We start from the raw sequence: 144179 nt of genomic DNA, 5'->3' as shown, positions 1-144179 counted from the left end.
AATTTTTGGGAAAATTATCCAGAAAGTCTTAAACCTATTGCACTTTTGGCAATTCAGTTATCAACATTTTAATTTTATCAATTTAGTCCTAAATATTTTCATTTCTTACTAATTGAGTTCATTCGGCTAATTTGATTGGAAATTATTGACGTGGACGGTTGGCGCTAGCATGGCTTTTTTATTATTAATATTTTCATAATATTTTGAATTTTTTATGGTTTTTTCTTCTTAATTTTTTTTTTTTTAACTTAGTTTTGGGTTTTGGCTAGGGCCAACAACCCTTGCCGCCACCCTCGCTAGCCACAAGCTAGGGTCAGCGACCCTTGCCAGCCACAAGTGAGGGCCGGTCCACCCTTGCTGGCTCTGGGTGAGGGCCACGACACCCTCATCGACAAAAGTGAGGGCGTGTGAGCCCTCGCTTGGCCAGATCTAGCAAGGGCGTCACTTTCGCCGACAAGGGTAAGTCGGCCCTCACTTATGGCCAGCAAGGGTTGCTGCAAGGGTTGGCTAGCAACCCTTGCCAATTCCAAATCCAAAAACCCAAAGAAAAAAAAAGTCAAAAAAAAAAACATAAGAAAACATATAAAAAATTCAAAATATTATTGAAAAATTGTCACATCAGCGTTGGTCATCTGCATCAATAATTTCCAACCAAAATTGGTTGAATTACCTAAATTGGCAAGAAGTGAAAAGATTTATAATTGAATTGGAAAAAGTATAATATATTTACGACTATTTAGACAATTTTCTTGTAATTTCCTTAAGATTAAGTTATTTCTTGCTCATTGTAGCATTTGTGATTGCTCAATACCATCCTAAGAATATTCAATTTTTCACCGAGGAGAGTGCAAATTAGAGTACAGACGATCTTCACATGCTTGTAATGAATGTCATTATAAGTAGGACTGATCGTTCGAGGTCCAGTTCAATTTCGAGGTGGAACCAAAAACTAGACTAAGAGGATTAGTTCTCAGATTCTAGGATTGGGAACTAGACCAATTGGTCTGGGAATCGGGAATTGGACCGACCGACCGGTCTGGTCCGGTCCAGTCCGATGGACTAGTAATTTAATAGTTTGGGCCAAAAATAAATTGAAAACTCAACTTCAAGTCAATTTATTGCAGATGAGAGGCATGGTTTTGAGAGGTAATTGGGCTGAGAGTGAAATCAGGAGACGCCCTGGAAATGATCACGCTTTAAACTTCCACACCTGTCACGTTGGCTTCTAACTACCCAGGGTCGTGCTTCTGCATGAATTTCATCATTTTATTTCAGCGTAAAGCTTCGGTTTTTTTATTTATTTTTTCTCAGCATAAAGTAAAGAACGTTTTCATCGGAAGGGAAAGGGAGGGCTGAAGGAGGGATTACCTTTATAAATATATAATATATACATATATATAATCAATCAATCTGCTCCGATCAGTCCGATTATCACATTAGAACTAGGAACCAGACCGATCAGCCACCAGTTTGAAAGATGGGAATCGGACCGTCCCTGAATAGTCTAGAATTGATGGCAAATGATACTAGAAGAGCCACAAAGGGTGGGGCCTCTGTAACCTAACCGTAACTTTGTCGCTGACATCCTGGCATCCATGTGGAGAGCGTTGAGATACGCTAGTTCAATCAACGGGGATGAGCAGGAAGACGTGGGGCATTTTTTGCCACAGGAATGTTAGGTAGTTTACCAAATTCTGTTCGCATTTACCGATAGCTGGATTGTACTGAGACGTCGCCAAAGAAACACCGTACGGGATAGAGAACTTATAATCATGGTTTGATAAGATTCACGTCCGCTATTTATATTTTCTCGAAACAACTGATGAAGCAAAGAGGTTGGTTACTGTAGCAATCGCTCTGCGGTGTCTCCCATTCGTTCTCCCCACTTCCAAATTCTTCATAAAACAAACAACCGTATCCAACCATCATGCCGTCGGAGAAACACGTCGCAGTTTGCGCTTTCCCTTTCGGCAGCCACCCCTGGGTTCTCGCCAACCTGGTTGGCAAGCTCGCCGCAGCCGCCTTGGACGTCCGCTTCTCTTTCCTAAGCACGGCCAAGTCCAACCACGTCGTCTTTCCGCCTCAGTCGAGAGCCACCTTAATACCGTCGAACCTCAGAGTCTACGACATTGGTGATGGCTCGCCAGCTGGCTATCCCGAGGCAGCCGGGGACCCACGAGATCAAGCCGATCTGTTCCTGCAAGCAGCGTCGGCGAATTTCCAAGCTGGTGTCGACACTGCAGAGCAAGACGCGGGAAGGAAAGTGAGTCTCTTGCTGGCCGACGGTTTGTTACCAGTGGTCGCATGCGAAAAAGCCGAGAAAATGCACGTCCCGTGGGTCGCGTTCTGGATTTCGGCTCCGCACTCTCTATCCATGCACGTCTACGCCGACCTCATCCACCAGCTTAGCCGAGACGCCACCGACGAAGAAAAGACCCTGGACATGATCCCGGGACTGTCCCTCATGCGCATGGGCGATTTGCCAGAGGAACTAGTGATGGACCCGAACATGTCCGTGAGTTGCCGCATGTTGCGCGATTTGGGGAATGTGATCCCGCGCGCGGCCGCCGTCCTCATGAACTCCTTCGTGGAGATGGATCCCGAACCCCTCACCGCCGACCTTAAGTCCAAGTTCAATATTTTGCTCCACTTGGGCATGTTGACGTTGGTGCCGTCCTCACCGCCGAGCCTCCCTGCCTCAGACGAGACCGGCTGCTTGACCTGGCTAGAATCACGAGACCCGCAAACCGTGGTGTACATATCTTTCGGGTCCGGGCCCTTGTCTAGCCCGCCACTGGACGAGATAAGGTCCCTCGCCGAAGCTCTAGAGTCCACCCGGACGCCATTCCTGTGGTCTCTAACTGACCGGCAGAAGGCCCAGTGCCTGCCCGGAGGGTTCGAGGAGCGGACGAGTGCCTATGGGAGGATCGTGCCGTGGGCCCCGCAGAGGGGGGTGCTCGGCCACCCGGCCTGCGTGGCCTTCGTGACGCACTGCGGCTACAACTCGGTGTATGAGAGTATGGCGGCGGGCGTGCCGATGATAGGCCGGCCCGTGGCAGTGGACCAGAGGATATGCGGGAAGATGGTGGAGGAAGTGTGGGGGATCGGAGTGCGCGTGGAGAGAGGGGTCCTGACGGAGAGCGGGATGGTCAAGGCGTTGGATGCGGTGATGAGGAGCGAGGAAGGGAAGGTGATGAGGAAGAAGGCTGGCGAGCTCCGGCGAAGACTGGCGGAGCTTGCTGGACCTGGAGGGACAGCTGAAGCTGATTTCAAGACCGTCGTAGAGTTCATCTCTACCTCGTGATGTCAAGAAGCATTTATACTCCTAATGTATGATTGTCTTCTGCTCCGTATTAAATGCATAAATAAATACAATCCCCTCGTAATTTTCCAGTAAGAATTAGTAAATGACTGAGGTATTTTCTTGAAATCTAGCCATTTAAATGGTCCTATCGTAATGTATGAGCTTGTTTTACTTCTAAATGTCATTTTGGTTAATGAAAAGGGCGATGTCCCTACGTTGTACTATGGGTTCCCCTTATCACATGAGAGGCCTGTGGAGTGAGTTCTTTAAATTGGCTTGACCCTCTTCTATGATCAGACGAAAAGTTGGCGATATCCCAGAAGCGCAAGACAAAAATTCAAACTTCTCCCCATAACCTGACATTTCTAAATCCATGTGTTCTGAATCGAATCTCATTTGTTCTCCGAATTGTCATGTATGAACCAAAATTTCAAAGATGCCGAATCTTAATAAACGATCGCAAATAATTTTATTGGAATCACTTGATTGAACGGAAACCAAGCTGATGCGGTTGCGGGATGGGTAAGAGTTGGTTTGAGTAATTAACAATGATGTGTGAGTGTATGGGAAAGGATGCCGATGGATATGGGGAAAGATGTCGATGAATGAGTACAAATGCAAGATAGATTACCATCACACCCAAGGCATACAGGATGCGCCCCCAGTCAAGGATCAAAATCCGGATTGACGAAGTTCTCCATTAATACAAAAATCACCAACTAAGGATACAGGATTTAAGAATAGAAGAAGCTCACCATTAAGGCCTACAGAAAATTACTAGTCAAGAATATAGGGCTTCTTGGCTCAAGAATCCACCTTCTAATGATACATAAACTAAAGATAGAGATTTGCTTACACAAAGGCAAATCTCATATGCTCTCATTCATGAAAATCATCTTGCTTACATTTGAGAATTCACCTCATTATATAAAGGGATTATTACACATGGAATAAACTAAGCATCAAAGGCAAGAGAACTACCTAATTAATAAAGACATAGGAACTAGAAAACACAATAAACTAGGAACTAGATAATTGATAAAAACACCTAGAAACTTGAACTTTGACTCTTCAAACTTACAATACAATTAGGTCCTAGGAACTAGATAATGTATTAAAACACCTAGAGATTGAACTCTTGACTCTTGAAACTTACAACACATTTAGGTCCTAGGAACTAGATACTGAACTCTTGACTCTTGAAACTTACAACACAATTAAGGCTCATGAAACTAAGATTAATGACATTTGACCAAATGCAAAGTAATTGAACTTAAACTCCAAATTCGTTGTCTAGCTTGGGCAACTCAACAGACACCTTGAAATATTGTTAAACAGCAAAGGAAATTAACTAGAATAGTCTCTGGTTGCCAGGTAGTCAAATAGTACTCTCGAAACTGATAACAAATTTATAAATCAATATCTTGGCAATCGATCAACAACCATAAAATCAACAACTTTTCGACCCAATTAATAACTTTTCCACATAATCAGTAATTATTCTTGTTGAAGAAATCTTCTTGAAGTGTTTTGAAGTTGACAAAACGTTTCCATCAGTCTAGTCTGAAGGCTTGCAGACTCTGCTACTTAAAGTCTGAAGACCTCCGGACAGCCAGACTCAAGACTCAAAGTCTATCCTCATTGTGAGTCTCTAATCCGTTGAAGAAAGGTTATCCGAACTGGATGTTTCGTTAAGGATTTAACCTTATCAACCGGAGAAGATCTCGTGGCTGGAAAAGACATAACGGAGTCCTTTGATTGATCGAAGATTGACTCGATAATTGAAGATCCGGTGATTGCCTAAATATTATTGGAAGGTTCTACTTATGGAAACCGAGATCCTGATTGTATGGGCGAACAAGATTGATGGGCTATCAACACATTCCTTTAATAGCTCGAACAATCTTCCTAATTGATTCCGTCCAACGAGTAGATTGGAGGAATTCCTTTGGTAAGTGCCAACGGGTATGATGGCATAAATGAGTATATAAGGAAGACGGTCTTAGTTGTTCAAGGTGTGCGCGATAGAAGAATTCCAAAGTCTGAAACTCCTTTTTGTTTAGACAATTACTCTGAGCGAATACTTGTATACAAAAGAGAGTCTATATTTGTGAGAAATCTTGAGGAGGTGTGGTAGAACATCTACACTGTGGAATCAAGGCAAAGCTGTGCTGTAACTTCTCTTTTGTTCATAGTGGAATCCAACCAATAGGCTGTCAGTGAAGAAGAGTGGACGTAGGCTTGATATAAGCCGAACCACTATAAACCGTGTGTTCAATTTTCTCTTCTCTCAGTCTTACTTTGATTATTATTTGTCTCAAATCCATCAACTGTCTAATATTGTGCAATTATTGAAGAAAAATCTTTTATATACCTATTCACCCCCCTCTAGGTACTCATACTAGCAATATCAATTCTTACATGTCGATAACTAACATGTAGAATTGGCATGAGTTATTCAACAAATCCCGATACTCCTGCATCAATCTCCCCAAGTTGTAGAAGATTTCTCATCAAATCTTGTTACTTCATTTCTAGGGCCTCTCCAATGAACTAGATAATACATCAACTTCATACAAATAAATACCTTCAAGGCTCATTGAAAAGCTAAAAGTATATCAATCATATTTTGACAATTAATAAACACTTTTAAGAGAGAGTGCTTCCGGGTATATGGGATGAAAGTGGTGGGTAATGTCTCTAGCCACTATAATAATTTGTTATGCATTTATGACATTAGGATTTGCCTTAATAAATTTATGTAGATATTGATCATCCGTAATACCATGGTTGTTTAATGACATCTATATGGCTAGTATCTCTCCTTCCTTTGAATCAAACTCTACATGATATGGATCTTGTTGAGTCTCTTGAAGTTCCAAATCAATCTTCTCAATTTCTTTAATGGTGATAACTTTCTGGTTAGGACAATCCACCTGTAGGTGCCCATAATCTTAGCATTTGAAGCACTTGCTATCTTCACCATTTGATTCTTTTTGAAGCTCTATAATGAACTTTGGGGGCTTTTCCTTTTTCTTTGTCCTGTTTTGAAAAATTCTTTGCTTGATCAAATGTGCTCTTAAAGAAGGACATACCTTTAGTTAAGAGCTTAGTTGAACATCTCTTGCCACCTTTTAGTCGTTTTTTTCTAGAAGGATGAGGATTCTCTCCATTTGTCGAAGTTTGAAGCGTAACAAATGCTTCTGCAATTTCTGTACTTGTCTCCTTAAATCATCTATCTCCACATCTCATAGGCTTTTTTCATGTGCTGTGGGAGACTCAACGTTTGACCCACGTTGATGACGACCAACCATTTCTTTTTTTTCTTTTATTCCTTTTTTTTTTTTTTTTGAAGTATGAGATGGAATGCAAGATATGTCATAGAAAGAATCACTTAGAACTAGTTCAACCTTGAGCTCTAATATTGATTTAATAGGGTTGTAGGATGGACGAGAGTTGGTTTGAGTGATAAATGATGATGTGTGAGCGTATGGGGTAGGATGTCGATGAATGAAAACAAATGTTAGATAGATTACAATCAGAACAAGATGAATAGGACGCGCTACCAGCCAAGGATAAAAATCAGGATTGATAAAGTTCACCACCAAGGCCTATAGAAAATCACCAGCCAAGGATACAGAATACCGAAATAGAAGAAAATCACCACCAAGACCTACAAAAAATTATCAGTGAATGATACAGGGTTTCTTGGCTCACCACTAAGGAAGGATCCACATTCCAAGGATACAAGTAACCTGCGATAGATATTTGCTCACATAGAGGCAAATCTCATATATTCTCATTTGTCAAAATCGTCGTGCTTACATTTGAAAATCGCCTCACTATACAGAGGGACTAATACATAGGAAATAAACTAAGCATTAAAAACAAGAGACTTGAATTTTGACTCTTGAAACTTACAACACAATTAAGACTCATAAGGGTAAGATTAATGACATTTGACCAAATGCAAAGTAACTATAGTTAGACCCTAAATCCGTTCTCCAGCCGGGCAGCTCAAGTGACATCATGAAAGATCGTCAAACAATGAAAGGAAATTGTCCAAAATAACCTTCAGTTGCTAATAGTCAAATAGTAGTCTTGAAATCGATAACAAACTTGTAAATCAATATCTTGGTAGTTGATTGACAACTATGAAATCGACAACTTGTCCACTGAATTGATAACTTTTCCACATAATTGGCAGCCATTCTTATGTATTGATAACTAGCAGTAATATCGACATGAGTTCATGAGTTCATTGACAGGTTCCAATGATACCATATCACAAGCGGATCAAACACATAAAAAGTATGGAGATAAGGAAATCAGACACTGGAAGTTTTTGTGTTTTGATAGTGTGCTCTCAAGAAGCCGAAAATCTTCCTATAGAAAAAACCAGTCCATTGGAAATTGGAACCATACAGATTGATTACTTGAATGCGGCATACAAAGTGAGCCAAGCTATTCTTCGAAGTAGGGGCCGTGAGCTTCCAAGACCACGTGGAGACCTCGGCCAGAAATGGGGGAAAGAAAGTGAGTTGGATGCTGACGGACGCTTCGTTGTCGATGTTTTGCTCTTCCTTTACCTTCATCTGTTGAAGAAAATTTTCAGTTATTTGCATCCTAGAACTTATCAGTTGCTCATATGGTCATACAAGCAATATCATCACCCAACTATTAAGGAAAAATTACCAAAAAAGTTATAAACCTATTACAATTGTGTCAATTCAATCATAAACTTTTTTTGTTAATTGAGTCCTAAACCTTTTGCAATCGTACTAGTTCAGTTCTTCCGGCCAAAATTAGCTGGCCGGCACTAACATGGCTGGCTGCTAGTGCCGGCAGCAATTTTTAATAATATTTTATTTTTTGAATTTTTTTATTAATTTGTTTTATCTTTTTCTCTTCTTTTTTTCCTCCTCCCTCCTCTACCCTCCTTCTTCCCTTGGCTTCAGCGACCGGCAAGAGGGCTGCCTGGTTCTAGCCGGTCGCCAGTTTGAGGTAGCTAGGCAAGCTCACTTCGCCGTCACTGGGTGAGTGCGAGCTCACCTGACCAATGGCAAGGCGAGTAGCTCACCCAGCGATGGCAAGGGCTTGGGGGCTCGCCCCACTAGTGGCTAGGCGTGCTCGCCCTTGCCCAACAACAACGTGGTGAGCTCACTTGGTCGCCTCAGTTTGGCGACCGGCCAGCTCTTTGGCTGGTCGCCAAAGCCAAAGGGAGGAGGAGGGAGAAGGGGGGGAAAAAGAAGATAAATAAAAGATAAATAAAAATAAATAAAATTCAATAAAACAAAATATTATTAAAAAATTATCGCCGATGCAAACCGATGACCACGTCAGTGCCGACCAGTCAATTTTGGCCGGAAAGACTAAACTGGCATGATTACAAAAGATTTATGACTCAATTGATCAAAAAATAAGTTTATGACTGAATTAGCACGATTGTAATAGGTTTAAGATTTTTTTTGGTAATTTTCCTCAACTATTAGAATACTAGACTAGAGTATGGTTTAAATTTAGTCTATGTAAAAGTTGGATAATAGGACCTACACGATCATTGGTTTCGAGCATGTCGGTTTACCTAGACCGAATCTATGTAAAACTGGATTGATCCACGGTAGAAGAGCCTAGTGTAGTTATACTAACATGAACTCTATATCATCGTACCAATTGCCCAAAAGAAGTATTTACTAGAGGCGCAAAACTCATCTCTCCAAGTTACCAAGCCGTTAAAAAATAACTCTAAAAAAAATCAGCTCGGTCATCTATCAAAATCTAAGATCAATGCAAATCTTCCACAAAGCAGGATATGCTTCCTTTATCTCCTTCAATGTCTTTGGCAAATATCTCATCTCCATATAGAGCATACAAAGCAAACTAGAAACGAAACGTATCACGAAGTCGAAATCAACTCCACAAGGGCCTTGAAATCAGCTTCGACGCTCCCGCCAGGCCAGGCAGCCTCCATTAATCTGTCTCTAAGCTCACCAACCCTCTTCCTCATCTCCTTCCCTTACTCACTCCTCAACACTACCTCCAATGCCTTCTCCATCCCAGCCTTCGTGATGATCCCTCCCTCCACTCTCACTCCAATTCCCTAGCATTCCTTCACCATCCTCCCGTTCATCATGTTGTCCCCCAGAGCGGCCTGCGTATCATTGGCACGCCCTCCGCCATGCTCTCGAACATCGAGTTGCACCCGCAGTGCGTCATGTACGCCCCATAAGCCGGGTGGCTCAGCACCGGGCTCTGTGGGGCCCACAGCACGATCTTCTCGTGTGTCATCATCTGCTTCACGAACCATTCGGGCAAGTGGACCATCATATGCTCCTTTAGTGACCACAGGAACGGGGTCCAAGTGGATTCCAGGGCCCCAGCGAGAGCTGACACCTCATTGGGTGATGGCATTACCATCGTACCAAAGCATATGCACGCTACAGCCGGAGGGTCTCTGGCATCTAGCCATGCCACGCAACCAGTATGATCGGAGGCGGAGGTCAGTGGTAGCGGCAGTGGAGGGAATTGCACAGCGAGGCAACCCAGGTGGAGGAGAATCTTGAGCTTAGACTTCAAGTTCGCTACAACGGGTACAGGGTTCGCTTCCTCAAACGAGTTCATGACGACGGCAGCAGCTCATGGCAGCACGCGGCTCATTTGGCGGGGCAGGTTTGGCACCATCCAAATCAAAATACTCTGGGCTTGTAGTATGAGGTCCGGGAAACCTGACATGCGAAACAACGATAACCCTGGAACCATTTCTAGGGCCTTGTCATCGGCCTCTCCATGCACCACGCCGCCAGAGGAGGTTCCATGGCAGAGCTTTCTCAGGACCTCGACATGGATGCAAGCGGACAGAAAGCACGGAGAGTCGACCCAGAACGTCACCCAGGGGACGCGCATTCGCTTTGCGAATTCGCTTCCAAAAAGTAAGAAAGCATCACCCAATAGACAACCCACCTTTTTTCTTGCCTCTCGCTCCGCGGCACTGATGGCAGCTCGAAAACTCTCCAGAGCTTGCCTGAGGAACATATCCACTTGCTCTCCCCAGTGCAGCTTTGCCGCTCCATCATGAACGGCCGGCAAGCCATCCTCGACGTCATAGATCCCAACGTTGGGCAGCAACTCAGTTCTCGATGAATGTGGGAAGAGATCGCGGTTGCAATTGGCTGTGTTTAAGAAAGAGAAGTGGACGTTCGTCGCAGTTTTCACCAACTTACGGAGGAGGATGACGAGAGGCGGAGAAAGAAAAGTATCAAAAAAGTCTTAAACCTGTAGTATTGATATCAATTCAGTCTTAAACATTTCAATTAGACCATTTCAATTCTAAACATTTTTACATATGTATCAATTCAGTCCATTAAGCCAATTTTGGCCAGCTGACACTAACATAGATGCCAGCGACCAACGCTAACGTGGTAATTTTTAATAGTTTTTCTATTTGTTTGAATTTTTTATTAATTTTTTTGTTTTTTTTTCTCTTCTTTCTCCTTGGATTCCTTGCAGTGGCCGAGCCTCGCCGAATGCCGACAAGGGTTGCGGCCCATACCCAGCCGTGCCCAACCTAACCCTGGCCTTGGCAAATGCCACCATGGCCTCATTAGCCTCGGGCAAAGCTGCCTTTTCCCACGGCGAGGCCAAGGTGAGGCTGTCCTTGCCCAGATTTGGGCGAACCGCCTCGCCTACAGCCCTAGGCAAGGCCATGCGAGGGCCATAAAGCCCTTGTTAGCAATGGGTGAGGACCACGACCCTCATCGGCAGCTGGCAAGGGTTTCACAGTCCCCGTCTAGTGGCCAGCGAGCCGCCTAAGGCTTGTCAACCACTACCGAAGAAGAATGGCAAAGAAAAAGAAAAGGAAAAAGAAAAATAATAATAATAATTTTGAAAAAATTAAAAAAATTAAAAATTACCACGTCGGTGTTCGTCAACTAGATGGTGTCCTCGTCAACTAGCTGGCGTCCATGTCAGTGCAAGTTAGCCAATTTGGTCGGATGGACAAAATTTGTATAAATATGAAAAGGTTTAAGAATTTTTTGATATTTTTCCAGGCAGAGGGTGGCCAGAGTATGGGAACACAATGATGGTGACGTGCTTTTCTGAGGACATTTTGATCCCCACCCACTGACAACCTTAGAGATCACAACACGTATATGGAAAAAAAAAAAAAAAAGTCCTCAAAAATAGGTTGTGCCCAATGCGGGCGAGATATACAATGCATGTAGCGAGTAGCAACCAACATATAAATACAAGAACAAGTTCAGTTACTGAAGGATAAAAACATGAATTAATCATGATGTTACATTATTATGGAAATTAATGTACGAGGGTTCAAGTGCCATTAAACTGCTACATTCGCCGCCCTCGTGTGGCCTAACTTACCGAAACATTTTAAATATTTGTATCTTGATAGCTTTTTTAAATGTACCTTGGTAACTCTGGAACATTTATCAGAATTTGACTATCCTTCTTTTCGGTGGGCGATCAAAATTATATAGGCAATTAGCATATGCCAATTCACACCTATCGAGTCTTCCGCTTCTTTCTTGGTTGCTGCTAATTTTGCATATATTTTTGTTCTTACTATATGTCAATGTTAGTTTCCTACTTTTAACTGCGAGTGACTCTTGGAAAAGAAAAAGTTTTCAGGTATTCGGTCAATTTACACTTTTTCGCAAACAACGCGCGTCCATCACCATTGATTTAGAAAGAGAAAAAGTTACACGTTCCTTTGAAGATGATTAGACTGGGGAAATATGCCATCATCGAAAAAATCTCATACCTAGCCATCTAACATTCGATTAGACCCTCGAGTCGTTCTCTAAATTTGCACTTCCTTCCATGAAACATTAAACTCTTACTTGCCATCTAATTGTAAGTCTATTAAGTACTATTAATGCGATAGATTATGAGTGAACATTTAAAAAACTAGCCCGACCTTGATATACATCACTTAATAATGCTAGATATATCACTGTGGGCTCCGACGGATTAATTCCTTGCGTCCAACGTGGACTGGATTGGCGGCTCCAATGTTGACATTGACTTGACGAAGAGAGAGAAAGCTTATGGGCATCATGGAGCAGCACGCAGAAGTCCATCAACCAGCTAGAACAAGTTGTTTTAAAAATAATCGACAAAATTCATTGATGTGAGGATTCAATTGAGTTGCCAGCTGCAAGTGGCTTTTGATCTACAAATGGAGGCTGCCGCATGTTGGCGGATAAGAAAAATTGCGGGAGAGAGATAAAATGAAATTTCTGTATATTTCAATAAACATTGATAAGATTGCAAAAGTCTATTTATTAGTTTTATTAGATGAGTATCTCAATAACATATCCATTAAGAATATGCATAATGAAATGAAGATAGAAAGAATTTCCTAGATATATATTGCATCACGAGAGAGACGAAAAATCAAGGAAAATATTTTAATAGTGCTGACCTCCCTCAAACTCAAAGTGTTGTGAAACAAGTCAACTTGTGTTTGGATAGAAGATTTGAAAAAGGCTTGGGTGGATTGTCAAATCGGTTCGCTGTGCTGAAGAAAGAACCGGCTAATGTTGAAGTGGCTGTCATGTCATGTCATGGCTGCTCTGCAGGCAACGTGGTAGGAGGTTGTCGTCATGAAGGAGGCTATCATCACAGTAGGAGGTTGCCGGCATGGCAAGTGGCTATCATCACGTAGGAGACTATCGTGGCTATTGTGCAAGCTGACATGTTATCGGACAAGATGGACAATGTTAACGATCAACGTTAAGAGAGGGATATCAGTAGTTATTGAAATAAATAAATAAATGAGATAAGAGTTGCGCTCTACTTGTGCACCTCAGCATTGTCTCGCTTTAATACTAAGATAAGGAAAAATGCGAAAGAGAGAAAATATGAAATTTCTATATATTTTGTTGTATGTTGATAAATAGTAGATGTGTCTATTCATAACTTTTATTAGATAACCATCTAGGTAAAATGTCAATTAAGGATATATATGTGTGTGTGTATATATAATCAAAGGCAAATTTAGAGAATTTGCTATATATTTGCATATGGAAAATCAAAAAAAATATCCTAAATATCCTTAAAGGGATAATTACCCAAAAAAATTATAAACCTATCATACGGATGTTATTTTAATTTTAAACATTTTATCTGTATCGATTTAGTTCTAAACATTTTGATAATTTATCAATATAATCATTTCGGTCGATTTTGCCAAGACATTGTTTATGTAGGCATCAAACATCCTATCAAGTACAGTCAGCGCAAACGGTTTTTGCAATTCTTTTTAATTTTTCTGAATCATCTTATAGAACATTACTCTCTGATAGAGTTACTATTTGGTAAGTCCGAGTGGACCGGTAGATAGGGAGAGAGAGGGCTAATGGGTTGCGTAGGATTGGCGCTAGAAGTTAGATGAGATGGAATCGGAGGATGACGATGATGTAGGGTCGAAGGGGCAGGAGTTACTCGGTGCAACAGGAGATGTACAAGTGGGGTTGAGACATGGATTGATGACCGACCAAATTGGAAATATCAAATGCTTGATGAGCACTATCAGGGCGCGCACGAAAAAATTTCTGAAACAGAAATCAATTTCTAGCCAAAAATTGATAAACGTATTTGATAACAATTCAAAATTTCAATTTCTAGAATAAAAATTTGTTTAGTAAAAGAATAAAATTTCTATTTCTAGGAGCGGCGACGACTAGCGTCCGATGGCCAAAGTCCGACATCCAGCAACCAATGGCGAGTGGTCGAAGTTTGGAGTCCGACGTCCGGCATCCAACGTCTGGAGTCCGGCATCTGGCAGTTGGCAACCAGCATCCGACATCCGGAGTCCAGCATCCGGCGATTGGCGATCAGCATCTAACGTTCGAAGTTCAACGTCAGGCATCCGACATCCAACTAGTCGACAACCAGCATCCAACATCCGAGTCTGGCATTCAATGTCTGGAGTCTGACAACCGGTGGCCGGTGGCCTATGGCTAACAGCCGAAGTCCGTCGGGCAGCCGGTGGCCAATGGCCAACGGCCGAAGTCCGTCGAGCGGCCGGTGGCGAGCAACTGGCGATTGACGACGAACATATGGTGGTCAACAATGGGCCTCCGACATCCAGCGATTGGCGATGAGCGGCCAACGACCGACGGGCATCCAATGGCCAACAATCGATGACGAGCGATCGGAGTTCGATGGCCGGTGGTCGGCAATCGGCGACCGGCGGTCGGCGAAGGGCGGCCAACAATAGGCAAACAGCAAGCGACAGCAAGTGGCAGGCGTCCAGCATCCCATGGGCGACTGGTGGGCAATGGGCGGTAACAAGAGTGAATGATGAGAAAAAATTTGATTTCTTATTTTTGTTCCAAAAATAAAAAAGCTAAAAATTTTAACTTCTGATTTCTACTCCAAATTTATTTCTGGAATATAAATATGTTTCAAAAATAGAAAAATTAAATTGCATTACCAAACAAATTTATGTTTCAAACCTATTACAAGGAACAGAAAAATAGAGAAATCGAAAAATATAAATGTTGTCATGCGTGCCCTCAGTGGTCGAAACTGTGACTCACCAAAAATAGTAGGTCGGGAAGGGAGGTGCAGCCCACCGACTCTGCAGGACATTCGTGACACATAGGAAAAAAAAAAGTAGTTCTAGAAAAACCCTATCTTAATCAATGTGACAAAATCTTTATGAATTAATATCACGAAAAATTCTAAACCGATACACATATGACAAATTTATCCAAATTAATTTTTTTGACAGCGAAAAACCTCAAACTAATACATTTATGACAAATTTACCCCAAATTAATTTTTTGACCACCAAAAATTCCGAACTTATATTTTTATGATATATTTATCCTCTATTAACTTCAATACAATTTTATCGTTAAATTTGCTAACGCGAATGAGACGTGGTGACTTGACAAGTCTACATGAAAATTCATGAGGTAAATATCACGTAAAATCCTAAACCAATATACCTGTAACAAAATTAACAATACACTTTTGACAAATTTTGGGTTTTTCATGCTATTAACCCTACATAAATTTGCCACGTCACCATGTGTCAACTACATTAGCAAATTTCATGGCCAAATTTAACAGAAGTTAATGAAGGGTAAATTTGTTAAATATATACTAGTTTGAGATTTTTTGCGGTATTAATCCAATCTTTACTAGTTGCCACAACAAGTGAGAACTTTGAATCGAACTATTAAGGTTTTTTTTTTTTTTTACATTCTATAAATTATTTGAGACACTGCCGCATAAAAAAGTTCTCGTGCATTAGCACGAAGAAAGTCTGTAACGATTTTTTTCAGTACACGTTGCATAGATCCTAATATTAGTCTAATATCTTGTAGAATGAGTAGATGGCAACCATTGAACTATGCAATTGGATTCTAGTGGTCATATTTAAACATCTATCGTAGATCTGTTGCGTCAGCTTTACGAGTGGGACTTTATATCTCCTATTATTCATCTCCAAATTGAGTGATATTGTCACATGTGACGACCCTAATAGCAACAGCAAAAACCATGTGGTCTATGACTCAGTAATGAATAAAGAGATTTTATAATGCGGACTATCTTTATTTTAACATTTAAATTATGTGATATAGCAAGGGAAGACCCCTATAATTTGATGGATGAGGTACGCTGCATGCACATGCACTTGGTACATCCAATAACTCTTAGCTAGCGGTCAACCTACAGTTAAGAATGTGTGAGTCCACGCTTTTTCTAGCATTAGTGGGCTTTTTGGCCCTTGACTGAAAGTTGGTGCTTTTTACGAAGGGATTATTTGGGTCGTGAAGGTATAAATTCATTTCTTTCTGGAGATTTGGTCATCTATAATCCAATTAATACTTAGGTAAAATAAAGAAATCGGGCAATGTTTGTTCTAAGTTTCGAACTAGCAAAGACAAAGGTGAAAAGGCCCCCTGAAGACCCAGTTACATAGAGGCGAGAGGAGGGAAATAGTCCATTTGCTAACGAATAGAGCTAGGCCGTGAGCCTGGTTTTGTAAGAATTAATGTTCGCTTACCGTTTCCTTAAAAAATGACTTTAATCGTATTAAGATTTCAATCATTTATTCAACTCAAGTACCATGAGCCGGCCCCATAAATGTACATGTCTTCGAACACAAATCTCATTTTCTTTTCTATTATCTTAATAAATCGCTGCAAATTCTTTTTGTGATGATCCAGAGCATGGGCGTTGAGGCCTGGAGCGTGGAAATGATCGGAGATTTCAAAGATATGGAAACCTAACAAATAGCACAAAATCATAATCCAGGAATCACATAGGTTGAAACTCATTGATGATAAAAAGATAAGGAAATTAGACTTTGGAATCACCCGCTTCACTCATATGCTCACTTATTGGGAAAAGTACTAGAAAAGTACCAAAAAAATACCTAAACCTTTTTTTTTTTATATCGATAACAATTCAATTCATCCTATCAATTTAGATTGGAAATTGCTAACATAGACGTCAACCATCCTACGTGGCATGATTGGTGTTAACTTGACATATTTCTAATAATTTTTTTTTAATTTTTTTTGTTTTCTTTTTATAAGAAGTACACTCCAATTACCAAAACTTGGCACGGATAAACATATAAGTGCCAAAAGTTCTAAATTGTACACTTAAATGTCAAAATCGAAGAAGAAATTATTGGGGCTAACAATACAATCTAAAGGGGGTGAATAAGTTGTTTAAGAACTATTAAAAAAAAAACATTAGCGGAAGATAATAAGTTCAATTTCAAACATTGGCAAAAATAGATAGAAGAGATCAAAGATTGTGCTTGTGCTCCTATTTAACAAATACATAATGTTTCGGCTTTATCCTCAACCCTACGTCTACTTCCAAATTAATAGCCACAAGTTGGGTTGAATTGCACTAATAATCTATTCAATAACTCACAATGGTAAGCATTGCTCCTATTACATGATAGATTATACTATCAAGACTCAGCTGCTGCGTTTATTCTTGTACACTTGATTTTTCACACGATTACTATGCAGCAAGACTTTCACAATGAAGATCTTATGAAAGAACGAAACACTATCAATAAAGAAAGTAGCTCAAAGCAAATATTCGAATTCTACATTATGCTCCCTAACATTTTGGCCTAGAAGCTCTTCTCTTAAATAGACATATTTAATCTTCCCGTTGGAGATGCTTCATAAGATCAACTAGCCGTTAGAAATCCATCGGTGGTGCTGTTCGAGGTGGTACTGCCCATACAGTACTTTTTCCTAAACATTTGCAGACAATCCGAAAGTAGGTCTTGCAGCTATCATTCTGACATTGACTGCTTTGACATTTCTAACATAGGGTGCATTTGGATGGGCATTTAGAAAGCCCTTTCAAGTCCCAAAGCCCTTTCACCCCAAATTGAGGTGTTTGGCAATCATTCTTCAAGGGGCTTTCAAGTGAAAGTCGACCCTTGGGAATACTGAAAGCTCAAGGCTGGTGGAGACTAGCCTTGAGCATATGCCTGTTGCCATTCCTCGAAAGACTTCTTAATCTTTCGCTATGCACTTCCACCCTAGTAACGGCTATAATCTTTTCTCCAACAAACATCCTCACACGATCGTTATTCATACATCGCCAATGACATGATATTTCCAACATCAACACAAACATTGTCATTAGCTAATCATTAGGTTCGTTGGTGTTGTTTGCCAAAAACCGTATGAACGACTTGTGATCAATCATCCAATGATCCTCTTGAGTATCTCAACTTTCAAAGATATCACCTTGATAATAGATTGACTATGGTAGCTCCAAGTCATCACGAACACCTTGTCATCTTTGACTTGTTCTCCTCCTTGTCAAGATCTTCATCCTTGTACCTAGTCTTCGCTAAACTCACATAGGTCATTGATATCATCATAGTCTTCCACCTCATTTATATAAGGCAACTACTCTTTGCCAATAATCTGCCACTCCGATGACAATCCGCTACACCCAATCTTTATGGTCTTTCCAAATATATTGGCAATTTCGACTCTACCAAGTTGTTCATCTTCACGGTCCTTTTAAACTTTATCGAATATCTCCATTATAGGCTTGTTCACCTCACTAGGTCCATCCAACTATTCACCTGCTCTTTGTACCTCCAAGCCATCACAAACATCCCCGTTCTTCTTGGCCTGTTCACCCTCGATCAAGGTTCTTCTAGATGTTCACCTTATGTGAAGATCCTTCCAGCTTGTAGACATCTTCATTGCCTAATACCTTGTTCACCTCATGTGTCGGGAAAGCACTCATGACAGGGTCAGAGCACTCCTCATATCAAATCTCTGGTGTTATTTATAACAACATCTGCATTTCGGTCTGTGCATATATTACCTGGTACTACTCAACCAATGCATACATTAGTAGCATTTGATTGTCTTCGTTATCTTCAAAACAACATAGGGATTTTCCCAATAGGAATGAACACTAAACTCTTCCTTGTTGGCCAATTGTAAGTCTATTGATGTGATAGATTATTAGTGATCATTTGAAAATCTAAGCCTGTACGTTGCACCTCAATAAAAATCTTGATGTGCATCACTTAATAATGCTAGATATATCACTATGGGCTCCAGCGGATTAATCTCTCGTGTCCAACCATGGACGGGATTGGCGGCTCCAACGTTGACATTGACTTAACCAAGAGAAAGAGAAGGCCTATGGGCATCATGGATCCGCACGCAGAAGTCCATCAACCAGCTAGAACAAGTTATTTTAAAATTAATTGACGAAATTTATTAATGTGGGAATTCAATTGAGTTGCCAGCTGGAAGTGGCTTTTAATTCAATAAAGGGTGGAGGCTGCCGCATGTAGGCGGAAAACAAATTTGCCGGAGAGAGGTAAAATGAAATTTCTGTATGTATTGATATACATTGATAAGATTGCATGGGCCTATTTATAAGTTTTGTTAGATGACTGTCTTAATAACATAGTCATTAAAAATATGTACAATCGAATTGAGATGTGGAAAATTTTCTAGATATACACTGTATCTCAAGAAACATGGAAAATTAAAAGAAATATTCTAAATACTTCTGACATCCCTCAAACTCAAAATGATGTGAAATAAGTCAAACTTGTGTTTAGATATAATATTCGAAAAAGGCTTGGGTGGATCCTCAAATCAGTTCGCTGTGCTGAAGAGAACCGGATAATGTTGAAGTGGGTGTTATGTGATAGCGTGGCTGCTCTACAGGCAACATGGCAAGAGGTTCCCTTTGAGCAGGAGGCCATCATCGCACTAGGCTGCCGTCGCGACAGGTGGCTATCGTCACACTGGAGGCTAACGTGGCTATTATGCAAGCTGACGTGGTTATCTTATAAGGTGGACATTGTTAAGGATCAACTTGAGAGAGGGATATTAATAGTTATTGAAAAAGAAAAAATATATGAGATAAGAGCTGTGCTCTACGTTTGTACCTCGGGATTGTCTCGCTATAATACCAAGATAATGAAAAATGTGGAAGAGATCAAGTATGAAATTTATATATATTTTGTTGTATATCAATAAATAGTAGATGAGACTTATTCATAAGTTTTATTAGATAACTATCTATATAATTTGCCAATAAAGGATATGCATAATCAAAGATAGTTTTAGAATTTTTCTAGATATATGCACCATCACAAGAGATGTGACAAATAAAGGGAAATATCCTGTAGATCTCTGCAGAGATAATTACACCCAAAAAAAAAAAATCTTAAATCTATTGCAGGGAAGCTATTTTAGTTTTAAACATTTCAATTACGTTAATTTAGGCTTCGTTTGTTTCAAAAATAATGAATAATTTAAAAAAAAAATTATAAAGATGATTGTTTGTATTGCTTACAAAAATAAATAAACGAAAAATATTCTCATGGTACACAAAAATATGTAGACATAAACCGTTGTCGGTAATGAAAATAATTTTCATTGACTTATTATTTCCAACAATACAAGTTGTCATTCTTAGGAAAATGATTCTTAAGTCATTCATTTTTTGTAAAATAAATGGAGCCTAAATTGACACTTTTGGTCGGAAAAGCACTAACGTGAACGTCGGTTGTCTTACAAGACACAACTAGCATTGACGTTGATAGTTTTCGTAGTTTTTGAAAAAGAAAAAATTCTGAATCATTTTATAGAATATTGCTCTGTGATAGAGTTACCATTTGGTGAGTCCGAGTGGATTGGTATGTAAGGAGAGAGTGGGCCGATGGGCTGCGTATGATTGGCGTTAGAAGTAGATATGATGGAATCGGAGGGGTAGGAGTTGTTCGGTGCAACGGGAGATGTACAAGAGGGGCTGAGACAGGAATTGGTGAGTGACCGAGTTGGAAATGTCTAATGCTTGATGAGCAGGGTGCGTTTGGCAGTGGCATTTGGAAGCCACTTTGAATCCCCAAAGCTCCTTGGGCTAATTGTCGGGTGTTTGGTAAAAATTCTCAAGCCCCATTTGGGGAATGCCAAGCCTTCCCAAGGCTGAAAGCCCAAGGCGGGTGGGGGGCTGCCTTGGGCTTTCAGCCTTCTCGGCATGCTGAGAGTTGAGCTTAAAATAAAAAAATTTATTCCCAAATTGTCCTCGTTGATTTTTCGTTTTTCCCTTTTTACCTTGACTGTTCATCTTCTTCTTCTTTCTTCTTCATGAGCGGTTGCCGACGAATGGCACGCAGTCGCCGGCGACCGTCACGCCTGCCACGCCGACCCGCCGTGCCACAACCTCCGCCGCCGCCACCACGCGACCCTTCGGTGAGGGTCGCGTGACCCCGCTCGAGAGGTCGCCGCGGAGGTCGCGACCGCGACCCATTTGGTCACCGACCACGACCTTCGCGTTGCGACCAGATGGGTTGCCAGCCGCGATAAGCGACCTCCATAGAGGTCGCAACCTTCGCACTGCGACCAGATGAGTTGCCGACCGTGACCTTCGCAGAGGTCGCAACGCAGATCCGGTAGCGACCAAATCTGCGTTGCCGGCCATGCTTCGGGCGACCTTCACGGAGGTTGCAACCTTCGCGCGACCCATCTGGTCGCAGATTTGGTCACGACTAGATGTGGTCGCCGGCCTTCAACCTTCGCACGCGACCAGATGGATCGTCGGCAACCTCCACAGCACGGTGGGTCACGTGACGGCGTGGCAAGGGTCGTCGCAACCCTCACCAGATCACCTACCCTTGGCCGACAGTGACCGGTGAAGCCGTTGGCCAGCGGTAACCGGCGAAGCCTTAGCCTGCCAACGTTCCTTTTTTTTTGTTTAATAATAAAAAGCCTTTTGCATTTTTAATTTATCCAAACACTATTTTGCACAAAGATATTTCACAATGCACTTTCACAAATAAATTTACCAAATACACTTTGCATTTTAAAAAACACCCTTAACTCAAAGGCCTTTATATTTTCTCAAGGACTTTTCCCAAAAGCCTTCCCAAACGCACCCAACATCAGTGGCCAAAACCAGGAAGCAAAGGGAAACTGCGACTCACCCAAAACAACGTGCCGGGAAGGGAGGCGTTCTGCGGGGCCTTCGTGACACACCAGAAAAAAGTAGTACTAGAAAAATCCTATTGAAAATTACCCATTAATTGATATGATAAAATTTTTATGAATTAATATCACGAAAAACCCTAAGTTGATACACATACGACAAATTTACCTAAAATTAATTTCGTGACAAAGAAAAAATTCAAATTAGTACACCTATAACAAATTTATCCAAAACTATTTTTTTGACCACCAAAAACTCCAAATTAATATACTTATAATAAATTTATCGTCTATTAACTTCCGTTAAATTTTACCATTAAATTTGTTGATGTGAATGATTCATGGTGATGCCTGACAAACCTATGTTAAAATTTTTTGGTATAAATATCACAAAAATCTCAAATTAATACATCTATAACGAAATTCATGATACACTTGTGACAATTTTGGGGTTTTTCGTGATATTAACTCTATAGATTTCCACATGAAGTTGCCTTGTCACCATATCACCTCACCTATGTCATCCACATCAGCAAATTTAATAGTAAAAATTGTGGAAGTTAACATAAGGTAAATTTGTCACATATGTACCAATTTGGGATTTTTTTCGTGATATTAACCTAATCTTTATTGGGTGCCACAACAAGTGAGACCTTTGAATTGAACTATTAAGTTTTTTTTTACATTCTGTAAATTATTTGAGATGTTACCGCATAAAAAAGTTCTCATAAATAGCACGAAGAAAGTTTGTAACCATTTTTTCAATAGACATTGCATAGATCCTATAATTAATCTAATATCTTCTAGAATGAGTAGATGGGGACCATCGAAGTGTGCAATTGGGTCCTAGTGGTCATATTTAAACATCTATTGCCGATCTGTTGCGTCTGCTTTACAATTCGAATTTTATATCTCCCATTATTCATCTCCAAATTGGGCGATATAGTCACATGTAACCTATCGGTGACTGCGCAAGACATGTGGTCTATGACTTGGTAATGAATAAAGAGATTTGATAATGCAGACTAGCTTTATTACAACATCTAAATATTGTGACATAACAAAGGGAGACCCCTATAATTTGATGGTAGAGATGCACTCCGTGCACATGCATTTGGCTCACCCAGTAACTCTTAGCGAGCGGTCAACTTACAATTAAGGGTGTGTGAGTCCATGCTTTTTCTTAGGATTAGTGGGCTTTTTTGCCCTCTTAGTGAAAGTTGGTGCTTTGTTTCAAAGGGATTATTTTGGTCGTGAAGGTATAAATTCATTTCTTTTTCGAGATTTGACCATTTATAATCCAATAAATACCAAGGTAAATGAAGAAATTGGGCAACGTTTGTTCCAAGTTTCGTACAAGCAAAGACAAAGGTCTAGAAAGGCCACCTGAAGGCCCAGTTACTTAGAGGGCCAGAGGAGGAAAATAGTCCATTTGCTAACGAATAGAACTAGGCCGTGAGCCTGGTTTTCTGTGAATTAACGTTCACTTACCGTTTCCTTAAAAAATGACTTTAATCGTATTAAGATTTCGATCATTCATTCATCTCGAATACCATGACCAGGCCCCATAAATCTACATGTCTTCTACCTCAAATCTCATTTTCTTTTCTGTTATCGTAATAAATCGCTGCACATTCTTTTTCTGATGATCCAAGAGCATGGTTACATAGGTTGAAACTCATTGAAGATAAAAAGGTAAGAAAATTAGACTTCAGAATTACATGTTTCACTCGTATGCTCACTTGAAGGGAAAAGTACTAAAAAAAAAAGGCTTGTACTTATTATATTGGTACCAATTGTATCAATTCAATCATAAACCTTTCAATTGAACTAATTTAATCCTTAATATTTTTTACATTGGTATCAATTCAATTCTTCTGGCCAATTTAGGTTAGAAATTGCCAACGTCAATACTAATTGTCTGATGTGGCACAGTTTGCACTAACATGACATTTTTCCAATATTTCTTTCTTTCTTTTCTTTTTTATTCTCTTTTCTTTTTGTCAATGGTCAGATATGGCGAGGGGTTCCTCACCGGTGATTACCCGATGAAGGATAACCTTGCTTGGGCGAGGGTAAGTGCCGATGAGACCCCCCTCACCAAATCCAACCACCAACAAAAAGAAAAGGAAAAACAAAAAGAAAGAAAAGAAAAAATATATAGAAAGTCCACGTCGTTGTTGACTATACTAAGTAGAACAACTGGCCTTCATTCAATGATTACCAGTTAAAATTGGCCAAATGGATCAAAATGATACTAATGTGAAAATGTTTGGGACTAAAGTATTACAATTAAAAAGTTTTGGACTAAATTGATACTAATGCAATATGTTAAATACTTTTTAATACTTTTCCCCTTAGTTACTAAGTGAAGCAGAAAACTTCATTATGGGTAAATTAAAATGGTTCAATGGATATTAGAACCCCATTTATCGATCAAAAGCTCTTGATATTTCTAAAGTTCCGATTGTTAATCCCTAATTGATTTTGATGATTCTAAGATCACCTTGAATTATGTTGCAATGATATTATTGCCAGTTTTCGGGATCGGAGGTACTTGTGTGGATGTTCGAAAGGTGCAAAGGTTAAAAATTTAGCTGTTTAAGGAGTAATAAGCTTAGAATTTTCTCATTTCGTTTTCATTTTCACACGGTTTTCTTCTTTTAACCTCCATGAAGAGGAGGGTTTGAGTTAGATCTCTCTATCCCCTCCCTTTTTCTTTGGTTGTTTTGGTTCTTTCTTTTCTTTTTCTTACTTTCCTCCCATTTGGAAAGCTTTTCTCTTCTAATCTAGTTTAGATCTAAAAGCTTTCTCTCCCGTTCGGGGAGGTTTCTATTCATATTTTATATAATTGTAGGGTTTTTTGCTTGTATGACTTTGGGGCTTCGTTTCCCTTGGGTTTTGTCGGTGTACAAGTCCAATTTTAAAGGGGATTGGACGAGTCTTATGAAAGTTTCGCTCTCACAAGCATTAGATCCATACATGTTTAACCTTTTTTACTTTGAATGACAATGGTGTTGGGGACACCATACCAAGGCACGCACCATCAAATCCCCAACACCGAAAGGCAAAGCCATTGTAATAGATAGAGATTTCAATGTGTACTCATTACCAAAGACGAATTCGGTGATCGACCATTGATGTTGGTTTGAAAAAGTCACAGATTGGCCTTTTGAGTACATGACCCATAACTTTGTTCTAATGATTCATCTTATTATCTTATACTTATTTTGTTTTGAATTTTTTTGGGATTTATGTTATAGTTGGACTAAATTTTATCTCTCTAGTATTTTTGTGAAAATGAATGAAATGTTACCTTGACCACCAATAGTAATTAAGATTGATTAGTATAGATAGAAACTCTATCGCTAGGGGAATAAAGACCCACGAATATATTTAAAAATATCCTCACTCTACCTCCTTTGTAAACATCTTGTGATGAAATACTTGAGTGAAAATCATCCTATTAGAATGAAAATAAATTTGTGAGAGAGTTTTATCTTAATATCGAGAGCTTTCCAAGTGTTAGACACCAAAATTCTACGACCAGCGAATCCGGCGCCACTTCAGAAGGATTTAGGGAGTGTAGCTGGCATTGATTTGGAGCTAAACCACTATAAATCGGTGCGGGACCTCTCTATCTCTTAATTCTATTATTTAGACCATATAGTCAGTACATTGCTCATTTATCTTTTTTCTTCTTTCTTTTTGGGTCTAAATATTCCTCATTTGTTAATTTCCCCTTAATTGGCGAACATATAGTTTAATTACTTGACTATCTTGGCAAACATAGATCACATCAAACGAAACTCATGGATGAGCCCTTTAGGGGGAGAAATTCTAGATGGATTCGGCGATCGGCCAAATGCTTGGTTCCACCTCTGGAAGCCATGGTCGCTTGGTTGGGCACCTGATCGTTTGTTTGCCTACGGCTCTATTAACTCCGTCTTACGACCATGACTCTATTGAGTGTGCCCGGCCCTTATTAAAACTCTTTTCAGATGAATGGACATATTGAATGAGTAGCTTATGTAAACGATTTCTGGTAAGACCTCTCTATGCACTTGACATGGCTCTTAGTTTATTAGCACGGATTCACCTAATTTCACGAATCAACGGGGAATCCTCTGGTTCAGTTAATTATAACTTTGAAGTCTCCTGTCAAAAAATATCCAACCTCCTTCACCACCTAGGCGAACTTCAACCGCCAACACCCCGATTCCTTCAACCACCGTTCTTAATGGCAATGGCCGTGGCTCATTCTCTCTCCCTCTCTCTCCCTCTCTCCCACCCTTGGTGCTCTGTCGATAAAGGACAATCGCATCCACCTCGGCCTTGTCACCATCGGGGTCCAGAAAAGTATAGGGACAAGAACTGAAATAAAATGGATCACCTCAGCAAACGACTCCAAACTATCAAAATAATTACTGGGATACAATTGCCAGAAGATGCTCATCCTCTGACGATTGAGAGAATTTAGTAAGCACAAAGCGTGAAAACGACAGGAGCAGACCTGCTTACCATCGCTCGTTTATACAAATATAACGTTTCCCAGAAAGAAAAGCACATAATGGACGAAGGAAGGCGACCAAGTACAACAAGCAATCAGGAAAATAAAATATAGCGACTAGATCAAACCCCCTGGCGTTATTTTTAGGGTTTCTTAAATGCATTTCCTGCGGTCTTTGCACAAGCCCTGAATATATAAATCCAAACAAATCGGATTAGATTAGATTAGAGATAAACAGCTCTTTCCAATGCATTATTTTTAGGTTGACAACTGGTGAGGAACTTGGGGCAAAACGTACGCGATAATGCTTCGAGGTGTTGGGGATTCCTCAGGCAAAGACAAAAAGGAAAGAAGCGCTCAGCTCTTACGTCAATTCACGTTGCTTTCAGTTCTTCAAAAACTCTCACGCCATCGATTGACGTATAAATAGAACTCCCTCCTTTTTCTGGTTTTAATAAGAGCCGTACCATAAGTAGTGACTAATCTCGGGTGTCATATTAGATTCAATCGGGGAAAAAAAAAAAAAACCCGATTAGGTAGCTCATATACAAAATAATTTGTACTGACTGGTATGCTGAATCCAATCCATGACGAAGCACACATTTAAGAAAAGATTACTGGGTATCTTTCTATGTGCGAAATCCAATCCATGACAAGGATTTATATGACTTATTGTTAAACTTTCACCGTAAATGCCCTGATCAAATTTATTATGCAAATTTGGTCACTCTTTGCACCTATCCAACTTAGTCTAGTCAGCATAGTGAATTTTCTATATATGATAATTAGATATGCTTCTTTAGTTTTGCTTTGACCAAAACAAAATTGCTGTTCAAGTAACTTTCCGAATGGATCGATGGGCGGACCTAAAAGATAATCGTCTTAACTCAGAAGTTTAAGTACATCGAGAAAAACCAGAAGGATTGAGTCAAGAAGCGAAGATGTGCTTATAAGATTGTTTCTTCATTGGAAGAAGTTGAACTACCTAAAAATTGATTCCGAAGTGTTAGTGACCTGCAACCGTCCTTTGTCTAGAGAGCAATTTCATAATTACCCCTTGCTTTCATGCTGCATATAATTAAGGTAACAACTTCAGAGGTGATTAATGATTAAGACAAGGAGATGCTGATGGTCCCCAGACTGAGAAGATGCTCGTGAAATTGAGAGGGAGCATGCTTCGCAAAACCAGGGTGGATTATAGTTTCTTGTCCCCTAAGCTGCTTTGAAATTTTCATTGCGTGCTCTCTTGGAGAGCGTCGTACCCGAAAGTCTCGAGAAATTCGAATTCTACGAAAAGAAAAAGGGCGGAAAATGGATTTCAGGTTTTACGTTTGTGTTTCTCTCGTTGCGTACTGTTCGAGTTTGGAGAAAACGGCGAAAACGGCTTCCCGGTATTGGGGGCCTTTTTCCCTTTGCGATGCTCAGAGGTTTCAGTCTTCAGACAGTGGCACGTTCTTGCATCTGTCCTCAGCAGAAACATAGTTCAGGGGACATTATTGATGGCCAACATCAAACGGCGGCATTAAGCTGGTTGTTTTCTTAAATCTGCAGACAACTGATTCAATTAATTACAAAGAGCAATTTCAAATGTCGATTCAGTCGAGATTTTCTCTCTGTATTCAAATCGTAAAAGAGGCCAAGATCATGAAGCAGAAAAAAGAGACCCAAAAAGAGCTTCCAAAAAGGAAAGAATATATGAAAATGAAAAAGAGTATTTGAAGATTGGGTCAGCAAGCGTTACACATCTGGGACTGTAGTTTGTGTTTGGCTGTGGGTGTTTTGAGACCTCCTTTCTCTATTGGCAAACCACTGAACTGTCCTTCTAGCAATTGGCAACCATATCTGCCGCATCCTCTCATCCTTAAAATCACCACCCTCAATTAAAGACATCTCTCTATGTCTATTCCTTGCACTCGAATCTCCAAACCTCGACACGCCAGTTATCTCTGACATTGATCTCTTATCTGCTGGCAACATAATCTTCGATTGCTGAACTGAGCCTGATTCTACAGGGGCCGTGGAAGGATGCCCGGGGACCGAGACCAAACTGTTCTTGTCAATTGAGCTCAACTTGCTCTCAAACAATCTCTTCCTATCCATCTCCTCCTTGATCTTCATTATCTCACCACTTTCAAATGTCCGCGCCGCGGTCGTGGCGGCTTGTCCTGTGCCTTCCAGTTCTAGGGAAGAGAATCTATTGCTTGAGAGGTCGTTTAGCATCTCCGAATTGAGGAACATTAGATCGGAAGAGCTCACGTTGCTCCACCGGTTCTTGAGGACAACATCGGATGCTATGATCCTGTGGTTGAACTTGTGCAGGATCTTCTGCTTCTCGGCCTCTTCTTGGATCTCCTCTTCCTTGTTGCTCTTGAAAATCTTCCGAAAACTGCTCCCGATGCTGAATCGCGATGATGATCCTTGAATCCCTGCCTCTCTCTGAACGAACAGCTCCAAGTTGGAATCTTGTCTCATATCAGATTGGCTCATCAGCCTCATGCTATTCGTATAGGTGAAATTTGCTGGGTCCTCGGCACTGACTTTGTGCCGGCAGAGCGGGCAGCTTGAGTGCTTCTCAAGCCAATAATCGATGCAATCGATGTGGAATGCATGCCTGCACTTGGGGAGTAACCGGAGAATCTCAATGTCTTCGAACTTGGACAAGCACACCGCGCACTCTAGCCCTTGTTTCGATCCCTTGAGCGAGGAGAACCTGAAGAAAGGGAGGGACTCAATCACAGTCTTGTCGATGCCTGAGAACCTCGACCTCGATCTCGTGAGCGCCGCAGGGTTCTCTTGATCACCGCTGCCGGCAGTAGTAGACCCAGCCCGGTGGCAGAACTTCGCATACACTAGCAGGACAAAGGTGACGGAGAACATTACAGAGAGTATGCCGATGACGACGGCGAGGCTTGGCTGGAAATTGGAGACCATGTCTTGTGATGAGGATGAGAAATTGTCCTGGCCATATGAGCTTTGTGCTTGAACTTGTAAGAACAAGCGAGCAAGAAGTGAGACCCAAACGAGGACATTCACTTGATTCATCTGGAGTGCCAGGAAAGTTTCTTACTTTCGCCCAGGATTCTAAGTTTTATGCCCTGGCATTCTGATAAGAAAGCCTAGAGACATAAGCCGTTCGAGCATTTTTAAATGGGGTGGTTTGAGGTCTCTGATTTTCTGGGTTTGTTCCTAGGCCGTTTCCGTGTCTGCCCAAATATAATAAACCATTTCGTGGCTTAACAAGTGGCGTTAGAAAAAAGTTAGTGATCTAGAGGTGGGTGAGGTTGATGATGGCACACAAGTTTGGCATTTGACTTGAAGAGGGTCGGCGAAATGGAGGCATTTTTCCAGAAAATTGCATAAAGGACTAATTTAAATGCATGTTTATCTCATCCTACCAAACCAATTTTTTATAGTAACACCATGAATGGGCTATCTGCTGCCACAAATATTAACGAAGCATTTTATCGACACACACTCTCGAGACACTTATTATGCAATCTAATATTGAAAGTTTATAGATTTTCAATGCATTATTTTCGGTGTGTTATTAGAAACGTCAATTTGAAAATCAAAGTATCTTCCTATAGGAAATGTCGAAGGAGTGCTTTAAGAACCCTCGTTACCCCCCCCATAGTAATTTCCAGAACCATGATTAAAGCATTACCATTGCATTGATATGTTGCGGCTTCCTCGTCTTTTTATAACCACGAATCAACATGGAGATGTGCCTGCTTTCACATCAAATATCTTAATCACTTGACGGAAGTATGCATTCTAAACGCCTAGTCCAACCATAATCAGAAAATGTGAACTGCTAATCTGGTGAAACTCTTTTCACAAAGTCACAGCTTCATCCATCTAGCATTACCATTTCACTAGTAGATTATGCTAGTACACGTCTATTTAGGTGTTATATGTAGCATGTCAAAGACACAAGTGGTGACATACGCGGCATACTTACATATTTATATATAGTTTGCATATATTATCGATGAGTTTATCTATACATGCGCATGCGAACATACAATTAAATAGCATAAACAGAGAGCTGCAAACCAAACCAGTTGATCCTGAACCCTACTCGACCACGCGATTATGAAGTCAAGCAACCTGATTGAGCTTATACAGTATCCTTCAAATGCTTGGTTTGTGACCTGCAAATTTCATTTTCAGAGCCACCTGATTTACTTTATGAATGTGCTCAGCTCACCTGATTAAAGTGAGTCTAAAAATGGCCAAAAAAAAAATAATACGCAAATGTTCTAATAAGGAAAATCAAAAGGAGGACCTTTATCCATTACTAATGGGATATACAAGGACAATCCGAGTTCATTCTCTAGTGGCTTAAACTTCAGAATATTCATAAATACAACTTTTGATTTCACTTGGTATCAAAGGTTTAGGTCTTCAAGTTCAATTTCATATTTCCCAACTATCCATGGATTTTCATTTTCTCTATACGCAGAATTGTATAGACCTTCTCGGCCAATGGGCTCCACCCTTCAAGTTCTCATCGTCCCAATAACTCTACCTAACTGGGGTAGTTAAATTTTTAAAAGTAGACGGTTACATGCTCAATTTTAGCAACCGTAGTGACCACAGAGATTTAATTTGCACACGTGTCCAAGAAAACAGTAAGCGGGCATTTGAGATTTAGAAAAACCGTATGAATTCGAATATTGAAATGACAAAAACAGATCTAAAATGCTCGAGCTAACTTAATGCACTAGTACAACATCATAGGAACCAAAATACGTTGTCAGCTTCTTGGCCAAGGAAGCGACTATCAATATGTCACGGTCAGCGACAAATGTCCAGACATCCAACCGCCATTAGAAGCACCGATCTCATCTCAACCCTATAAAAAAAAGGGAAAATACAGACCACATCTGTTAGCAACATACGCAAGGGTAGATATAAATCAGCATAGCTTTTAGAGGCTGCACATGCAGGATGATCACAGCCTGTGACAAAAGTCAAAATAGAGGAGATGAGGGTGACACCAGCATGAGAGATCAAGACAGTACGTGCGTGGCCCTTACGATAATAGGTTTGTCCATGCTAGGCATCTTGAATCGTGTTCAATTATGTCTCCTTTTTTTATAGTAATTATGTCAATAATGTAGAAAGAGTTGTCCATCAAAGAAGCGCCACGGAAGCCGAAAGCGGCAATTCAACTTTAATCGTGACTAGGCATTTGCGTGGCTCTCTAGAGATTCTTATTAGATCTTACTGAGGGAAGGAAATATTTGTTAGGTAACAGTCAGTTCCTGGCACATGCCATTAGAAAATTCTCTCGAAATCGTCTTGGAATTGGGTGGAACTCAAAATATAGGATAAGTCTAATGTTTCATAGAGAAAAAACTGACGATCTTCCTTGCATCGTAGTATCATGAATTTTCTTGAAAATTTCAAAATCTTGTCGGTCGGCTTTCGAGATTGGCAGCTTACCGGCCCGCTTTGCAGTTAGTAATTTACCAACAATATGAAAAATTATATTGTCAAGTTTGATAGTGAATTATAATATCCTCCTACAAATTTACCATGTCAAATCAAATACTACTAGTGGAATTAGTAACTTGTAAAGGGATTTAACGATATATATTCAACTAGGAACATGCATTATTATTTATTTGTCAATTTTATCAACGTAGGGACCACATTTACAGAAGTAGTTTATGAGAGAAAACTGTCCAAAAACTCCTAAATCTATTGGATGACGGTCAATTAGATCTTAAATCTTTCAATTATATTAATCAAATACTAAACCTTTTGACAACTTGCCAATTTAATGTGCTTATATAGTCTTAAACATTTTGATAATATGTCAATTTAGTCATAAACCTTTATTGATTTGTCAATTTAGTCATTCTAGTCAATTTTGACCTAAAATCACTTACGTCGCAGTCTAATTAGTATGGACTGTCCTACGTGGTACGGTTGGTGTTAACGTGCATAATTTTGCATTATTTTTTCATTTTATGAATTATGTTTCTTTTTTTTTTTTATCCTTTTCTTTTCTCTTTCCCTTTTTCCCATCGCTAGCCATTGCTAGGCTTTGTTAATGGCCAGTGGAGGTCTTTGGTCTTAGGCCCTTGCCTAAGGTCAACGAAGGGAAAAAAAGAAAAAAGTAAAGTAAAGTAAAAGAAAGAAAGAAAATATTCAACAAATTGCAAAAATTATCTACAACATTGCCTATCGAGCCACATAGGACAGCTGATATTGACTAGACTGCCACATCAATGGTTTTTTACTAAAATTGACCAAAATGATTAGATTAACAAATCGTTAAAAGATTTAGGTATAAATTGGCAAATCATTAAAAGTTTTAAGACTAAATTAATGCAATTAATAGAATTATGTTTAAATTGATAAGTTGTCAAAAATTTTATAACTTAATTAGCACAATCAAAGTGTTTAAGCTAAATTGGTCACCATACAAAAGATTTAAGACTTTTTGGATGATTTTCCCTAATTTATGATCCTGTTGCAAAATTTGCCTAGCAACTTGCAAGAAAATATGATAAATGAATTCAGTAAGTAACCAATGAAGTTTGTAATTATCGTACTTTTGAAAAAATGATAAATTTTCAAAAGTTCTTGCACTTTCTATTACATCAATTTTATTTTTTTTGTCAAAAGAAATTTTCATTTATTACCAAAATAGTACATGAAAAAAGGATGCATAGGAAATCTCAAAAGTCATCATAACAAGCTAGGCTTGTAGAGCTCCAAAATAAACAAAAAATCATAAATCAATATTTATTATCAGAGCATGGTTTGAGCTTGGTTGGTAAAGATCATCGCACGCTCGTCCTTCAAGAACAAATCTATATGACTGCATCAAGCAAAAGGATCAACAGCCAAACACCAAATCACATATCATTATCGGTGATAAGCACACGTCAGAATCTTCATCTGTAGTTACGATTATTGCGTTTCAGTGATGTACACCTACTTTCACAAAAATAATATAAACATGTTCAACAAACTCAGATATGATAGTTGTGAGAGCAAGCCATTTAGCAAGAGCACATATTTGATATTTAATTTGCTGTGAAAATTATTGAAGCTGGAAATGGAGTACTTATTTATTAAAACTCCTAAATCTAGAGTTAGATCAAAGAGGAAAAACTCCCGCATCTAAGAGAGCAAGCCATTTAGCAAGAGCACATATTTGATATTTAATTTGCTGCGAATATTATTGAAGCTGGAAATGGAGTACTTATTTATTAAAACTCCTAAATCTAGAGTTAGATCAAAGAGAAAAACTCCTGCATCTAAGATTGAAAGAGCAATAAAAGAAACAAGAGAAAATAAAAGGGAAATCAATTAAAGAGGGGAGGAAGAGAACTAAGTCAAATCCCTCCCCTCCAAAAGTTGAAGAGACGACAAAAGCTGAAACTTAGAAAGGGAGAGAAATAGAGAGGCAAAGCTTAAAAGATAATAATACTTGGATCTATTTTTAGCTACACAAGCTCCATGAACGTTTTTTGGATCACCAATCATTAAGATGAATAGTTATAGTCAGAAGATGATTTATACTTGGTAACAAGCCTGTCTTGGATCACTAGTGTCTGTTATAGGGTAACCGCATCAAAACAAGGGTTGTAGCCAATCAAAAAGGGCCAATCACACTTTTCCTCTAATGATGTGAGCTATCAATCGGTGTTCCTTATTTTAAAGTACCAATGCCTACACAATCTATTCCCCCCAATCTCGTTTTGTACCTTTGTATTCCTAAAAGGAGGGAATACCCTTTTGGTGCTTTATATCTTGAAAGACCTTAGGTCCGGATTTGAACCAAGATGAAGTCTTTTAAAGACATGCTCAAGTCTTAGATGAATAGTTATACTCAGAAGAACTAACCAATTCAACACCAAATTTAAATGATGTTGCCGTAACTATTAAAATTAGCTTATACATGTAGAACGAAAACCAGGATACTTTGAGAATTTGCCACCTCTTTGATTCATGATATTTTTCATCAGAAAATATGTCATATGCACCGAATCAATGGCTGGCCAAAGTTAACCAATTTACACTCAAAACGCTATCGCCTAGCTAATCCACGATAATAAGCTACAGAAAATAAACGCACTATGTACAGCAAAAATCTCATCAACCCAAGTCAAAGAAAGGACCTCTAACCCTGGCTTCAACTTGACGTACCCTGGTCCATCAGTTCACGTCTCCTCCTTTTCAATCGGCTGCTGCACCTCCGGCTTTCTACTAGAAATCAAGAGGCATAACTCTCGGGTCCAGACGTCGCGAAAAGCCCATACCCTAACGATATCCGAAACCTCCAATCGGTTATCCTTAACGAATAAATTCCACCCGCTAGTGATTACATGCGACCTGCCGCACCAAATTTTGAACGTCATAGGATACGCCTTCCCCGCTGGATTAAACGTCTTCACCGGAATTCCCACCTCAATGTCGTCACCCTTCTCGAGCAAGGGCAAGATAGATGTTGCAAAGTCCGTTTTGTTCACGAGCAGCCGGCTCTGAATGCCAATGATGTCGCTTGTCGTCAATTGCTTCTCGAATGGCTCGCTGCAATCTCCGATCGAGTCAATAAGCGTGTTCACGATCCGAACCAAGTGGAGTCCGGTCGCTGAGTGTTGTGGATCATACTGTGGCCGACTTGGACATGAACTAGCTTGAATGGTTTTCGATTGCCTATGTTGTTGCATTGGTCGGACTCCTTGCTCTTTGTTCAACTCCATGTCCTTCAATATGGAAAGAAGCAGTGATGCTTGGAGTCTTTCTTTGGGCTCTTCAGAGAAAGCAACGCTTGTGGAGGAGAAATTGCTTTGACGGGGACTTCTCTCCATGTCGACTTTTTCACAGCTTATGAAATTATAAGCATGTAAATATATATATTTATATAGGTCTATAGAGTTGCCTTTTGCCGTAGCAAAATAAAAGTCTTACGATAGAAAACTCAAATTTTCTCAGGTTGGAAAGTTACTTGAAAGTCATCGTGGTGATATATTACTAGACCCAAAACAACCATGGAGATATTCAATAATATATGTAAGTTGTGTCAATCTTGGAGTAATCAGTAGTGTTAGGGTTTATTTAGGATACTTGAAAAGATGTACTCCGTGCTTTGTCGTTACAATCCTAATTTTCCTAATTAGGATAAAGGCCAATAGGAGAGTCTCGAGATTATCAGATAGTGCCAAGAGAATCACTTACCTTTTCCAATTTTATGGCTTTTATACTTGTTTTTATCGCTTGTCTACTCATACAACATGGTGATCTTTTTTTTTCTTTTTTTTTTTTTTTTTTTTTTTTTTGGGGGGGGGATTATCTAATATTTTTATAATATAAGTTATAAAGCCAAAAGTAATACATACACTGTTTGAAGATAGTAATCACATATCATTCTATGATTTTACTAATTGTAGGAAATATTGCATCAACACGGGATTATCTTACAAAAATTAAAGAAGGAAAGGAATATCGATTTACTCCAGGTCCATTTGTTTTTTTCTTTTTCTTTTTCTTTTTCTTTTTTTTTTTGTAACGTGTGACTCATCTAATTAGATGACTTGTAAAGTTCTACTATTTCATATAAAAAAATGTAAATTTTTTGCGTCCTAGTTAATTTAAATAAAGTATTGATAAGGGTTTAAATATTTGGTAAAAAAATTATCCGTAACTTTTTCTTCAAGTAGTCTATTGGCAACTTACTAACACTTTTATGAGATTACCAACTCTTTTTAATAGTTTGGAAATCAGCAATTTTGTACTTATTTATCTATTTTTATTTGCATAAGTTTCCAAAGGTTTGAATTTACTAACTCTTGCACAAAATTATCCATTTGAACAGGAGTAATATACCAACTTCGTCATATTAAACTAAGTTTTGCGCATTATCAATTTTCATGTGAGTTCGTTACCATCCTTTGTTTTTGTTTCCATTATTTATCAATTTTTCTATTAAGTTATCAATTTTGATTTGTTTTGACTAGCAACGTCTTACATTTATCAACTCTTTTCGATGATTACCTAAACTAGCATAACTTATTAACATTTCTCCCATTAACTACCACACAGTATTGCATAACCAACTCTAAGATGAATTACTTCCTGACAATATTTGGTTTTATTTCAATTTGCCAACCTTTTTTTTTTTTTTTTATGTTTACAAACTTTTATTTGCATTTCTTAACAACTCATACATTTAAGTTTTTTTCTAAAAAAGATTACCAATCTTAATTAGAGTGATTTACCAATTTCTCTTGAGATGAAGATCGTCGGTTTACTAAAGCTTCATCTGTTCATTCTTTTTTTTCGTTTTTGTAACCCATGGCTTATCTAATTAGATGGCATGCAAAGTTTTATTGTCCTATGCCAAAAAATATGGAATTTTCTTTGTTGATAAATTTTAATAAATGTTGGCAATTACCAAAAATCTGTTGGTAAAAAATTGACCGGTGACTTCTTCTTCTTTTTTTCCAGTAATGTACAGGCGACTGAATAACACTTCTTATGAAATTGTCAATTTTTCTCTAATTGTTTACATTTGATTTTGGACTATATATCTCAGCAAAACTAAGGGTGTGTTTGGTTGGATTTTTAGGAAAATGTAAGACTTTAAGTTAAAGAAGTTTTTCAAAATGCAAATTGTGTTTATTAAATTGTAATATGAAAGTCCATTGTAAAGTACTTTTGAGCAAAATAATGTTTGGGAATATTATATTTACAAAAGACTTTTATGGTTAAAAAAATTTGTCAAAAGAAAAATAAAAAAGTTAGCCGGCAAGAGTAGGTGGCCGCCTGCAAATCGAAATCTATTACCGATGACTGACATATGAGGTTGCAAGACCTCAAGCGGCCCTCGAAGACAACCGGCAAGGGCCACTTGGGGTCAGGCAACCCTTGAAGATCACCAATGAGGGCCGCCTAGGGTCAGGTGACCCCTAATGATGGCACCAACAAGTAGGCTCAATCTTCGCGTGACCTCGCCACGACCCAGATCTAGGTTGCACCCGCCGAGGTTGCACGATCTCTGGCGATCCAAATCTGGGTCACCAGAGGTGGGTCTCACAACCGGTGACCGAGATCTAGGACACACGCCATCTAGATCTAGGTCGCAATGAGGTCACATTGGGTCGTCAGAAGTGGGTCACACGATCAGTGACCCAACAACCCAAATTTAGGACATGCTCGGCGAGGTCTCATGACCTTTGGCAACCCAAATCTAGGTCGCGACGAGGTTGCATGACCTCCAGCGACCCAGATCTGGATCATAGCGAGTTCGCGCTAGGTCGCCGGGGGTCGCTCGACCACCTACCCTTCGCCGGCGACCACTTGCAGCTTAAGTAGCACCGACACCGACATGAAACACGCGACACGACATGACACGCTGACACATCGTTTCTTTAAAAACAAATCATTCCAATATTTTGGGACACGTTGCACGTTGTATGTTAAATGTATATTTTTACATACACATAATAATTTATCATTTTATGATTATTTTGATATAAATTCACAAATAATAAAAATAATAATAAAAGGCTAGAATGAATTTATACTAAAAACATTAATCAACTATTTATTAGTATCATTCATTGTTTCAATTTGATAAATTAAACTCTATTCCAATAATTCATAAAACTTGGAGAGAGAAAAACAAGCAATTTACATTTTAGACTTATGTGTCGACGTGTCGAGATAAGAAGAGAAAAAAATTGAGTGGTGAATTGTGTATCATAAGAAGTAAAAAAAAAGAAGAAGAAGAGAATATTAGTTATTTATAATAAATATTGTGTTTTTATTTTTTTCGCATATATACATTTTGACCCATCATTTATTGAAATTTTTTAAAATTGACCCCACGTGTTGGAAACTCGCATATCAGAATTCCAACTCGAGTATTGGAGAGTGTCGGGAAAATTAACTAGGTATCATATTTCCCAACACATGTTATTTGAGTATCGGAGAGTATCGAACACGTGTCGGAATGTCTAACACAACACAAAGACTCCTGAAAAGTGTCAGTGCTTCATGACTTGTAGCCATATCGGTCCTATTCAATAGAGAATAAAGTATAAGATGAACAATAGCTCAAAGAAGAAGATGAACAATAACTCGAAGAAGAAGATGAATAGTAGCTCAGCATGCCCACAAAGCAAAAGCCCAAGGCATCTACGCCCTCACCTGCTTTGGGTTTTTAGCCTTTAGAAAGCTTGTATTTGGGAAATGGGATTCAAAAAAATTTTCCAAACACACTCTATTTGTCCTAAGGATGCCCAAGGGGCTTTGGGAAAACCTTTCCAAACACACCCTAACTGATAACTTTAGTGGACCTCAGCAATGTCTTTTGGCCTCGCCAATAAACCTATGGCCCCTTCTCCCTATCCTTCCCTTTTGTTTTTCGTAATTTTTCATTTATGTTAAGTCTCACTTGTTTGTTGTTGGTTTTTTATTATTATTTTTTATGTGCTCGTCATGTAAGATTACAAACGATAAAAAAAAAAAAAAAAAAAAAATTCACTTGGCATTTATTTCATTAAAATCAGCGGAGACAATGAAAAGATCTAAAGTGCATTGAAATCGCAAGTCTTAGGAGTAAATGAATAGAGTAAAATATTTAGGGTTAATACTCTAAAAACCTAAATTAGGACACTTATGACAAATTTACTCAAAACTATTTTTTTGATCACTAAGGTTGTGCATGACAAAATTTCTGAAACAGAAATTGATTTTTGGCCAGAAATCAATTTCTCAATTTCTACTCCTCGGACAAGTTTTTGAGCAAAGAAACCCGTTTGATAACAACTCAAAATTTCTATTTCTGAAACAGAAATCCGTTTGATAATATAATAAAATTTCTATTTCTAGGAATAGAAATTGATTAGATAACAACATAGGAAATCTTGAAATACAAAATAATAGTCGAAATAATACTAAAACAACATTGGAAATCCTCAAATACAAAATAATAGTTGAAATAATACTAATACATTACAAAATTTGAAAATACAATTTCATGAAATTTCTGACATATTATTATCCCTTGTCATTTTATTGACAATGGTTTTCTTAAGCGTATTTATTTGGTTTCCCTCCTCAATCAATGTATTGTTTGCAAGCTCATCTTGCATAGGTTCAGATAAGTACTGCGAAAGCATGAATATGGATGCCATCAATGGTGCCTATACAGCCCTATCATTTTATCAAAGACTAGTATTATACAAGATTATCAACAAAACAAAATTGATGGTGTCAAGGAATATATGAGAATTCTACCTTGAAGTAGCGTTTATGGTTAGGAACCAATCGGGGGAAGGTCGGTTTATTTTGATTCTTGAATTGAATCAATCCAATTGCTCATCCCTAATTTCTTTATTATTGCTCAATGAACCTTTAATAGCCATTGCATAGCAAAGAGAGAGATTCTCTTGAATCTCTTGCTTTCGAATTAAAATTCAACATTGTGTAACAATCTAATTATTTTGATTTTGCAAGAATTTTGAATCCATAAAGAAACAAGGTTAAATTTCTAGGTACGTTTTTTATTCATCTATTACGTAAGAACTTTTTCTTCAATTGGCCATGCACATGCTCTTTCTAGGAGGAAAGATGCCCATTGTTTTTAAGTAAGCATTTAAGAACTTTGGTCGTTTTTTAAAATTGGAAACCCATTCGATTGCCTTTCGGAAGTTATCAAAAAAAATTTGAAAAAAAAAAACACGAGCAAAATAAGAAAAAGAAAATTAGCAATAATTTATGAAGTTGTGGTTATGAGTGAATTAAGTTAGCAAGAAAACACAAGCTTCTTTTATATGGTTTGATTTTAGCTTCGATTTCTATTTCGAAACTAAGAAGTTAAAAATTCCAGTTTCGATTTCTTCGATTTCTCTATTTCGGAATAAAAATCTGTTTAAAAGAGAAATCAAATGTGTTACTAAACGGATTTATGTTCTAAACTTGTTCTAATGCAGTAGAAAAAGATAAATCGAGAAATATAAATTTTGTCATGCGCGCCCTAAAAATCCCAAACTGGTATATCTTTGATAAATTTACCCCAAACTACTATACTTATGACAAATTTACCCTCTATCAGTTTTTGTTAAATTTTAATTAAGTTAAATGACACGTGATAATTTACTGGTATACTACTTTGAGATTTTACACTTCGTTTGTCACAGTTTATAATTTTTGTGATTTTTTTGTGGTATTTATCTAATTTTAGAGTTTTTTATGATCGAATAAATTAATTTGGGGTAAATTTGACATAAATGTACAAATTTATGATTTTTTTATGGTCAGTCGGGATAAATTTGTCACATGTATACCGGTTTAGAATTTTTTATGATAAAAAAATAGTTTGAGTTAAATTTGTTATAGGTGTACATTAACCGATATTTAAGACTATCCCATAACAGCAATAAGCAAACTAGTTTTACTACTTCGTTCGAACCCGCTGTATATTCCCTAACACGGTCAATCGTTGTTAAGAGTGTCAGTCTGCCTTCTCTCGTCTCGACGACTGCTTTCGCTTCCGAAGCCCATGGTCGCAGCACGGTGACCGACAACACTCAAAACGAGCTCAAAGTGCAGTACAGCGAACTTCGCAGGTACCCATTCTTGTCTAACAACGAAAAGCTGAACCAATGACTCGAAACCTCCCTCTCCTGATCTCTGCAGCTTTCCCCATTTTCCTTCTTTGTGGCTAGAGTTCTTCCTTCTCAGCTGCAGCGGTTTAATTCGCTCGTGCTGGCAAGATTTGCTGATGTTATCTTTAAAAAGTTAAAACCTTCCGAGGAGTGTCAATGGAAGTGAATGTATCTTCAAGTTCGCGTCAGTTAAGATACTGTATCGTGTTCTTGCTCAAATTGACTGAATACGGTTCCACCCAAAGCTTGCCCCTTTAGGATTGAGCTTGAGAGGATCGAGATGAGTAATGGCTGCCTCGTCGTTTAAAAGGGACTGGCTCTCATAACAAGTTCTGGGGTTTTGAATTGTGCTCTTGGATACTTGCCAAGATCATGGCTTTGGGTGTGATGATGTTTCGGTTTCGAGTTTAAGCGAGCAGGGAGCACCAGGGATAACCAATTGGTTAATGGGTGTGTACGTGAAAGGGGGTTGATTTATAAAATGGTCTCCTTCTTCGGAGTCGTCGTTTGGTTTTATGGTCTAGGTTGAATTTTATTTGCAGACATCAGATCCGTGCCTCGTGAGGCTGTCTTTCCTTTGTTGATAGCTACTTATTCCTTTAATTTTTCAGGTCGTGGGATTTCGGACACCTCTGTTGTAGGAGTATAAGCAGAAGAACTCATCAGCTCTGTTACTTTGGAAACTAATTGAATAAATAAAGAACTTGGAGATTGCTGCTTTTGATCTTAAGGTTTTGTTTTTGTAAAAATGAGGAGGCTGCTGTTCATCACTGGCATATTCATCACAGCTTTAGTTGTGTTTCAATACTCCACACTCCCTCATTGGAGAACAGGATTTGAATTTGCCATCGGGGGAGGTGTTGGTTCGACAGTTGTGGTAATGAGCAATGCCACCATCATGGACAACTCGAAATCACCTGACTCTTACATATTGCATGAGGAGTCTGATGAGGTTGCTGGCTCTGATTTGGAGGAAAAGAGCGGCTCTCAGAATATTGGAGTGAAAAATTCGGACAAGGCTCATAGGAACTCACGTGACATTTTCTCACATCATAAAAGTAGCAACTTGAATGAAAACTCCATATCTATGATGAGTATCCGCTATGAGAAGGATTTGCAGACTGGAAACAATGACAATGTAAATGCTGCGTCTACTGTGGAGGAGAGTACCAACCTGATTGCCATTTCAAGAGAGGTAGAAGATGCAGGAAAAGACATTGTGTCATCTGCAGATTTTGCTTCTCTACCACTTTTACCAGCTAAATTTCCTGCACAGGGTGTACCAGATGAGGATGCAGATTTAAGATCTATCTCAGACTTTCAGACAGATTCCTCCAATATAAGCAATTTCAGAAGTCCAACCAAGGGAGAAGTGAAGAGAAATGCCAACAAGCTACGAGTTGTATCTGCGACCCTTGATGACAAGTCTACAATGGCTAGAGCATTGAAGAGGTTAAACGTGAAGCCTATGTTATTATCAGACATGATATCTATGTTGAGAGACAGTGCTGGTTCTTCGAATTCCTTGGTATGACTTTGAATTTGAAGATGAAAGTTGCCAAGGGGGCAAATGTGATTATGTCATAGTATGACTAGTGTTTTTTGTTGGCAGTAGCGACCAAGACAGTCTTCTGTCCGCGATCGCGAACTTCTATATGCAAAGTTAGAGATCCAGAAGGCTCCTATTATGGCCGATACTGCGGGGCTCAGAGGTTATGTTTTCAGAAATATTTCCCAGTTTAAAAGGTAGTTAAACCCTCTCTGGTGTTTTGTAATGCATGTCAGTCGGGGCTTATGTATATGGTCTCAATTGTTGAGATGCCCTCTTTATTCATAGTTGGAAAACATGAATCCCTTCAAAATTCTTGGATTAGACTGGTAAATTTGTACAGGTGTATTTAGTTATGTACAGTTAATTCAATTGTTAAACAGTATCTAAGATGCCTTTGATTTTTTATAGTCAACCAAGAATAAAACTTCTAACAAAAGCTCTTTGTGAGGGACCTTGATAAGACTTATCTTTTTTGTGGAGATTCTACTTTGTCTGTTTGCCAATGGAGGGTTTCATGAACTGTTTCCTTTTATTGTTGCTCATGTCACGGACTGCAGATGCTCTTCATGAATGGAGCAAATGTCCTTTTTGAGTTTATTTTACGCAGCTACTTTGTTTTGTTTGCAGGAGCTATGAATTGATGGAGAAAATGCTTAAAGTTTATGTCTACCGGGAAGGAGAGAAACCCATATTTCATCAGCCAAAGATGAGGGGAATATACTCCTCTGAAGGGTGGTTTATGAAACTAATTGAGGGAAACAAGAAATTTGTTGTGAGGGATCCAAGAAAAGCACACCTGTTTTACCTGCCCTTTAGCTCACGAATGCTAAGGAACACACTAGAAAATAACAACTCACAGAGTCACAGAGATCTAGAGGGTTATCTCAAGAACTATGTCAATCTGATCTCTGGTAAATATCGCTTCTGGAATAGAAGCAGAGGAGCGAATCACTTTCTTGTCGCTTGTCATGACTGGGTACGCATGTGTAACCATTCTAAGATTTACTTTCTGAAGCAGCTTTCTTGATTTTGCTTATTACTATGGTTATTAAGCCAGAACAATATAACCCTCTTAAGTAATATTTAATTTTTGAAGTAGCTTTCTTGATCTTGCTTATAAGAATACCATGGCCTACTAGATTATCACGTCTTGGAACCTATTACAGGTCATTACCAATTACAAGCTATTTATCTATTCGTCAGATGGCTTTAGACTTCAGGAATATGATTCCAAAAAAATGAAAAGTATCATTTCAAATGCTTCATTGTCTTGATTGGATAGAAATGAAAATGAGGATAGAAAAGAAAGTTAGCGTACGGGGTAATAATGTTAGAACTGATTTGAACTAAGCAAAAGCCAAGTTTTCTGGGTAATTCTTAAGCTAACATGATATATGGCTTTTCAGGCACCCAAAATAACCGGACAACCTATGGGGAATTGCATTCGAGCTCTCTGCAATGCGAATGTCGCCAGAGGATTCAAAATTGGCAAGGACACTACTCTGCCAGTGACATATGTGCGCTCAGTGGAGGATCCTGTAAGAGATATCGGTGGTAAACCCCCCTTAGAACGATCTTTCCTGGCCTTTTTTGCAGGAGGCATGCACGGTTATCTCCGGCCAATTCTGCGCCATTACTGGGAGAACAAGGAAGCAGACATGAAAATCTTGGGGCCAATGCCTCGTGATATCGATGGCAAAAGAGCTTATCGGGAATACATGAAAAGCAGCAAGTACTGCATTTGTGCCAGAGGTTATGAAGTTCACACACCCCGCATAGTTGAGGCCATTTTCTACGAGTGCATCCCTGTTATAATATCAGACAATTATGTGCCTCCTTTCTTCGAGGTTTTGAACTGGGAGGCATTCTCCTTGTTTGTGAAAGAGAGTGACCTTCCAAATTTGAGAGACATCCTGCTATCCATTCCTGAAGAAGAGTACCTGCGGATGCAGATGGGAGTTAGAATGGTGCAGAAGCATTTCATTTGGCACAAAAAGCCCACCAAATACGACTTGTTTCACATGGTTCTCCACTCAGTATGGCACAACAGAATCTTTCAGCTAAAAGCCAGATGACGCACTAACATTTTGGCCTTCTGGTACAGCCGAAGCGGGTACCAACAACAGACTACAAAGTACTTGATCAGCCAAGGAAACAAGATTTGGTTCTTCAAGAGACTGGAAAGTCAATAATCAAGAGATGAAGATCGTATTGGGGGTCATATGCCTTAATTAGCCACTGTGCCTTAGCTCGTGAGCATTGAATCGTGGCCGTTAAAGACGTGGCTTTCACAGGATTTGAATTAATCTGCAGGCACATGATTGATTCGTTCTGCTGTCCTCTTTTCTCATCTGGAGCGTGGAATCCTTAGTTTACTTTTGATTTGATCGATGACCACGGATTTTGTAAATATGATACCGTAATTGAAGACTGCTATTCTGGAAGGATCGATTAACAGTCCAGTTGCTTGCGGAGAATCGCAGGGACGGACAGACAGTGTGCTAGCGAAAAGTATTGGTGATTCTTCTGTGCTTTCTAGCTGAAATGAAGTAGTCTTTCATGTGAAGAGTGGTAGTCCATTTGCTGACAACATTTGGTAGCAGTTCTGTTCTAATCAAACTCTTCACAGGTTAACCCTTATAGTAAAAAGGCAAAATACATCTTAAATCTCAAAAATAGTGTTAGGCAACACACCTGAGGCTTTTCTAGAGGACGGATCTTGAGTTTTCGTATCAAAGGTGCATTAATTCCTTTAACATTAAGGTTGGCCGACCTGCTCGTGAACAATGTGAGTAGTTGGACAAGTCACAAGTTTATCCCTGGACGACACTGATTTGTGTGTCGTCGGTAATTACTTCATGTGAACCGGCAGGCCTACACATAGTCCACTGTAAAATCCGCGTAGTTGATATTCCTACGAGGAAAGCGAGATTCACCTTTAAGAACTAGACTCTCACTAATTATTTTTACATTACATACCAGACTTTAAAAAAATAAAGACGAGATTATGAATTAGCACATTGTTAAAACTATTAACTTCCTACTCTTCATAAGATAACTGCATACATCCTTAACCATGTAATTACAGTGCATTTCTTGACGATAGTACATGCTAAATTGAATCTGGACCATTGCAAATGATGAATTCAATTGTCTAAATCAACTTGAGTACATGTACCAAATTTATTCGATCAATCCATCCATTCACCTCTACACATTCCAGGGTAATCCACAACTGCGCAACTGAAATTCTGTTTCTATAGTTGGACATCTTGGCGCGGACCACACCACCGTTTCGGAACATCTTTGTTCTAGCGAAACAGCTTCCGAGAAAAGAAGGAAGAAGACGAGGAGTCCCCGGCAAAGGCAAGCCCAAGCCCCGCGGATGGTGCTGGCGACTCGTGCAACTAAAACAGAGGGAAAGTGGAAAAGGGTAAAAATCGATGGCACTGGGCATAGCCATTGATGAGCAAGAAGACAATTCGACCGCACTGGCCACAGCGTCTCTCTCCTCTGATTAAATGCTCTCTTCTGAAAGAGCATTCAACCCTCCACAGTGAGTGACTTCTGTCGAACACATCTGCAACCGCGAGTGCGGATAGCAAGCATTTCGCCGAAGAAGAAGACCCACGAATCCATCCAACTTGATCAGTTCGAGAAGAACGGTCAAATTGACCGTGGGGACGGATCGGAATGTTTCTTGGTTTGTTTAGTGGTTAACTAATCTGCTCACTGTACTGTTTTGCTGGGTCTTCTTGAACATGCGAAACCCATATTTTAAACTGAAAAAATCCTGGTGGGTGTGATGCAAGATTCTCTGTTTCTCCGTGCTTTCGTCAGGACGGCGAGAGGAGCCCAGCGCCGCGTGCTCGAGTCTGAATTGGGCTTGCGTCATTGATTGTTGTGTTGCCTCCACAAACAGCTCAGCATGATGCCATTTTCCTTTTCTTCAGTGTTCTGATCGCGTTGGAGTTTGGTGAAGGAGCATCTCTCTAGGGTTTCAAGCTTCTTGCTGAGTTCGGAGGAGTTTTGGGTTGCTTCGTCTCGGTGACTCGTCGCTGCCACTGCTTCAAACTATGCGCACTGGTTCGGGATGAGTAAGAGTTGTTCTCTCATTTTGCTTCTGAATTTGCTTGAATGCAGAAAATCCCGCAGAGTCCGCTTCAAATTCTTGCGTTGCACTTGCTTGGGTTGAATTATGCCGCAATGTCAGTATATTAATATGTAACCCGGTGTTTTTGGCTTGACATAGTATCTCTGCTGCAGAGGCATATAAGATTTTCTTCATTTGGGGTTGACCCAATATTACCTGGATAAATTTTGGTGGGCACTTGCTCAGGGTATATCTGGGGATGTCCTGTTTGAAAAGCAATTAAAGTTCTTTCTCCATATAATGGTTCTTGGTATTGGTGTTTATTCAAGTAAATTTGCAGTTGATCTGTGGTTGGGTGATGCGCAGTCGACGTTGAGAACGAGTGCTTCGATTGCTTCTTTATGATTTACATGCACGTTGATTTCATTCCATTAAGGGAATTGGTAATGTTTTTGCATCTAGTCATCGCCTACAATCATTTCAAACTTTCAATTGTGTTCACCCTACGGTTCTTTTTGCCTCTTTGTGGTGACTTGTGCTAGATACCTGCATTAGATACTCATTGTTGGTTTTCTGAAGCTTTACCTGTAGAATTCTTTCTTCTTTTATCTTTCCCCTTCAGGGTATCCCATCACTGAGACTATTTTAGCATCAACTTTTGCTGCAGAACTGAAAAAAGGGCGTGTCATTTTCCCTTGGAAGATGATTCGTTGAACTTATGTGTTGGTGTGGATCCCCCCTTCCTGCTATGAGGCTCTGCGTTGAATTTCAAAGGCTCTTCCTAAGCAAAAATAGGAGATGGCTTTTTCTAGTGGCATTAGTTGCCACTACTCACTTGATGTTTCAGTCTCTGCTGCTTCCGTATGGAACTGCTCTTCAGTCTTTATTACCCGACCGAAAGATTTTGACTGCTGACAATGCCACCTTCTCAAACACACATTCCTCTGCAAAATCCGTGATGGTTCGCAACCCTCTTACAGTCAACGTTTCAGAATCTGCAGAAGCTCTTGTGTTTCTTGGAGCGATTAAAAGCAATAAGAATTTTAATGGTGGAGAGGACATTGGGCATTATGATGGGCAGAATAGAGTGGACAGACAAGAACAGAAAAGTAACGCACCTGAAGGTAGCATTGATCATGTGATTGAAATGGGTGCAGCTAATAGGAAGGAGGGCGGTTTGTCCTCCGATAAAATCATGCATACGAGCAAGAGTCTGGTAATGCAGGGCAGAGAATTTGAAAATCATACTTTTGTCCCAGTCATGGCCAGTGATACACATAGCGTCTCTTTGGAGCTGACTGTGGAATTAGACAATAGAACATTGTCAGGTGATAGTCAGTCAGAAACTTTGAGTTTGCCTCAAGAAACGTTGAAAGATTTGGAAACTGAGTTCCATTCCACAACACTTACTCCACCTGCCACACCTGCCAGGGCTCTACCATCTGACACGAACAATGTGAAAGACTTGATGTGGAATGCAAGTAATTCCTTTCATTCTGCTGGTGCACAAAATATTAGTACATCTTCGCAAGACCAATCATCAGCTACAATCAATCCAGGGAAGAAGAAAATGAGGTGTAATATGCCACCTAAATCAGTTACAACTATAGAGGAAATGAACCATATATATGTGCGGCGCCGAGTATCTTCTCGTTCAATGGTATGAGCATTTCACTAATAGGACTAAGAATTAGAATACAACTCTCACTTTTTCTGCAAATCTAAACTGACTTATGTGCTTGTAGAGGCCAAGATGGTCCTCAAAAAGGGATCAGGAAATTTTAGCTGCCAAGCTGCAAATTGAGAATGCTTCAGTTGCTATCAACAATCAAGAACTTTATTCCCCTCTTTTTCGGAATGTTTCCATGTTCATAAGGTGAGCATATTTAATTCGAGTGTGAAAATTCACTTGCAAGTTATGGAGAGAAGGAAAAGTCATGTTTGCTAATTGACTCAGGTGTCTTGCATAGTGAATGCTGATGTGCTTAAATTGCATTTATTTTTGCTTCAGCATTATTAATCTTAGTCATGTTAGTGGAGGCCTCAACAGTAGAGGATGGAGTTATAGTGATTTGCCTCTGCTGAGTTAGAATTGTACTATAAGAATTGTGTATAGCAGCCAGTTGCTGTTTGTAATTGCTGCAGGAAGTTTCAAAATCCATTTCCTGCTTCCATGCAGTGTAGTCCTTTATCAACTAACTGTCTAAACAGAAGTTCCAATATTTCATGGCCTGCAATTGCACTTTTATGGGGGCATAGATGATGCGTCATCATGAGGAGCTATTTTTTGGCTTATTGACCTGAGTAAGATGCTTTAGTTTCAATTTGTCCTTGGAGCAGCTGTAGTGAATTATGTGGCTATTCACCTTATCCACTTACTTCCAGAAACATGGAGATGCTAAATCAAGCTCTTTTACTATTCGACTGTGAGATGCCTCCGTAGCTCCCATGTCAACAAGTTCACAGCAATTATTTTTCACTAAGCCAACGAGAACTGGACCTTTATCAGAACTTACTTTACTTAGCTTGAGTATAAGTTGATGGCTAAGCACAGAATATAAACAACAGGTCCAGGCCTTCTCTTCAGGCTACAATTATCTTGTCTTGTTAAATTTGTGACCGATCTACATCTTTCTTTCCAATATTTGTGCATACATAGCAGGCAAGGATGCTTGTGATTCTCATTTGAAATTGAAAATTTTTGAATGTATTTTAGGAGTTACCAGCTCATGGAACAGATTCTTAAAGTCTACATTTACAAGGAAGGAGAAAGACCCGTCTTCCATCAACCAATACTCAAAGGCTTATATGCTTCAGAAGGATGGTTTATGAAGCTGATGAAGGGGAACAAGCAATTCCTAGTGAAGGATCCTCGAAAAGCTCACTTGTTCTATATGCCATTCAGTTCGCGAATGCTAGAATATGCAGTTTATGTTCGAAATTCTCACAATCGGACAAACCTACGTCAATATCTAAAGCAGTATACTGACAAGATATCAGCAAGATACCCATTTTTCAACAGAACAGGAGGGGCCGATCATTTTTTGGTGGCCTGTCATGACTGGGTACGCTGTTGATGTTTTGTTTCCTTTATTTGTGTGGCTTGCAGAGCCAGTTGTGATGAACTTGAAGTACTAAAAAGTTCTGTGTTGAGCTGGGCTTCTTACATTAAAATGTTTTGATAGAGATGTAAAAGTTTGCGTGATCGCAATTCTTTTGATTATCAATGCTATCAGCCTTTCCACACCCGAGTCTTATTTCCAGTGTTGGTTTGTTTCAGGCTCCTTACGAGACAAGGCATCACATGGAACGATGCATCAAAGCACTATGCAACGCTGATGTAACTGCAGGCTTCAAAATAGGGAGAGATGTGTCTCTACCGGAAACATATGTCCGTTCTGCAAGAAATCCTCTCAGAGATCTTGGTGGAAAACCTCCGTCTCAGAGGCGCATTCTTGCCTTTTATGCTGGTAGCAATCACGGGTATTTACGAACAATTCTGCTTAAACATTGGAAAGATAAAGACCCCGATATGAAGATCTTTGGTCCGATGCCTCCTGGTGTTGCAAGCAAGATGAGCTACATCCGATACATGAAGAGTAGTAAATACTGCATATGCCCCAAGGGTTATGAGGTGAACAGCCCACGTGTGGTCGAAGCCATCTTTTACGAATGCGTGCCGGTGATAATATCCGACAACTTCGTGCCGCCATTTTTTGAGGTTCTCGATTGGGGGGCCTTCTCCATAATTCTGGCCGAGAAGGACATTCCCAATCTGAAGAACACATTGCTTTCAATACCAGAAGAGAAGTACCGGGAGATGCAGCTCAGAGTAAGAAAGGTTCAGCGGCATTTTCTATGGCATGCAAAGCCTGTAAAGTACGACCTGTTTTACATGACACTCCATTCAATTTGGTACAACAGAGTGTTCCAGATCAAACTTAGATAGTTCTTCGGAACCTTTCTCAACGAGCATTTTGATCTAGGAAACCAAGTGAGAAACAAGATGAGGGCGATTCTACTCAAAGGAGAAATGGATCTTGAAGGTGAGTGAGCACGATCATGGCCTTTTGCTCATACAGGGGAGCTTTACATTTGTGTGTCACTGTGAGATGGGATATGTGGAGGCTCTTGTTGTTGTGTCATGCATCAAGTGTATGTAGCGTTCTTGTACATGCCTACTTTTAACCATTTTCGTCTACTAAAAGAAATCAAGATCTTTGATCTTGAAGTTTTTCTGCAGCAACTAGTGATTTTGCTATGAAATGCTCCATGACCAAGCGTTCAGGATTCAAAACCAGCTCGTAAAGAAAGATGAGGATGAAGTGAACCAATGTGATCATGCGCTTCGACTTTTTAATTCATATTACGCGAACGGGTCCGCATGTCCAAATGCTTTTACATGGAGACTTTTGGGTCAACACTACTAAAAGTCCAAACTTGGTATCTCACACTACATTTATTAAAAGTAATCTTTTCTCACGATAAAATTCCAAACCAATACTATTGCGACATATTCCAAATTAGTATCATTGAAGCAAATTTACCTTTCATTCAATATGTGATTCCACTCATATGTCGGCGTGGTGATTACATGTATACATTTTAACGCAATACAGAACAAAATGTTAACAAAGGGTATATTTGGATTGGACTTATTAGTTTAAAATAGATATGTCACGTATTTATTGAATTATCAATTTGAGCTTTTTATAATATTAATCCGAATTTTGATTGAACGAGCAAAATGACCAGGTTACGGCAGAAACAAACCGATGTCTGGAGTTTACCATCGAGTGATATTTGACGTTGTTCCTTAATTATGTCGCGTCTTGCCTCTGGGTCGTCCCGTAAATCGTCATCCTTACGAAGGAGAAGTGGGTCCAGAAGTGGGTCCGACGTCGACGCATGATCGTGTCATGGATAGTTCGATCGTCCCGAGCACGCCAGGTGTTCGATCCTGCCACCCCTCGTTTGTCGTCGAGGCGCGACCAAACGCAGCGACTGACTTCGAGCGCTGGAAGACCGGTTGTCCCGTCCCAAGTTCTCGTTTCCGGTTATAGACAAAAAGAACTAAAGGTTTGTCAGTGTTTCTCGAGTTGACCGCAGGGAGCTCTGCTTTTTATCCGATTCGCGTGGGGTGCTCCTTCTGGCATCGGTTGCTTCGATCTTGCGTAACCCAAAAGAGAAAGAAGCCATTTTTTTATTGATTCTTTCTTGTGGGTAATGCTTAAAGGTGACCTCAAGGTGGTGGCCCTGGTGGGGAACGCTTGGAAGTGGAAGGAAAAAAGAAGCAAAGTGGATAAAGATAGGCAATTATTTAATTGCTCCCACTCCGTTTCCATGACTCTCTTCTCGTTCGGTTCGTCTCTCTCTTTCTTTATTTACACCCCAAGATTTTTGGGGGAAAGCCAGGATTTTTTTATTTTTTTTTTTCTGGGGGGGGTCTATTTATGTGACCACGTTCTGTGTGTGGCTTGGTCAGATTTGAGCCGCCGCCTCCTTGCATTTTGGAACTTCGTTTGGGTAAGTTTCCACCCTTTTCTTGGCTGTGTTTCTTTTCCTTCTCATCTGCAATGTCTGAGAGTGAGTTTGCCCCTTCTTTTTTTCTGTATCTGATTCACATCTGCTCTGTATTTGCCTCATCTTTTCTGTCCGGTGCCTTTTGAGCTGTGCCATCTCATGTGGAATCGTGGTTTTTCTGGTGTATTTGGGACAGGCTGTGTAGCAATTTAAGTTTGCTTTTTGCTTCTTGTTGTTGACCGTGGAATGTGCTGTGGAGTGAACTGCGGATGACGGCAATGTTTATGTCGTAAGGTCGTGATTATGAACAGCTGTAGAATATGGAACTTCAATATCAGCAAACTCATGCCAAGATTCTTGCTTCTGGATTCTTTTCGCTTAGGCGTAAAGTTACATGCGTAGATGTACCAGTTCAGAGAGGCTAGATGAATATGGGACTCCTCAATATTCTCTGGTTAATCTTTTTATCGGTCCAAAACACATGAGCCCTGAAATAACTTGCCGGCCTTTACCTTCGTCTGATGTTATTTATAATACGTTTCTTTTGCATGTAGCTCCTTTTACTATATCAACTTTACACTTCTGAAGGTATGTTTATGTTTCCATGCATAAAGGTACATTTCCCGGAGCTTATGTGTTGATGGGTGATTATTACAACAACAATGAGACATCTGAAACTTATACCTCTGTGAGTAGTAGAAATCTGCGTAATTATTTATAACACAGTGTGTGGTGTAAGATCTCTTAGTTGAATTTCATAAGCTTACGTTTGTTCTTTCTACTGATTCTTATCAGGTTGGAAATGTGCCAAATTCTTGCATTCTTGATGGACATGGGTATAAGCTAGCAGATACGGTGAGATACGTTTATAGATCAAGATTTTGCTTCCAGATGTGTACTGTATCAATACAAGCTATTCTTATAGCGAGTCTTATATGAGAAGGCCTGAAATTCTTGGATTCTCAATGTAACTGAGTTCATGATATTTTGAAGTTTTCATCTTAAAATATCGATTGTGATAGGATTTTCAAGTAGTTTGCTGCAGCTTTCTAGTTAATTTGTTATTTTACCCCTTTGTTCGAAGACATCACTGGAAGATGTTCAGTTGCCATCATACAATGATCCGTTGAATGGCATTTCTAGATCACAGCCAGTTTAAGTGACGTTCACATCTTGTTTTGTGGACTCATATCATTTCGTTTCCAAGTTTGATATTTCTTTTCCAGGTCTAATTTATGGCCTTTATATCAGGCCCCTTGCCACGCCTTGAGAAATATAATATGTCCACTTGATAACCTGGGGCTCTGCTCGTCAGTGAATGATATTTTCTCTCATATTCTGGCAGTGAGCTCTCATATTACTCAGCAATTCTTTTTCTTTATTGGTAAGTTTCATTTTCTGGCTCCCTTTTCTGCTGTGCGAATTCTGTCAGTTATATAATTGTTATTACTACATAGATTCTTGTTGTTCAGCATCAGGATTTCTCATCCCTCCTTTTAATTTTCTCTCATATCTGTGGAAGAAATTTCTGTTCATGCTTTCCTTTTCGTTTTGAATGGTCCAGAAAATCTTGTCCTAAGAGATGTTAATAGATACTCAGAAGACTTGGTGGCCTTTTCTGGTTGCCACCCAATATCTTCAGTGGACTGTACATATAAATCTGCTTTTGAGGATGGTCCATCATCTTCAAGTCCTGGAATCCATGAAAACAGATCCGTGGTTGTCGAGGAAGAACTTCTTGGGAATGCAAGATTTAAAGTTGTTGAAATGTATGACAGTTTTAGGGGTGTCCCCTTCATTTTTCAGGGGTATGGCTCAAACTTCTTGCTTCTTACTTCCAAAAGAGATAGGCATGACGTATTCCAAGCATGGGCTTGTATTACCACATTATTTGTGGTTTGTCTCCCATTTTGTAATCTCTGTTGTGCTTTATGGTTCTTTGCACTGTTGAGAATCTATTTTACAGCGGTAACTTTGGAGAACTCATGCACTACATATTCTCAATCATTTTGATCTAGTCATGCTAATGTTCCCTAAAACCTCATTCTCTCTTGTTGGCAAATGGAATTATCCTGCAGTTTGTCTTCCTGTGTTCTGCTTTCCTCCTTGTTTATCCTTATTTTTCTTTGCCTGTGTCTAGGTTGATGATCCCTTTACTTTGTCTGAAACTTGCCTGTAAGTTTGCTGTGGCTTCTTGGAGGGTCTCTTTCTCTTATGTCAGATGCACACAACTTCAACTCAGTAGGTAACGAGTGTTTGCATTTGAATGAGTAAAACACTAAGATGTGTGCACTAGAGAATCTATGGTGTGATTATGCTCCAGCATCTCATTCTGGATGTACATTTACTCTTGCATTTCAGTATTATTTCTCGAGTTCAAAGGACATTGCATGGTTCCTCTGATGATATCGGATGGTTGCAATATAATCCTGATATGGCTCCAGTTGAGGATGGCACTTCAAGATTTTTAGAAATTCTTGAAGCTATAAGGTATCCGATATTCACAATGTTCATCTCACTCTTACTTCAAGCATGAAATTGTGGTTTCTTTGCAATAGACATCATCATCTCCATTTCCACGTGACTGTATATTTGTTTCTTAATCAGTGCTTGAATGGTCATTTTACCTCCCTTTATAGTGTTTGATGTCCTCCAGACAACCTGATTTGGCTTGGCTATCTTCGACCCAATTTAATACATCTTTGCCAGATGATTTTGTTGCTTTCTTCTCAGTGTTAGATTATGTTGCTTTTAATCTATGTCAATTGGTACATGGGTTTGATGACTACCATGTTCTTACTTTCTCAATTTCCTCAGGAATGGGGAGCACAGACTGCCCAACTCTTTCATTTATCTACTCATTCCAGGTATGTTAGGGTTCTTTGTTCTTCGTGCAATTTCAACATTCTTGTTTAACTCCCTTCAGTTGGCATTAAAAAATGAACTTTTTTTCAGGTCTCTTTAGCAATCATGGTCCCTTATACTTTGTTGGCACCAAGAGGTTCTTCTCAAAAATGGGCTTGACATGTCACATAGCAAAAATCCATAGTGAGGTAATTAAGTATTGAGGCTACTAAATTTTTTCAGTGAAGAGACCATTAGCGCATTTATTTTCTTCCCGACTCATCAAATTGTATAGGTTATTTTGCATATATGTTCTTTTCACCAAATTCTACTATCTTCCAGCATAGCTTATGGTGTTGGACAATCACTTGTGATTCTTTAAATCTTATTCTATGAAGGCTTCTGTGGAGCACAATGCATATGAACTAAAGCAATATATCGAGGAACTCTACTGGGGTTCAGGCAAGCGTGTGATATTATTAGGGCACAGCAAAGGTGGGGTGGATGCTGCAGCTGCCTTGTCAATGTTCTGGGACAGCTTGAAAGGAAAAGTTGCTGGATTGGCACTGGTTCAGAGCCCATATGGCGGCACTCCTGTAGCTTCTGATATACTTCGCAAGGGCCAGATTGCTGACAAAGAAACCAGGAGGATAATGGAGCTTATAATTTGCAAGCTAATTAAGGTACTCTATTCACTGAAAGAATTGATCCTGATGACCTTGTATGAGATGGCAACTCAACTATTTCCATTTCATTACATGCAAAACATTTCGGCAGCAGAAAAATAATGGAAAGCCTAGAGATTCATCAAGATTATCAACTATCCTAAAAGAATTTAATGACTCACAGAAGGCTCTGTGATGACAATGCCTTCCAATCACATCCTAATCCAACCTCACAAACTTGGGAAAATAGAGTGTGCATACAGTATGTATTAACTGCTCATAACACACAATACAACTGACATGCATGTAGACAGTCAAATGTGTAAATAAGTCTGTATAACTGCAAGAGGATATCCAAATGCAGTATAGTTAGATTCATGGGGATATAAAACATATATAACAGTACATGTATATATCCATAAAACACATAAGTGCATATGTATTTCCAGGGTCTCATTTGGATCATTCTTTGAACTATGGCATTCTTTTGCAAGATGACTTTAACTTCATTTATTCTTAAACTTTTATTCTTTTATGGATATGTAAGCTGGACAAATTTACCCTGGGCATTTGCCAGCATAAAGCTGGACTAAGTGAACTTTGGAAGGACAAGCTGATTGCACAGGACATAGAACTGTCAAGGATTCATTTAGTTCTTTATTTGGTTTAAATCCTATTAATTTTGTTCTGTTTATGAACATGACTTATTTAAATTTGTTACATCATTGGTCCAGCAAGTTTGGGAATGCTTTCTCAATGATTTGCAGAAATGCAAACGTGATCAGTGATGAATGTTACCATATGCATTTCACCTTACATGAAAACTTTTTCATTGACAACTAGTAAGCCTTTTCCGTAACCAATAAAGTTTCAGAAAGTTTAATCTGAGGAGATTTTCCTTCTTGCTGCTTTTATCCACTTCTTCTTTTCTGTTCTCTGTTTCAGCTCCTTGTATGATGAAATTCATGTTGCATCAATGATAATCTTCCTGGCCTGTTCTTGTTCTGTTTTGTTGACTTGATAAATCTATTGGTCACCTGTCTTAGGGTGATATACAAGCATTGGAGGACCTCACGTATGAAAAGAGGAAGGAGTTTATCCTGAAAAACAAGCTTCCAGATGAAATTCCTCTTATTTCTTTCCATTCCGAAGCAAGTATAGCCCCAGGTGTACTTGCAACAATGACTCACATAGCCCATGCAGAGCTTCCATGGCTTCCTCTTCTGAAGTTTGGCAGTGAAAGCTCAGATGAGCTCGTATTGCCAGGAGGTCAGGTTCCTGTTGCCATTCCTCTTTCTGCTGCTATGGCTGTTTGTGCTCTCCATCTACAGTTGAGGTATGGTGAGAGAAGTGACGGGGTAGTGACGTGTCGCGATGCCGAAGTTCCGGGATCAGTTGTGATTAGACCTAACCAGAAACTCGACCACGCATGGATGGTTTACTCCTCAAGGAAGAACAACCCCAGCGAGCCCGATGCTAGTGAGATGTGTGAGGCCATCTTGACTCTGCTTGTAGAAAGTGGAGCGGAGCGTAACAATAGGGAAAAGAGTGATTGAGTAGCTCAATTGTGAAAACATTCATTCGTTCATTCCTTTCCCTTGTGATTGATGACTATTTTTCCCCCCACGTAATACAATTGGCAAAGTAGAAATGCCTGCAAAATTCATGTCCGGTTTACAAGTATTTGCCTATCTCTGCCTCTTATCTGTGTGTTTGATTTAAAATTCAGATAACTGATCATCTGATTTCAAGACAGGCAACTGCTGGAAAAAAAAAAAAATCGTGCAATTAAACAACTATTAGATAGGGACCAGAAGTTGGAAAAGATTGGTCATTGCTTGATAAACTCTACCTGATAATTGCACTGTGGTCTGGTGGTATTAGGAGTCGGGTTCTCGTGATATCATTAAGATTCTCAGCTGAAGTGTGGAACGAGAACAAGGAAAGACAAGCAGGCTATGGAAGGCCGCTGTTGGGAGGTCAGAGGAGGTGCATCCTTCCATTTCTTGATTGCAAGCTCACCTCAGATGGGTAAGTCTCCATTTGCTGTACTCTTACCATGGATGGTGGAGGTTAATCCGGTGCGGTTAAGATTGCATCCGTGTACAGGACAATAATGCCCTGGAACGGCTTGAGAAACTTCAGAGGCCTACTGTGCGGGTAAGATGCTGTCAAGGTATTTCTGTATTATTAAGGTCCAAATTGGGGTAACATACAAAGATGTACATACTGAAGGACAAGCTTTGCCAGTTGAAGTGGACTGAAGATGAAGGCATTGTGAAGGTGATGTTGATTGGGCAAGGGAAATTGAGCGAAAGAGGGGGAGGAAATTTTACTTTGCCATACGCTTCACATTGCTAGATTCGTGTTATTGTTTGTTTGTTGTCGGCAAGACTGCACATTACTAGTTCGGTACAAGCTTAATCTTACTTCGCCAGCCTCTTCACATTGCTAGATTCATGTTCTTGTTTGATTTTTTGTTGGGGAGATTGCACATTACTAGTTTGGTACAAGCTCTATTCTGCGCCGTCGAGGCCAACCTGAATTTTAACATGAAGATAACCGCACCGTTGTGCAGGAAGTGGTGTTCTTTAGGTGGGAAGTCATTTTCATATGCTGATCATGTTAGAATATGAACTAGGGGGGCCGTGGTACCATCAAAAGAACTGTCGTTTCCCAAATGGGTTAAGGGCCAAGAAGGGCTCTTGTCCGTAACCTCTTGTCCGTGCCCTTCATATTGGCCATGCTCTTGTCCATACCCACTTGATCTTTTCCCCTCCTTGGATGTGAGTACTGGGCTGTGAAGGCCCACCTTTTTGGACCCTTATTGCTAAAGAGTTTGGATAGGTACGATGCGTGAAGCTTCCTTGATGAATCAGATGCAGAAGCTGTAATGGTACAGAGTGGTGAATTCGGGGCCCCAGCTCGAGGCATCAATGGCGTTTGGCCCTTTCGACGAGCCATGTGTTGTTATTGCGTCGTGGATGCGGATGCGGACCCATGCAGGACATTAGAAAGCCAACAAGAACCAAACTTTCAAACCCCTCGTTTCTGGTCAGGACACACCAGTCTGGCCTGGTCTTTGAGCTCCCCAAATCAGGTAGGAAGGGGACAATGCCCAGTGGCATCATCGGTTGGGCCTGACAGTAATTGCTCGTCGCTGGAGACCCATCGAGTCGGTGGCCAGTACGATGGTTTGTGGGCCTGCAATTGGCTCAGCCCATTCATTGGTGCCCTTAAATTGCAATGCTTTGCTTGTATGGAAATAGCCGGTCCCGCTGGAGGACGATGTTACAGCATTTAGCGCAGAAGACAGCAGGGTGCAGCTTTCGGGGGTACTTATTGCCAACTACAGGGCTGTCCCTGGCAAAATGACCTTGACACTGGCCGTGGGGCCCTTCGCAATACTTCAAATCGAACGTGGATCATCTCCAATTTAGGTGGAGATTAATCAAGCGTCAAGGCCCAAGAAGCCCGGAAAAAACAAAAGAAGATGGTACTTGAGACTTGAGAGACCTATCATCTGGCAAGTTAGTCGAAACAATGATGGTGATGTTCAAATCATAAGTGAAAAAACTACCATCTGCATGATTCGATTGCCAGTGATAATTTCATGAAATGGTGATACATATCTATCTAAGTGATTGTTATGTACAATTTTACCTCAATGATTTCGATCATTCAAAATTATGATAGTTTACATAAGCTTTCAAGAAGTTGTCTAACATAATTTTGAGACGATAAGATTTTAGGATATGTATCATTTGACATATAACTCATGGTTGTAGCACAATACAACTATAGTTTAGTCATATCTACGCCGAATAGGCTAGTAATTTAGTAGCATAAAGGTTTTTCTTACCACCTACTCCTTCAAGTCCACCAATTTCTGGCTTTTAAGACATTCAAGATTGAAACCTACTAAAAACTTGCTCTAACATCATTTTCACTTATAAAGAATTCCCTTTTTCTATTTCAATGAAAAATATTATGATAAACCAAACACACTTGCCAATAATAGTAATAAACACGAGATCACAGGGACAAGCAAAATGAAATAAACCGATTATTCTATAAATAGACTGGAACTAAATTTCAAAACCCAAAGCTGTTATTCAAGATTTTCGAATATGGAAATTTACCAAAAAAAGCATGAAATCAACAAACAAAAAGAAGTGGCTTTTATGTAATGATTTAGCCCGATATGATAATGATTATGGTGATGTTTAATAAAAATAAACTAGGAATGTTCGTTCCACGTCCCCCGTGTATCTCCATTATTTGATTCCAGTTGCATCATCACACAAATGGTAGGTTTGATCATTGTAATGTTGACTTTGCTTAGACATTATCATTAATCCAAGGAAAAGAGAAGGAAGAAACAAAACTACAAAGAAACAAAAAGTGCGGAAACTCGAATCTTCACTTATTATATCATTATTTTATTATCAAAAATATTTCACATCACTTGATTATGAGATTAGATTTTATGTTCTTGATGTACACATGCAGTATCTCTATATTTGTCAGTTTAAGCTTTCAGGCCGCACATTCTAACGTAATATCATAGTCGGGCATTGTCCTGTTTATTTCAAGCATGTGTCCACTCTTTAGCAGAAGACGACACTCTTTGTGCACATGCATTCTCCATTCGCCTATCAATCGGCATCAATATATCATTATGTAATTGGCTTTCGTCCGCGGCATTGATGTGATTGATTGGGGTGACATTGCACGAGCAGAGTCTGAGCCCAGTGCAATTACTGAGGACAACGATGAAGGTATGGATGAACGTGGGGAGGCGGGGCAAGCGATTGAAGGCAGGGCTCGTTATTGAACGCTTCATACGATCGATCGGTGGGTAGGCGAAAAGCATTACGTTCCTCCTTCACGGCCACTGCTTTCGTGCGCTTCCGGTACATCATTTCAATCCTTCGGCGAATGAATGACCTTTTATGGAAAAAGTACGTTGCGACTCCTGTTGATCTGAACCCTGTTGCACAGAAGCGTAGGTGGACGGGATAAATACGAAAGAACAAACGACAGTTATAAGGTAGTGGGAGGATTTCCGGAGTGACTAGTCGGATTGGTTGAAAGTTTTTGGGAGGATTTGTAGGAATTTGAGTAATTGAAAGCGTCACGGTTTCTTTCGTAGCGATTCCAATCCTCGTGCTCGGTTTCGGGACGATTTGTACTATCTGCTCAGTTGTTTAGCATGATGAGGAGGCGAGGCCTGGCCAAAGAGGGGAAAAGAGCCACTGACGAGAGGGAAAGTATCATGTCCAACAGCTAAATCACGCGGCGATAATGACGTGATTTAACCCGGCCTATCATCGTTGTCTATATGCGCGTGACATACCGACGAGTACGCGGGAATCGTGGCACACAGTAAGAGAGATCGGTCTCTAACACTAAGTTGTCACCACCACGTGGTACGACCATCACTTAGAATAATGCTTCGGCAGATGGAGAGAGAGAGAGAGAGAGAGAGAGAGAAAGCGAGGTGGCGGCAATGGTGATGGAGTAAGGCGACAATGGGGCTAACTGCAACGGTGACGGGGGTGGTTTATGGACTCGAGGGGAAGAAGATATCGATACAGTGGCACCGGCCAATGGCGGAAATAGTGAAGATATCGACTGTGGTAACGGGCGGTCAATGGTCGCAGTCTCTCTCTTTTCTTTAGTTGTGTGCCTCACATCATTTGATTTGGGGAGCTGCTAGCATGACATGACGGTAGCTACAATTTCCTTAATGGGGAAACCGCTCTAAAAGGTAGAACCAATCTGTCCAAAAGCGCCGAAGCATGAATTGGAGTCCTGCCGGCTATGGCTATTGAAGTAGATGAGACTCTTTGTATGACATTTGTTATGGTTATTTAATGATTTGATCATTTTTTGTTAGGCTTTCAGTTTCACATATCTCAATTAAAGATTAACATTGTCCGGTGGTTCATTATGGACCTAATTGCTTAGCGAAGACTATGATCGATAGTCTAGTTAGGTACACATAACGTAACTGTAAACTAATATTTACTAGCGTCTATTTGGTTGATTTCTATTTTTGACTTTTTGTAAATTTTTAAGACATCACCTCTTTGACTTGTATCAATCACGAAATACTTTAAAATTTTCAAAATATTCAAATAAAATTGTTTGCAATTTTTCATAATCTTTCGAAATATAAATACTATTTTTTTTCATTTCAAAAACTTAGAAAAAAGTTTAAGTAATAAGTAGAAACCATAAATAGAAATGATTTATCTCCATATGGTGTATTATAATAATCATCATCATCATCGCTATTATTACTATTAAAATTATTTGACATTCTTGACCTTGTTTTGCGGTCTGCATCTAAAACTAAAAGGTAAATATTACAAACCGGACGAATAAGTCATAAGGTTCGAAGCGCAAGTTTTGTGGTCCGTAATCTTTCTGTTTTATGTTTTTTTTTCTTTTTTCTATCTTATCAAACTGAGTTCTATAACTATATATTTTATTATTTTAATATTATAATTTATAATGACACCAATCAACCAAACGTTAAAAACAAACAAACAAACAAACGTGTGATTAAATTTGTCAATAACAAAAGAATTTGACTGCATAAATGATGAAATTCAAGAAGATAATAAAATTTACAAATTTAAGGACCCATATCCACGATCAATAAGTTGGTGGATCACTAATGGGCCTTGTCCCAAAGGGGGCAAAATCGAAGTATGAATCAACTTCCAAATGTTTGTGCAAGTTAAAAGGTGTCGATAATTGTTACAAAGATCTCTGACGTGATAGTTTTATATTCAAGTGATTACGAATCAATCTTCCCTCACGGGATTAAATTGACTTTTCCTTGATCTCGGCAAAATGGTCATCCAAGTCGGGAGTAAGGGACACACGATAAATTACCTTTCTATACACTAAAGTGAGCAATTGCATTAGAAACTTGATTCTAATCAAAAGCGGACTTAACCCCTTTATTTATTCCCATCATTATGATAAATAAGTCAAGTGATTACAAAATCGATCTTCCCTTGCATAATTAAATTGACTTTTCCTTGATCTAGGCAAAGGGCCATCCAACTCGGGATTAAGTAACTCACGAGAAATTATCTTTGTATAAACTAAAGTGAGTGATAGCATTAGAAACTTGATTCAATCAAAAGCAGACTTAACCCCTTTATTTATGATCGATAAGATGGATAATTTAGTTGACAAGGATTAGGACCCGTTTCATCGTTTAGCGTGAATCGTGTTAAACACACGAAAATATTGACCGTACAAGAATGATGGAGTCACAACTAAAAAACAAAGAAATCGTGACCGCTATCATAAGTTGGGCCAAGTCACGTACATTTCAATCATCCGTTCCTGGCGAATCATCTCCAAATTGCACTACACGTTTAATTTCATCGATTTGCACTTGTCCTCGTTCGGTTTTCGGCCTGACGTAGGGGTCGATACTCAATGCAGAGGGCCAATTGGAAAGATACGGGAAGGATCTTGTCCGTCCTATTAAAGTTTGGCAAAGATAAAAAAGTAGGGAGAAGCACAGTAAACATACTATCTTTATAAGCCCCACTCGCATCAAAAGTCCTATAAATTTTCTGCAAAGTGCAATTGAGTTATTAAAACTTCTCGGTCAATACAATCGAGACCTCAACATTATTTATAAAAAAAAAAAGTACAATCAGAACTTTCTAGTGGTTGCTTCTACAAGGCGACGTCTAACACAAGTTTTTGTTGTTTCACGAGCAATTTCTAAGTGACTTGATTTCACTTTTTCTAGAAAGGATTGTGATACAATTGCGCACCAGTTGAGATCTTTGTAATTTTACTAGGATTTATGATTTTTTATGAACTTTTCTCCTTACTGACTCTAAATTCTGTCAACAAGGTCAATTTGGTTCGATAAATTGGAAGAAATTATAGGAAACGTTATAGATTTGTATTAAAAAAAAAAACCAACCAAAAAAAAAAGATTCGTATAAAATAGGGGTTCGAATATCAATTTACGATATTTTAAATAATTTGTGAGGTTGCATGAAGCATCTTTGCATCATATAACAGTCATTGATTGTTGACGTTTGTCAAAAAATCTTAACATATTGTCCAAAAAAAATCGCACAACAGCTAATTTAGTTTTAAATTTTTAAATTTGATTAATTTAGTCCTAAATCTTTTAACGATTTACCAATTTAGTCCTTCCAAAAAATTTGGACGAAAATCGCTTATGTAAACACTAACCGTCTTACATGGCATGAATTGCGCAGACATAGACGGCTCTTTGTATTTCTAAAAGTTTTCTAATCTTTTCCTATTTCCCTCCATCAGCGTCGGGTGGGGGGACAAGAGCTCCGCGAAAGGCCACGCCAACACGAATGTGAAGATCGCTACTAAGGATCGGCTTCACGAGAGAGGTAGAGGAGAACACTTTCCTCACGAGGATCAGAGGATTCCTGGACACGCTGCCAAGGATGCTTGACTTCAATGGAGACAAGTCGAAGAGGAGAGTGAGCGAGCTCGACCTTGTGGCTAGGGTTTCGGGAATGGTGTCGAACAGGCTTTCGAGAACGCGAGAGCTGCGCGAACACGGCCGTGAAGAGCGATTGCCGCGGCTCGGATTTGAGTTTCCCGGCGATCAAGCAGGGAAAAAATTGGAGTCGAAGGTTGCCGCCATCAGAATCCTCGAATCGGGTGTCATTGATGTGGAAACGAAGCTGTGCCAATGGCGGAGAGTGAGCAAATCCTCCTTTGAGTGCTGAAGCCGATGGATGGCTTTAGAGACCAATCACGGCCGGCGAGGGAGCCCTAGCCATTATCAAGGCCTTGGGCTAACGTCCGGAAAAAGGAAAAAAAAAAAGAATAAGGAATGAAGAGAAAAGCAAAAAAAAAAAAATTACAAAAATTATTCACATCGGCGCCGACTGTGCATGTAAGACATTCAGCATTCACGTCAACATTTTCAGCTAAATTTGGCTAGAATTGCTACATTAGCAAATTATCAAAATGTTTAGAACTAAATTAACACAATTGAAAATGTTTATGACTAAATTGGCTATCGTACAATAAGTTTAGTACTATTTGAATAATTATTCCCCTAAATTTATGGTAACGAGACAATATTTTGCCAATTTAGTCATAATATTTTTGATAATTTGCCAATCAAGTCAGAATTTGGATGCTAGTCATTTGACATAGCACACAACTAATGCTAACATAGACAATTTTTATAATGTTTTGGATTTTTTTTCTCTTATTTTTTTCCTTTACAATTTTTTTTTCGGCCGGCGAGGCCATGAAAGCTCTTACCAGATGTAGGTGAGGCCCTCACTGGCCATGGAAGCCTCGCCTAGATCTAAACTAGGGTTGTCTTGCCCGCAGGCAAGGGCCTTCTCAATCATGGCCTAAGCACCCTTGTTGACACAATGAAGAAAAAAAAAGGAAAGGGAAAAAGTTCAAAATTTAAAAAAAAAAAAAATACAAAAATTATCTATGTCACCGTCGGTCGCCTTACGCTAATCAAGCTATGTAGGATGACTAGAGTCCACATAGGTGATTCTCAATTGGTAAATTATCAAAAAATTTATAACTAAATTGATCTAATTAAAAAGTTTAGAACAAAATGACATAAATATAATACACTTAAGAATTTTTTTGATAATTTTCCTATTTTCTTCTTGTCCACTCCATGTGAAAAGGCAGAGATTCATTTAGGATTTCAAAGCATTTCGTGTTCGTAGCTAGATGCCGAGTAAGTACTCCTCGATATGTTACTACATGTATAAGTACCTGTTCTCGTGCCATCTTCAGTAGTCATTTCTCTTGACTTTTTACTTCTAAATATCTGAGATCTAACTTTTAGTCAATGTTGAACTCCCTGAATCGTCAAAATCATATCTAGGACTTTTAGGGTCAATATGTTGGAATTCCGCGTAATTCCTTTTAGTCAAACAGTATTTCTTTTGGTCTTGGCAAAAGTGGACAATTAACTTTCGCTTAAAGTAAAGCGAATCAAACAGGCCCCATCCTGCTTGTTGCAACTAATCAATAAGCGAATATTTACTTATTTACTTTCCTGTCAAATTTTTTTAGTATGATTCATGTTTTGCAAATTATGAACAAAGCAATTATCTGCGAATCTGCCTATGTTGTTCTAGGGAAATATTCAGGTATCTTGCATTAAATAAAATCAAAGTATATACACGGAAAGATTCAAGAAAATCATAAGTCAAAAAGCCACTCGAAACAACTTCAGGAGTTTCTTCATCTAGTTATCGCGAAAATTACTAAAAAATCATAAACCTATTACATTTTTACTAATTCAATTATAAATATTTTAATTTGACCAATTTAGTCATAGTCACAATTTGTCAATTGATTTCTTCTAGTCAATTTTGACAAAAATTGTTAAAATTGATAATAATCATCTTACATGGTATAACCAGTAGTAACATGTACAATTTTTGTGATTTAAAAAAATGGTTTTTTATTTTATGTTTTATTTTCCTTTTCCTCTTCCTTTTTCCTTTGCTTCTCTTTCTTTATGCCAGTGACCCTCCTCAGCTTTGAAGGCTCGCCCAGACTAGGCGAGTTCTGCCTTGCCCGCCACCAGTGAGGTCGGGAAGTCCATGGATGAGACTATCGCGGCTTCATTGGCCACAGGTGTGAGCCTTCACAGTTGTGCTAGCTGCGAGTGATGCGGCCCTCGGCCAAATCTAGCAAGGTTCTTCGTAGCCTCGATTGACAAGGTCGTGATGGCCTCTCCAAGGCCTTCATGGCCCCTCGACCACAAGCAAGACCTTCACAGCTAGCGACACAATGAAAAAAAAAAAAGAAGCAAAAAAAAAAAAAAAAACAAGAAAAGAAAAATAATTAAATCAATGTTTTTTAAAATTACAAGAAATTGTAGATGTAAGTGCTAACTATGCCACATAGGATGACAATCATCCATGTTAGCAATTTCTTGCCAAAATTGATTATAATGACTCAATTAGTAAATTGTCAAAATGTTTATAACTAAATTGGTTAAATTAAAAGGTTTATAATTGAACTGACACGAGTGCAATAAACTTTATAAAAAAAAAATCGGTAATTTCCTCTCTAATTGCCCTAGATTTGTTAGAGTCATAAGCTCTAATTATAATTTGGGAAAATACATTCTCGAGGAAAATTCGAGATATAAATGAGTTTTAAATTCTTCAATAGTAAGCAATTATCTTCAGCAAAGTGCTGCACGGTTTTTTTTTTTTTTAAATGCATTAGTTCTTAATGATTTCTTTGCCAAAATAAAAATAATAACCTGAGTTTTTTTTTATCGAAAATGAATATTTCATTCATTTCTCAAGACAATAGATCAAAGGTTTAAAACAAAGCATATTACGAACAATAAAGTACAAACTGCTATGATAAACATATTCTCATCTCATAAGAACGAATCTATCTCAATATCAAAATAGAATGATTAGCAATGGATTATCGAATCTCATATCGTCATTAGTAATGAACACACATTGTAATCTCCTTCTTCATTAGCTATGACTTGCTCAATAGGTGATGTGTGTTTAGATTCAACGTCCTCAACATTCCGTAAGAAGACACCAAAAATAGGTTGAACAGCCTCTTAGATCTATGTCAATATTTGAGTTAAAAATCTGGAATATGACATAGAAATTCAGGAGCTGCTGAGGAGAACCTGTAGGGCCCTTTTCGCTTGCATGACTAAAGTATGTTATCTTGGGATTGGACAATTAATTGAACGAAAGCCCCAGTGCTTACCTGCGCTCTTCTTCTTATCACGCCTGCTGGGGCCGAGTCATTGAAGACTTTCGACTCGTATCTTTAAGAAGCATGGTGGTACTTACCCCAAAGACCCTAATTTCCTAACACCTCCGACCTGGAATTGATTGAAGAACCGAAGCCCAAAAATGGGTTGGCACACAGCCCGATCCACGGGAGTGTACATTTGGCAACGCCAGTATCATAAATAGCATAGTGACCATGGATAACACAGGAACGAAGATGAACAGCCACTTGCTTTCATGGATAATGCTGAGATTAGACCGATCTTGTTGAGGATCATTCAGGCCATGCCCCAGAGATGTAAGTTTCTCCACTCAATTTGTTTGCACCGCCCATTTTCGTGTTCGTTTCGGCAAGATGAAAAAATACAATCGGATTGTTCAACCAGAATCGAACTTTCACGGAGATTGATCACCAATTTTTTCACTTGGTAGAGCTGGATGGATATATCATTTAATGCATTGCTTACATAGATTGGGATATTTGTATTCATTAAACATTTTCATGTTCCATCAATATTCCCAAGGAAAGGAAACATCAATTAGGCATATAGCAAACATTTTCATGTTCCATCAATATTCCCACCGCAACATTTTGAGCTCAAACTTTGGAATAATTGAGTTGGAATCTTAGATGTGGAAAAGTTCTGCCACCATGACGATTTCGATTAAGACACCAAGTCACCAATCAATGTACAGTCGACCACATGATACAAAACGAGTTTCAGCAGTGCACGGATTTGGCGTCCCCTAACGCAGTGCTCGGAAACAGTCCATCTGCCGGTGGCAGATTGCGGCGGAAGGAATGAAAAATCTATTCTGAGCGCGACCCCTAATCACCACGGCCAGTGCTTAGACATGAACATTAGTGCATCCATTCCGGATAAAAAGGAAAAAAAAAAAAAGAACAATCAGGAGGACAGAAGGGAACATGGCAAGATGATTCGATTAGGTGGGTGGAAAATTAAAGAGGGATACGAAGGTTCTAATTGAATTCGTAGATGCAATTGAGTACAGACAGAGGCAGATCGAAAGTGGAAGGAAAACAATAATTGATGGACGTGAAATAAGGTAGAAATGCACGATTCTTTTGCAGGCGGCCCTGTCTCGCCAGGGACCCTGATTCGCTCGAGAGGCCTTCGTTAAGCCAAGGGCGACGATTCTCGTAATCCATCGGGCGCCCTGGGCGTAACTTCTTTCCCCTTCCATTTCTCTCGTATGTCATCGACTCATTCATTGTGAGATCGAATTCGTCGTACGCCAGATTTCATTTAATCGTAAAATCACTGTTTTGTGCAGTAAATGCTGACTGTAAGGAGCTGGCGGTATCATTTGCATTGCAGTATGCCACGTTCGTGGAGATTCGAGTGAGCCTTTTCATGACATACTTTGTTTATTTCATCAATGAATCTTATTTCTTTTCACGATTGGTCTTCCGTTATAAGTGAATAATTCCAAACATCAAGTGTGACCCACATTAATTGCAAGTAGAATGCATAGGTTTGTGATCAAATTCATGATTTCGAGTCATATTTCAATACCAAATCTTCCACTGAGAAAACTTCACTAGCTTGGTATTCGATTTAAACATCAGAAGAGTAACGATCGATCCAACGAGGGTAGAGAGTGATCGATGAAGCGAGAGGACCCGAATAAAGAACGGCTTCCAATAGGCTTCCGATAAGCTTCCAAGTGGTGGATGAAATAGTAATCAATTGAATCGTGCACCAAGCAAGATCAACGCATTACCGAAATAGGTCAACTTATGGGGAATTATTTAGCTGATTGCCAAAAGATAAAATAATGCGATTCAATATGGAAAAAGTTAAGATAGATAATATCTCGAATGAATTAATTTAAAGTTATTATGAGAATAACTCGAACCCCTAATGATGGAAGAGTGCAAGCCCCTAATGATGGAAGAGTGCAAGCGGTCCTCTCCTAGAACCTTGTTTTTCTTATGGCGAGGGTTGCGTGACCTTTACCCAGCATCGAAAAAGGTGTTACAACCTATGTAGCACCGACATGAATACGCAACACGCGACACGACACAACACAACACGCCGACACGTTATTTTAAAAAAAAAATAAAGAATTCTGATACATTCCGACACATTATATATTAAATATATATTTGTATAGATGAATGCAAAAACAAATAATAAAAAGAGCATAGAATTAATTTATACTAAAAATATTAATTCAACATTTGTTAATATCATTCATTGTTTTAATTTGACAGAGATTGAATAAGAAATTTGAAAATTGCAAACACAAAAGAGTAAATTTGAAGGAACATGTCATGTTTTCTTACACTTATTGGAAATTAGTGAGATATCTTATAGTCCCAGATAGAGTTCGGAGTTCATGATATAGACTGGCTTAGAGCTCCTCTACAAACCAAGGTTCGAGAAAAATGAAAATCTAGGACAAGAACTTTCAAAGGACGACCAATAGAAAAGGAAATAACTAAATTCGCCATGGAAAATGTAAGAGATAACTCACAAACTAATGACATAAACCAAAAGAGATAACTTACTAGCGACGCCTACGAGAGATGGAAAAATAATAAATAAATAAAAATCACAACTTTAAGTCTGCGCGGGCGGCGGAGCGACACCAGTGAGGAAAGAGGCGTTCCATCGTTACTCATAGGAATGTCAAAACTCATAAATGAGAAACTTGATAATCAGAATTTTCTTCTTTCCCTTTTATTTTTGTTATTTTCATTATTATTTTTATATTTTTATATTTTGACCTCTCAAGTATTAAAAATTTTTAAATTAATCTCGTGCGTGTTGGAATCGCGTGTTAGAATTTCGGACTCACATATCAGGAAGAATTGATCGCGTGTCGGATTTCCTAATACTCGTTGACCGCATGTCAGAGCATGTCGGACACGACACGAAAGCTTCCGGAGAATGTTGGTGCTTCTTAGGTGTGGTAAGCAGCAACCCCTAGAGAATCCACAATGCTTGCATGGCCGCCGTCTGCCCACCCACTTTCTTTTTCTAATTTTCTCTTTTATATTTATCTTTTTACGTCTTTTATGAAGCTCTTTCCTATTTTAAATTTAGTTTTCTTTCTTGTTGCTTCTTAGAATGTTTCACTTGACCATTAGATGGTTACCACGAGATATTTTTTACCGTAAATTCATGTTTTTACTGCATTAACATGACAATAATTACTAAAGCCCGTTTGTTTCACAAAGAATAAATATCTCAAAAATATTTTCCTAAAAAATGATCGATTATATCGCTTGAATTAATTAGTCAATCAAAAAATACATTCATTATCAACTACAATTTATATATAGATATTTTCATGGACAATAAAAAAATTATTTTATTCATTTTATGAGCGATAAAAGTAAACATTTTTAAGAAATATTTTTCAAATTATTCATCTTCATGAAGTAAATATAATTTGAGTAAGAGAAATAGTCACTAAAAAGGCCATATAGCGGCAATATAATAAGGTCAGTCAATAGGATCAATGGATAAAAGATTTGGATAGTTCAGGTTGTACAAATTAACATTCAACGATGATCTAACAATTTCACTATTAACTAAGCTCGCCATGGAAGTTTGCAGTGTACATAAGGGACATTCCACAAGCATATGTCCAAAATTTCAAAAGGACAACACTGAATAATGTTATTTCTTTTACATATTCTTCCACTTTAAATATCGTTACATTAGTCAACATTAAGCGTCGGCTAAAAAAGGGTGACCTTATATCCACTGCAATTTCTATTTTGGACCCAAACAACCTTGAAAAGACGCAGTTGGTACCTTAAAAGAAAAGGGCATTCGGCAAAATAGTTATTAAAAAAAAAAAACAATTTCAATGGTGAAAATAACTTTATAATCATGTAATGTAAAGACATTTATTAACAAAAGCTTTAAGTTTGCTTTCGGTATCATACTTCGACCTCCCTACCAAAAATTCCTAACTAGACCCAGCTTTGTAGATATCACAAGGGATCCTTACCAAAAATTCCTAACTAGACCCAGCTTTCTAGATATCACAAGGGAGTACGAATTATTCCAACCCTTTAAGTAAAGAATTGTTACATATAACAAAGAAAGTAAAATAAGTAGAATGGAAGCAAATAACTGCTTCCTATGGTCCATACTCCAATGATCGGCCGAGGCGACCGCCCCACTAGAGGCGATGTATAATCTCAGAATGCGCTTCATTGGTTTGAGCCTTGAAGTCAAACTAAAGCCTCACGAATTAACATAGTACGCTCTTCAATTAGCATCAGTTTAATAGAGCTGCGGCTGTACCGTCAATAGTTTGTGCTGTGATTCGAGCATTCTGTTGGAGAAATCTTTCCAGAATATTTTGAAGCTGACAAAACATTTCTATCAGTCTAAGTCTGGATATCGATAGTTAAAGTCTCAAGATTTTATAGTCTCAAGACTCGTTATCTCAAGACTCAAGACTCAAGACTCAAGACTCAAGACTCAAAGTTATTCTCACCGATGTCTTTCTAATCCAAAGTGTTGAAGGAAATCCAAAGTCGAGGTTTATGATTGAGGATTTGATCCTATCCTCTCGGGATAGATTCTTTGGTTGGATAATCATTTCGGATTCTTTATATCTTATCTAAGAACGATTGAAGATCCGATGGTCGACGAAATAATCTTGGATTATTCTATTCTTGGAAACCGAGATCCCGATTGTATGGGCGAACAGATTGATGGGCTATCATCGATTCCTTATATAGCTCGGATGATCTTCTTGATTGATTCCGTCCAACGGGTAGATTGGAGGAATTCCTTTGTAAGTGCCAACGGCTATGATGGCATGAAGGAGTATAAAAGGAAGACGTTCTAGCTGTTTTAAGTGTGTGATCGATAGAAAAATTCCAGAAGTCGAAGATCCTTTGATTGTTAGTTGAGACCGAGCGAAATTGTATACCGAGAGTGTTTATACTTGGTGACGCCTTGAGCAAGTGTGGTAGATCATCTACACCTAGAAATCAAGGAAGATCAACACCGTAACAACTCTTTGATCATAGTGGAATCCAGCCAATCTACATCGTCGCGTAAGAGTGGACGTAGGCTTGAATCAAGCCGAACCACTATAAACCGAGTGTTCAATTCTCTCTTTCCCTTACTCAGCCTTGCGATTGAATTTTCAACTGTTGCAAAGTCTCTAATTGTTTAAGTATCGTGCAAACATCGAGAAATTTTTTGTGTATACCTATTCACCCCCTCTAGGTACTCGTACTAGCTATCTCAATTGGTATCGAGCTCGTGTTCTTACTTTGTTTGAAGTGTTTTACTTGAGTAAAAGATCCATGGCTAGTATGCTAGCACCGGGTCGATGGAGGGGCAAAGCAATACCAGACCTCCCTACTTCGATGGAAAGGATTACAACATCCGGAAGAACAAGATGAAAGCTTTCCTACGATCAAAGGATCCTCCGGAATGGGACGTAGTGGAAAAAGGAATCACTATTGCTGCTGCATCAAACACCGAAAGAGGAAAAGAAACCGTTGAAACCAGCGGAATGTCTCAAGAAGAAATAAACAAGAGACAAGCACTTGATGCTAAAGCAATTTATTCTTTATATTGTGCTTTGTCACCAATCGAATATAACAGAATATCTTCTTGTGTCACAAAGAAAAGAAGTCCGGGACAGGTTACATATCACTTATGAAGGAAAATCGAGTGAAGGAGACCAGAATTAACATTCTTCTTGGTCAATATGAATCCTTCAAAATGAAACCAGAGAATCTATAACCGACATGTTTAGTCGTTTTTACGTATATTGTCAATGGTCTTGAGAACCAAGGACAAAAATTTCTGATCCCATGAAGGTGAACAAGCTTCTACGTGGACTCTCCAAGGATTGGAATCATATAAAGACTTCAATAAGAGAGACGCAAAGAATCATGCCATTATCTCGTAGACTAACCGATTGGAACTCTTCGGTCTTACGAAGTGGAACGAATTAATGAAGACGAAGATCCAAGAGGTAAGAAATCTATTGCACTGAAATCAAATGATGATTCTGATGATGCAGATTCTGAAGATGATATGAATGATGAGGAGCTCGCCCTCATGATAAGAAGATTCAGAAAACCGAATAGAAAAGGCGTAAGGTTTATCCCAAAGAAACAAAGTTCTCGTGAGACAGCAGACCAAGTCTCGTTGATGATGAGGAACCAAACAAAGAAGTAGTTTGCTTCGAATGTAAAAAGAAGGGACACATCGGACCCAACCGCCCTCTTCGAAAAAGAAAAGAGGAAAAGCTGAGAAATTTCGAAAAGCTCTTAAAGCCGAAACCCGGAGCGATCTGAGTGTGAAGAGAGTGATGAGGAATATGCCAACCTCGTGTCTAATGGCGCAATCGGACTCGGACTGGATCGACTGCAGTGAATTTGAGGTAAGCAATTATAAAATCCCTGTCAAAGTCTCTAAATATATTAATGAGTTATGTTTTAGTCTTAAGACTTCTCTTAAAAGGATTTCCGAACTTAAAAGGAAAACTCAGTTTTAAAACAAAAGGAAATCATTTTAGAAGAAAAGGTAAAAATTTAGACTTGAATGTTTCTACTCTTAAAGAGAGTGAAGACAATCTTTCAAAAGAAAATGCTTTCTTAAAAACTGATTTATCAAATATTTCAAAGAAATTTTCAATAGGGTCCGAAAAACTTGAAAAAGTTCTTTCAATCCAAAGACCTTACTTTAATAAGTCGGGTCTAGGTATGACAGAAGAAACAATCCCTTTGATTGATTTTCCGAAAGTAAAAGAAAGAATTAAGAAAAGACCATCGAAAGAGGCTTATAAAAATCATTTCAAAAGAGTTTTTGTAAAGCCGTAGGTCGAAATGCTTTAAGTTGTTCTAAGTGTAACAAATGTCAGGATCATTTTGAAAAGAGTGTCCTATGGTTTGGAAGCCCGTGAAGAGAGTATGGCCTAATAATGCTTATCCTACTAACATGAAAGGACCCAAGAAAATTTGGGTACCAAAGAAAGCTTGAGACTCTTTTTTGAATGCAGGTCTGTCAAAAGAAGGTAAAGTGGTATCTTGACAGCGGATGCTCAAGACACATGACAGAGACTCGAGTGTTTCATAAAGCTTATTAAAGTGAATGGTGGAAAAGTTTCATTCGGAGGAAATAGCAAAGGAAGTATTGTGGGATTCGGAATTGCGAAAATTGGAAATCTCACAATAAGCAATGTCTCTCTAGTGGAAGGACTCAACTACAATCTACTCAAAGCATTAGCCAATTGTGTGATACTGGTTACAAGATCTTCTTTCAAGAAGGCATTTGTTCTGGAATTAGCAAAGATTCGACTCGATCTTTCATGGGTCGAAGGCATGGAAACATCTACCTCCTTGATGTAAAGCCAAATGAAGAACAATGCTTAATTTCAATTCAAGATGAAGCAATTCTATGGCATAGAAAGCTTGGCCATATCAACAAGAAGCAATTAGCCAAAATCTCTTCAAAGCAGCTTGTTAGAGGTCTACCTAAACTGCCATACCAAAAGTCGACTTATGTACTCCATGCATTCGGGAAAGCAGATAAAAATTCATTTAAACAAATAAATCATGTATCTACTAATCATGTAATACAGCTTGCTTCATATGGATCTCTTCGACCAACAAGAACCCGAGCATTGGAGGTAAGAAATATTGTCTAGTAATTGTAGATGATTACTCTCGTTTTACCCGGGTATATTTTCTAGCAAACAAATCGAAACCTTTTCGTACTTTGAAAAGTTTGCTAAAAAGGTTCAAAATGAAAAAGGATGTGCTATTTCTAGTATAAGAACAGATCATGGAAGTGAATTTGAAAATCAAGATTTTACGAGATTCGTGATAAATGGGTGTTAATCACATGTTCTCCTCTCCGTATACCCGAGCAAAATGGAGTTGTGGAAAGAAAGAATAGATCTCTTCAAGAAATGGCTAGAACACTTTTAATTGAAAGTAAAATTTCTTCACGATTTTGGGCTGAAGTCGTTTCAACTGCTTGCTATATTATAAATAGAGTCTTTTTTAAGACCTATTCTTGATAAAACCCCTATGAATTGTTCAAAGGTAAGAAGCCTATTGTTTCATACTTTCATGTGTTCGGTTGCAAATGCTTTATTTTGAAAAATGCAAATGATCGAGTTGGTAAGTTTGAAGAAAGATCGATGAAGGCATCTTCCTTGGATATTCTACATCAAGCAAAGCCTACAGAGTCTACAACAAAAAAGCCAGTCGTGGAAGAATCAATGAATGTCAAATTCCAAGACTCGGTGCAAGATGAATCCAGCCGGACTCGGTCTGATGAGATCGAATCCGCTCTAGATCTTCAAATGTCTACATCTCAAGAAGCATCTCGATTCGGGAAGTCCATCATCAAGACGATCATGGAGAATCAAATAAAGAAAGAGATCATCAACACGGTAACTGGAAACACAAATCCAGTCATCCCAAAGATCTTATTATTGGCGAACTTAATGAAGGAATCCGCAGATCAAAAGGCATGAAGAATCTAGTCTTTGTGGCTCTCATCTCGAAATTGAACCAAAAAGCATAGAAGAAGCTTTATCTCGATGAAAGCTGGATCGAAGCTATGCAAGAAGAGCTTAGACAGTTCAACATCAATGATGTCGGGAATTGACATCTAAACCAAAAGGTAAACTGTTATTGGAACCAAATGGGTATTCGGGAACAAAATGAACGAAAAGGAAAAGTCATTTTGCGAAACAAAGCAAGGCTCGTGGCCAAAGGGTATACGCAAGAAGAAGGAATAGACTATGACGAGACTTACGCACCCGTTGCAAGGTTAGAAGCTATTCGTCTATTACTTGCGTTTGCTTGTTACAAAAATTTCAGGTTATTCCAAATGGACGTCAAAAGTGCTTTCCTAAATGGATTTATCCATGAGGAAGTTTATGTGGAACAACCGCCTGGATTTGAAGACCCAAAGAAGCCGACTCGTCTTGACCGAAAAGGCTCGTATGGTCTAAAGCAAGCACCTCGAGCTTGGTACGACGATTAATCTATGCGGGATGAATTTGAAATGAGTATGATGGGAGAATTAACATTCTTTCTTGGACTCCAAGTGAAACAAATGAAGGAAGGAACTTTCATCCATCAAGAAAAATATGCGAATGATCTTGTCAAAAGGTTTGGATTGGAAAAATGCAAAAAGATCGACATACCAATGTCATGTTCTCGGAAGATAGACAAGGATGAAGAAGGGAAGAAAATAGATCAAAAGCTGTACACGAAGCATGATCGGTTCACTTCTTTATCTTACGCTTTCTAGACCCGATATTTTGTTCGGTGTTTGTATCCGTGCTAGGTTTCAATCGATCCTAGAGAATCACATCTCGGCCGTGAAACGAATTATCAAATACGTTGCTTCATCTTCAAGCATCGGTCTTTGGTATCCAAAGAAGGGAGACTTTAATCTTCTAGGATACTCGGATGCAGATCGGCGGTTATGAATCGATAGAAAGAGCACTTCGGAACTTGTCAACTACTTGGAAACAGAACGGTGTCTTGGTTTCGAGGAAACAAAGCACCGTAGCTCTTTCAACAACAGAAGCAGAAGTATGTAGCTCTTGGAAGCTGCTGTTCGCAAATTCTATGGATAAAACAACAGCTACAAGACTTTGGCATTGAAGACTCATGCACGTAAATCGATGTGACAACACCGGTGCTATAAATCTCACCAAAATCCAATCCTTCATTCAAGAGCAAAGCATATTGAGATTCGACATCACTTTATTAGAGATCATATTCAAAATGGAGAAATCTCGATCCAATTTGTTGATTCAAAAGTCAACTAGCGGACATATTCACAAAGCCTTTGGAGAAGAATCGGTTTGACTTTATCCGCTCAAGACTCAACATTTTGAAGCTTGAAGAAGTTAAAGTCTAGAGACTCACCAACTCTAAAGACTCGATCTCTTAGACTCTAAGTCCCGAGACTCGGACATTCGTGGATAAAGACGTAAGTTGTATTTCTTCTAAAAGGTACTAATTGTCATTTAGTCGAAAAGGTACGATCTTTTGTTTAATAATTTTGGCAGTTATAGATTTTGAAAAGAAGTAATCGTTCACTTTCCATTGCACCGATTGAACTTCCCTTTTCAAAAACTAAGTTATATATACAGTTTTTCCCAAATCTTCAAAACCCTAAAAAGCACTCTTCTCTCTATACTGTTTCTACTCTTTGTTCATCGTCGAGAAAGTGGTCATTTTTCTTGGGAAAGCAAGTGAAGGAATCCTCCAATAGACAAAGAAAGATGTCGTCTTCAAGGAAATCATCAAGAATCGCGAACAGGGGGACCACAAAGAATGAAGAAGGGACCGACTCATTTCGATCTCACCGAGGAAGAAGACTTATCCGGTCAGCGACAAAGTCCGATTCGCTCTCCTCCACGTCATTCAGCATCTCCTGCCCCACAAAGTGAAAGTCATAATCTGGAAGAAGAGATAATCGAGGATGCCGACCCAGTAAGAGTTCAAAAGCCTTCCTTTTTGTATAAACTTTATTGTGCATTGAAAAGCACAGGTACTCCATTGAACTACATAGATGACTTCCTTAAGGACAAAAATTATGGGAATGAGTATCTTTTTCTGAAGAAAATGGAGGAATGGGGAATTGCCCCAAAAGGAAAAGCGTGAGGAAGCTCTTGCGAACATTCCAAGAGATCCTCGTATGCCAGGACAAAATCTGATTGACGCAAATGATGATGACAAAATGTTCCTTGAATTTGAACCTAGAATGGGTGTGGCGGCAAAGGCGAAAGGAAATCGGATGGATTTGTTTAAATCCAAGGATCAAGAAAAAGTGTATTACAGTCTGTTGAAAGAGGGTAATCAACCCTAGAAGTGTCGATTTTGACTTCCGGATTCCATCAACTTGAACCTAAGAGAGAAGTTGAATTTGCTTCAACTTGAGACTTTCTCGCTCGACTCTACAGACGGGTATGATCATCGACTGCTTATTTCTATTCAAATCTTAGCTTTTTGGATGAGAATAGAATTTCATTCAGTGTTCGAGACAAAGTCTATGTGGTAGATGTGAATATGTTGGCAGACATAGTTGGAGTTGAACGGGGACGCTATCTCCCAATTAAAGTCTCACCGCTCGAACTACTACTGGATCTTGTCAAAGATAGGGATGTAGATAAGAAAATTATCTATTCCGAATGAACGCTATCAACATTGTGCTTCACAAGATTGTGATCAATTGTCTAAGACCTAAGTCTACTTCAAAGACTTCGTGTCTCTTTTTCAAGCAAAGTTGATGTATGCGATCAACTCGGGACGGAAGTTCTCTCTCCCGCACACTATTCTTTTCCATATGTACGTAATCGTGTCAAAAGACAAAGGACAATTGCCTTATCCACGGTGCGGTGACCAAGATCTTCGACATCCGAATATTGAACTGCCACATACTTTTTGTGTTCGACCGTGTGATAAGATGGTGGTAGGGTTGAAAATGTTAATGAAGATGCGTCGCAAGAACTTTCTAAGGCAATGGAGAAATTCAAAGTGAAATCTCCAGTACTGTTTCAAAAGGAAAAGGAAAGAAGGCATTTAGTGCTTCTTCGAAAAGAGGAAAAGAATTCTTATCCTGGAGGATGAGGATGAAGATGAAGATGATGAAGATCCCACTATTCCAAAGACCGACAAGAACAAGACGTTCGTGTCTTATTCGACGAACTTCAGCAGAGAGAGAAGAAGAAGAACGAGAGAGAAGGAGAAAGAAGTTGAGGAAGAAAAAGAAGAAGTAAAAGATCGGTCTGCTGATAAATGAGAGAAGGGAAATCAAGAGATTGATCATCACTCTTCCCCTTTCGATGTCCTAGAGACAGGGGGAGTTAGCGAGCAAGAGAGGTCTCCACCTCATGCTGCTGAAGATCAAAGAAAATCTCCGTAAGACCTGGAAGAAGCTCGGAGTCTCTCAATTGCTCGAAGAAGATGATACGACGATTCCAAATCTGCAAGACCGTTCGTAAGCGCCATCATCGCACACACACCATCCGAGAAAGCCAATGCCGCATACGTGACGGATGATTCTCGTAGATCTTCGTAGTATCATGAATATTCTTCGGAAATGCGTAACCAGATATATATTCGGATTGTGAAATCCAAGTCTTGAAGCATCTTTGGACAAGCATCTTCAGTCTCTCTGAAGAAAAATACAAAGACCTCTCTCTACAACTTCAAGCCAATGCCAAGAGAGAAGAGGTAGCTCATCTGCGAGAAGATCCGAAGAAGCTCGAAGGAGTAGTCCAGTCCATTGGGGATTTCCAGATCGTGCGCATTCCCAAGCGGACATGACTCCTTTCTCACCCTCTTTTTAATGATGACAAAAGGGGGAGAACCAATTTGAACAAACATTATTTATTTGACTTTTTGTGGTTATGTTTATTTTTGAGTATGACTTGAGAACTTGAACTTGAGTGTTAGATTGAATTGGGTGTGGATTTTGATGCTTGACGGGTTGCATTTATATCAAGTATTGTTACATGGTATTACTCATGAAAGACTAACCAATTTCTTTGTGGATGCAGAGTCTGGTTGTTTATTAATCTTTATGAGTTAGCCATATTGCTTGAGAAATGTTTTTGCAGGTCAAAGTTGTTCAAATCTTCAAGAAAGTTTTGTCACCATCAAAAAGGGGAGATTGTTGGAGAAATCTTTCCGAGAATATTTTGAAGTCGACAAAACATTTCTATCGATCTAAGTCTGGATATCGATAGTTAAAGTCTCAAGATTTTATAGTCTCAAGACTCTGTTATCTCAAGACTCAAGACTCAAGACTCAAGACTCAAGACTCAAAGTTATTCTCACCGACGCAGTCTTTCTAATCCAAGTGTTGAAGGAAATCCAAAGTCGAGGTTTATGATTGAGGATTTGATCCTATCCTCTCGGGATAGATTCTTTGGTTGGATAATCATTTCGGATTCTTTATATCTTATCTAAGAACGATTGAAGATCCGATGGTCGACCTAAATAATCTTGGATTATTCTATTCTTGGAAACCGAGATCCCGATTGTATGGGCGAACAGATTGATGGGCTATCATCGATTCCTTATATAGCTCGGATGATCTTCTTGATTGATTCCGTCCAACGGGTAGATTGGAGGAATTCCTTTGGTAAGTGCCAACGGCTATGATGGCATGAAGGAGTATAAAAGGAAGACGTTCTAGTGTTTTAAGTGTGTGATCGATAGAAAATTCCAGTCCGAAGATCCTTTGATTGTTAGTTGAGACGAGCGAAATTGTATACCGAGAGTGTTTATACTTGGTGACGCCTTGAGCAAGTGTGGTAGATCATCTACACCTAGAAATCAAGGAAGATCAACACCGTAACAACTCTTTGATCATAGTGGAATCCAGCCAATGGTATTGTCGGTGCGAAGAGTGGACGTAGGCTTGAATCAAGCCGAACCACTATAAACCGAGTGTTCAATTCTCTCTTTCCCTTACTCGGTCTTGCGATTGAATTTTCAACTGTTGCAAAGTCTCTAATTGTTTAAGTATCGTGCAAACATCGAGAAATTTTTTGTGTATACCTATTCACCCCCCTCTAGGTACTCGTACTAGCTATCTCACATTCGACAAATATCCTCTTTTACACACCATAAGCCGACACGAGTAAACCATACCAAATGGTCTCCATATCAGTCGGGCCCGGGGTTAACAAGAAACAAGAGAGAGAGAGAGAGCGCCTTGAGCTTTAGCGGTTAAGAAGAGAAGCATCATCATTAATTGAGCCAGGACGGAGCCATACTAGCAAGGGAAAGCACCTCCTCATACGGAATGAATAGTTTATGCACTTCCGGAGGGGAGTTTTAATTATACATATGGTGGGGAATGGCGAGTATATAAATGGCCCGGGTCATTAAAGAGTATGATGGGTTAAAAAGGTCGGTCGAGCCCGGAGTCAGCATTGGAACCTGCACGTTTTCCTCTCTCTCTCTCTCTCTCTCTCTCTCTCACTACTAAAACCCCCTCTCTCTTCTTCACTCCCTCGTGGAGCGATCTCTCTCTCAAAGCTTCGACTCCCAACTAGAGAGAAACGAAAACCACAAGTCATTGAACCCACCAAAGGGGGGGAAAAAAGAAAAAGAAGGGGGAAAAGATCGGCTTCTTTTCTTTCGCTTGGATTGCCATTTTCTGCACAAGAACACGAGAGAATGGCTGAGCCACCAAGCTCGGAGCCGGAGTCCTCCGGCGCCAGCTCGCCCCCGGGGCCGTCGGGGTCCTCCTCCTCCTCGTCGGGCCGCAGCAGCAGCAGCAGCAGCAGCAGCAGCCCGCGAGCGCCCAGCCGGCCGGCCCGGCCCGTGCCGCCAAGAGGGGGCGGGACAGCAGCAAGCACCCGGTGTACAGAGGGGTGCGGATGCGGACGTGGGGGAAGTGGGTGTCCGAGATCCGCGAGCCGAGGAAGAAGAACCGGATCTGGCTCGGCACCTTCTCCACCGCCGAGATGGCGGCGCGTGCCCACGACGTCGCCGCCCTCGCCATCAAGGGCAACTCCGCGATCCTCAACTTCCCCGACCTCGCCCCCTCCCTCCCCCGCCCCGCCTCCTCCGCCCCCGCGACGTCCAGGCCGCCGCCGCCAAGGCCGCCTCCATGACCGGCGTCTCCGAATCCCCGCAACCGCCGCCGACGCCGCCGCCCCCGCCACTACGCCGTCCCCTTCAGACGCATTGTCGCCGCCCAGCTCCGTGCCGACGACGTCTTCCTCTTCGTCCTCATATTTGTCGTCATCGTCTTGCGCCGACGACGTATCTGCGCCAGAAGAGCTTGGGGAGATAGTGGAGCTGCCTCGACTAGGGACCAACTTCGGGTTCGAGCCGATGATGAGTGACCCGGGCGTGATGAACGACTTCATCTACGCGGACCTGGCGGACGCTTGGGCCTATCCCCCGGAACCGTACGGTCAGGACTACGACTACTTCAACGGCGACCAGACGACAGCGACGGAGGGTGGCATCATCGGCGGTGGTCTTGAGGCCTTGTTGTGGCAATATTAATGTCTTAGTAATGCAAGAAAAGCAAGAAATGGGTTTGTCATTTGTGTTTTGCGTTTTAGTGTGCTCGCTCCTTGTCTTCTTCCTTCTTCTTTTTACCCCTTTTCTTTTTCATCTTTCTCTTTTGCCCCTCCTTTGGAATACGTTTATTTTCGAAGCCCTCTTTCTCTTCATAGAGGAAAAAAAAAAAAAAAGCAAATGTGAGCTAGGCCTCTTACTAGTTTTTGCCAATTTCCAACCCCCACCTTGAACGGGGTTCTATATACCTTTCTTTCTCCTCAAGTTCTCGTCAATTTTTGTCCCTCCCTGTCTTCTTCCTCCTCTTCTTTTTTCCAACCCTTTTGGGGGGGCTATCTTTAGTTTTCGTTTAGGATGGCAAAACGATTAAAAATTATATAATATAAATAACGCCCTTCGATGGTCCTCCCCAAGATGAAAAAGTCGTCCTCTGCCTGTCTGTGACTGAAAGGGAGAGAGAAAGAGGGAGAGAGGGAGGGAGGGAGAGAGAGAGAGGTGGATACAGATCGCAAGTCACTTGTTCCTCATGAATAGTCAGAGCGGGTCGATTTCACCTTTTGGAGAAATGAACATGATGAAATGATAAAGTTGGTTGGGGTTTTGGCTTGGAGATTAGCAGCACAGGAAGAAGACTCTTCCTTCTCGCCGTCTCTCTCTCTTTTCAGTGGCGATGTTATATAGATTAAAGACAATATCTGTCCCTTTCTCTCCTTTTTCATATTCTTCTTGTTTCTCCCCTTCTCTTCCCTCCCCTTTTCCTCTAATTTCCACAATAAAAATGGTATTATTTGATGGACTTATGTGGTTATTACTCGGAGTGCTTAAATTGCACGCATGATATAATCAATCGTGTCACTTGTGAACTTGGCAAGTATGGTCCCGATGGAAGGGCGAAGAAAAATTAGTTGTCCCGAATCATCTTTGACCTCCAATTTTACGCATTAGAGATTGGTTGAGTAAGTATTTTTTTCGACCGATGTGCTATTTATGAAATGACGTATCTATTAGTCATGCGGATTAGAAGCTTAAGCGAGGATTTCAGTGTCGCCACGTCGAGAGATTTGTGTCTTAGGAAATGTTGACAAATCAAAAAACCAAAGAGTCTTTTCACCTCTAAGCGAATTGACTACAACGCGAGCCCCTTGATCGTATCGAATTACATATGACGTCATCTCAAGAAAATCACTGTAGAGAATTGGAAAAAAATTAAAATTGATTTAATCATGCGTGATCTAATAATAATTCGTGCATATTACAGTTAGTCCAAATATGCATCAATTATTCGTCATCGTCCGACAGTTTCCTGGACTTACAAGCACGCGAATTATTGCTAGATAGAGTCCAAATACTAATGAAATTTTTTGTCAGTTTTCGGACCGGCATACCCAATTTCTTATATATTTAATCCAGAAAAGTACTAATTATATTCCAGCTTTATTGCTAATAATAATCGAGGACAATCCCAAAATTTATTGTTAAGCCGCGAAGTTGGATGGACTTTCGTATTTCAACGACATTTGTCCTCCACAAAAAATAATAATAATTATTATTATTATTATAAACGCCATCGAAATATCTATCATATACGCACGTATTGTTTTTGGTTTGAATGTCTCTTTTCGTGTATCCAATATGGAGTCTTTGACAATGGCATTTCAACCACCATATACGTGCAACTTTCTCGAACCAACTTGTTATAAATATGTGCGCATGTGTTTAAAAGTTGCTAAGTATATATATATAAAATATGCGGGGGCTATTTTTGTTACTAATGCATTTATATATACTTTTAGCCTGCTATCCCATCAAAAAATTAATAATGAAGACAGACGACCAACACGAATGACGTGTATATAAAGAAGTTGTCATTATATATGACCCCTTATAATTATGAGCCAAACAAATATGTACAATTGACACTTTCTTGGTAAAATTATTGGAGAGTTACCAAGTAATCAAATTAATTAAGAAGCAATAATTTGGGGGGGGGGGTGTGAATGCTCCATTAAGGTCAAATTACACGTTGAAAGCAACTGAAATACACATATACGAAGTTGAAATACTCTCCATCGCCTATTATGGAGTTTATATTCTTTTTACGTATATGTATGATCTAGAATCAGCTTTTACCCTCAATTTATTTTGCTTGTGCATTCATCCTACCCCACAAATTCCTTGTGTCATTTCTTTAGGTGTCCTATTTTCCAATGTACTTAAACTTTACTTTAAAGAAAATCGTGGACCCTATGACTGAACTTTGTACATATTTTTCTCTTCTTCTTTTTTCCCTTTTTCTTTGGGTAATAAAAGGTCGTCTATATTTCTATTTGTCAAACCCAATTGGAGGTGATTGTGTGCGCGTACAAGCATATTGCTAAGAGAATCTGTGGGGTATATACAAAGGGAAATGATAGCTCTGGTCCTACAGATCTTCATGACCTAATCAAGGTCGCGCTTAGTATTTTATTTGAGCATATTAAAGTCCAGCCCACCCTGTCATAAAAGAAGTAGGGAAAGCAATATTTATTAAGGCCAACATTGTTCAATTTGCTCTGAGAAGATATAAATTAAAGGCTACCACCATTGCCCTAATGGCAATTCCAATCATGATTACAATAATTTCTCAAGTCCCTACGTTAGGGCAATGAAGATATCAAACCAAAGATTCATTTCATTACAAGACTCCAAGTCAAGATCTTGAGGAACAATATCAGAATTGATCAAAGGGCATTATTGTTTTCCACTCCTATAACGTTTTCTTATTTTTCACTTGCACGAGCCATAAAAAGCATAGCACCTCTAATCTTGATAAAAATCAAAGAGATAACAAAATAAATTAGAAAAAATTAATTGAATAGGGTTGCCAGGAACATTTGGGGGGAGGGTGGACTTGGACTAAGTAAGAAGTAAAGAAGAAAACCCTTCTTGCGTCTAGAGATTTATTAATTAAAAAGTAGTTTTTTTGTATCTATTACTCACCGCCTACTTCCCCCACAAGCAGATGCATTGTTTCCTCCCACAAAGAAGTCAACCTCCGTTGGCCCATTTCACAGTAGTTGTCATGAGCAAAGGCAAAATCGTGTCAAATTTATCGAGGACCCACTTCTTCTTTTTCCACTCTGTCCCCTCGTTAATTCAATTATTATTATTATTTTTAATTGGGGTTGGAAATAGGCTGGCCTCAAATCTAGCAGTGACATTATTTATTTGTTTATTTACTGTGTAGTAAAGCTCACACTTGGTTTTGAAGAAAGCGTGAGTATTAGGTGTGCAAGCAAACCCTTTTTAATAGGTTCTTCGTGCATTGCCTTTATGAGGTTTTATGTTGGCCATTGCTTTGCGTTCCTCATGTTTCCTCTAATTACAGCAAGTGGTCTAGAAAACTATTTTAATATAAGTGAAAATTAGAATCTGAGCTGAACTGTAAAAGACTGAATTATTAAATTAATGTAGACAAAGATATATAAAAATGGGGGCGGGCGATGGCATTATGAAGATTCCATTAGGCATGTCCATAAATGGAAAGCATCTGGGAGGACCATTTGTCGTAGAGTATTCGCAGAAGGGAATTGAAAATTGTAACAAGAATTTGATAAGGAGAGGAATCATAAAGTGCAATTGCTCATAAAATGAGCATTCGTATATCAAATTATAAAGGGTTTTAATATAGCATCGTTTACAGACTGCCCGTGTCCCAATTAATGGTGATAGATATTGGGTTTTATAATAGAGATTATACTTATTATGTATGTAAAATCAATTCCAATTTATAGAAAACGTCGAGTGTTTCGAAGTAATTTCAGCTAAAATTGAGAAGAGTTCCACATCTAGACAAAAAAAAAAAATTTTTTTTTCTTTTTGGATAATCGAGAGATACAAATGGCATCGCTAAAATTCCAAAGGCCTTGTTTAGGCATAAGAAAAGAGGCATGACTCAAATGGATATAATGTTGTCCTTTCTCTAGCTAAAATTTGATTAGTTTTCCCCTCGATCGATAGCTTCTTTTCAAGGGTACAAATGACTAAAATGATACCGATTCATATCAATTCGACCGAACTCCTTCACTTCGTTTTCTTTGATTTGAATCACTATATTTTCTCTTTCTTGGCTGAAGCATCTTTGGTCAATCAAATTGATATTTTCTCAGAGGCAAAACCTACGGAGCGTGGTGCCTGTTTCTTTGCCTCGAGGGAAGGGAGACATTGGGAAATTTTAGGGCGGGAGATGCGAAAATTGATATTGCTGCGCCAATAATTTTGGGTTACAGGACAGCCTCACGTGCGCACTTTAATTTCTCAAAGTTGACACTTTACTAATTCCCAAGCAAAATTAACTGGGAATTGCGACAGCATAAACATATGCCGTGATCTCTCTCTCTCTCTCTCTCTCTCTCTCTCTCTCTCTGCTGTGGTTTAAGCTGTTGTTGCAGCGGAAACAGCTGGTTCCATCACTCCTGAACGTGAAAATCGAAAAATATCTTTAGAAAATTCGATTTTATTAGTTCGGAAATTGGGAGCTGCAGGAAAATTCATGGACCCTTCGTCCAGTCATGATCAATTATCATCACCATACCCTAAAGAATGGCTATCAATCCCAATAGGAATCTATTTCGACGAGTTACTTCTTAAATATTTTTAATACAAAGTATTTAGCCAGATAAGCAAGGAATTGTTGCACCGGATAGGTTTCTATGTGAATCTTGAGTAATCATACTTAGAATTATCAAGTCTCAGACTTATGGCGACTATCCAAGAGCCCATGAAACACCTTGCAAGCATATTAACCAATTAAGTCTAGACTTTTGTCTGTGCAAGAGGTACTGGCCTAGAATAATTTGCACACAATTGATTGGGTATTTGAAGGATTAATTTCAAGTTGCTGAACTTTACCAAAAAAAAAATTTCAAGTTGCTGAATTGGAAATCTCTCAACACCCCAATCAAATGTATCGATCCTTTTTTTTTTTTTCTTTTGCGCCTAGTGTTTTGATTAAAGTAATCTTACTTTAGAGAATATTCCCAAAGTGACTTTCATTGATGCAATAAAAATCACTATGCAAACGTAGAAAAAGAGAATTATCAAGTCTTAGACTTATGGCGACATTGAGAGCCCATGAAACACCTTGCGAGCATATTAACCAATTAAGTCTAGACTTTTGTCTGTGCAAGAGGTACTGGCCTAGAACAATTTGCACACAATCGATTGGGTATTTGAAGGATTAATTTCAAGTTGCTAAATTGGAAATCTCTCGACACCCCAATCAAATGTGTCGATCTTTTTTTTTTTCTTTTGCGCCTAGTGTTTTGATTAAAGTAATCTTACTTTAGAGAATATTTCCAAAGTGACTTTCACTGATGCAATAAAAATCACTATCCAAACGTAGAAAAAGAGAATTATCAGCTGAAAATTCATTTACTTCCCCCTCCCCCCTCCTTCTTTGGTGGTTTACTGCTGGGCAAGATCATTGACCTTTGTAGCACCAAAGAAGAAGTCTATATTGACCTAGATTTTTCCTAACCTGAAACATATTGATTAATAAAAATAATAATTTCCTCAAGAGGAATTGCAGGGTTGACTTCCTGACTTTCTTTTGGGGTTTGAGCTTCTAACATTTATATTATTTTGGCGCGATATTTAAGCTCAAATTTAACTAAATAATGGACAATTAATTAGTTGGGCTCTTCTCAACGGAAAAAGCCCGTATTTTACGTCATCATTTTAATTATTTAGTATTTTCCACCCACGAAAGCTGCATGGTCCGTGTATAAATCATGTGGGTCATGCTAAATAGAAATTCCTTGGCACTGACTTAGAGGCGACGACAAATATAATACGACCCTCGCCTGTGATATCTTAAGCTAAGCCCGCCTTTAATCGCCTAAGTCAAAATCAATCAACTAATCATTCTCCCCTCGAATATTTTATCCCTTCATCGTACTTAAAACTAGATCTTGATTCGGACACGAAAACCCTGGCCTTTGTCGCGATCCGCACTGAATTAAAGCTTTGACCAGAATACTCAATGTTTGATGGGGTTGCGGGCACGTGCATCCCTGCTGCAAATCACAGCGTAATTCTTGATTAAGCAAGGAGTCACGAGTCCTCACTGTTTCATCCCAGTGCGGGGGTCATCTTGGTAACCTGATTTTTTCTGTCGTGATTTTGTTGTCAGTCTGATAAATTATATGGACTCTGCAGGAAGACTCCGATGGACCCCCTGAAGAAGAAAGCAAAATACCGGTGCAAAAGCTAGGACAAACCCTAATTTATTATTGATAAAAGAATCACATCCTTATTTCTCCAAACATCACTGATGTCGAAATACGTGATTTTGAGAGGAGTTATTATCTCTAAATCTAGCGTAAATTAAGAGATTATCTAAAATGAAAACTGAATCGAACACCTGACACTTTTCTAGAGTGTAAAATTTAAATCATCTTATACCCACCCCATTGGTGGTCGCGTGGTTTACGCTCAATCCCTCTTCTAGAAGGAACGAGTTCAAATCCCCACGGTCGCTTGTGCAATTCACCCGTGGTCCGGGGGAGGTGGATCCTATCGGGTCGCCCTAGGTTTACGCTGCTGACTACCGGCGACTGCTGACTGTACGGCGATTCCCAGGTCACAAAAAAAAAAAATTAAATCATTTTGCTAACTTCATTGATCCCTTAAAAGTTATATACTTTGGAAGTGCTGTTTGTTTTATTGGCACTGAACATTCAAAACGCACACAGCAGAAGATACAATTTATTTTATTTTATTTCAATTTATTTCATCTGAAATGGTGGTAGTTGGGATTTTTCTTTGCGGGGACCTACTTGGGGACTCTAGAGAGATAGGGCAACCAACCACATCTTCTTCTACTTAGCTAGAGGCATATTATTAATACTTTGTCTGGCTCAGCAAACTCAGCATCATCCCCCACACATCTTCTTCTAACATGTCCCATTGCTTGGACTTGTGGACGAGTGATTTTGCATAGGAGATATTGCACCGATCAGATCATTGGGCCCTCTTTTAAGGTAAACAATGACAAGTCCCTCGTTTGGTGCTGCCCATATTTCACCTTTGGTTCCACACACTGACCATTCTCTGCTACGACACAGACAGACCCATACCTACTGAAAACAACTCGGAAGCCTCCCCTCGGCTCCATAGTTGCTGTGATTTGACATTGTTCTTACAATAATTCACCTTGGTGTGGTTCGAGTGAGCTGGATGTTTTACTAAGTTGGAGACTTTCATTGACTGTCTTGCTCTTTTCTTAGGAGAGATTGTCGTTTAATAGATAGATTGGTCGTACGTGGGGATATGACCGGGCATGGATCCTCTTTTTCAGACGATATTCTTTTCAATGTCTTGATAAATCTCAATTGTTGATTTATGAAAATGAGGTTTGATCACCAATTAGGATTTGTCAAGTTACAAGTGGAAGCACTGTAAAGGTTAGGTGGTCTTCTCCTGACATGACCCTAAATAAGCAGGAATATTTGGGTCAAGTGAAAACTTGGATATGGAAATGGAGGGGGGTTTGGTGGGGCCCAAGTTTTCCCAAGGTCCAAAAGGTTACTTTGCTTTTAATCTAGGGATACGTTTGTTTCACTGAAAATTTCATGATTAGACTTGTCAAAAAAACTAATTACTTTTCATTTGTTTGGTGGCTTAGGTGTTGTTTGGTAACGTTCTGGTGAACACCCACTTTTGTTCTTTTGTTTCTCAGAACAAAAATAGAACAGAAACGAATTTGGTAATTTTTTTGTTTCTTAGAACAAATAGTTCTTGGAAATAGATTTAAAACGGAAACAAGAAAAAAAGTCATTTCTTGTTTTCGAGAATGACTCAAGAAAGAAGCTTTTTCTATTTTATTTTCTTCCTTTTCTTTCTTTCTTTTTCTCTTCCTCTCTTCTTCCCTAGCTAGTCACCGGCTCGACGATTGCCGGCAACAAACCAGATGAGGCTCGGCGACTATGCTGGAGCCTCGTTGGCCCCTGGCAAGGCTCGGGGGAGCCTCACCATGGCTAGGTGAGGCCCCCCAAGCCTCATCGTGGCTAGGTGAGGCCGAGCCTCTCCCGACCACCGTGAGGTCGGCGTCACCTAACTTCACGGTGGCTGGGCAAGGCTTGGCCTCGCCAAATATAGGTGAGGTCGAGCCTTACTAGATTTGGGCGAGGTTGAGCCTCGCCCAGCCACGATGAGGCTCAAGGGGCCTCGCCCGGCCACGATGAGGCGAGCCTCACTCAGCCACGGCGAGGCTCGACCTCGCTTGACCACGGCGAGGCTGACCTTGTGATGGCTAGGTGAGGTCAAGCCTTGCCGGTGGCCAGGCGAGGCTGACCCTCGCCGACCCTCGTTTGGCCGATCGCTAGTAGGCCATGGCCAAGTCGATGACCGGCTAAGAGGAAGGAGAAAGAAAAAGAAAAGAAAGAAAATGTAATGAAATTATGAATATATTAAAAGAAATTCTAAATCATAAAAAAAAAATTTGTGGTTATATCAAACTTATTTCTATTCCTGGAATATAAATTTTTTATAGTTACCAAACGCCTTAAAATGTTCAGAAACTATTCCCGAGAACAGAAATAGAAAAAAGTGTTTCTGAAAAGAAACTGTTCCCAGGAACAAAACGTTACCATATGCACCCTTAAGGAAAGTGGTTTCATTCTTGTCATGAGTGAAAATTGTTTTCCCCCAATCTAAGCCTCTTATTTTCAGTCCATGGAAAACTTTTTTCCATAAACCGATTTATTTTTTGTCATCCAAATATCGAAAAGTCGTAAAATAATATCTCGAGAATAGTTTTTCCTTCAAATAAATAGACAAGAGAACTTTAATTTTTCAAATCGTAATAATTTTTTCAACAACGCCATCCCCTTCAAATATGGTTCAGATTCATTACTAGGTACAATACCTATTTGATTCATGTGTTATTCTACTTTCTCGGTGCACATGCACTTTACGTGGGAATCAAAAGTTTAGGTCATGACTATGAGTTGAACTATTTTGTCTCTTGGTTAATTTGCTTCTAGACTTGGTCATAATGAGGGAATACCATGAAAAACCCAAAACCGGTACACATGTGATAAATTTGCTCTTAAATTAATTTTTTGACCTCAAAAAACTTCAAACCGATACACCTGTGATAGATTTACCCTCCATTAGTTTCCGTTAAATTTTTCGTTGAATTATTGAGTTGGATAACATGTGGGAGTTAACAAATATACCAGTTTTTGGTTCAACTATTTGTTTGTCATAGGTGTACCCATTTGTGATTTTTGTCAATATTTAATCTAATTTAACAAAAATTAACAGAATGTAGATTTATCATTGATGTTTAATTTGGGATTTTTGGAGGTCAAAAAATTAATTTGAGATAAATTTATCACATATGTACCAATTTGAGGTTTTTGATGATCAAAAATTAGTTTGAATTAAATTTGTCATATTGTTCTAATTTGGGGCTCTTCGTGATATTAATCACTCTATTTAATGATAAGTGCACTAGAGATCCTCAAATTTACATAAAAATTCAATTGAGCCTTTAAACTTATAAAAATGGCAATTAAATCATAAAACTTGTCAATTATGCAATCAAAATACTCTGTTAACTTTGTCTAATGCAACATGCCGATGTGGTTTTTTTATAACTTTCTTAAGCCATGTGACGCCAATATCGTGCCCACCAAGTGCCACATCGAAAGAAAAAATAAATAAATACAAAAAAGGGTTTAAAAATAGAAAAAAAATGGTAGAAGAAGTATAAGATTTAAACAAAAAGCTAATCTTTTTCAAAAAAAAAAAAAAAAAAGGCTTTGCTAACAAGGGCCACATCTGTTGTTGGGGTGTCGATGAGGGTCAAAGAACTCTATTGGGGTAGCTACGAGGGTCAATCATTACTTGTAGAAGAGGACTTACAGCCCTTTTTTGCATCACACAGTGTGGCGCCTCCATTGCCACCACCACATGACATGAGGAGGGCTTGCAACCCTGTGCTGTTATCAAGGAGAGGGCTTATAGGCCTTTAATAGTCGCCAATATGCAAATCAAGTTCTTCAACTGCTCAACCACATGGAGGGGATGATTTGATAGCCACTTCTATCATTCTCTCTCATATACATCATTATATTAACTTTCTTGATTGCTTATAGAGGAAAATTCATATTGTGTTTCAAATTGAGAGAAATGGCAAGTATCGGGCGCATTAGATCCTCATTCTTCTCAACAAGATGATAGTGACAAGGAAGATGATGTTTAGGACATCATGGGTAAGAGGTCTGTTGGAAGATACGCAAAAGTTTGGAAAGATTTGATTAGATCAAATCATAGAGATTTTATTGAATCAATTAAAATCAGATCTAATATGTACATTGTATCTTTTTCCTTTTCTTCTACACATACTCTGTAATATAATGTAACTATGTACATGGAATGAAAGTCAGAGAGAAATACACATAAATTCCTATACTTCTTCTTCTCGATTTACTTTTCCCTTCATATTTTGACATGGTATCAGAGCGTCGAAGACTCTGACATTGCTTCCGCTTCATCCCTGTTGATTGCCTAGAAGAACCCTATCTTGCAAAAGGGTTGCCGAGAGGAATCAACATCTTTTGAAGGGAATTTTTTTCAACATGAACCAACCAGAGAATCTCACCTCCAACCCAAATGAACAAATAGCAACAGCAACAATGACCCCACAGGCTTCTAGTGCCATTTCCATGGCCGAACAACAATTCGGCCAACCCCAAATCCAAAATCAACATGCATATTGGCAGAATGCTCCGACTCAGTTTAATTTGGGTTAGCCATTTTCGGCGTATCCCTACCAATGGATGCCATATCCATGGATCCCTAGGACAAATCCAATCACATCATCGCCGGGATTTCAAAGTAATATGCCGAGTGACGAAGGCCTACCAACCAACACTGGGGCGGGCTCGACCATCGGCTCGGAGCAAACGAGCATATCGAATAATTCTGGTGCGGGTCCTCAGGGATAATCCACAAACCCATACTAGAGAATACCACCTAGTTTTCTTCCGTTTCCTTTCGCGGCCGCCATGGGTCAACCAGAGCCCGGTGACGTACTATATGTCTCCACTGTCGACGGACCGGAGTTGCGGCTCATCAGCCACCCTCTCACGGGTCCAGAGAATTACTCAACTTGGGCGCGGGAATTTCTACGAGCCCTAATCACAAAAGACAAAAAGGGGTTCATCGACGAGACCATTCTGATCCCGATCGATGAGAAAATGGGAAAACAGTGGAGAAAATGCAACCAATTGGTCAGAACATGGATCGACAACTGCATCAACCCAGAAATCACGCTGGGTTACCACCCACAGAAGACTCAAAATTAATTTGGGACAGCATCCGAGAAATGTACGACAAATTAGATTAGGCAAAAAAAAATTCGCTCCACCAATCGCTCAGCGAACTGAAGCAAGGAAACACATCGGTGACAACGTGCTTCAATAGGCTTTCAGCACTCTGGAATGAGTTGGAAGCCGTTGAAGAAAAACTAGAAAGGCTCGAATCGACCCTCCAGCGGTATAAAGCCATGAAAGACAAGGAGAAGGCGACTTGATTCTTACTCATTTTGAACGATTCATATCTCACCTTCCGATCGCAGATTCTAGCAATGGAACCGGCACCAACCCTCGGCCGGATCTTCCAGCTTGCGGTGCAAGAGGAGAATCAAAGGCTTGCTTCGTCGCACAGCAAGAACTCCGAAACCCTAGCGCTGGCGGCAAGGGTGGAGAAGGAGAAAACCCTAGAACGGAAAGGGCAGGAGCAGTCGCTAAGGTTTGCGGAGAACCGAGGGCCGCTAGGGTTCACGGATCATAAGGCTTATCAATGGGGCAGCGAGAACAGCCCAGATCGGATGTCTCGATCCGACGGCTCCAGAGGTGTGCGAGCTCGACGGGACGGTGGAGATGCGTGGGCTCCGTCTAATCTGGACGGTGGAGATGTGTCCATTTCAAGGGGATCCAATGGTCCTCAAAATTCGAAAGGATATGGGCCAAATTTGAAAAATAAAGGCAAATTATTTTGTGATTTTTGCAAGCGACCCCATCACACAATCGACACCTGCTGGAAATTACATGGCAAGCCTGGATAAAAAGAAAAAAAGGGGAAAAGAAATATCTGCAGCAGCCTATCAAATTTCAAGATCGATGAATTATGCAAATCAGCCTATCACACATGGGGAATATCAGCAACTTATGCAGGCCTTGCAAAAATTGGATGTCTAAAAAAGGGGAGCAACTTTACAGACAAGTACTATTTCTATAAATACCTAGATTATAAACTCAGGAGCCAGTGATACAAGATTATTTTATGCTATCAATGAAGAGTTAGATGATTTTGTCACTGTGCAATTACCCAATGGAAATGTTGCCTATGTCACTACAATAAGGATAGTCAAACTTAATTCTCATATTATCCTTACCAATGTCCTTTATATTCCAGACTTCCAATTTAATCTCATTTCAGTGTCTAGATCCTGTAAGGAAAACTCTTGTCGAGTTCTTTTCAATACCGATATCTGTCTGTTTCAGGCCCTTTCAACTGGGACACTGATGGGCTGGGGTACTCTCTCTGAATGATTGTTTTTCTGGAAAAGCTTGCCTACAAATTTTAATCTTTTTCCTTGTAATAAGAAATCCTTGTGTGACTTGACTTCCAATGATAGAAATTTCCTTTTGCACTCCAGATTGGGTCATAACTCTCATTTTTCTTATCCTCAATGTCGAATTTGCCCATTTGCAAAGCAATTGCGTAATCCTTTCCCTTTCCCTTTAAATCAAAGGCGTTCAAAAAATATCATTTCTCGACTACATATTGATGTTTGGGGACCTTACCATACAGTAAATCATGATGGGTCTCGATTTTTCCTTACCATTGTGGATGATCACTCCAGAGTCACATGGATTTTTCTCATGCAATCTAAAAGTCAAGTTGTGTCCAACTTAAGAACCTTTCTTTCCTTATCCAAAACCTAGTTTGGGAAACCTATGCAAAGAATAAGGACAGACAATGGGAAGGAATTTTTTAATCATGAATGTGCAGACCTTCTTTCATCACAAGGGATATTGCATGAAAGCTCCTGTATTTATACACCACAACAAAATGGAGTGGTGGAAATGAAGCATCGTCATCTTTTGGAGGTTGCCAGAGCTTTAAAGTTTCAAGCTTCTATTCCATATATTTTTTGGGGGGATTGCATATTGACTGATGCTTATTTAATAAATCGAATGCCAACCAAGATCCTGGATGGACAATTTCCTTTCCAGATACTCTTTGGAAAGAAGCATGATTTGAGCCACTTGAGAGTTTTTGGCTGTCTGTGCTATGTTGCAATTGTTGGGCCCAAAGATAAGATGAGTCCACGTGCTCGCAATTGCATCTTCATGGGATATTCTACCTTGCAAAAGGGATATCGGATTTTTTATCCGAGTACAGGAGAATTTTCTGTCAACAAAGATATTATATTCCAAGAAAATGTTTTTCGTTTTGCTGACCAGAACAAAAGTGGCACTAAACCAGGGCATTCTCCAACCTATTCCGCTGAAGATAGATCTACGGGTTCGGATATATTTGTCTCCCTCCATTGACAGATACATAAGTTTTTTCCAAATCCACTACCAACACAACACCTTTAGTGGATGTCCAGGATGAAAGATTAAATGATGAGGTTCCTTCAGATCTGCCTACTTCAGACTCATTTCCTGTGGAAATTCCAGACAATGCTACATCTTCAGAAGATGATAGACCCAGACGTTCTGGTCGCGCTACTCAACCACCTACCTGGACTAAAGACTACATATGTGGAGTCAGGAATTCACCAGGTATTCCTTTTCCAATCTCATCTTATGTTTCCTTCGATCGTTTGTCCCCGGCGCATCAATGTTGCATTGCTCATATTTCTGAAGAATAATAACCATCCAACTTCCTTGAGGCAAGTACTGATCCACGATGGCAAACAACAATTGAGGCAGAATTGAAGGCTCTCATGGATAATCACACATAGGATCTTGTTCCCTTACCTCCACATCGTAAAGCAATTGGATGTAAATAGGTATACAAGATCAAATATCGAGCAGATGGGTCGATTAAACGATACAAAGCGCGACTAATGGCTAAAGGCTTCACACAAAAAGAGGGTTTCAACTATCACGAAACTTTTTCCCCCTTGGCCAAGGATGTCACGGTTCATTCTTTTCTCTCCGTAGCGGCCTCTCAAGACTGGTCATTACATCAGATGGATGTTCATAATGCCTTTCTCCATGGAGATTTAGACAATGAGATATATATATATAATATATATATATATATATATATATATGGAAGTACCCCCAAGGTTTACGGAGCCAGGGAGAAAAGAAAGTATGTCGTCTCTGCAAATCTTTGTACGGACTCAAGCAAGCATCCAGACAGTGGTATGCAAAATTTGTTGAATCTCTAATAACTGCTAGTTTTCAACAATCCAGATTTGATTATGTTGTTTTCACATGGACTCAAGGTACGTCATCTATCTACTTGATGATACATGTAGATGACATACTCATTATGGGGAATGATGAAATAGCCATCAAAGGCCTTAAGGGATACCTGCATTCTACTTTCCATATTAAAGATTTGGGATCGCCAAAGTATTTCCTTGGGATTGAAATTGCTCGATCTAAATCTTTCTCAGCCAAAGAAAATTTGCATTGGAGATCATTTCAGAAGCATGATTATTTGGATGTAAGCCAGCTGTGATATCGATTGAGCAAAATGTCAAACTGACAACCGCTGATTATGATGCTGAACTATCTCAGGAGGCAGATCCTTTGGGCTATCAGAAGCTTGTCGGAAAGCTCATATATTTAACTATGACCAGACCAAGCATAAGTTATGATGTGCAAACATTTAGTCAGTTCATGCATAAGCCAAAACAGTCTCACATGAATGTCGCATGAAGGTCATGAAGTACTTGAAGAAATGTCCTGGTCTTGGGATTCTTCTCTCTAGGAAGTGTGACATGAAGATGATTGCATACTACGACACGTAAACTATGCAACTTGTCCTATGAGCAGAAGATGGATAACTAGTTTTTGTATCAAATTGGGGGATTCTTTGCTTTCCTGGAGAACGAAGAAACAACCAACTGTCTCGTTATCTTCGGCAGAGACAGAATATCGAGCCATGGCTAAAACCACATGTGAAATAGTGTGGTTGAGAGGGTTACTTCAGGATCTTGGAGTGCATGTCAAGGGACCAACAAGATTATTCTGCGACAATGATGTGGCCCTCAAACTTGCATCCAACCCTATCGTGCATGAGAGAACGAAGCACATAGAAGTAGACTGTCATTTCACCCGCGAGAAAATCCAGGAAGGGATAGTCGAGACACAAGGGATTGGAACACAGAAACAACCGGCAAATGTCTTCACCAAACCTCTATGTTAAAGATAGCATGCGTATCTCTTGAGCAAGCTAGGCGTCTTGGACATCTACAAGCCACCAACTTGAGGGGGAGTGTTGGAAGATACGCAGAAGTTTGGAAAGATTTGATTAGATCAAATCATAGGGATTTTATTGAATCAATTAAAATCAGATCTAATATGTACATTGTATCTTTTTCCTTTTCTTCTACACATACTCTATAATTTAATGTAACTCTGTACATTGAATGAAAGTCAAAGAGAAATACACAGAAATTCCTATACTTCTTCTTCTCGATTTACTTTTCCCTTCATATTTTGACAAGGTCAATAAGCCGGTTGATTATTATGTTGAAGGAAGATTGATGAGGATGAAGATCTTGATGTGGAAGAGGAAGATGGAGTGCAAAGTCAAGAGGAAGAGAATGGTGATGAAGACGACAATGATGAGGATAGGACAATGACAGTGAGAATGATGAGGATGATGATGGGCAAAAGGTTGTATAGCCATCTCATGGCCTTTGCTAAATTATTTCATGGATGACGACAATGTCAATGAAGAAGGCAAAGGTGATGGTGAGCACAAGAGTGATCATGATGGTGAGGAGGAAGAGAGCCATGGTGAAGAAGCCGAAGCGATAGCATCAATCTAAAACTTAGCTAAAATCTCTTTTATGTTAAGAATTTATGTCAATGTTGGAAAGATTGAAACTAACTCTAGCGATACTTATTCCTCCATATCACGAGCTTGCTGAAACTCAAAACTGTGATTGAAGAGATAATATTGTAACTGTCATGTTGGTTTTCGATCTAAAGAAGGATTTTCTGCACATCATTTTCCTCTGCCTCACCCTACATTCTTGAAATTTGAGGTATTTACTATTTGAGAGAAACAATGAGTACTAAATAAAGTCATGTCCACAATTCCATTAGCTAAATTGAACGGTGTAAACGAAGAGACTTGATTGCATCAACTTGACAATTTTTTATTGCACTTTTTGAAAATCTTAGGAGGATCAATTATACTTTCACAACAGCTTGTAAGACTTTGTTGCACTCATCCCTTCTAACAAATGATTGACTTCCTTTGCCATATTAGTTACTATCACATACGTTGCTCTCTTATATGCAAGTACCATGATTGCCATGTTTAATTTGATGCTCAAACCTCGTGTTATTTGTTCAAAATAGGACTTAAGTGTGAGGGGGAAATCATGGAATGCATGTCTCTTGAGAATACATTTGATCATCTAGGTTTTTAGTAGAATAGGATAGAAGATATGATATAAAATCCAAGAATTTTGTTGTATTACATCCACTGTTTGATAAATCACAATAATAGAACTGGATATTTTCATATCCCATCATGTATATTATTTGGTATGAACGGCACATTGATCTAAATTTGTTACATACATACCAAATTGTGGTTTTTTCCTAGCAAAATATTAGTTTGGAGTAAATTAGTCATAAGTGTACCCGTTTGGAACTCTTCATGATATTAACCCTTCTAATAAATGATAGGTGCGCTTTTTTTTTTTTTTTTTTAAAATTTTTTTAAAGTTTTTAAAATTATTATTTTTTAAAATATTTTAAATAAAAATTTACTATATTTTTAAAAATTCAATTGAGTCTTAAAACTTGTAAAAATGGCAATCAAGTCATAAAATTTGTTAAATTTGTACAATCAAGCCCATTTGCTAACTTTTTCTAATGCAACATCCTAATGTGGTTATTTTATAACTTTCCTAAGCCACATACAATCAAGCCCAATAACTTTGTCTAATGCCCACCAAGTGTCACTTTCAGAAGAAAACTTGGAAATTTTCAGAAGAAAACTTGGAAATTTTAAAAAAAAAAGTAAGGGTGAAAAAGAAAAAAAAAGGATAGAAGAAAGGATAAGATTAAACAAAAAAACTAATTTTTTAGAGAAACAAAGGTAAGACTATCAGGCTTTGCTAGTGAGGGCCACATCCGTTGTTCAGGTGTCAGTAAGGGTTGATGATCTTTGTCAGTAAGCTAATCTATAGTCATCTTATGAGCCTCTATTAAATTATTTTGTGGATGACAACGATGTCAATGAGGAAGGCAAAGGCAGCGGTGACCGCAAGGGTGACCACGGTAGTGGGGAGAAAGAGAGCAATGAAGCGAAGCAACAATCTAAAACTCAGCTAAAATCTCTTTTCTATTCAAAATTATTGCCGATGTTGAAACGACTAAAATTGACTCTAGGGATACTTATGGCTCTAGATCGTGAGTTTGCTGAAACTCAAAACTATGACTAAAGAGATGATATTGTAACTGTCATGTTGGTTTTCGATCTAATGAAGGATTTTCTACACATCATTATCCTCTACCTCACCCTACTTTCTTGAAATCCAAGGTATTTACTATTTGAGAGAAACACTAAGTACTAAATAAGATCATGTTAGCATTTTCATTAGCTAAGTTGGATAGTGTAATTGGACAATATAAATGGAGAAACTTGATTGCGTCAACTTGACAAATTTTGATTGCAATTTTTAAAAGTTTTAGGAGGATCAATTATACTTTCGCAACAACTTGTAAGACTTTTTCTTGCACTTATCCTTTTTTATCCTTTTTACCAAATGATTGACTACCTTTGCCATATTAGTTATTATCACATGCGATGCTTCATGGTATCCAAGTACCATGAGTGCTATGTTTAATTTGATGATCAAACCTTGTGTTACTTGTTCAAAATGGACTTAAGTGTGAGGGGGAAATCATGGAATACATGTCTTCTAAAACTGCGTTTGATTGTCTGGATTTTTAGCAAGACTAGATTGAAGATATGATAGAAAATCTAGAGATGTCATTGTGTCATATCCACTATTTGATCAATCGTAATAATAAAACCGGATATTTCCATATTATATCATGTCCATTTTATGATATGAACAGTATATCGATGTAAATGAACTTGAAAATGCAAAATGGAGATAGCAAGAATTTCTCATGATTCACTACTAAAGAAATTACAAATGTACAATCAAACATAGCATCCATTAATTAACTCATGATTATTGTACATTTACATTTCAAATAGATTCGACCATAACAAGAAATGCAAATGAGCTACAACATCACAAGGTAGATCCACTAGTGAATGCCAAATCTAGCAAAAAAATAGAAAATATGATTATTTACCTCGCAATTCTAAAAACTATAGTGCTTTGAATCTCTTGCCACTTTTGTAAAACTTCAACATGAATTATCGGGCTATGGAAAAGAAAAGGTTCGACTCTTTTGTTGCTTTCAGACTTTTGACGAGAGAGCTATGAAGGAGAAGGAACTTCGACTCTCTCAACATTTTTGTAGAGCTCTAACATAAATAAAGAATTACAAAGGAATTGTGAAACTTCAATATAAACTTGAGATACGAAGAAGAAAGAGACAGAGTAAATTAGAAAGATCCAATTTTTAGTTTAGATTTGTTTATTTAAAATCGAGGTTCTTCTACTTCATTTTTATTTACTTATTTTTAATTATTTTTCCTCTCTATTTTATTTCTTTTTTATTCCCTTACATCATTCATTAATTAAAAATTTATTAAATAACAAACTAAAATATGATATACCTAAAATATGTAATATATATATATATATATCTTCTACCTATCTTGTTTATTGTCTTTTCGTCATTGCAAAATATATATTATATAATTAAAATTTTTATTTAAGAAATTTCTTATTCGAGAGAAATATAATTTATACCATAGATATAAAAAAATCCTATCTATATTTATCCCACTTCCCTATAAAATAATTTTGTTTGAATTATATCACATTTATATCCGATTTTATCTTATCTTAGGCAAGAACCAAATACGGAATAAGATAAATTTTATCATATCTCAACTTTTATCATGGCTATTAAATGTAACCTAATAGTTCAAATGTTCGCAACATTAGTTTGCCTCAGTCTTTTTGGTATTTCGGGATCAAGTGTCATATTCTTGATCCAATCAAATACAGGTAATGTACGTTGATTGAGATTAGGAAATTAAACTACCGGTTTGTTCTCTTTGCCAAACCCTAACTAGAATCTTGTATAAAAGAGCTTTTAGGCTTTCTGAGTTCTAAAGTCTTAAGACACCTTAATTACCAATCCAACTACCCATTCACAACGTCCAAATATTCAAAATTATTTTTACCTATTCGACTATAACTGTAATTTTGTTGTCCCACTCGAGAACCCTATTCTGATGATTCATTTATAATGAAGAAGACATCTCCTCAAAAACCATACTCTACTTGCGAACAACGAGCCGGGGAATACGGAGCGCTACAATCGCATAAAACATGTGCTCGATTTGATTGATGCTCCTGGCAACGTACATGTCGTGGTTGTTTATTTAGGACACAAAGAAGACAAAGACCCCCCATAATGTCATAGTCCCATCGGCGTTCCACAAATTAATGCGCACACCCTCGGCACGCCATAGTTAGGTCGCCTCTCAACGCTCCGGTTTCAATCTTTCAGCTGTTCCGAAAACTATTCATAAGGGAGAGTGGACTTATCAGCTAATGACAATCTTTCGCACGTAGTTCGGTACCTATTACGAGATCGACACCTTGGATTCCATGGCCTCGTTCTATGTTGTGGTCCGGAATCACATTGAATTCGATACAATAATGTATCTCCAGCTCCTGAGGCTGAATTTCATTGGTGGTTCACTGTCTCTATTAAAACCTTAATGAGCGCGTGTCCATTTCCAATTGATTTCGACTGCTAACATTCCTGGTGCGAAAAAACCCACCATCAGATGATTTCCACTCCAACTTAGCCAAGAGCTTTCGATAGGGTAGCGATTCATGAATTGGCCGAACTATGGGGAGAGGCTTCAATTTCATTAATGCGCCTAATTACGCATACAGCGATGGATTGTCTCACTTGGGTTTTGGTCATTGCCAAATGAGTGTAATAAATATGGTTGATTTTTCTTGTGTTAGAGCATGCAATTAAGAGCAATTAGTTAGTCATTTACTATCATTCGTGGTCATTGTGGTCAACAAGATTTTTATGATTGCTTCACGCAAGCAGTCACAAAATATTGGGAAATTTGTGCACTTTCGGCCACTTTAAAGCGTTTGTACAGATGATATGATCATACGGAAGTCAGGCCGTCCAAGTACCACTACTATAGAAGTTATGGTTGCGGCATAGTACAATTTGCGAGTTAAATTTCCTCACAATAAGTTGTGGCCAAAAACGCATTCACTTCGGGGTCACAAACATATGGTACTAGGGTCTTCACATAATGATGCTACTATCAACTATGACTGCGTAGGACCCTTTCATGGGAGAAGAGAGACGAGATGTGAGTACCTAGAATTCAATTAGGATATGACCTGCTCCAACTCTAGTGGGATTTGCGGATTTTGAATTTCAAGATGGATTTTGGGATCCATTTACAAGATTTTTAAAGGTTCGAGATTTACATGACAAGATAACCCGAAATCAGCGTATAAATACAACAATTGATTCACGAAATAATCTATTTTCTTTCTGGAGCTTCAGATTGCTCATGGAATTTTTTACCTTGAAATGTACTGTAACTATAATCTAGCATTTTCCCAAATTGTCCACCGAGTGGGGCCTAGTTCCCTTCTAAATGTGGGCAACAGGAGCGAACTTGTAAAAATTCACTTTCGTATACTTTTGTGACTTCTGAGAGGATGCATGTGCAGTCGCGCACTGTGGCACGTGAGCCGGATTCTCTTATCTTTCTTCCTTCTCCCTTTTTTTGGCTAGAAGAGAACACTATATAAATAAACAACGGCTGGACTATACCAATACTACATTAAATTGCACCCCCAAAACATGATTAGGGTTTGGTCCATATAGAACCCTAGAAGTAGCGGTTGACTACGCCCGGAATTATCCACTAACCCTAGACATCTAATCATTCAATTTCGAAGAAGTCTAGTAATGGGCTAGGAGCATTAAAACGTAATTAAAAGTCTTATGCTACACCAACCTATATAACAACCCCCGTAATTATCAATCAGAGCCCCAAAAGAAGACAGAGTGGACTCTTGACGTTCTTAGTTAGCCCCACTGTGGCATCCCGTATATGCATTTTCTCTTACTTTAGAAGCTCTCTCTCATTCATTTTATTAATGGGTTCAGTATTAGTTTGATAACAGCAAGAAAAAGTTGTCGTGCTTGCACACATGAATTGGGTTTGAATGAAAGATGAGCGAGGTCGATCCAAGATTCCTTTTTATGTGTAAATTTAACTCCCTTAATCATTTCTAGCTTTCGGGAAGCCTTCTTCCCTTACAATTACAGGCCTCTTCTTTGTCACCGGTTTTACATTTCTCAATTTCAATAGCATCCTGAAGGATATCCGTGCATCTACTTTTTGGACCCTTTGAAGGGCAAAATTCATCCTTTAAATCAGAGCTTCCACGTCTCAACATTTCTCATTTTCAATAGCTGGTTTTAGAATTTTTTGCGACATTGAACATGCTTGATGGTCAACATTTGAAGACTCCACGTGCAAGTACATGTGTCCACTGAGGTTGATGGGTCGGATCGTGATTCGTGATGGTCAGTACAATTAAAGGGGGGAAATCGTGAAAAGGGATGGTTCACGTCTTCCAAAAGTCACACGAAATGCTTCGCCTTGAATGTGAAAGAAAAATTATGGCACTTATGTATGTATGTTTGCTTTTGGGTTAGGGGAACTACTCATTCTTAACCTAAACAAAGACTAACTCGAATGGCCAAGGGGCCGTCCATCGCGAAGCAAACTTCTTCTATATTGTACGAGTCTAAGGGGAATGGAGCAATCATGGACTGAGTCGATCAAGTACCGCATAAAGCAATGAATATGACACAACATTGCATTGACGATTGTTCTGGCTGAGTTTGGCATATTTTAACTTACATGAAATACTGTCCCCTTTAGCACATCATATGTTGAGCCTCATGATTTTGTCCATCAACACATAAGTAAGAGCTCTAGTTGTATGGTAATACATCGCTCTTAACCTTAGGTACAATTATTGGGCTTGTGGTAAATTTTAGAAAGCTTTGTAAGACAATCTTGACTCGGCTTACAATTAAGCAAATTTCGAGTTTTATTCTAATTGTTGCTCTTGAGTTTAGATGTGTTCTAGGATTGGTTGATCAAAATCTTCATTGAGTGAAGATGAAGTGCTTAATCCCACTGCCAATTTTCAAGGCCATTCTTATCTGTTTTGTTATTCAAACACTGATTTTGATACTTGTAACTAAGAACATTGTTTTATTTGTCATCATCATGCCTTGATTGTCAAACCCAATGGGTTCAACATATGAAGAGACATGATTATATTTAAGATTTGATTTGACATTCTAATTTGAAAGCTAATCACTGTAGTCAGGCCGATGGAAGATGTCTTACATGAATCATCCGTATGCACATCATGTATAAATCCACTACTACATGCTTGGCCTAACGTGTAATGCTTTAGAAGCTTTGCTCACGAGCAGAGCAATACTTCTTCAGCATTAGGCAACGCGGCAACGCCAGTTTCAATAAACAGCTTTTATAACTAGTGTTGAAAAATAAACGCCTTCATTATCGGCAACAACTTATGCGCAAATATTTTTGGGGGCGATAAAAATGTTTTTCGTTCATTCATTTTTATAATTATTACAAACATTTATTTTTAGAAAAATGTCTTCCAAATTATTCTTTTTCCGCCAAACAATTGGAGTCTTAATATCTCCAATCACTTACATTCTTGCAGCAGAAGGTGACAAAAGACAATAATTTGGACATTGTTGCCAAATTTATCAAGCAATGCTTCATAAAACGTTGTTTATACCGTATTATTGAGCAAAATAGGGAAGGTGCCAATATGGAGAGGGAACAATAGCATGACTAACCACTCCACCAAACACTATCCTTTTACCAAATCTTGCCATCCTTAACATATAGAAGGACACCAGACTACTCCACTAGGCAATCCAAAGTGCATTATCACGCCGTGTCAACCTTTTAAATTTAGGGGATCTTGATCCTTACCGAATCAAGATCACCTCCGTCAAGAACTCCATTCATTGCATGAAGCATTATCAACTAATTGTCTTCCATGGAAACAAACAAGTAGGGCATGTCCTTAGGGTTCTGACGACCGGTCTCTCACAAAAACTATTTTCCAACTTCTCTGAATTTGCTAAGTTGGGGTGAAAAATAATTGCACGCAGTTGTCATCCCATCTTTTCATACGCAAGAGAAGTGAAAAAAGCATGCCTCCTTTCGTCAACTAATGGATCCCAGCCGACACACAAGTGTTCTAGCTTGCATGATTGCGATCGTGACATGCACAAAAGAAAGGTTAAAAAGGAAAATGATGAGCGGCATATATCTCGTTGGACACCACCATAATTGCAGGCTGCCTCGTGCCGAATTAGAATTCTTTGGGATCATCTTTACTTTGCCCTTGCGTCAGAGCCATGATAGCAGAATGATTTCGACCGTGTCGCCCTGTTGAAGTTCTGTGATGCTGTCGTAGCCACGACGAACCTTTGGGCGAGCAATGATAAGAAGAAAATATTGGATTTTTTTTTTTTATCTCTTTTTGCTGTTTTAAGGGCTTCCTCTTTTTATACGTGGCGGATTTCTTATGGTGTCGATATAAAATATAAATTGCGTTATTCTCTTAACGGTAAATTGACTAAAATCAAGGATTATTTATTTCTCGAAAAGGATTTTCATCAGTTATCTCCTTATAGTCCTCGTACTAAACCCACAAAGAATTTCGTTACACACCCGATTACTTTTATTTTTAAACCCGAGTTCGGTTTTTCGAACCCTTTTACATCTTGTAAAGTTTCACAGAATCTCCACTGAAATTTGTCGCGCCAGCTGCAATCATACAACCATAGACACATATAAATCAAAGAAATGAACATACACAATCCGACCTTTTAGTGGGGATACTCATGATTGTTGCCGAGTGCATGGAGAAACCTGTACATGGAAACAGTGGCTTACTTTTGTTTCACGTCTGTACATGGAAACAGCAGCTCATCTCTCCCTCTCTCTCTCTCTCTCTCTCTCTCTCTATTGAGGGTTTGAAGGCACATGACAAACGTGATTCGCAGAGAAATCACCACTTTCGACGAAAAGAATAGGGGTACCTGCGAGATTCAGACGCGTAAAATAGGAAACGAACAAGGGACTTGCGACTCAGAGAAGAGAGAGAGAGAATTTTCGCCAAGTACAACAGCTGTTTCGAGCTCATGCTGCCTTTGTCTGGACTCTTCTTGCCACTCTCTTTCTTCACCGCCCCCACACCTAGATGTCGCAAATAATTGCATGCATGTAAAAAGGTCGAAGTTACAGCATTGATCTTTCTGATAACGATAAGGTACTGCCTTATAGTTATCTTAACTTTTAGGCGTTGATGAACGGAGTTAGCTTGAATTTAACATGGCGCGCATGGCAACTTCTGATTCGTTGCTTGGGGATAATCCTTATTTTTACTCATAGTTCCTTCTATCAGGGAAATTATCAAAAAGGTCTCAAACCTTTGTGCTTTTACTAATCCAATCACAAATCTTATAATTGTGCCAATTGAGTTACAAACTTTCTCACATTTTGCCAATCGAATCTATCCGATTCATTTTTATAGGAAATTATTTACGTAAATATCAGTCATTTTATATGGCACGGTTGGCCAATACTAACATGGACATTTTTATAATATTTATAATATTTTTTTAATTTTTATTTTTTTCCTTTTCTTTACATTTTTCTTTCTTGTTTTTCAAAGTGAGGGCTGGCGAGCGTCCAAGCTCTCAACAACCAAAGCTAAGGTGTCACAACCCTCTCTAGACCTAGGTAAGGATTGCGATGCTCTTGCTAAGGCCGACAAGGGTTGTCGACTCTTGCTCTAAAAAACAATAAAAAGCAAAAAGAAGAGGAAAGAAAAACAAAAACATTATCCAAAGTTATTATAACATTATTAAAAATGTTAATATCAACGCCGATCATATCGCATAGAATAGTCGACGTCCGCATTGATGATTTTCAACTAAAATTGGCTAAATAGACTTAACGATATAATTAAAATATTTTAAACTGAATTAATAAAAATATAATAATTTTAGATTTTTTTTTTTGGCAATTCTTCCTCCATCAAGCAAGTCACCATCTTTTACCACGGTGAAAATTACCCACTTCACCCTTACAAATCTCCCAACACAAAACGCACTAGAGATACGTTGTCAAGATCTCTTCCAAATGTCTGAACTTAGGGCCAAACACGTGGAAAGCTCCCTTATCTCCCTTTTTCTTACCCTATTCTATTTCCTTTGCATATGTCATCGTACGAAGAAACAAACAAAAAAGGACAGAATGATAGAATGGACGGTACACAAAAAGATGCGCGTCCAACGCCCCCGTGGCGTGACGTGACAACATGACTTAATCCGGATATTATTGCCCTCATTATAATTAAGTTAACCTGGTTAATGTAAAAGAATATATATATATATATATATTGTAATATTTGGAGTTATCCTTTATGGCGTGTGCGTAGGTGAATATTTCCAATTCGATCATACATGATGACGGACTTAGCCAATTGGGTTTATATTGGTCATGTTCCTAACCATTTCTATGTTGTTATATTCAATTTTTGCAATGTGTAGATGCGCTTCAATTTTAGGCATCGTGTGAGATGACATAAGAATTCAACTTGGATCTCAACAAGAGTTAGTGAATTTGGATTTATATTGGTCGTGTTAGTTAAGATTTAAGTCGGTCCACTCTACATGACTAATAAATTTCACGTATTTGATGATTTGCATATTCATATTCACACTTCATCTATACATATTAACGTTTCATGCTATTTCCACCCTTTGAATCACTTTGTACACACAGTTAAATCTAATTAGTTCAAAATGGCCCTCACTGAAACCTCATCAATGATAAGATTAATGAAAAAAAAAAAATTACCTTCAATGTGGACCAATTAATCTCGTGATTTTTATTTTTCCTTAACAGCTCTTTCTTTTTCTTTTTCTTTTTTGGGTAAAATTTGACAAGGTTTATATATTCGATAAATTTATACAAGAATCCTTTGAGATTCGAATTTTTTAATAAACTTAATGATCGGAATTCTATTTAATAATATCTTTCTAGAATTCAATTTCTCATAATTCTCTGTCATATACAATTCTTTGGTTCATCTTTTGAGTGGAATTCTCTAGTTAAAGTTGCGAAAACTATCTGATCATATCCAAACTCGTTACTGAGAATTGCTCATGGAATTCAGCTTAAGTACATTAATAAGTAAAAGAGAGGAAATGAAGTTTGTACGGAAACAAACGGAAAATCATAGAAGTGAAAGACTAGAACAACATTGTTTTGACTAAAATCGGCAATCTTGTACTTTCATGATAATGTGTAGCCCTTTCCACCCTACGGTTTTGATCGATTAGTTCTCTTGAAATTATTTTCGTCAACTCAACATGTCGGGATGTGTAATAACTATTTAGAGTGTGGAAACAAAGTGAGCTATGTTAATATGGTCTTCTCTCGGTTTGGTTGTTTATACTTAACTCATTCGTGATATTATTCTCTTGCACAACCCGTAGGTTGATTCACTAGTTTAATAATAATGTTAAACTTCAGTACAGCTATAACAGAAGTACATATACAAGACTTAGAAGGAAAGAAAGGCTAAGTGCAATGTAGGGTTCACAGATTTTGATAACATTCTTTAATCGATTGTAGATATTACTAGCTATTGACTGTTTTCTCCATGAAGTTAAACCTCATATATCCGAACACTCGTGTTTAGGTCAAAGAAGGAAACTAACATGGTATAGTCACAGACGTACGATCACGATAGAAGGGGGAGCAAAAACTAACGGAAATTCAGAGTAGAATAAAAGGGAGACTCTCAAAATCTCTATCCTCAAATACACTTAATATTTCAAACTTCGCTGAAGCACGTACTAAAAAATAAATACTCGTTCATAAACCCTTAAAAAAAGGTAGTCGAAAACTTTCTTAACTATTACCATATAGGGCTAACAAATTTTATTTATGAACTCGGAAAATTTTCACCTAACTTAGATTTTTTGTAATCGTGCAAAAAAAAATAATAAATCTTAGAATTCGTTTCAAAAGTACAATTAAGTCCTAAAACATTCAAAAAAGTGTAATCTACTCTTAAAACTTATCACAAAAGAGTGGAATCCTAAATTTTTCAAAATGGGAAAATTGTCCAAAAAGTCTTAAATCTATTGTACTTTTTATAATTTAGTCATAAACATTTCAATTTTGCCAATTAAAATCTTAAAAAATTTCACATTGTTTTTTCAAGGGAAAATTATCAAAAAAAGTCATAAATTTATTGCAATTATGTCAATTCAATCATAAACTTATTTTTTTGACCAATTGAGTCATAAACATTTTATAATTGTGTTAGTTCAATCCTTTTGGTCAAAATTAGCCAACTAATGCCGACGTGGCCGCCAGCCACTGCCGACAACAATTTTTTTTTAATATCTTTTTTCTCCTCTCTCCTCCTTCTCTCCTCCTTCTCTCCTCCTTCCTCCTCCCTCCTTCCTTTGGCTTCGGTGACTAGCCAGAGGAGAGGGCTAGCCAATTGCCGAATTGAGGTTGCCAAGTGAGCTTGCCTCATCGTCGCACAACTAGGCAAGTCCCCCATAGATCTAGCAAGGGCTCACCTCACCGCTGTTGGATCTGGCGTTCGCCTTGCCATCACTATATCTAGTGAGGCAAGCCCCCACAGGATATGGTGAGGGCTTGCCTCACCATCGTTCGGTGAGGACTCGCCTCGCCGTCGCTGGGTGAAGGCAAGCTCACCCAACCATTAGCAAGGCAAGCCCTCACCAAATTTGATGAGAAGGGTCTCGCCGTCCCTAGGTTTAGCAAGGCAAGCCCCCACCGAATCTAGTGAGGGCTCACCTCATCATTACTGGGTATGGGCAAGCTCGCCCTCACCCAGCGATGATAAGGTGAGCTTGCCTAGCTGCCTCAATCCGACGATTGGCCAGTGCTCCCCTCTGGTAGGTCACTGGAGCCAAAGGAAGAAGGAGGTAGGAGGAGGGAGGAGCAAAAAAAAAAAAAAAAAAAGGAAAAAAGATATAAAAAAAAAAAGAAATAATTCGAAAAAAATAAAATATTATTAAAAAATTATCACCAACCAGAATGATTGAATTTGCACAATTGTAAAAGGTTTGAGACTCAATTGGCTAAAAAAAATAAGTTTATGACTGAATTGACACAATTACAATAGGTTTAGAACTTTTTTAATAATTTTCCCTTTTTTTTTTCCAATTGAGTCTATTCAGCCAATTTTGATCAAAAATTGCTGATGTGAATACTTGCGGTATCACATAGAATAGTTGGCACTAACGTAGAAAATTTTTAACATTTTTTTGAATTTGTCATTACTTTTTTCTAATATTTCTTTTCTTTGCTTTTTTGTGTATTTCTTCTTCCTTTCAGCCACCAGCTACGGGCGAGGGGTGACTAGGCGAAGGCAAGCTCTAGTGAGGATCAACCTCGCTAGGCCACCTCACCAGGCCAATGTAGCCTCGTCGAGGCTCCCCCTCACTAGGGCGAGCCTCGCTTGCTAGCCCACCCAACCATGGTTTATGGCCAACCACCAGCAAAAGGAAAAGAAAAGGGAAAAATTATTTTAAAAAATGAAAAAATTAGAAAATAAAATGTTATTTAAAATTATATACGTCAGCACCAACCGTGTCATATAAGACAACCAACATCTACATTAATGAATTCCAACCATAATTGGCAAATTATGAAAAAAAAAAATTATGATTGAATTGACAAAAGTGTAATGGATTTAAGATTCTTTGGACAATTTTCTCTCTTTCAAAACGTATAATAAAGTCATAAAACTTATCACAAAAAATATAATCAAGCCCTAAAATCTTCTAAAAAATGCACTCGATGAAAGGACTTAATTAGACTAATTTGACAAGTTTTATGACTTGATTACACTTCTTGAAAGTTTTAAGACTCCATTGCATTTTTGTAACAAGTTTTAAAACTTAATTACACTTTGTGAAAGTTTTAGAACTCAATTGCACTTTTGTGACAAGTCTTAGGACTTCTAAACATATATCCCAAGATAAACACTCATACATAAACCCTAAAAAAATGTACAGACAAACTTTATTAACCAATACTATATAAGGCTAAATAGATTGTATTTATGAACTTGGAATATATTCACCAAACTTCAATTCTCTATGATCATTCACACTTTTAAAGGTGAGAGGATTATTATGGTCATTAGCATTGAGAGGGTTATTATGGTCATTAAGTATTATTTGATTAATAATAAAAGTGTGAGAAGCGGTAAACCCTAATCAATTTTTACGCTTTCCTCTTTTGTCCCATACGCTCTCCTTTCTTCTTCTACATCAATTTCTACATGGTATCACAGCCATAATTATATTTATAAAAATAAAATAAATAAAAAAACCAGTTGTTGCGACTTTTGATTCAACATCAACAAGCGTCATCCAGCCCAAACTGGTCTCCCCCAACCTAGTTGAGTCCAGAGCTAACGCTGAGTGTCACTGGCTCAGATTCAATGTCGAACGATGTTACGTGGTCTTGTTCATCCATCCGAGATCTCAATGGGGTTGTGAGACTATTTGAATGTCCTTTATTCTGGACAAAATAATCTTTCAAGGATTTATGAAGTATCCCAGGAATTTTATAAGGCTAATAGAAAAGATCGGCCACTTACCTAGTATTTTGCTAATTTTAAACGGATGTATGAGGAGCTTAATTCTCTATTACCCATTACCTCTAATGTTAGGGAAATGCGGGAGTAACGAGAGCAATTGGTTGTTATAGGTTTTTTGGGAGGACTAGGATCAAAGTGTGATGCAGTCCATTCCCAAATACTTGGAGGAGATAGGATGACTTCACTCACTGAGACGTTTGCTTGTGTTATGAGGGTCTCACGTGAAACACCTAATGATGCATTTTCTAAAGGTAATAACTCAGCCTTGGTAGCCCAAGGAAATCGCATTGGTGGTCGAGGTCGTACTAGTGGTGGTTTTGGTAGAGGACAACCACCCTCTTCTAATAATACTTCTAATGACATAAGGGTAAATACTAGCTTTGTTCAAACTTGTCATTACTATAGTTTACCTTGACATATTCAGATATTATGTTGTAAGCTTCATGGAAGGCCCCCTCAACAGGTTGTAGCTAATGTAGCCAATGCAGTAGAATCTAGTACATCTTCACAATCCTCTAAGGGAGGAAAGTTGATCAGAATGATGAAGGAGGAATTTGTCAAGTACAATAAATTACAAATTTCCTAGCTAGTTTCACAATTTCCACAGGTACTTTTATCCAGGCAAGTAATGTAACAGCGTGTTTTTCTTCTTCCTCTCGCCCCTAGGTCCTTGATTCAGGTGCTACTAATCATATGATTGGAGTTTCATGTATCTTTTCTAACTTTTACAAGTCTATGTCCAATGTTACATCGGTTGATGGTTCTCTATACATAATAAAGGGGACATGCATAGTTCCCCTGACATCCTCCATATCTTTATCTTCAATCATGTATCTCTCAAGTTTTTCGTTCAACTTTATGTCTATTAGTCATCTTACCAAAACATATAATTGTTCCATAACTTTCTATCCCAATTCCTTGATTCGAGGGGCTATACTTGCTTAATGATACTACCAGTGCTGCTTGTTATGTGCCTTCCCCACATTAGATCCATTGTCATTTGGGCCACCCCTTCTTGGAAAGTCTAAAGAAGTTAGATCCCCAGTTTCATTCTACATCAAGTCTTTAGTATGAGTCATGTGTAGTAGTTATCGTCCAAGAGTCAATAAACAAGCTTCCCAACCATTTGTGTTAGTTCATTTTGATATATGGGGTCCATATTCTGCTCTTTCTAAGTTCAGTTTCAAGTACTTCATTACTTTTGTAGATGATTATTCAAGAGCTACTTGGTTATATCTAATGAAAATTTGTTTTTTTGAGTTATTTTCTGTGTTATGTGCATTTGTTAATGAAGTACGTACTCAACTTTTAGTTCCCATTTATATTTTTCGAAATGATAATGCCAAAGAATATTTTCTAATCCTTTTTTTGAATTTATGACTCAATGGGGCATTCTTCATCAATCTTCTTATTCGAATACACCACAATGTCACCGAAAGGAAGAACCATCACTTGTTAAAAGTAGCTCAATGATTGATGTTTGAAATGAAGGTAGACAAATCCTTTTGGACTGATGCTCCCATAACTACATGTTATCTTATCAACCACATGCCGTCCTTTGTTCTTAAGAATGCCACTCCACACTCTCTTCTTTTTCCTTCAAAATCCTTGTTTCATTTACCACCTCGTATATTTGGCGTGTCTGCTATATCTGTCACCATCGTCTAGAGCTTTCCAAATTAGATCATCGGTCTCTTAAATGCATTTTTGTGGGGTATTCCCATATGCAAAAGGGCTATTGTCGTTATTGTCTTTATTTGCACAAGTATTTTATCATTGCAAATGTTTCCTTTTTATGAGTCTATTGTTTATTCTGATGAACCAATGGAGCCTCCTATAGTGGATGCTGATTCTTTTACATATGTTATTGTGAAATCCACTTCGAATTCTCCACCAGTTCCTCTACCAGTCTAGTATGTATACAATAGACATCCTCGTCAACATGTGGAGGCCCCTACAGATGTACTTCCACTCATTCTTCTTCATCCTCTGAGTCTAAGGTAAGCATGTCACATACTAACCTTGATATCCCTACTGCACATCGTAAAGGAGTTCATAGTTGTATCCAACACCGTATTGCATAGTTTGTCACCTATTCTAGTATGTCTACCTCTTTTCGAGCTAGTTTGGACACCACTATTGCTTAAGCATTATCTAGTCTAAGCTAGAGGATTGTTATGGAGGCGGAACTATTGGCACTTGACCAAAACCAAACTTGAGATTTTGTTCATCTACATGTAGGGAAGACTGCTATTGGAGGTAAATGGGTGTTTACTGTCAAGGTTAAGCCCGATGGTTCTCCTGCTCGTCTTAAGGCTAGATTGGTCAAAAGGTTATGCACAAATTTATGGGGTCGATTATGGTGATAATTTCTCTTTAATGGCTAAGATGGTCTCTGTTCACTTTTTGCTTTCTTTGGCTGCTTCTACTTGTTGGCCTCTTTTTCAATTTGATGTTAAAATGCATTTTTTTCATGGTGATTTACATGAAGAGGTATATATGGAGCAACCACCTGAGTTTGTTGCGTAGGGAGAGTCTGGTTATGTCTATCGTTTGAAGAAATCTTTATATGGTTTGAAGTAGTCTCCCAGAGCTTGGTTTGGGAGGTTTATTGAGGTGGTGCTCCAATTTGGACTGTTGAGATGTAATGGAGATCTTCTATGTTATATTGTGTTTATAGAGCTGGTTGGATATTTCTTGTAATTTATGTGGATGATATTGTTATAACCAACGATGATTTTACAGGGATCGATGAATTGAAACTGTATTTGCAACAGAAGTTTCAAACAAAAGATTTAGGGTGACTAAGATATTTTTTGGGTATCAAAGTGGCACAAGCAAAGAAATGTATTTATATCTCACAACGCAAGTATGTTTTGGATTTGCCAAAAGAGATAGGTATGCTAAGAGCTAAACCACTAGATACACCAATGGAAGCTAGCTTGAAATTGATGGTGGAGGACAATACATTGTTGGATGATCCTAAAAGGTATCGAAGACTTATTAGAAAATTGAATTATCTAACTATCACTTGACCTGATATTTCCTTTCCTGTGAGTGTTGTGAGTTAGTTTATGTCTTCCCCCAATACTTCTCATTGGGATGCCGTAGTCAGAATTTTGAGATACTTGAAAAAAGCTCCAAGTTGTGGTCTCTTCTATAATGATCATGGTCATAAAAGAGTGGAAGCATTTTCAAATGCTGATTAGGCCAGGTCTCCTACAAATGGGAGGTCTACATCGGATTACTGCACTTTTGTGGGAGGAAACCTAATATCTTGGAAGAGCAAGAAACAAAGTGTTATGGCTAGATCCAGTGTAGAATCAGAATATAGAGCTATGACTCAAGCTACTTGTGAAGTTAATCTGGATGCGTCAACTATTAGTTGAACTCGGACTCAAAGATCCAGCGCCATTGAAGTTGTGGTGTGATAATTAGACAGCAATCCATATTGCTTCAAATCCAGTATTCCACGAGTATACCAAGCATATTGAACTTGATTGTCACTTTGCTCGTGAGAATCTTCAGGCTGGAGTTAGTCCTACTAGTTATGTTAGGACTGGTGAACAACTAGTTAATATTTTCACCAAGTCTTTAGAGAGCAGTAGGATTGAGTATATTTGTAACAAGCTGGGCATGATTGATATCTATGCTCCAACTTGAGGGAGAATGTTAAAGGGTGAGATGGTTATAATGGTCATTAATAGTGAAAAGGTTATTATGGTCATTAAGTATTATTTTATTAATAATAAAAGTGTGAGGAGTAGCAAACCCTAATTAGTTTTTATGCTATCCTTTTTTGTTCCATACACTCTCCTCTCTTCTTCTATATCACTTTCTACACACACAAAGAAAAAGTGTAATACAATCCTTAAACTTATCATGAAAGTGTAATCAAGTTTCAAAACTTTCAAAAAGTACAATTAAATCCTAAAATTTTTCACAATAGTATAATTGAGTTCTAGATCTTTCAAAAAAATACAATCAAGTCTTAAAACTTGTCGTAAAAGTACAATTGAGTTCTAAAACTTTCAAAACATGCAATTAACAGAAAGACTTAATTATACTAATTTGACAAATTTTAGGACTTGATTATACTTCTTGAGAGTTTAGGATTCAATTACACTTTCGTAACAAGTTTTAGGACTTAATTGTACTTATTGAAAGTTTTAGACCTTAATTATACTAATAAATTTTAGAACGTTTAGTATACTTATTCCAAAATAAATACTGGTGCATAAACCCTAAAGAAAAATGTGCTCGCAAACTTTATTAATCAACACCAGATAAGGCTGACTAGATTTTGCTTATGTACTCGGAATATATTCACCGAACTTTGATTCTTTGTGATCATGCCGGCAAAGACAATCTACAAAACAAAAGTTCCCAAATATTGACTATAGAAGTGGACCACTCTGACGGGATGGAATACTGCACTCTGAGCAGCTGTCTAAATGACTTTACCTCTAACCTTACTTGCTTTTAGAGTTTTGGATTTGACTTTTATGTGGTATCGAACACCTTTAAGCATTCGTAGTTAATACGCGGTACCGTGGAATTCTTTTCGCAGTATTTCATTTTGACGGGAAAATCAAAAGCTGTAAAGCCAAAGCCGCCCGCACAGGCTTTTGCTGACAAACCAATCGACGAAAAGATGCTGCATTCGCCTAGGGTACAGTTCTCTTGCTCGTTCATGTATCTACGGATCCCTCCTCTTTACACCATTAGTCCGAGAAAATCGTGATCAGAATATTAGGATTTCCGCACTCTAAAAATCACGAGCATGCAATTCAGCTCACCAAGACGACAACATGTTCTCACGAGTCATGAGGAAACTCTTTCGAGAGCGAATCCGTACGTAAAATCAAGAGATTTCTAAGTTTCATGTATCATTGCAGATGAAAAGTTCCTCAATTATGATGAAAAGATGAAGATGCGAGTAAAGGAAAAGCAATCGTCCTTTCACCCGACACGCGTCAACGTCGCGTCTTGATATTAAAACGTTTCCAGCTTTTGACAATGGCCAATTCCAAAAGATGCCTGGCGATACCGCCCATCGCATTCCCTCTAATCTTGCATGGCATGAAATGGGGGAAAAATCCGAGCGATGTCGGTCGATCACTGTTGGTCCATACTATAAACAAAACACAAACAGATTGCACTTAGGACAAGAATGTCGACGTGCATGCATCGACTGATGCAGCCCGGTCGCCTATTACAATGATTACCTTTTGAAAATCTCTGTATAGTGCGATAGACAGCGAAGGGGAGACAAGTCAAGGAAAAGCACAATGCCGAGACATGATAGATATCGAATGATGCGAATCGTTTCTGCATTGGGTAGTCTAAGATGACTGCCGCTTTTCCTGTGCCTCGCCATTAAAAGGAGGAATATACACATGTATAATACCACCAAAGTTTATTGGCATGATCTTGGACAGCCATCCATTGAATTTTGATTGAAATGAGTAATTTGAAGAAATTGAGATGGTGGGTTCACACGAGGATCATGTATTCAACAAAAGTACACCAACAACCACAATTCATGTGAACGCTACACGGCTAGTGTACCGACATAACGTAGGCAGCTCTTGCACCATGCAATTTATAAATTTTCCTTATTGAATATTCTTCCTTGCTTTTTTTTTTTTTTTCCCGTGTGTGACTAAACTTTCCAATTTTGACTTTACTGAAGTTAATCATAGGTCAGCAGGAGGAGCCAAGTTGTATCCAGGCTATAGTCATGTTAAAGTATTATCCTGTATTTGCCTAACAACGGGTCATAAACACTTTTTATATTTATGTGATCTGCCTTCATCTATCATACTAAATTTTGGGTTGGACTTTCTAATATGACAACAGAACCAGTGTTATTTCTTTCATGAACGTGCGTTCTCTTTGCATTAGTCAATTGCATGTGTCAAGACATCACTAACAATAGATTTGGCATGCTTTTTATAATCATGCTTTTGGGTTGGATTTTCTGACAAGTCAAGTGATTTTTTGCCTTGTGATTGAATGCGGATTATAAAATGCCACTCGTGTAAAATATGATCTAAAAAAAATTTCTTAGGCAAGATGATGATGAAGCAAGACAAAGGTGACCCTATAAACCCTTTTGGGAGACAAAAAAAAGTGCGGTTTGTTTATAACGGCAAAAGCACACGCTCCTGAAGCACCTCTCCCTGTTTTGGCTAGAGAAATTCTCGTGTAATCGGCGTACTCCACCTACCTCTGATTTGGAGATTTCGGCTTCATAACATAGATTAGTACAACTGACATTGAGAGAGCATTTGATAATCATTCTATTTTTTAGAATAATTTTTGCTCAAAAATAATTTTTCCTAAGTATGTTCCCTAGACAAGTTTTTGAATATTCAAAAGTACTTGATAACTATATAAAATTTCTACTCCTGAAACAGAAATATTTTTTATATGACCCTCAAATGATTTATGACTTAGAATTTCTTTTAATTTTTTAATAAATTTATTAATTTTTTTCTTTTTTTCCTTTTTTTTAATTTTCCTTTTCTTCTTCTTTTTCCTCTAAACATTTGCCGACCTCCACCATGACCAACGACCAGCCACACAAGAGCCAGTGAGGTCAAGCCTTGCCAGCCATCATGAGGTCGGCCTCATGAAGGCCCCATCAAGGTCACCAATGATCGGCTAGAGGAAGAAAAAAAAAAAAAAAAAAAAATTACTTGATTCTTGAGTTATTCTCAAGAATAAAGAAGCGACTTTTTTTTTCTATTTATTGATTATGTTCAAAATCTAATTATTCCAAGAAAAAAACATCATCAAATGGATTGCTGTTCTTTTTATTTTTTTTTTTTTTTTTTAGGGAACAAAAAATGGAAATAAAAATGGAAATACCAAATAGGGTCCGATTCGATAGTTAAGCAACTTTCTATGATGTTAGTAGTGTTTGGAGATAATTTGCTTTTTATGTTCAGATTGTAACCGAGTTCTTTTTTTTTTCTTTTTCTTTTTGTATTGTTTGTCTATTTTTAGTCTTGTAAACACATTCTATTGGATTGCAATTTCTGTCTAATGTCTTGATAGTCTTGTTATTAACACACAATCGCTTTACTGGAAAATGATTAGTTTAATTCTCTATATTTGCAATCCACCGGATTCCCCCAATACTCACTCCAATTTAATTTTTTGAACTCGAGATCTTATGCTTTAATACAATGTGAGATTTTGTGGAGCCACTGTCAATTATTTTAAAATTTTAAGCCATTAGACAAATTCATAGCTTAATATTTAAATATTCAAACAATCGCTAGGCCAACTTCAACTCTAACCTAGGAAAGTTAATATCATTGTTTCGATTGAAGACCTATTCCAATTTGGACTCTTTTAGTATGCTACACCCGAGAGTCACATACCAGGCCAGATTCCTGAACAATTTATTGATCAGGTCTTGTTTACGAATTCAAACTCGAGACGTTGTTTTTCACATTTGCAATACCTATAGCACTTGTAATGGTGAACAACAACTAAAATGAAGGAATTAAAGATAGCATATCGTGACGAGCAGCGAACCAATTTGAACCCTCTTAAGGTTTCTTTCCATAATCAAACTAATGATCCATCAAATGTCGGAATCCGAACTCTACCGGCAAAATCATCCGTGGCATCCGTAACTTCAAACGTAAAATCATACCGAGTCGGAGAAGATCCCAAGTATGCGAACGACACAAATTTCAAATACTCCGCATGTTATGATCACGGTCGATTCAAAAGGCAACGACTTTACACATCTATCAATCCATCTCAGCATATAGCGATCAAATCAATCCCCTTGATCTAAGCTAGCACGTAACGATGTCGGCCACAATCTCACCATCGATCTCTGTATCTTTGTCATCTCCATTTTCCTCACTTTTATCATCGAAAAGAAGTCTCGTCGTATAACAACAATAATGCTCTTTTAATAATGTGCCCATTTGTCGTCATGAACAGAAAGGCACCGGGACAAAGAAAAAAGGCTGGAGATTCACCTCCTGGATACGAAATGGACTTCCAACACCCGACTTTTTGAACCCCGGGCCCCCCCGGCGGACCTCCCCCCCGGCCGTGCCGACTCGGTGCTGGGGCGGCGCGGGCCGTCCGATCCGATGCCGACGCTGCGCGGGCCGTCCGATCAGCGAAAGATGTGGGGCGAAACAGTGGTTGAGACCTCCCTTTCCCCTGGAGGTTGACGCGGGTCAAAGGTTTGACCGCCGGGGAAAGGAGGAACAGTACAGATGTAAAAAAGTGGGGCGGTGATGCGGTCGCGTGGTGGGGTGCGAAGCAGGAGATTCAGTCAGGATTTGCGGCCGCCCACCCCCCGCCCACCCCCCCCTCTCCTCCTCCGACACTCCGTGACGGAAGATCTACCCCAACATCTTTGGTGGGCCTCCGCCGCCGCACGTGCGAGTTTGCAAGACCGACTTCTCTTCTTCTTCTTTTTTTTTGGTCGAAAAAGACCGACCTTGATTGAAAAATGTTCATTTCCCTCTTTTACGAGTCTTACATCTTTGATTATCCACCACTTTTGAAGAGGAAAATAAAAAGTCTAAATTGGCACGAAATTGAAACGCCAACTTTATTCTTTCAATGATGTCGGAGATGTCTACCACCTATTTAGCAATTCGACAATGTCTCGACAAGTGTAACGATTTTGTCACCCCAATGATGAAATTGGGTAATCTAGTACGATGCAAAATGTGGGATTCGGGATTAGTCTCGAGGAATCAATAAACCAAGACCTCCCGCTTTATGACACCAAGAAGCCCAGGTATCTCCCGCACCTAACCCCTTAGGAGTTATTCGAAGCTTGTGCCTTTGCTAGAATCCAAATTAGAAAAGATCAAAATAGCATGAGCCAATGGATGGTCCTACTACGCCTCACATGATAAGGCCTAACTCGATTCACGGCTCATTTCATAGCATTTTGCATTTATATTAACGGGTGTCTTAAGAACGCTTATCAAGGATGTTATTAGAGAATATTAAATTAGCAAACTGTTGAGTGCATATTTATCAGGGAAAAAAAAGGTCAATATATTAGAGGATGTAAACCTTATAAATGCCAAGAGGCAATCTTAAAAGGCAACGTGCAATATCCGCCGGGTCCTCTTGGGCCTAGCTTGGCCCGATTACCCTGGGCTATGATTCTCTGTAAGCCCACATAGTAATTGGGCCAAACTCCAAGCATGACCTAATTATACTTGTTCCTTTCTAGTGATAAATTATTGAAATTTGAATTCATTCGTCTTCTTCTTACATCCTCTCTTTTAACTGGAGGTTTCGAAAAATTTACGCTGCGAGACTTGGAGCACTAAAATAAGTTACTACGTGGGGCATGCAGTATGAATTCCGATATGGAAATATGCAAAGGATAACGGAGAAAAGGTTGTGGATGGTTTACTGAGATGTTCTACATATTGAATGTTTTCATTTGGAAAAAAAAAAATCATTTCATCTCCCAAAAGTAACTTTCTAAATATGTAGAAAGCGCAAAATGATCGTATGTCAAACCAAATCAAATTGGGATGATCCTTTTTTCCAAATTGGAACAAGTATGCTAAATCGACGAATTGGTGTTTTAGGTTTATTCATCGAGGTTATCTACTAAGTACTAATCAAACAATCACATTTCAATCTCCCTGAAGAAGCACAAGCTGCAAATCTTGGTAGGTTACCTATCCTTTATAGGTCCATTTAGCTGGATTTACACTGAAACCATTCCTTTTATCATTTATAAAAATATTAGTTTGTTTGTTTTGCGGAAAATCATTTTTCTAGAAATGATTAATTATACCACTTCAAAAAATTAGTGAGCTGAAAATATTTTTGTTATAAACAACAAATTATGCCTTGACATTTTGTGGATAATGAAAATATTGTTCATTCATTCATTCTTATCATTTTTAGGAAAACGATTTCCAAATCACTCATCATTTGTGAAATAAATGCACCCTAAGCACCACTCTTCCAAGAAATCCAAAATAGGTTGAGACACGAGCCTGCCGAAACAAGGATTGACGTCGCTCAAAGCTTTGGGATTACACTCAGTCCGATCGCAAACAAGAGGAAAAGTCCTACCAATTTGGGATTCCAAAAGCGCAAAATCCAAAGTAAGGAAACAATCATGGAGTTCTCTATGTTACACCAGCCGCGCAGTCTATATTCTATACATGTCACTTTCATTGCCATTGATTCGATCGTGAAGTTAAATCCTAAAAACATAACAGTCCACATCAACGGTGATGGAGATGGCTCGTGTAGAAAAGAATTTAGATTCGTGTACTGAATCCAATAATCGGAGCGACATTGAAAGGATCGGAATCTCAAAAGAGAGTTATCTCGGAAATTACTCAAGACTTTTCCTCGACAAACTAGAGAAGAAAAATAAATCGATAGTGAAGACAAGCAACTACATTATTGACACGGCTAGTTATGGACAGGCAAAGGTACCTGGCAGACCACGGAAAGCAAAAACAAGCTTTTGATTAGATTTGAATTGGACTGGCAATTTCCACCAAGACCATACGCCTGGAGACTCGCTGATGTTTGAACAATAGACGGTGGAGAGGGTCATATCAAACCACTGCGGAAAATTTTGGAGCTGTGAACTGCATCAAAGGGCAAGTTCCAGGAATGGACAAGGGAACCCTATTGGACCAACACCATCAGCTTCCCACGTGATATTGCTTCTTCCCTTGTCCATACAATGACCTTCTTACTGAATTGAGTTACTACCATATCCTGTCCAGGCAATAGTATAATGAGCTGGAGCAAACTTGATTCACTTTCTTTCTCCGCGATCCACATACTTCAGATGCATCAGTCCCCCAAGCAAATTTAATACATCACCAAAGAACAAGCTGAAGTATAAATTTCTATCCTGCAATTTGAGAAGAAAATTTTGTACCCAATAAAGAGCAAGCGTGATTTACTGACTAGTGAGACAAGACATGCTAGAGACTAATTCATGATGCAGTACATGCCTGGAAATAAGATAGCCAAGCGATGAGTTAGAATTGACCTAGCCCAGTCAACAACACAATTACAACTGCTTGCATTGCATTACATGCATCGTATTACGCTTCTGCCAGTGCCATCAAGAATTTACACATCCACTTTGAGCAGCCACAGTTAAGTCTTTGAGCTTCCCTCCTCCAAAGCAAATATAAAAAATAATATCTCAAAAACCCTTAGATTCTTGAAGGGTTAATATCATTAAAAACCTCAAACTGATATATTTATAACGAATTTATCCAAAACTAATTTTTTACCATCAAAAATCTCAAATTAGTACACCTATAATAAATTTACTTAAAACTAATTTTTTTACTACAAAAAACCTCGAATTAATACATTTATTACAAATTCACCATTTATTAGTTTCCGTTAAATTGGATTAATACCACAAAAAACCACAAACTAGTACACCCATGATAAATGAATAGTAAAACCCCAAAACCTGTACACTCGTGATTGTTATGTGTCATCTAACTTAGTAATTTGATGGTAAAATTTAACAAAAATTAACAGATGGTAAATTTATTAAAGATGTATCAGTTTGGGATTTTTTATGGTCAAAAAATTAACTTTTGGTAAATTTGTCATAGGTGTACCGGTTTAGGGTTTTACCTCATGAGATTTGCAAGAATGAACTATCAAACAAAGGAATCTGCAGTCATCTATATATATTAGGTGTGGAAACAATAGTTTCATCTATATATACACATACTTACCCATTTTTGTGAATGGGCAGACTAGGGCAACAAAGTTAGGTCAAAGCCCAACCCATCCCTCTGAGCAACTCTAGTTATTACCACAAAATAATGTGCTTCTATGACACTTAACTATGAACAGTAAACTCAAAACTAAGGTGATAAAAAATAAGTACGATAGAATTACAGATTTCACACTTTTTCCAATGTACAACTCTACCAAATTATAGGAAAAGGAGCCGAACTTGAAGAAAGCTACTTCAGACCAGTTGAGCAAAAAATGTAATGTACCCAACAAGGAAGTTGATCTCATAGGATGTTTACCTAATTCAAGATCTATAACTGCAGCACAAGGGTCTCCGGCACATTGGCCTTTGGGCCACTTAAGCAGCAGACCAACTCTTCCAACCAGTCTACCATCTAAGATGGACCTCACATCAACATTTAAATGCTTGAAATGGACCTGAGACAGAGAAATAAACCATTACAAAGAAAGAGGAGTAAACTATTTTCAGTCTATACTCGATTGCCTACCAGAACAAACCTGTGTCACTAACTCCTCTTGATCTACATTGTTCAACAAAAGATTGTCTGTACGATATCCAGAGATCCCAGCTTATACACATCAAGCCTAACTCATGAACAATCCACAATCAGTGAGTGAAGAAATGTTGACCCTTCCAGTGACTTCACTCTGCATCCCATGACATACAATAGCTGCTTCAGCTAGCAGTGCCTGCATTTGTGTCTCAAAAGCTACTGGCAATGTTACCACCTCACTACAATACCATGGGATAAACTAACAATGAATTGTTTAAGGATCCTCAATCAATAAGCTTGTTAGTCATTCTTGCTCAAGAATTGGTTTAGAATTATGATGTTAGCACATTCTATTCAGATCATTCCCATAAGCAGCCTTGTGCTTGAAATCAGTTTGCACGCGTTGACATGGGGATGGACTCATCCAGTGAAGACCAGCCCGGTGCTTGAAGAGCCCCAACATCTCGTTTTAGCTTCCAAGAGAAAAGATATGATCAGTTGAATCTTCAACAAGATGATCCATTGTTGGTAGCTAGATGAAAAGGATCTTGCATCTAGCTCTTGGCTCAGTTCTTCTCAAAAAGTTGAAGATCTCCTACTGCAACAAGACCATCCACCATACAGCTGCAACTTACCATCTGACGCCAGTCAGAGAAAAATAGAAAATCAGCAATGCTCACTACCAGTAATCATTGCATGAGCACTTTCCTCCAATAAAATGATGATATCTGTTATAATCTCTTAAGATTATATGGCGCCCGATAAGTTCAGATGCATATTTCATAAACGCATGGCAGTCAGTGCATACGCGAATATTCTTTATTATTCGTATGGGAACTGCACCATCAGGGTTTTTGAGCAAGACAAATGCAAGAGCAAGTTTCTCGCTGTGGTAGCTTATAGATGCAAGCTTCTCATTGTCCGCTACATCATGGAGTACTGGCTTTGTATTAGGAATAAAGCCAGCCACTTGTAGTTTCTTTATCAATCTGTGCAGTTCTTCATATATTTGATCTGTCTCTGGATGAGAACGATCTTCGGACACAAATCTGTGGACCTTATTATCAAACTCAATCCAGCTGTAAGCTGCGACTTTCCTGACATTTCTGTTCTTCATCAGAGATCTCACAGATGCAACATCTTTCCATCTGGCATTAGCTGCATACATGTTAGATAGTGTAATATATGGTCCAGCATTACATGGATCAAGATCAAATAAATGGCTTGCTGCTATCTTTCCAAGTCTAATATCACCTGTTGTTGCACATGAAGACAAAATAGAGGACCAAATTACGCTATTTGGTTGATGGGGCATTTGCTCGATGAGACTCAGTGCTTTATCTCCCTGGCCTGATCGAACAAGGAGGCCGACCATCAATGCATAATGATCCAAAGTCAGCGTAATCCCATGTACTTTGCTGATTGAGTCAAAATACTTTCGTCCCTGTTCGATCAGATTGGCATGAACACAGGATGAAAGAATAGCTATAAAAGTGATAATATCAGGTTTCATGTTCCCTTGCAGCATCTCCTCATATAGTTTCAAGGCCTCCAGATCTTGACCATTTTGTGCATAACCACCAATCATAGCATTCCAAGAAACAACATTCCTAGAAGTCATCGTATTAAAAATGAACCGAGCATCTGCAATTACTCCACAGCTGCTGTACATGTCAACAAGAGCACTGGAAACAAGCAGACCATCATCAACTCCCACAAGAATAGCTTTCGCATGCACAGCCTGACCAAGAAGCAAAAATGCTAATTTGGCACAGGAACTCACCACACTAGACATGGTAAAACCATCGGGCTGCACATTTGTTGACAGCATATGACAAAACAGCTGCAATGCATCCTCTTCTCTTGAATTTTGGGAGTAGCCAACTATCATTGTCGTCCAACATATTTTATCTCTCTCTCTGAGCTCATCAAATAATTTCCTTGCTTCAACGACATGTCCACATTGAAAGTAGGCTCTGAGGACATTGGAGACCGTAATCTGGTCAGGCTTACAGCCAGTCAATTGCATCTGACGGAACAAATCAACACATTTATCCGGATTTCCATTGATCACATATCCAGAAATCATCGTGTTCCATGAAACCACATCCTTATCAACCATGCAATCGAACAACCACCTGGCCCAATGAATTTCACCACATCTAGCATACATATCAGTCAACGCATTCCAAACAAACGCACTGCCCCTAAAATCACTAGCAACCATCCTGCCATGGATCTGCTTTCCCAGCCTCAAACCCTGCAACTGTGAACAGGCATTCAATGCACTCACCTGAGTATATTCAGTCGGCGCAAACCCATTTTCGTGCATATTCACAAACACTCGCAAAGCCTTCTGAGGCTGTCCATTTCCCGCAAAGCCCGCCATAACCGTGTTATAGGAAACAACGTCGCGAACGGGCATCTCATCGAAGGTTGCCCACATGTCCCCAACCGACCCACATTTAGCGTGCAGCGAGAGCATGGCGTTCCACGAGAAAACGTCTCTGGCGGGCATTTTGTCGAACAGTTTCCGGGCGTCGTCGAGCTTGCCGACCCGGGCGTACAAATGGAGGAGGCGGTTGTGCACGTAGGTGTCGTCGGGCCGAAAGGAGTGGAGTTCCATGTGGGACTGCAGCCGCCTGGCCTGATCGACGTCGTGGGCACGGACGCATTCGAGTACCAGGCGAGTGTAGGACGCAGGGGTCGCATGCCCGCGGGAGTACAGCGAGTCCACGGCCTGGCGGAGCTGCTGTCTCGCCGCTCTCATTTTGCGTCCGAGTCGATCACGAACATCGACACGCGAGTGCTCTTTGGGAAGTCTGGTGTCCCGAGAGAATGCAACTCGGTGACGAGGCAACGAAGAAACGGGCTTTGGAAGTAGAGATTATGAAACTGAAAAGCTACGGGGAAATGACATTTTACTTTAATAAGCAAGAATTTTTAATTTGCTTAATATAGTTATTGAACTTTTGATACATATTCAATTTAGTTTATTATCTTGGACTAGAAGTAATTGAAGGATAATATTAAAATTTTCAAATAATCTAGAAACTAAATTGAGAAATGTACTAAAAACTTAGAGATCAAATTGAACAAATTAAAAGTTAACAATTATATGACATATAAAATCAAAACTTATACACTATTTATCATTATCCCAAATGATAAAATAACACGAGGAATGAATAATGTTGCTCTCTAGATATCGACCTTTGATTTGTTAAATGAGGTGAAATTAGTTCCTTCTATCCCCAGGGATTCGATTTCTTTTTCTTTTGCTCTTGCCGAGGAAAGTCACTTTGTGATTCATCCTTGCCACATTGACAAGAGACAAAGAACAATCTCAACTTCATCGAGACCTCAACTATTCCAAAGTCAAGATCTTCTAGATTGGATCAGAGCAAGAGCGTCGGAGCGGCTGTAGATGGAAGAATCGAACAGGTCTATATCATCGTCACGTCTAACATCCTCACATGGGAGTCACCAACGTCGCCAGGAAATGACATATTTAACATGTGATAGTGATTATTGATGTACTAGCTCTCGAAGTTCCTGAGAATTTAAGCCGTAAAACAGGATCGCACGCCCGATGAACAACACTGGATCGCTGCTTAATAGCCTCTCGATTCACCATGACCACGGTGTAATATACCCCATTGACTGTATAAACGAAAACATTATCTCGATATATCCCTTTCACTCATGGTATATGGACAAGACGGTTTTCAAAGCGATTCATTTGAACTGAACTAGAAGATACTGCAGCCGAAGGTCCCATCAGTTGGATCCCTTCCATTCTGAATAAGGATAGCTCTATTCTTAATCACGGAAATGTAGTAAAAAGTTAGTGCTGCGGGACTCCATTGTGAATAAGCACGAGATTGAGCTAACTCCTGATCTATTGAACTGAGCAATCTCTTGCCCTTAGCAGGACGCAACAGAAGCAAAATAAATATCGGAACACCCTCGGCGAGAAGCAGTTAGCACAAACATTTTCCATATTGTTTCATAGGCAAAACTGCAAAATCCTTGAGAACTAGCATCTCAGAAAGGTTAATGACCACCTAATCTCTCACGAACTATCTCTGAGGTGTCTCGCCTATAATTATACAATGAAGTACAAGTAGCTACCGAACCCATTGCCTGTAAAATCTCAAAACCTCTATTGCCAAGGATTCTTTGTTCTCTTTCCACTTCTCTTTGAGTTTGACGCAGAGCTTGTTTTCTGTGAAGACAAAGTTGATGAACATGGCATTATTAGGAGGATATACCTGCATAATACCTTATAGAAATCGGAAGGTCCAAGAGTGATACATACCGACTTCAATTTTTTCGTTTTACCACGGAGCCTGTTCTTTGGAGGCTTCAGTTTGTATAAGCGAACCATCCAATGATGAGTTGTGAACACCTGTCACCATGACCCAAACAAAAGTCCATCTGATTATCGTTTGGAATTTGGACCACGCATACTGCTTTAAGCTTACTACTGGGAGAATGTCATCTCAGCCGATAACAATGTCATTACACATCCACATCCATACCCACACACATTACAAATACCGACAGAAAAGAATACATTGGAGAGAGCGACTATGGTATGATGCATGACATTAAGCCTCTTGAAAGGCCTTACTGCAATGGGGACAAAAAATTAGACTTGCAATAATTGTTGGAACTATTTCAAATCTTCTTATTTTTCTTCTCCATCAAGATATTTCTCCAGGATTTAATTGAAAATAAGAAGAGAATAACCACAATTGAACAACTCATCCATATGACAGATCACACATCAAACAGAGAGAATAATGCAGAACCAGAGAGTTCAATCTTTCACAATAGCATCCCTTGAACCAAATCAACAATTGATATGTAGATTTAAACGGTAAACAGATTAAAAAGTTAAAAGGAAAACCTTGAAATTTCACTCTCAAACTCTTTTCACCTTCTAGTTTGAAGATAAAAAAGTAAATATTTGGAAGTAATACATATTGCCTCAATTATAAAAACACCATGACTTCATATATCCATCCAGACGTACTACAGAGGACTGGAAGTTTTGGCCAAAGTTAGCAATATAGAAATAGAGGCATGGATCCTCAAATCAAAGGCTTTCCAATGTAAAAGAAGTAAACTTAATGATACTTATTTGTTCTAAAATAATTTACTGACCAAGAAGCATGTATATCATTTTTTTCACTTGCTGCTGTACTGTTCTGTAGCCTGCTCAAATAGTGCCAGTTATATAAAGATTTACTGTTATGTTGTGGGTGCGATAGCAACAGGGTTATTATCGAGCAAATATTTATGTTGCCTTAGAAAGAGAAATCTAACCTCTTCGAAATGGGTGAGCTTAAAGTGTTTCTTTCCAATCTCTGTCCGCCTAACTCGATCAAAAGCTTTACCATCGGTGTCAACAAACCTGAAGTATGAACATGCAGAAGACACTGAACGTTCAGACAGCAATTTTAAAATACAAAAGAGAAAAGGATCATGTCTAAAAGCCAGAACGGACCTGTAATATGAGAGCTTGTACATTAGACAATTTAACATAGTTGGCGTTGCCTGAGAATCGATCCGATATTGGCCATCTCTCTTTAAACAGAAACGGAAGCCATAACAAAAATCAGTCCCAAAATCATGCCATGACATAGTTTAAGTTAGGGGTGAGCGGTTCCAGGTTCCGATTCGGTTCCGTCCGGAACCTGGAACCTACCCTCGGGTACAGGTTCCTCAAAATGAGGAATCAAGAACCTGGAACCTACCCATGGGAACCGAGAACCTGGAACCTACCCTGTCACAGGTTCCAGGGTCGGTTCCAGGTTCCAATAGGTTCCTTTTTTTTTTTTTTTTGTTATTTTCAGATTTGAACTATAACATATGCGCACGTTACCCAAAAAAACTATAACGTACGCGCACGTTACCAAAAAAAAAAAAAAACTATAACATATGCGCATGTTACCAAAAAAAAATATAACGTATGCGCACATTACCAAAAAAACCTATAATGTACGTGTATACTACACGGTAACTTCCCATTGACATGTTATCTTGATATATTAACTTCGCACTGCACAACAATAATAGAATATAATTAGAAATTTCAAAACAAATAGCAAACTAGAAAGTAGAAATAAAACACCACTAGAACAAGAATGTCTAGAGGTACAAGTTTTGAAAACAATTTCTATTAAACCCTTAAATGAACTCAGAAAATTCTGAAATTTGGACACGTTGTATTTAAGACCTAGAGGTACAAGTTTCATGAAGAAATTGTAGTCCAATTCGTTCTGGATTAAAAGATAAAATCGATTTACTTTTTCTATTCTCTACTTGCACAGTTTTTGAAACATTTTTGGTTAAATAGACAAATGAACTACAAAAATTACGAAATTTAAATATGTTGTAGGGAAGACATGAAGAGAGATTTCATGCAGAACACATTTCCAAAAGAACCTCATACAAAATGATATAGTCCACGCATTGCAACTTACAAGATCCGAACGCATCAGATTGCACAGTTTTAGAAACATTTCCGATTAAATACCCAAATGACCTTCAAAAATTATGAAATTCGACTATGTGATAGCCAAGACCATAAGGTAGATACTTCATGAAAACATAGAAGTCAAATTCGTCCTAGATAATTAAATATGGACGGTTAAAATCCCTGTTCGTAGTACCGTAATTCCAGATCTAACCATCTCCAAAGGACCACGATTTCACCTACCTATTCTTGTTTTTTTCTCTCTAAATTTTTTATATGTTGTACCTCAGGATGTCCTTTACAACTTTTGTTAAGAAACCAAAGTGAAATTTTGACAAAAAGGTTGCCTTACAGTCCATGCATTCATCAAGGGTCGGTCCCAAAATCTCCAGATCCAGTCTTTCCAAAGAATAACGATTTCACCCACTTATACTTGTTTGTTTTGTCCCAAATTTGAGTATGTTATACTCCAAGAAGTCCTTTACAACTTTCATTTAAAGGCCGAAGCCAAACTTCAACTAGAACATCACATACAAGTCACTAGAACATCCAAGGTTGAGCTTTTTCTGCCCTAAGTAACCGGTTCGGTTCCGGTTCGAAACAGGTTCTGGTTCGAAACCGATTCGGTTCGGTTCGAGACCGGTTCGGTTCGGTTCTGGTTCGGTTCTGGTTCCGCTTGGAACCGGAACCGAACGGAACCAGTCCCCTTGGAACCGGGAACCGAACCGGACCCTCCTCCGGTTCGGTTCCGGTTCCCGGGTAACCCGGGAACCGCGCTCAGCCCTAGTTTAAGTGATGAAACTTCAGATAGACACTATGATTATTCATCAGAGCGACAAATCTCAATTCTAAGGATTGTAGTGACTGCATGAGCTTTAAAAAGCCAGAAACCAGGAGCCCTCACTCCACTGAAAAAGGAAAAACTTACTAGGTAATCAGGTTCTTTAATATGAGGAAACACGCCACCTCCTATCCGTACCATCCACAAGAACTTATTGATATCATCACTAGGATAGCCCACTAGACCTGAATTGAACAAGCATGTGTCAGAACAGACCTTTCTGGGGAAAAGAGAAGCATTTGAGAAGGACACAAACCTCCAAAGACAACAAGAACATATTTGACATCCAAAGAGTTGAAAATCTCCCAAGCTGCCTTTTCAGGAGAAGACATTGCAGTACCAACAGTCGCAATATGCGTGTTATTCCAGGTGTTGTTATCAACTATGACAGTGCGATTTGCCATTGCAGTTGTTTGGTAACCGTAGTCCCACCATGATGCAACCTGCAAAAAGAAAATTCTTTTGGGTTAAAAAATGCTACATCGGCATATTGGGAACATTACAATTACTCAACAGTCTGTACTAGACATCAGAGTTTATCATTCTACCTACATAGGGCGTTTTTAAGCTATGAATGACTAGCTATTTCTCTAATTATTGTAACATCTAGTTCCACTGACAAAGTCCTATACAGCCTCACTGCTTCAACCTGGGAACAAACAAAATGTCACTTGTCTAACTGTACACAAAATTGTCAGTTCCCCTTAAAGAGCTTTGGATATCCTATACTTTGGAGAATTGTCTAACTGTAAAAGTAAAAGAAAAAAATTTGAGCAATGGAGCTTCTGGCAACCACAGCAATGGAAAATGGTGTAGAGAGGCCACAATCACCAGATTAAATAGAAAGAACAACATACAACCTCATGTCCACTATCAAAATCTATGAAGTGCAAAGGAAATAACTCACTTTATCATCCACCTCCGTATTGTGACTTAGCCATGCATAAGCTTCTCTAAAATCATCAAAAACATGTAATCCATCGTGAGAATGAGATGTGAGAACAATTGAAGGGGCTGAATAAGCTTCAGCTGCTGCCCAGACACAATGGACCTGCAAAGACAAAATCATGTATATTGAGGCCCTTACAGAGCGAGAGAAACGGAACAGGAGAAGGCAGGAGAAATAAAGACCCAATCTATTTATATGAAAAAGATAAACAAGTCTTCTGTGTTTGCATCTAGAATACTATTACACACTCCTCACATGGCTCTCACACTCTCCATGTTAGCAACTTCAGCAGTGGCCATGGCTTGTAGACGGACTTCAAATAGCATGACTTTCTCAGTGAGTACACCTTCCTCAAAGTGACAGCACATTTTCTTTCTCCTTTCAAATGACATCTTATAATATTAAGTGCTCAAAATATAACAAATGTTTTCCATATAGCATATGAAAAGGGATAGACATCCTTCAAAGCAGAAAGCTAGCAGTGAGTCAACAAAAAGGCAAAAATAAAGCTGAGAAAAGAAAGTCTAATTACCACGTAGAAGGCGCCCAGCAAGACAAGTAGAAAGATACCAACAATAGACGCTTCAAAAGGTAAAACCAAAAGCTTTTTCTCATTTCGAGGATTTCTTGGAGGCTTTTCCACTGGCTCCTTTTCCTTCTTCTTGCTCTTCCTTGACGGTCTCTCCTTGGCAGTCTCTTCAGTTTTATCAGCCTTGATTACATCATTCTGTGCACTGGCACTAGCAGAACTAGCATCCCCTGCCTTATTGGCAAAGAGATATTATGAGTCTTTCATACCCTGATATAAATGTCATAGGCATGAGTGTATAAAGATACTGAAAACGATACATTCTTACATTAGCTTCAGAGTTTCCACCAGAAATTCCAGGTAACTGAAACTTGATTGACCGTGTAAGAGTGTCAAAAGCTTCAGAGAGAGCAATCCCAGACAAGATACAAGCTGCTGGAGCAAGGACCAGCATTAACCGTACCTGTAATGTTTAACAAAAGAATTACTCCTGGAATCACCACAGCAGAAAAGACAAGTGTTGTGACATTCCCCTTACCATGACTCCTGAAAAATATACTGACGTCACGATATAGAGAACAACAAAGGAACTCGCATCAGACAATGGCAGAAAACAAGCCTGCAAGCCAAAGCATCAACCACAAAATTACAATCTATAGGAAAAATATGAAGCTGGCAATGAAAAAATTGCCCTGAACAATATAACTCACAATAATGCCTGCTGGAACCAAGAAAGCCAAGACATTAATGTCCATAAAATATGATGGCCATGTAGGAGGCTGATGTTCGCTGACACTGGCTATAATTGGTATGTACTTGCTTGCATAAGTTCTGTCAAGGAGATAACAACAAGCAAGTGACAGGGAGAAAATTAACTTTCAGAAAAAGATGCAACTATCGAAACCCTATTCCTCTTTCATTCTTGTCCACCTTTTCATGATAAAAGAGTTTCAAAAGATATAAAGTCAAGCCACAACTCACAAATTCTTATGCTAAAATATGTGTGTAGCAGTTGTCTGACAGGCAAGCAGAGAAGGAGGTTAATGAAGACGTAGAAACCAAAACCTAAGGATCTTAATGATGAGCCCAATACCGCGTGAGTTCTTACACTAAATACTTACGGATCAAGTAGACTCAGACTTCTTCCACTCCACCCCATCGTTGGACTGGAAGCAACCAGTGCTATGAGTATTGCTACCACAGCGAAGCACACCACCCTGCACATTAAGTTAAAGAGAAGGTAGAAGGATTAACTTCTGCATAGTATAGCTTCAAGGAGAATGCACACAATCGAACTCAATGGTTATTAAAGTCCTCAATGTGAACCGCACTGGCATGAAACACAAAGCTTTGACCTTAGTAATTAGATGTATAACATTTTTATATTTGTTCAATAGAGCGTCAGCCAGATAATATGGAGGAAACTCACAAGCCTGCAGAGAGAACCAGGGTAACAGCAACTTTAAACATCTTTGGGGAGAGAATTCCTTTGATGTAATAGACAAGAGCAACCACATGAATGACGATAAAGACCTGCCAATTACCTATCGTTAACAAAATGATTGTATCGACGGCATAAGCACCAAACAAGTACACAGATCATATTAATATTGTTGAAGCAATCACAAGCCAATCTTATCTATCAACAAGATGATAAAAGACATTAACCAGTTTAATGTATTCTGTCTCAAGTAATATACAAACACTTTTTCTCTCAGCATCTCAGTTTATACACAAAAATTTTCTGTATGAGTGTGATATTCAATATAGAGAACAATTTTTCTCTGTTATAGTACTAGTACATTAGACTTCACCCTTAGATGCTACTGCAGATATAAAAAACCCAGACAACTGTGCCGTATAGCGACAGTTCAGATTAGATACAGTATACAAGTTGGAAAACTCTCTGTTTTAAGCACATAACACTAGCAAAATGGAATTTCAGCGACTCCAAACTCGCAAGGTTTATAAACATATCTAAAAGCACCGAAAAGAACAGGCAAAGACTCACCAAAAATGATGCAAAATGTTCTGATGTCATGACTGCATTAAATCCAACAACAGGCACCAATGCAGCCAATAATGTTCCCAAGACAACCTGCATTTGATAAGGCAATCGTTTGACTACAACAAAAAGCTTAGTTTAAAAGTCAACTGACATTGAGAATCGATGTCACTGGACTGCTCAAAAGTAGTTGGCCACAAATCAAGATGACAAATTTGACCCATCAACTTTCTCTGAATAAACTTTCAAGGACACTAAGCAGATTGGGGCACTAGAGTGTAGACTAATTGTTGGACACAAGGCATTAAAATTATCAGCAGCTCAATTTTTTTTTAATTCACTCAAACTAGGGGCACGATAATATTTTATTTAACTTGATATAAAGGAAAAGTCTTATGTGAAGTTGACAATATACTAAGCGAACAAGATTAAGCACAAATTGGTAAGAAAATGAGATCTCGGCCATTTTCCAGAGAGAAAAAATGTCAAGCAAGCTGTACATAAGAGCTAAAACTCCTCGTTCTTAGTTACTGACGCCACTTAGTCCAGATGCTCCTCATCTGCATGCTGACATGCTCAAGCTAAAAGGACAAATTTACTATTTGGGACTTCTCTCTCATATTCTCATCCCAATGCTTATTTGCAGATTTAATAAAATATGATTTCTCCGTGATGTACACACTTACGAGGGGAGCATAAGCAATGTAAAGCCGAGAGGAATAGCGACCAGTTACAATGCATAGCAACGCATGCATGGGAATGAGATTGATGATGAATGTGTATCCTCCCCATGAGCAAACCTGGAAGTTCATAAACCAAAGTCACTACAATGGCAAAGGTAAACTCAAATAAAATAAAGTGGCAAAATGAAAATACCTACCATGTAGAAGTAGGAGATGGCATTCAAAGTGGCATAAAAGAGTGATCCAGTATTAAGTGTCTGTATAACATAGAAACATGATATAAGAAAATCAAACAAGTAACTACTAATTACAAAGAGAACTACGTATAAGCCTCAAGTAAAAACACCGAAATTCCTTACAGGGTTAAAAGTAAAATGATTAGATATATAGTAGGTTGTGCATCTCGAGCAACGTTTAACCTTGATTTACTTATCTATATAATTATGTGATAAGTAAAGTAAATCTAACCTTTATGTAGAGAAAGAATGTAAAGATCAATGCAAATATTGCCACTGCTTCATTGTCATAGCTGCCAGCCACAGATCGAGATATATATGATGGAACCTGAAATATACAGCACCGAACAACTGAGGCAATTATACATCTGTAACTGAAATGTTAAAAAATAAAACACCCCCGGAAGGACGCAGTACTAGGTAGGGCACAAGTAATTCATTTAAGTGGCCCACTAAGTACTTAAATAGGCTAACTGTGGATTTCGTTGCAATTCACAGGACCAATTCAGTAGTACTTAGACAGCACAGCTTTTGAATGGTTTTGAAGTTAGTATTGCATGGGCTTGCAATATATGTGATTTAAATCATGGGCATTCAATGAAAACTCATTAGTGTAACTTAGAAACCTGAAAAAAGTAATTCTAGGAAATAGTGCATTGTCAAACCAAGAATAGAGCAACAAATGTATTTATGAGTTTCACCCAGACCTACTTAGCAATCACAAATGCAGACGTCATCTGAAATAGAGAATGAAGTGGCAGAATCATTATTCTATCTTTTTCAATGGGATTCTGTTTAACCAGTAATATCTCGATTACAATAGGAGCATTCACTTTTCCATGTCATTTTTATAGCCTCCCCATCATCCATCGACAAGAACTATTCAGGAAATGTTAAGTCATCACCCAGCTTTTAGAGCTAATCAAGCAGGAAAAAAAAATGAATCTGAGGTAGGTCCCGCATATAATCTCAAAACCATTAAAGAGGATCCTATCTTATCCAATTAAGGAAAGATGAAATGCGACAATTGAAAATCATCAATTATGGTAGGATATTCAAGAGAATCTTACCACTACTCATCTCACAAACCTCAAATTTCTTAAATTCTAACCTACAATGGTAAAACTACTCAAGCTCACCTCCTACTTGTAGATGGCATCTGCTAATTATGAGAGTAGTAACCATATGAACTTCAATTCAAGTTGATTTCTTCATTCATCAAATTGAGCAAAGTGACAACTTCTAAGTGCGCGTCAAAGCTAAAAGGGTCAGAACATCCTATATAAAGTTTACATTCTCCCTAATACTGTTTTAAATTATGATATCTGCTGCCCATTTATAGAAATGAGAACAGATCTGGACAAAGAAGGGGCAACACCATGATAAAAAAATTTATTTTACTATCTTTCAGTTGAGTTCTGTAGTGAAAAAGCAATTACTTTCAGTATTCAGCTACTGTCTTACCATCGCTAAGAGGGCTGCAGCTGTCAATCCAGCACCTGCACCCTTAACTTCCTGAAGAAGATATAGGCAATAATATCAACATCCCAGAGACTGAGCTTAAAAAGCTTAAAGCGAAAATAAGACAGGAGCAGACTAGAAGACAAACCTTTGTCAAAAGGTAGGTTGCCCATGAAGCAAAGGCAGAGAATATAGGTGCAGTAAACACACACACAGTCTCCACAGATAGAGGAATATTCAGAGAGTTCAAAATCCTGACATGAGAAAGTAATTACTTAGAAGAAGAAGAAGAAGAAGAAGAAGACCAAAACCATGCAAAATTTAACATACACACTCCTTTTTATCCTATATCCATGTATAAGACTAGATCACTAGACAAAAATCATTCTTTTGGTGTGTGATCTCTCGGCTAAAAGAAATCCTTTTTCTATGTACCAGTTTTTTTTTTTTTTTTTTATAAAGAATGAAGATTTGTAAACAAGTTTACCCTGACAAGTATTTCTAGACCTTTTTTTTTCTTTTATAGATAAAGAAAAAAAAGTGAGAATAAAAACAAAACACATTGAGCAAGAATTAGAACAAACAAAGAAGCATAACTAAGCAAAGCAAAGCCTGCTAAGATGTTGAAATGAATCTATGCGCCTTGTTCTTTAAATTTGCTCTAGATAACTATTGACTATTTAATCTTCTTGCATTCCTATGTATTAGTAGATCTTGAAATCATACGAAAACAACAAACTAAATTGAGTAGCAGTATTCCTCTCCAAGCCTTTATACATCAGTGATTCTCGAAAACCCACCACCATAGAGTGCCTGCTGTCAACGTTAGTCCGGGGTACACAGTTCCACCAATCACACGTCCTAGCGGGTACCTTTATAACATGACACGAAACACAAATATTCAACTTTTAGATTAAATCAAAAGAAATGCGAAAGATGCATTACAGGTTTTTACTTGGGTAAAGAGTTACCATGTCCGATCGTCAAACCAGTTCCAAAAGTCATATATCCCATTTTTCGTGAGAAACTGAAACCAACAAACACGCCATCACCCTCCGTACTTCTTTGAGGTAATTCAAATCATTAAATGAAATCCGAGAGCGAACAAGACGGCGCCTTGACTGAAGTTAGCACTCAGAAGCAATCATCCAGCAACCGCATGAGATCGCCATGTCTGACTGCAATTGGCATATTAACAGAAAATTCACGTTGCTGGTTAAATCGACACCGCACCTGAGTAACTCTGTAGTTGAAGTAAGGATCGAACTCGTGAATGACGCTCTCGTACTTGATGACCTGCGATTCAGATCATTCCACAAGCGGTGATCAACGAGTGCGAAATCAACTCAACGTCAAATGAACCAAAAGTCACGCAACCGCCGGTCAATCAGCGCCAGATGCAGAAGAGAAAAGCCACAAAAAAACATCCGCCGCGAAAGGCGAGCGCTTGACAAACGTTTCGAACTCGTTTTCCAGGGAAACGCAGACGGAAACCGAAAAGCGCGACAATGCATCCGCTCGTGACCGATCTACGAGCCCGGCCGCTCCGGAACTTACAGAGAAGAGACGGATCGAGAACGCGAGGACGCCGATCAGGAGGAGGATGAAGAAGGAGAGGACGCCTCCGAAGGCTTGCCGCAAGGTCGTCGCCGTCGCCGTCGCCGTCGCCGCCGATGATGCCTCCGAGGCCGCCATTGACGGCCGAGAGAGGGAAGCGGAAGCTCCGATGCACTGCAAGGGTTAGAGAGAGGGAGGGAGGGAGGGAAGACTTCGTAGGTCGTGACGAGCTCGTATGTAGTGTGAAGCTCCTAGCGCTGGGAGGCAACCGAGACCGGCAGTAGCCTGTGAAGACCTTTTTTCCTCAAATTTATTTCTCAATTAATTACAACCGGAAACATTAAATTAATACATTTATAATACATTTATTCGAGATTAAAATCTCGAATTAATATATTTATAACAAAATTACCATCCTTTAACAAAAAATTGCAAACAGATATACATATAATAAAATAGAGAGAAAAAATTTAAATCATTATACTTGTCAATTGTCATATTTCGTGTAATTCAATAATTTAAAAGTGAAATTTAATTTATTATAAGAGATTTTGGGTTTTTTGTAATTGAAAAATTAATTGGAGATAAATTTATAACAAAATATATATTTTAAAAAATTTATAGTATTAATTTTTGTTTTTATTTTGGATTTTGTTCGTTTGACTTATTTCCACGTTCCCATTTGGTTAACGGATTGACCGTGTTGTGCAGTCTTCCCCTCGTGCAGTGACGAAACTACCCCTTGAGGTTGGTGAGCTGGCGAGAGATTTCACCTCATAGAAGCGCCCGATTGGCCTCGCATTGCGTGGCGTCGCCACATGGCGCGTTCCGAGTGGCTAACGAAGGAGCACCGGCGTGTTAAGTGGAATTTTCTCTTTTTTCTAGGTTTGGAATAATTGGCTCGAGACTAGATAAAGAAAATAGGGAAGATGAAAAGAAAGGCTCTGATAAGTAGGCTGATAAGTTGAGGTGTGCAATTGGACCAAGTATAGCTAGGAATCGGACCGGCCCATACGGAAAACAAGGTCAAGAACAAATTTCCGTTGAAACTAGTCCAAGAATCGGGTCTAATTGATTATCCACCTAGGAATCGATTCCCGAACCAATTTTGTCAGTATAGATCCAAAATCTTTTTCCCCCTTATTTTTATTTTTACTCCTGCAATCACACGGCATTTTTTCTCTTGACTCTCTCAAACACGCACGACACTCCTCCTCTGTCGTTCCTCTTCCTCACTTACTTCCCTCCCTCATCAGCTCCCTCTCACACCATTCAACAAACGAACGGAAATTCTTATGTACCATGTGAATTAGCTCGTCTAATTTTTCTTTTGTAGAATGAGTTATGTTTATATAAATGAGTAACTTCATGTAGTAACCGTGAGACTCATATTTGTTGCTAATTTTTTGCTTTGTGATTTTATTTATTATAATTAGCCACGTGAATCCTTAATTTTTCATTTAGTCAAAAAGTTCATGTATTTATTTATTACAAGTGATTAATGTTTCGATACAAATTAGAAGGATTACATTATTTTCTCACGTATTAATATAAAATTTGAAATCATTTAGAATATCGGGAGATTGCAAAATAGGTTACAGTAGAAACAGGATTGATCCTGAAACCAGACTGGAAAAACAAGATGGGTCGGGGTATAGGTCAAATACAAACAGGGCTGGGTACATGGTCTAAAAAAGGGAAACTAGTTATAACAGGATCAGGTACAGAGTTCACGTCTAGATCCTACCCACCTTGGACCCAATCATCCCTATTAAGAAGATGGTGCACGTGTGTTTTATTGATTTGTGGAATGACTTGAAGGTTCATAGAAAGTTGTGTTATTGATGGACCTTGATATCGTGATAAAGAACTAATATGATAAAAGCCATGATTCAAGATTGAACCCAAAAGTAATCTACAATGAATAAATCTAAACTATTTATCTAAATTCCAAGATTGAACCCAAAAAAAATATCTTGCTGGCCACCTTAATATGATGATAAAAAGGGAAAGTATAAAGGTTCATGAACCTTTTCTCATTATCCAAGTAATCCTGAATTTTTTTTGGTTCAATTTAATACTTAATTTATGGAAAATTGCCTCAACAAAGTAAGATAATTATAAAAAAATCTTTAATTTATTATAATTATATCAATTCGATCTTAAATATTTCAATTTTACTAATATAATCATAAACACTTTCACATATTACCAATTGAATCTATTAAGTTAATTTTATTCGGAAATTACTAACATTAACACTAGTTATCTCACGTGATACGACCATTTGCTAATATAAATATTTATGAATAATATGTTGAATATTTTATATATTTATTTTCTTTTTTTTTCTTTCTTTCTTTTTTTAATTCTTTCATTTTGACCAACAAGGGCCTCACCCAGGGCCTTCGCCGCCCTGCCAATTGAGGGCAAGGTGACCCTCACCAAATCTAACGATGGTCATTGGCTATCCTTGCATGCCAAAATAAAAAGAAAAAATAATTAAAAATTTGTAAAAATTATTCACGTTACCAATGGCCTTGTCTCATAAAACGACCTGCATCTATGTTAATAGTGTCCGATCAAAATTGATCGAAATGATTTAATTGACAAATTATAAAAATGTCTAAAATTAATTTGACACAATCAAAAAGTTTATAATTAAATTATCACAATGATAATAAGTTAAAAAAAAAATTGGTAATTTCTCCTGACGTGATCCTTTCATTAAATTGAACAACTTGTCATGGGCTTTAATTGACGTTTTGTGTCACTTAACGCGAATGGACCAAAAAAAAAATTTTGGTACTATTTTACTCCTACATTAACATTCACTCTCGGAGTAAATGGACCAATTTTTTTTTCTAGTACTACTCTACTCTTATACTAACATTTACTCTTAGACTTTTATTCCGCCTTTTTGCATGCCGTGAAATCGAAATCCATATTTGAAACTAAAATATCCCTACTCCAACCCCTTGATAAAGTGGAGATTCGAAACTCTCAACTCTTTTTCATATAAGGAGGGTGCTCATTGAGACTGTTGAAATATTATATGCAGAAATAACAAAAATTTGCAGTTTACGTCAATACGAAATCACTAGAGAAATGAATGATGAATAATAAAAACACTAGAGATTTACGTGGTTTGGTCTAAGTATCGGTACCTACGTCCACAGGAAAAGTCAGCAACAAATAATCCACTATAATTAGAGAACCAGAGTTTACAATTGCTACCAGATTCGAGTGTTTCCCACATTTAGATTTAAGACAAAACCCAAAGTGTTTATAAATGAATCACATACTTAGGGTCCGTTCATTTCACGGAAAATATCATGTTTCCGGAAAACATTTTCCTAGAAGTCATTTTCTAGGAAAATGACTTTATTTTCCAGTGTTCGGCCTAAACCTAAATTTCGAGTGGAAAATATACTTGTTCATTAGCTAATTTAATTGTTTGGGAAAAATTATCAAAAAAATTGAATTTTAATATTTTTAATTGACCAAAATATTAGTTTTATTTTTTTATTTTTAAAAATGAATTTTTAATTATTTGTATTTTTAAAAAATCGAATTTTTTATTATTTCTTTCTTTTTCTTTTTCCTTTTTCTTTTCCTTCCTCCTCCTTCTTCCTCCCGGCTCCTCATTCCTCCATCGTCGCATGCCGATGATGGTCGGTTGCCTAGGCAACCGACCAAAACCCGTCGCCCGATTCGGCGAGCTCGAGGCTTGGCCGATCTTGCCAAGCTCACGAGTTTTGCCGGGCTCTGCAGCGAGTCGCGAGCTCGCCAAATCTAGCGGCGGAGCTTGGGCTCGCCTAGATCGGGAGCCCAAGCTCCGGCGATCCGGCGAGCTCGCGGCTCGCCGAGCCCAATGAACCTCTAGCGAGCTCGGGTGAGGCCCGAGCCTCGCCCGGCTCACCAGATCTAGCGAGGCCGAGCTCCGCCCCAAGCCAACAAGGCTCTGCCTCGCCGAATTTGGTGAGGCCCGAGCTCACCGGGCTTGGGCGAGCTCGGCTTCGCCAGATCAGGCTAGGTGGAGCCTCGCTGGCCTGGGGCGAGGCTCAAGCTGGCTTGTAGCCGGTTGTTGGCTGGCGACCGGCCACCAAGGAAGAAGATGAAATGGAAAAAAAAGAAAAGAAAAAAATTAAAAACGAGATTTTTTAAGAAAACAAAAAAGAAAAAGTATAAATGTGTTGGTGAAAAGAAAGAAAGTAGAAGAAATTATGGAAAATGTTTTTCCTTCTCAGAAAAGGAAATCATTTTCCACAATCTTATAAGGAGATTTCTCATTGACCGGAAAACATTTTATTTGACCATTTATTTTCCATCATCCGAACACTAGAAATTCCGAAAAATATTTTCCCAGAAGTTATTTTTAGCGAAACGAACGGACTTTTAGATATAAATTCACGGCACAAAATCACTATTTATTCAAGCTCAAAATAAAATGCTTGCTAAAAACAAAAACTCCAACGTCCGTATTTTT

The 144179-nt window shown here is 38.8% G+C and overlaps 11 protein-coding genes and 1 pseudogene across 18 annotated transcripts; 5 read left to right on the top strand and 7 right to left on the bottom strand.

Moving 5' to 3' along the window:
- Nucleotides 1-1927: 1927 nt before the first annotated feature.
- On the top strand, nt 1928-3304 carry LOC104439060 (anthocyanidin 3-O-glucosyltransferase 7). Its single transcript, XM_010052179.3, has one exon. It carries the CDS (start codon nt 1928-1930, stop codon nt 3302-3304), a length of 1377 nt encoding a protein of 458 aa, XP_010050481.1.
- A 6129-nt stretch (nt 3305-9433) lies between these two features.
- Nucleotides 9434-9925, bottom strand: LOC120291646 (anthocyanidin 3-O-glucosyltransferase 7-like). The gene has a single exon (XM_039309311.1). The coding sequence runs from the start codon at nt 9923-9925 to the stop codon at nt 9434-9436; it is 492 nt and encodes a 163-aa protein (XP_039165245.1).
- Nucleotides 9926-9940: 15 nt separating this feature from the next.
- Nucleotides 9941-11008, bottom strand: LOC104439059 (flavonol 3-O-glucosyltransferase F3GT2). Its single transcript, XM_010052178.2, has 2 exons — nt 10825-11008; nt 9941-10473 (listed from the first exon to the last, which is right to left on the bottom strand). The coding sequence occupies exons 1-2, from the start codon at nt 11006-11008 to the stop codon at nt 9941-9943; spliced, it is 717 nt and encodes a 238-aa protein (XP_010050480.2).
- A 16862-nt stretch (nt 11009-27870) lies between these two features.
- On the bottom strand, nt 27871-29572 carry LOC104436584 (E3 ubiquitin-protein ligase ATL42). The gene has a single exon (XM_010049417.3). The coding sequence runs from the start codon at nt 29342-29344 to the stop codon at nt 28040-28042; it is 1305 nt and encodes a 434-aa protein (XP_010047719.2). The 5' UTR covers nt 29345-29572; the 3' UTR covers nt 27871-28039.
- Nucleotides 29573-34488: 4916 nt separating this feature from the next.
- LOC104439058 (putative B3 domain-containing protein At4g03160) lies at nt 34489-35139 on the bottom strand. Its single transcript, XM_010052177.1, has one exon. It carries the CDS (start codon nt 35137-35139, stop codon nt 34489-34491), a length of 651 nt encoding a protein of 216 aa, XP_010050479.1.
- A 5604-nt stretch (nt 35140-40743) lies between these two features.
- LOC104436583 (probable glycosyltransferase At3g07620) lies at nt 40744-45059 on the top strand. 3 transcript variants are annotated; one of them, XM_039308057.1, is made up of 6 exons: nt 40745-40902; nt 41553-42136; nt 42218-42469; nt 42557-42687; nt 43121-43469; nt 43900-45059. In XM_039308057.1, exons 2-6 carry the CDS (start codon nt 41690-41692, stop codon nt 44566-44568), a joined length of 1848 nt encoding a protein of 615 aa, XP_039163991.1. In that variant the 5' UTR covers nt 40745-40902; nt 41553-41689; the 3' UTR covers nt 44569-45059. The 3 variants fall into 3 exon arrangements, with proteins under 3 accessions (XP_010047716.2, XP_039163990.1, XP_039163991.1); XM_010049414.3 differs by having other exon boundaries at nt 40744-40902; nt 41553-42469; XM_039308056.1 differs by having other exon boundaries at nt 40744-40902; nt 41002-42469.
- A 2275-nt stretch (nt 45060-47334) lies between these two features.
- LOC104436582 lies at nt 47335-48466 on the top strand. The gene is made up of 2 exons (XM_039309310.1): nt 47335-48246; nt 48332-48466. The coding sequence occupies exons 1-2, from the start codon at nt 47335-47337 to the stop codon at nt 48464-48466; spliced, it is 1047 nt and encodes a 348-aa protein (XP_039165244.1).
- Nucleotides 48467-50119: 1653 nt separating this feature from the next.
- Nucleotides 50120-50493, bottom strand: LOC120292128. Its single transcript, XM_039310066.1, is given in 2 exon segments — nt 50120-50402; nt 50404-50493. Coding segments are annotated over 2 exon segments (240 nt in total). The 3' UTR covers nt 50120-50252.
- A 1255-nt stretch (nt 50494-51748) lies between these two features.
- LOC104436581 lies at nt 51749-58066 on the top strand. Of its 5 annotated transcripts, XM_039310221.1 has the most exons (13): nt 51749-51948; nt 52072-52112; nt 52306-52403; nt 52724-52797; nt 52905-52964; nt 53361-53493; nt 53674-53917; nt 54250-54354; nt 54471-54599; nt 54927-54976; nt 55065-55162; nt 55352-55636; nt 56665-58066. In XM_039310221.1, exons 4-13 carry the CDS (start codon nt 52750-52752, stop codon nt 57172-57174), a joined length of 1662 nt encoding a protein of 553 aa, XP_039166155.1. In that variant the 5' UTR covers nt 51749-51948; nt 52072-52112; nt 52306-52403; nt 52724-52749; the 3' UTR covers nt 57175-58066. The 5 variants fall into 5 exon arrangements, 4 of the variants coding, with proteins under 4 accessions (XP_039166155.1, XP_010047705.1, XP_010047707.1 ...); XM_010049403.3 differs by lacking the exon at nt 52306-52403 and having other exon boundaries at nt 51750-51948; XR_724056.3 differs by lacking the exons at nt 51749-51948; nt 52306-52403 and having other exon boundaries at nt 51960-52112; nt 56665-57649; nt 57728-58066.
- Nucleotides 58067-64167: 6101 nt separating this feature from the next.
- LOC104436580 lies at nt 64168-82635 on the top strand (annotated as a pseudogene).
- Nucleotides 82636-122946: 40311 nt separating this feature from the next.
- On the bottom strand, nt 122947-127811 carry LOC104436579 (pentatricopeptide repeat-containing protein At4g21065). Of its 2 annotated transcripts, none has more exons than XM_010049397.3 (3): nt 124947-127811; nt 124727-124865; nt 122947-123570 (listed from the first exon to the last, which is right to left on the bottom strand). In XM_010049397.3, the coding sequence occupies exon 1, from the start codon at nt 127710-127712 to the stop codon at nt 125622-125624; it is 2091 nt and encodes a 696-aa protein (XP_010047699.2). In that variant the 5' UTR covers nt 127713-127811; the 3' UTR covers nt 122947-123570; nt 124727-124865; nt 124947-125621. The 2 variants fall into 2 exon arrangements, with proteins under 2 accessions (XP_010047699.2, XP_010047702.2); XM_010049400.3 differs by having other exon boundaries at nt 122947-123431.
- Nucleotides 127812-128815: 1004 nt separating this feature from the next.
- LOC104436577 (dolichyl-diphosphooligosaccharide--protein glycosyltransferase subunit STT3A) lies at nt 128816-139908 on the bottom strand. The gene is made up of 23 exons (XM_010049396.3): nt 139691-139908; nt 139367-139429; nt 139105-139160; nt 138934-139005; nt 138282-138387; nt 138137-138187; nt 136905-137000; nt 136634-136693; nt 136440-136553; nt 135760-135846; nt 135178-135281; nt 134870-134965; nt 134459-134579; nt 134287-134367; nt 134077-134211; nt 133752-133982; nt 133178-133321; nt 132527-132713; nt 132358-132455; nt 130458-130537; nt 130277-130364; nt 129264-129353; nt 128816-129170 (listed from the first exon to the last, which is right to left on the bottom strand). Exons 1-23 carry the CDS (start codon nt 139826-139828, stop codon nt 129108-129110), a joined length of 2361 nt encoding a protein of 786 aa, XP_010047698.1. The 5' UTR covers nt 139829-139908; the 3' UTR covers nt 128816-129107.
- Between the last annotated feature and the right edge of the window lie 4271 nt (nt 139909-144179).

This window comes from Eucalyptus grandis, chromosome 3, assembly GCF_016545825.1.
Source record: "Eucalyptus grandis isolate ANBG69807.140 chromosome 3, ASM1654582v1, whole genome shotgun sequence".
Taxonomy (NCBI): domain Eukaryota; kingdom Viridiplantae; phylum Streptophyta; class Magnoliopsida; order Myrtales; family Myrtaceae; genus Eucalyptus; species Eucalyptus grandis.
This window is presented reverse-complemented; position numbering and strand designations above follow the sequence as displayed.

Bases quoted from the DNA above. Each gene is read 5' to 3' on its own strand.
- LOC104439060 (XM_010052179.3), top strand. From the start codon at position 1,928: ATGCCGTCGGAGAAACACGTCGCAGTTTGCGCTTTCCCTTTCGGCAGC.
- LOC120291646 (XM_039309311.1), bottom strand. From the start codon at position 9,925: ATGAACTCGTTTGAGGAAGCGAACCCTGTACCCGTTGTAGCGAACTTG.
- LOC104439059 (XM_010052178.2), bottom strand. From the start codon at position 11,008: ATGGCCTTGCCTAGGGCTGTAGGCGAGGCGGTTCGCCCAAATCTGGGC. The intron at 10,474-10,824 runs GCGAGGCTCGGC...TCTTAAACACAG, and splicing joins GCAACCCTTGTCGGCATTCG to CCAATTGCAACCGCGATCTC.
- LOC104436584 (XM_010049417.3), bottom strand. From the start codon at position 29,344: ATGAATCAAGTGAATGTCCTCGTTTGGGTCTCACTTCTTGCTCGCTTG.
- LOC104439058 (XM_010052177.1), bottom strand. From the start codon at position 35,139: ATGGAGAGAAGTCCCCGTCAAAGCAATTTCTCCTCCACAAGCGTTGCT.
- LOC104436583 (XM_010049414.3), top strand. From the start codon at position 41,690: ATGAGGAGGCTGCTGTTCATCACTGGCATATTCATCACAGCTTTAGTT. The intron at 42,470-42,556 runs GTATGACTTTGA...TGTTGGCAGTAG, and splicing joins CTGGTTCTTCGAATTCCTTG to CGACCAAGACAGTCTTCTGT. The intron at 43,470-43,899 runs GTACGCATGTGT...ATGGCTTTTCAG, and splicing joins TTGTCGCTTGTCATGACTGG to GCACCCAAAATAACCGGACA.
- LOC104436582 (XM_039309310.1), top strand. From the start codon at position 47,335: ATGAGGCTCTGCGTTGAATTTCAAAGGCTCTTCCTAAGCAAAAATAGG. The intron at 48,247-48,331 runs GTATGAGCATTT...ATGTGCTTGTAG, and splicing joins GAGTATCTTCTCGTTCAATG to AGGCCAAGATGGTCCTCAAA.
- LOC104436581 (XM_039310221.1), top strand. From the start codon at position 52,750: ATGGGTGATTATTACAACAACAATGAGACATCTGAAACTTATACCTCT. The intron at 54,977-55,064 runs GTATGTTAGGGT...ACTTTTTTTCAG, and splicing joins CATTTATCTACTCATTCCAG to GTCTCTTTAGCAATCATGGT. The intron at 55,163-55,351 runs GTAATTAAGTAT...TATTCTATGAAG, and splicing joins TAGCAAAAATCCATAGTGAG to GCTTCTGTGGAGCACAATGC.
- LOC104436579 (XM_010049397.3), bottom strand. From the start codon at position 127,712: ATGAGAGCGGCGAGACAGCAGCTCCGCCAGGCCGTGGACTCGCTGTAC.
- LOC104436577 (XM_010049396.3), bottom strand. From the start codon at position 139,828: ATGGCGGCCTCGGAGGCATCATCGGCGGCGACGGCGACGGCGACGGCG. The intron at 136,694-136,904 runs GTTAGATTTACT...TATGTTATACAG, and splicing joins CATTCTTTCTCTACATAAAG to ACACTTAATACTGGATCACT. The intron at 134,212-134,286 runs GTAAGGGGAATG...TAAACATTACAG, and splicing joins TATATTTTTCAGGAGTCATG to GTACGGTTAATGCTGGTCCT.